Consider the following 113,072-nt stretch of genomic DNA (forward strand, 5'->3'; position numbering starts at 1 on the left):
TTTGGTGCTTAATTAATATTTAACATGGTATGCTAGAATCTTACCATAATAAAACCAAGCCTCAATGTCACATAATCTAATTTTGTCACGGATCCAAAAAATTGCTTGAAAAAGGATTTCTGAAAGAAAATTAGCAACAATAATGTTAATAAAAACAAGGTAAAGGCCCTTAAATTTAATTTCTAAAATTACTAATTTGTGAAAATTTTGTGTATGTAGTCCACACTCTAAACAAAATTTACAATTTTTACTCCATCTAAAACATTGATAATCCGAACATGAATTCATGTAACCTCTTGATGGGAATCAAACGTGAAAATAAAAAATAAATATATTTGAAAGTGAGATTTAATATGATAGAGACCAATGGGTATATAAAACCACTGTTTAGGTAGAAATAAAGTCATCAAGCTACCCATGTAATTAAAAAGATCAGAAGAAAATGGTTAATTTACATAAATTACATTAAAAGAGAGTAGAAGAAAGTGGTTGGAATTTGAGGGTTTTGATAAAGACAACTAATAAAAAGAGTTATCTTATCTATACATAATTAAATATAAATTCTACTAACACTTAACCAAACCAATAATGAAAAATAAAAACTGTGTGTTAAGATAAAATATCAAGCTAAACTTTAAAAGGATGACAAATTAAGTGGTAGTTTAATAAACGCAACATAAATGCTATTCTTACAACTTATTCAAACACCACTCCAAATAAAGTTAAACCTTCCATAATTACGTAATTAAACCTTCCATAATTACCTAATTATGTAGAGTTCAACTAAAGAATTAATTTTTTTAATTAATATTTAGTCAACTTTTTTAACGAAAATATTTGATAACAAAAAGTAACCAAAACAATTAGAACTTATCTTTTTAGCATTCATTAATTGTTTTTAGAATGAATAAATATTAAATAAAATAAATTTGGTCTTTTTTTGTTGTCTCTCTAGCATTAGTTACTATACTAAACTCCAAATTCTCCAAAAATGAGATTAAAAAATTAATTTTATAATATAAAAAATTGGTTAATATTAATTACTTAAAAATTGTTTTTTTTTTATATTTTTCAATTATGCATATGCGATATATCATATGAGGAATCGTATGAAGTTGAAATTCAATTTCTACTCATTAAACTAAGAATGCATAATTAGTGCATGAGATGAAAAAAAAAAAAAAAAAACCATGTGACGAATTTTTTTTATAAAATATTTTAGATCAATTAATCAAATTGCATTTATGAACACATAAAGTTAGATATATATATTCTAAACACTTTTCTCCAGTAAAGGAGAGTTATATATAAAAGAAACAAATACGGCATGTGTGTATATATACATATTTTATTTACATAGCTTTTAATAGAAGCATGAAATCTATATGTCTTCAAGGGGGAGCAATTTCAGAGGGTTTAACTTGACATTAGCAAATTTTTTATTTATTTTAAAAATTAATTTTAATATATTGTTAGTGTAAGATAATTTTATACGTGTATCTAATTATGTAATGTCACATCAGTAAAAACAAATGTGATTTCATAATTGTATAAAATATTTTATACGGTTAGTGCATCAAAATTAAATTATTTATTTTATTTAGAGATTAAAAAACATACCATCCATCCTAAAATAGCAGAATCTTTGCCAAAACCTGTGAAACGGTCTCTTATAAATTCATGTTGATGAACTTCAGTCACCATTGGCCTTGGTTCCAAAACTATGCGTTACACAAATTTCATATAAAGATTAGTAAGTCAACAAGTTAAAACTTCAAACAGAATAATAATTTTGGGAGAAAAAATAAAAGAGATGCACAAGAAAAATATAATTTGTAAAGTTATTAGCTTTTATAAAGTGGGATTAATTGATTTTAAACTTGAAAGGCATATATACCAAAAGTTAAAACAAAATATTCTTCATATTTTTTCTTTTCTTTCTTTAAAACTAGAGATTGCTTTATTTTCATGAGTTACACATGAAATACAATTTGTAAAATTATTGTCAATGCTTTTTATGGTTTAAGAAATCAGAAAGACAAACTTTTATAAAGTAGGATTAATTTAATCATTTAATTGATTTCAAACTTGAAAGGCATATCAAAGAGTCAACACGTTAATGAGATCATTAGAAAAACAGAGAAATTAAATTCAATATATATATAATATAATTATATAAGTGATATTTTTAAATATATTTTTTTGTTTTTTTTTTGTTTTACCTCGTTCTGAATTATAGTTTTCTTTTGCAATAGCGTCTTCCCAGTTCTTCCACTGTCGTATCTATAAATGAAATGGCATTTATTGTTAATAGAAAAGAGCTATCAACAAATTAAATTTAATAAATAGATACTCACTCTTAATCCTCCAAAAACTACTGTGAGAACACAAAAGGTTACATGAACTATAGCTAACACAAAAATGAAGATATGCAAGTGATGAAGTGCTTCAATGGACAATAGAGGCACCTTGCCCTGAAAATAATAATAAATAAATAAGAATTTAAGAACAAAAAATTTTCTAATAAGAATGAAATTGAGAAGTTTATTATATCTACAATATGAGATGAGATAAAAATTGTAATAATACCTTCCGAGCGCAATATCCAGTTTGGGACCCTGTTTCTGCTGATTTGGAAGCTTCTAGAAGGTGCCTGAGATTTCCAGAGAAAGAGAAAAAATTCTGAAAATGTGATGTTGTTTTTGTTTCTTCTTCTTTATCCTCAAATTTACATGGAAGCATGTGGTGTGTCCAATGCTCTGGCACACAGATTCTTATGATCCCATTTTGTGTTACCGTCAGAAGCAGAGATATAAATCCCATCAGCATCAACTCTGAAACAACAACAAAATTAAATTCCTTATTTCTTTCTTATAAATTTACAAATTTAGTTAAAAAACCTGAATTATTTAATTTGACAGCTAGAATTAAATAAAAAATCATGTATCTATGTATAAATATTTGAAATTATTACTAATTTAAGGTAACTTAGGCTTAGCACAAATTAAAATACGAGTCAAATAACATTTATTGTGCGATGAAGTTAGTTAGTAATTCGGAGAAGAAAAAGAAAATTGAGTTGTTGAAATGATAATTAAGAGAATGGATGTGATTATCGGAGAAGATTTGAAACCTTCTTTGACTTTGAGGAGAGCTTCAAAGAGTGGCTTCTGGTTCTTCCTCTTAAGAAATTTTCCGGCATAGTGAAGAAGACGCTCGGCGAGGAGGGAAACGGCCACGATGACGGAGCAAACGACGGCCACAACCCACGTCGGAGTGAACTCCAAATCGTTACCTTCTTCCACGCCTCCGCCGCTCATTCTGGCAGTGATTTATGATCACTTTTGAAATTTCACCACACCAAAATGCTTTTGTTCGTGCCACCACTGCAAACTTGCGCCTAATGCGCTCTCTGATTCTTGAACTTGGAATTCAATATATATATATAATAACATTATCATAAAAAAATATTTATATTAAGTGTATATTAAAATTAACTATTAAAATTAATTATCAATATAAAATATATGTCAAAATATAAATACACATTAAAAATAAATATAAATATATTAGTAATTAATTTAATAATTAATTTTAATATATAAATAATATTTTTATAAAAAAATTATTATTTTTATTAATTGTATAAATAATTATTTAAAAAAATAAATATAATTATATAATTTTATAAAATATTTTATAATATTAATATATTAAAATTAAAAAATTTTTATATATAAAAATTTTTAAAATAAAAATGTTAATAAATAATAAAATAATATTCTAATTATTTTTAAGTTAAAATAGTAAAATTTATAGATAATAAATATTATAAATATAAAGGTAACTAAAATATTATTTTATTATTTTACTAATATTCTTATTTTGAAAGAAAATTTTTTTCATAGGTAGGTAGATACACAAGACACAACGACCTTGACCTTGCACGTCTATTGGGATTCGTTTTTTTTAATTAATTAGTAGATTATTATTGTCCCTTCCTAGAGTAAAGACTCTTTCAATTGGAAATGGTTTCGTCCACGGGTATATGTCAGTGAAAATTCAGGTGCGGACTTTACGTGAAGTTGATAGTTAAAAGTCGTTAGATAAAAATTTAATTAAATTAGTTAAATTATTTAATAATTTTTAATTATTAACTTCATATAAAGTTAATTATAGTTAAATTTTTACTATATATTATATAAAAAATGTTAGGGGCATAGATTGAGACCAAAGAGAATAATAATTTTGTAAAAAAAAATCATAATTATTATAATTTTTGTTGCACAAACACAATTCTCTGTTTTGCGTTTTTTGTTTCTTCTCTTCTTGTTTTATTTTAGTGGGAAAAAAATAGAAGAAAAATGAAGAAAAAGAAACATAGAAAGAAAGAGAAGATGCAGGAAAAAATATAAAAAAAAAAATAAAAATGGAGACGATAAAAAAGAAAAAAAAAGACACAAAGGGTGCACATGTAAAAAAATTAAAAAAGGTGAGGTATTTGAGCGAATATAAATTCGTATACAGTTGTCTTGTATAAAATTTACCATTGAAAATAATTAAACATCAATTTAATTAAATTTATATAATTATTTAACTATTTTTAATTATCAACAAATCTCCACCATGAGTTTATTTGTCTATAAAATTAATTTCGTTACATTTTCATTTATTTTTATACCGAGACCTATTGCATTTTATTTAAGTATTTAACTATGGTATGAACATAAAGCATAAGTGTGATAATTGAATTTTTTACTACGCGGTGTAGACATGGATTCGGTCTCTTTGAACGAGTAAGGACTAAGGAAACTATCAAGCCACGTTTTCTATTTGCAAGTTTTTTAAAACAAATGGTAATTTAAAACAAATACCGGCTAAAAATTTACTGAGAATCAGGGTTCTTCTGAGGAAACTTCCATCCACATACACTGTACTCACTATTAATTCGTCAAGAGAAAAAAAAAGTACATACCTACTACTATTACTCATCTAAACAAAAAGTGTTTTGTTAGGTAAACAATAATTTTTATAAATAATATAAATAATAGATTTTAAAATTTATTTAATAAAATAAAAAAATATTCTATTCTTAAATTATTTTTTAAATTTTAATATTAAAATAATTATTTGTACACATAATAAATTGGATATTTAATTTTTATTAATTATGTATAAAAAATCAAAATAAAAAAAATAATTATCTAATTAAAAATAATAAACATAATCATCTGGATACTTATTAAATTAAACATCTAATATATCAATTATTCATATTATTTAATATTCTCATTATCTAAAAAAAATCAAACCACAAATTTGATACTTAAAAGAGTCTTCTGAAGTTTCAAATTATGACTTCATGAATTATTGGCACTATTATTGTAGGGTTCGATTTTTTATATCTTAAATTATTCATCCATGTATTTGTTTTAAAAGTTCTATAATATTTTAAAACTCAACCAATATCTTAGAGCGAGGTGTACAATATTCGATCCACCTTAAACTCGATTTGGATTCAAAATATATTTTTAACTGGTTTGAGTTTGACTTTTTTATGCGTGTTTTTTTTTTTTTTTTGAATTGAGTTTGGACCATACTTTACTTTAGATAAATTCGACTTAGTCCAAAATCATGTTTTATGACTACAACATATATATATTTTTTAGTAAAATTATTAAGTAAATGTTATTTTTTAATTAATATTTTTATATTATATAATATTATTTTTACTTAGTAACAATTTATTTTAGTATAAATATTATGTAAGTGTACTTATTTTAGTAAAACAAATATTTTACTTTTAAAATAAAGGATAAAATATTAAATTGGTCCCCTACGTTTACGTTTTGATATAATTTTGTTTTAGTTCTTAAAGTTTAAAATATTCTATTTAAATCTAAAAAAAATTCATTTATTTCAATGTAGTTCTACTGTGAAGTCAATGTTAAATAATTAATGTCACCGTTTCACCAAATTTTAATGTCCTTCCCTGAAGCAGAGGTATAAACTCGAGGGACACATGATTAGCAGCGAATGCATCACTCACTTTTCGCAAGGAAGTTCACAGGTGGAGATGACGATGCTTTTATCCTCGTTAATTATTTAACATTGACTTTACGACAGGACTATATTAAAGCTAAATAAAACTTTGTTGGATTCAAATAGAACACTTTAAATATTAGATACTAAAATAAGATTAAGTCCAAAAGTAGAAAATCAATGTCACGGCCCAAAATGAGCCATGACCGGCGCTCGGGAAAAAAAAGTCCCCTAGCAAGCCTAACCAACTCAAATATAAGTTGAATAAGAAAGTTACAAATATTTTACAAGTTATAAAATAAATAATTATACATTTTTAACGAAATTAGAATAATTAATAAACGGTTGGATCGTGCCTGTGACATATGGAGCATATACATCTAAGAACTCGACAAAAATAGATACTCATTGCAGATCGTGACTCTTGATTAGAAAGTCTCACAGAGCCAAGTATTTATTCCTGAAAAATATTTTTTGAAAAAGGGGTGAGTTTTGCAATTCAGTGACTAGACAGTACATCTATAATTCACATGAGATCATATAAATATTATTATAAAAATAAGATTAGTTAGAAAATAATAATTCATATGAATGAGTGAATTAATAAGGGAGTTCTCATATAGAAATCAAATCAAATAGTCCACACTTGGGTGGCTCCACCTCTAAGGGTAGCCCTTTTCTCTCGTGTGTCCGTACGGAATAACAGATCCAACGTGTAACGTGTAGCCTACACGTTAGGCTAGCAACGCCCCTGCTAGCTAAGGTCTGAGCCAGATGCATCTAGGTTAACGTCATAACCGCCGTTAACTATGGTTTTCTAATACGAGCCTCCCAAACCAATTCAAAACATATAATTTCAAATACACCCAATCTTTGATCTTTCAAATATATACCATATCAAATCAAAACAAATAATACTTTCTCATCAAAATCCTTTTTAATCATATGAATTGTCCAATATACTTTACAAATTCAGAGTATATAAGTGCGTATCAAAAATACTTCAATGTTCCAAAAACACATTCAAATATAATCTAATATTCTAAAATAATACAAAACTTCATCAAACATGTATACAGTCTCATGTGCAGATTGGAAATCTGAATTTCACAAAAATAAATATTTAGTTCTAATAAATCCATTATTAAAATCAAATTCAAATCTTTGTTGGTAATTTGTAAGTATAGTCATAAATTCAAGCATCACATATCAAAATAATTATAGATGTAAAGTCAAATAATTATAAATGTAAAGCCTACTCACAAAATTGGTACCAAGGGACCAAAGAGACCAAACCCAGAGTGCCAGGATAAAAGGTGAGGAAGGTTGAAGCAACATGGAATGAAAACACGAAATTTGGACGGGGCAACAGAAAGTTGCGGCTGCAACAACATAAACTTCATGTCTACCAATATACACACAAATCAATGGAGCAATGACAGCATCATCACTGACAGCCCTAGTAGCAACAACATGGGGCAACTACAGTAACAATGGCAGCGAATCCCATAACCTATGGTGGTTTAAAATTGAAAAAAGGCAGAAAGGAAATCAAGATAGGACAAAGTCAATAATAGAGTTTTATGGCAAGACAAGGCAGAACAAGATTAGTTTTACCAAAGAAAACAAAGAGATGGAGCATGAACAGCTCTGGTGATCCTCTCTAGCATCGACGATAAAGGACATAACAGAACAGCGGTGGTGACAATTCCTCTCCTCTAGTAATGACTCCCGCAGCAGCACCACAAGCCTTGATGAACAGCAAAGAGGCAGGGCTCAGCCCCGGCGAAGCAAAACAAGGGCAGAATGCAAAGCAGGCAGGCAGGGGCTTTAGCAGCCTCAATGGCGAGCTCTGACGGTGGCAGTTGCTTGGCGGTGACAGCAGTACAGCTCCATTCCTCTCTCTCTCTCTCTCTCTCTCTCTCTCTCTCTCTCTCTCTCTCTCTCTCTCTCTCTCTCTCTCTCTCTCTCTCTCTCTCTCTCTCTCTCTCTCTCTCTCTCTCTCTCTCTCTCTCTCTCTCTCTCTCTCTCTCTCTCTCTCTCTCTCTCTCTCACATAACGACACAACAACGATGTCAATGGCGGCAGCAGGACCAAGCCTTGTCGTGTGGTCTCCCTTTTTCCTCCTCTCTTCTTCTCTTCTTCCAATCTTCTTCTGTTTCCCCCTCTTCCTCAGTTTCTTTTTCTCTCCTTTCTTTTTTTCCTTATGGTTCCAGATTGAGAGAGAGTGAGAGTAACTAAGTGAGTGAGAAATGTTAGTACATATATGTGAGAAGTGAGAGTGAGTGTGTATTTAAAATTAGGGTTAAATAAAAACAAAAAGGAATAAGGATATTTTAGAAATTTTAATAAAATTAGATAGTAGTGTAGTAATTAAAAACTAAATGTATTTTAATAAAGCTATTATAAAAATATTATTTATTTATTAACTTGCTAATTAGTTTCTAATAAGTACTTTGAAATTAAATTAGAGATAATTCAATTAAATTTTTTTTAATCCATAAGATTAAAGCATTAAATTTTAAATCTCAATTATTCAAAATAGATAATCAAATTTTTATTATTTTCAAATTATTAAAACTTTTAAATATTAAATAAGAAAATATCTAATAATTATGAATATTATATATAAGGGTCCTAATAAATTTTTAAACTCAAAGTATCATCAAATTTAATTTAATTACTATTAATAAAAATATTTCATGAAAATAAATTTCTAAACAAGGATAATGAATCATAAATAAATCATTATTTAGTTTGCAAAAACTTGGGTGTTACAATCAATGTAGTATATTTTATTCTAAAGTAAATTAACATAAAAATTAATACAAAGAAATGATTATTATTAGTATTATTATTATTATTAAAATATATAAGTGTACTTATGAATTTTAAATTAAGAAAACATATTTAATAAAAAAAATATATAAATATAGCATGTAAATTTCCGTGAGAAAAAAAATAAATATTAAAATGGAGAAATAGCTTTGAATATCCCCTGCTCTCCGTTGTATGTAAAGTATTACAGCGTAGGACAGATTAGTGTTGTTACTGTCCTCGCTGATTTAGTAGCTTTATATATTGTATATATAGAGAAATAGATTGTGACGAGAGAAGAGTAATTCGGAGGTACGAGGGAAGTGTTTGAGATGAGTCAATGTCTCAATCATATATGAGCTGAGACATGTGAGAGACATATATGGATGTTTAATTGAGTTAATAATAGAGGGATGGGGTCTTGGGCTGTTGCCCTATATCATGGAATGGAGGATCATGATTATTACAGCGGAAATTCAGGTGTAGTCGAGAATTATTAGATAAAAATGTTTAAAATATATTTTTAAAAATATTTTTTAATAATTAAAATTTAATATATATAATTAATTAAACTATATTTTTTTTATTAAAATTAGATTAAATAAATTAAAAAAATTGATAAATTAAATCTTATATCAGTTTAAATTAATATTTTTTATAAAATACAATACTCTTATTTTATATATAGAGGTTTTTTATAATAGAGGTATTATAATAATTTTTTATAAAAGAATATTAATTTAGACTGATTTAAATTTTGGTTGATTGATTTTTTTGGCTAATCAATTTATTCGATTTAATTATGACAAAAATAATATAATTTAATCGATTATATATATTAAATTTTAATTATTAAAATATATTTTAAAAAAATATTTTAAATATTTTTATCTAAATAGTTTTTTTAGTCAAATATATAAAATTTTTTATTTACATAAAAATAATTATACCTAAGTTTTTATCGATTATTATAATTTCAAAATCATGGATAAGATCATAGGTGTTAAAGGGTTACGTTGGAGGGTTAGTTACCACTACTATAAAAGATATTATTAGTTTACATTCATGTACAGAGTTTAAGGATACATAGCATATAAAAATATGTTTTATTTTTTATTTAAAAAACCTCTTTATATATATATATATATATATATATATATATATATATATATATGTATTTGAGTTTTTTCTGATATTGTTATGCTTTTTTTTTTTAAGCTTTGTGTAGTAGAAATTCTTGCTGATTTGATTGTCTGCTTTGATATTTTGATGAAAGTTTTTTTATGTTTGAGTTCTCTCAATACCTGTTTAAGGATCATGTTGAGAAGAAAACTATATAAAGAAAAAAGAAACTGTTAAACGGATAATCTTTATAAACTTCGATGCTACACTCTAAAATTTGGGGACTAATATGGTCACTTTAAAAAAGTTGGTTTGGATATTTACATAAGTGTATTAATAGTCATATTTTTTTTAAAAAAAATGATATTGATTAATCATAATTACAAATGATTTACATCTTAAGATTAAAAATTAAATATTAATATAAAATTTTACGAATTTAATTTTAATATATAAATAATATAAATTAAATTTATGTATTTATATAATTTTTTAGTAATATTTTTTAAATAGTAAATTTAAAAATTCATTATCTTTACTGATGTAATAATGTATAATAATATATAAAAATTAAATTCATATTTTTGCGTAAAAATTAGAATTTTTTGTTTTTGTCTGGTATGGACATGGATTTTGTCACTTTAAACTTGTGAATTAGTATTGAACTAAACTAAAGTAGGTAAATAGTTAAGGCACGCTTTGTTCTTTGTATGTATTTTTTAAAACCTAATTGACTGAGAATCAGGTTTCACCTTGGCAAATAAATCATCTAATAACTCTTAAACCGTCAAAGAGATAAGTACATAATATTAAACATATAATTAAATAAGAAAAAATGATCAAACTTAATACTTTTTAAGTTTTGAAAGATCAAATTGCTATATTGATTAGTATATAAATAGTTTTTGAAGTCATTGCCATCCATTTGCTGCTTGAAAAGTTAGGACACTTGAATTTTGAAATGTTTGCTTTAAAAGTTAGTTTATTCTTAATCACTCTTAACTAATGGTTCTTATTAGGTACTATTTACACTTATTAATATTCTAAATAAACTAAACATTTTAAGCAGATATACATTCCACAACCCCGCCCCATCTCTAATTTTGGAACAAAATACAACTAGTATAAATTTTTATTTTAGTATAATTTTTTTATGCTTTACTTTTCTTTTACTAAAATACCCTTTATTAAGAGTTATATACTTTTTTATGCAAGAAATATGATATTGATTAATTATAACTGAAAACTAATAAATTCAAATTAATTTCTCTCTTTAGATAACCGATAAAAAAATATTTTTTTTTCTTAACTATTAATTTTAAAATATTAATGTATAGTTTTACGCTAAAACTGAAATTTTTTTCTGAAATACTATATTGTTGTGTAGTCACTCATATGACTTTGATAATTAAAAAACATTATTACGTCATCAAAGTTATCATATTTTTTTTATTGTCCAATTCAAGATTATATCCCTTGGACTTGCTTTGACGAGTATTCGGTCCATCTCCTCCAAGTATATTTTATTAATAAGGGGAGGTAATATTTCATATCATAATTTTATTGTACTTCGTATCTAGAAGAATAAGTCTTTTCTATTTTGAATTTTTTAACTTTTTAAGTGACACAATAAACAACTAACTTTTAAAACAAAAAACAGAAAATTTTTTTTCAAGAATGAATTTAAATATCAGTTGTGTAACTTATAATCTATAAAACAGACATTTTAAGGCTTGTTTGGTAAAGATTTTATTTTTTAAAAATAGTTTATAAAAATTAATTAATTTTTAAAAGATGGGCTTTTAAAAAAGTGTAGCATGTATATTTAGTAAATCAAATTAAAAATGACTTTTAATAAACATAAACAACACCAATTATGTTATAATTACATTTGATAAAATAGCTTTTAAAATTTAAAAATACTATAAAAGACATTAATTTAAGCGTTATATTTAAAAATTAGTTAATATATGATGTTATATCAAACTTTTAAATTTTAAAAAATACAAATCAATTTTAAAAATTCTATTTTAAGTGTTTTTAAAAATACACCAATCTTTTAAAAATTGTAAACACAAGTACAATGACATCTTATTATTTATAAATTTCGGTTTCATGATGGGGAAAAATATAGGGCTAATAAAAAAAAATGCATCTAATTAACTAGTCATCTTGATCATATATAAACCTAACAAGATCAAACTGCATTGAGAATTCACTCATTGACTGTATTCAGAAGCTTTGACCATGGAAAACATGATAAAGATTTCACAAAGCGAGGTTAGTTTGGTGACCTGGTTGAAACGACGGTTTTCGATAGCGTCAACGATCCTATTGAGATCGAAACCGCCTCTAGAAGTTTCGAGGACGGTGCCATCTCTCTTTTATGCTAGTACTTGCTAACCTCTTAGAATCTTGCATGCATGCATGGATATGTTAGTGTTGCAAGTGTGAGGAGTATTGAAGTTAGTCCCACATCAAAGAAAGCATGGAAGAGTGAGGAGTTTATAAGATGAGAGACCCATTAACTTAACACCTTAAGGTTTTGAGTTGGATGTGGTGTCTTCTCATCCTATGTTCTCTCACTTGATTCCTCCCCGATTGTCGAGAGCTCTCCACGGTTGGCCCAACAGGATACACCTACATTTTTCTAAATTTCTTCTTCCTTTACTTTTTTTTAATGAATAACATTGTATATATATTAAACTTTTCTTTCACCTTAACTAATGACAACAATAAAAAAGTCTCGTGAATTCAGCCCAACAAAATACATAAATTCAATTACAATTTTAGTTTTTATTATCTTATCTTATCTTTGCTTTCATCTTTTATAGTACAATATTCTATATATATTTAGTTTTATCCTCATAATTTATAACACACTTCAATACAATTCAATCATTCAATCAATCAATAAAAGTTTGTATTCTTTTTTTTTTTATTCTTTCACAATTTTATTAATATACTTACGCAAATAGTCGTCACTATTGGGTTCAGCCGTTCAGGTGCATTCCTTCGATGGCAAGAGCAACAACAACATTAACAATACAATAATAGTAACAATAATGACATTAACAATAACAATAGCGCAATAGTAACGGAACAACAGAATTAACAACATCAACCATAGAGCAACAAAGCAAATTAATGACAATAACAATTGTTTAATTAATAAAGACTGATTACTTCTTACTTGGTAAGAAAAAATTCATGATTTGTATCCTGTTCAAAAAATAGAGATAGGAAAAAATAAAGGAAAGCAAATTTTGGTAATTTAATAAAAAGAAGTAAATAGTCCTACATACTAAATTAGAGTTTGATTTAGATAGTTTTCTTGTTTTTTATTTTCCCAAGGAATTTTGACCGCATGAAAGGAATTCCTTTCTTGTTTGTAAAAGAACTTGTTCTAAGTCTAGAAAAGGTAAATTTTAAGAAAGAAACCACATATGAAGTATAATTAGAGTATTAGAATGACAATGAAAAGTATCTTCATTCCCGTCAGAGTGCTAGCATGTATATTTCGCATGGGTATTTGGGACAATCAACCATATCTCATACTATTATTATTAACCTAGCCAAATTTAGAAGGATGTCTGCAGATTTTGTAATTTATAATTATTAATTAGTCATCAATAGTATTTTTAATGGTGTAAAATTAGATCTAATAATAAAAAATTACTCATTTTTTTATTAATTAAATATGATCAAATTTTAATAAAAGTGCTAATTCTTTAAACTTTTTTTATTCTAGGGAGTACCCTTGTATTCATCCATTAAGATATTTAGACAAATTAGTTCAATTATAACTTAATTTTAGAGAATATTTTTATATTCATCTACTAAGATATTTGATACATCATTCACATCCTCATCAGCTTATGAATCCTATTATGATTATTACTATTTATATTAATATCAATACTGACACAATTTGAAAATAAAAAACTAAAAATTAATTTTTTAATTTGAATGCTTAACATAAAAGTTGGTTGAAAAAAAATAATTACTAACAAAATATTTTTTTTAATATTCAAAGTTTACAATTTTGTTTTAAAAATAAAACAAAACAATCTAATCACACAATTCTGACTACCTTCTTGTATAATTTCAACCACTTTTCAAAATTCAATCTATTCATATCTATAACTTTCTTAGTATTCAAAGTTTAAAATTTTCTTTAACAGTTTTTCAAAATTCAATCTATTCATATCTATATCTGTATCTATAAATACACACCATCACTCTCTGTCTATTATTTATTATTTTTTCAAAGTGAGAGATTGAAAACAGCATAACAGAAAAAATGTGGCCCAAAAAGTATTCATTTTTTCTGTTATCAGCTTTAATTTTCTTTTCTCTTTTCCAGGTCCCTACCGGTGCTGCTCTTGAACCCAAGAAGGTTAGCATGCTTTTATGTCCCTCCTTACTCATTCACTCTTTTATTATATGTTTTCGTTTTTTGTTTTGTTACAATGATGTGTTACATTTATTTATTGGTTTTTTCACTTTCTTTTTTATTCATAACAAAAATAAAAGTCATACATAGTGTACTTGGGATCACATGAACACGGTGAAGAAGCTACAGATGCTGATTTCGATCGAGTCACCCAAACTCATTATGATTTTCTTGGATCCTATTTGGGAAGGTACTTAGTATTTACTAATCAATGTTTAATACTGTTTGAACGTACTAATACTGAATATTATGCGTGAAAATTTGACTTGTATTCATTGCTATGCAGTTCTGAGAAAGCAAAAGAAGCAATGATTTATTCTTATACAAGGTATATTAATGGCTTTGCTGCAATGCTCCGAGATGAAGAGGCTGCTGAAATTGAAAGTAAGATCTCAATAAAATAGTTGACGGCGAATAGAAAAAGATTCAAATTCTAATTTTTTTTTCAAAATTACTGTGATTTTTTATGTAGAACATCCAAAGGTTGTGTCGGTGTTCTTGAACAGAGGATTGAAGTTACACACTACACGGTCGTGGGAGTTTATGTCAATGGAGCACCAGAGTGGTGTGATTAGCCCTGCTTCGTTGTTTAGCAAAGCCAGGTTTGGTGAAGATACCATAATTGGGAACTTTGACACCGGTAAATTTTACATCTTTCTGCCATTATTTTCTTGTAGCACATCAATTTCAAAAGTGACTAATAAAAGTACCGTATACTCTGTCCTTGTTCCATTGGCAATCTGGCTGTCTTTAAATAAAATATAAAGACAAAAATGTGCAATCACAATCCATATTGTGAAATGCGCTGTGATTTCTTTCATTATTCTACATGCTTTTTATGAAAGTTTGATTAAAATTTACGTGTAGGTGTATGGCCAGAATCTCCTAGCTTTAGTGATGAGGGCATAGGTCCTATTCCTTCAAGATGGAAGGGATCCTGTGAGGATGGTGGTCCTGACATTCGTTGCAACAGGTGAGATTTTAACTTCTTTCTTTCTCGCCTTTTATTCACTCTTGTTTTATTCTCTCTATAAAGAACAGTAGTAGAAATCTTAAAACAGTAACAGAAATTTAACCATATCCTGATTACAGGAAGCTGATAGGAGCAAGGTACTTCAACAAAGGGTATGCTGCATATGCAGGGCCTGATACGCTGAAGAACGCTACTCTTAACACGGTACGAGATTATGAAGGCCATGGAACACACACACTATCAACGTTAGGTGGAAACTTTGTCCCCGGCGCTAACGTCTTCGGCTTTGGCAATGGAACCGCGGAAGGCGGCTCTCCCAAGGCTCGAGTGGTTTCTTACAAGGTCTGCTGGCCGCCAATTTTTGGCGACGCTAGCTGCTTTGCAGCTGATATCATGGCAGCTTTCGACATGGCTATACATGATGGTGTGGACATTCTGTCCCTCTCCCTTGGAGGGGTACCCATTCCATACTTCAAAGATGGTGTTGCTATTGGCGCATTCCATGCTTTCAGAAAGGGAATCACCGTCGTGATTTCTGCTGGGAACCAGGGACCAGATAGTGGATCTGTCTCTAACGTTGCGCCTTGGATGCTCAACGTCGCTGCAAGTACCCTGGACAGGGAGTTTAATGCTGTTGTTGAACTCGAGAATGGAGAGCGCTTCAAGGTAACAAAAACTTTCAAAAGGTTCAATCTTTTACTTAGACGTGGATATCAATTCTAACCTTGTATATACTCTCAAGGGTGAAAGCCTTGCTCCTGGTATGCCGCAAAAGAAATTTTACCCACTCATCAGTGGTTTAGATGCAAAATTGGCTAATGCAACTGACCGAGACGCGTAAGAATCCAATAACCTACTTCTTGAATTTAATTTTTCCAATTCCGAAGACATAATAAACTGTTTCTTGTTTGGTTGTGGTACAGTCTTATGTGCAAGATAGGAACAATTGATCCAGAGAAGGCGAAGGGAAAAATATTGGTTTGTAAGAGAGGCGCTACGGCGAGAGTGAAGAAGAGCCTTGCGGCTATGGAGGCTGGTGCAGTTGGAATGATTCTTTGCAACGATAAGCTCAGCGGTAATGAGCTTATAGCCGATCTTCATTTTCTTCCATCATCACATATCACTTATGAAGATGGCCTGCAAGTCTTTGCATACCTAAATTCTACAAAGAATCCGATGGGATATATTGTTCCACCCGAAACCAAGTTGCATGTGAAGCCTGCTCCATTCATGTCATCGTTCTCCTCCAGAGGGCCCAACACAGTCACCCATGAGATTCTTAAGCCTGACGTCACGGCCCCGGGAATCAACATCATTGCTGCTTTCTCGGAAGCAGCTAGCCCCACACAAATGTCCTTTGATAAGCGCAGGGCTCCATTTGTCGCACTGTCCGGAACATCTATGTCTTGCCCTCACGTCGCTGGAATCGCCGGCCTTCTCAAAACACTCCACCCTGAATGGAGTCCATCAGCTATCAAGTCCGCCATCTTGACATCCGGTAACACAATAAACTTATTTATCTAAATAAGTGGACATTTTTCAAAATTTTTCAAAATAACTAATTATCAATTGATTATTTAATTTAATTTTCTGTGGTGTACGATTTTCAGCTGGGACAAGAGACAATAAGGGTGAGCCAATGCTTGATGGGGATTTTAAAGCAACAACACCATTTGAATATGGTTTTGGTCACGTGAGACCAAATCGTGCCATGGACCCTGGCTTGGTCTACGATACAACCATAGATGATTACCTCAACTTCTTGTGTGCCATTGGTTACGATCAGAAACGGATCAAGGTGTTCTCCGGCGCTCTTCATCATGAGTGCCCTCATGGAATGGGTGTCTTGGATTTCAATTATCCTTCAATAACGGTTCCGGTGCTGTACGGTCGGGTTACTGTGACACGCAGGGTGAGAAATGTGGGTTCGCCAGGGACTTACGTTGCAAGCTTCCACAACATTCCTTCGGGACTTTCTTTGTCCGTGAATCCCAATGTGTTGAAGTTTGAGAGCGTGGGTGAAGAGAAGAGCTTTAAGGTCATAATAGAGGTCGCTAAGCCAGGTCGCGCTATAGTCTTTGGGGACCTGATTTGGTCCGATGGAAAGCATTATGTCAAGACTCCAATCACCGTTGGTGGAATCAAGGCTTAATTAGATTAGATTTTAGTAAAGCAAATAGCTTATTAGGATGACATTTTTATTTTTATTTCCATTTTTTCTTTTTTATTAGCTTAGTTCTCAGCAATAATCCGGAGGTTGGAATAAGAAATTGGAAATAATGGAATTTCGAATGTTATTATTTTATTACTGCGCTCTTCGTCTATTAAAGTATGCATTAAGTTAAACTAGTTTAGTACAGAGAAAAAGTAAACAATCCTATTAATTATAACTTCATCTAAAAAATACATCTAATATTAATTGGGAAAGTATGAGGAGCCAATGAAATATTTGTATAATGTGCACAATGGAGGTTTATGAAGTATTATAGATATAATCATTAGTGTTTCTAAGTTTTTGAGATGAGTGGTATCATGACATGGTATTAGAGCGCTAAATCCGAAAGGTAAGAGTTCGAATCTTGGATGGTTATTCTAGATGATATGGAGGATGTTCATTTTGTAATTTAATAGCCCATTGTACAAATAGTTTATTGTCTCCCTAACGGGATCCATATTAATTATATATTTATGGATTCAAGATACGTAAGTTAAGTTTAACATTAAAAAAAGTCTACTACAAAAATAATCAAATTATAAAAAGTTAATCGTACAGTAAAAATATTTAATTAAAAAATCATACATCAAATCCTAAACAATATATAGGTAATGAAAATATATTTATTTATTATAAATATTAAGTTTCAGAAATTAAATATGACCCAAACAAATAGATATCATTAAACATTAATAAAAAAAATCACATACCAATCAAATATTAATAAATAAGCATTCGACAAATACCGATGATTATTTTACATATAAATTATAATATAAGATACAAAAGATAGAATTTAGTATTTCAATTAAAATTTATAAGACAAAACAGTGATAAATAAGAAAATAAATAAACTTCAACAAATATAAGATTAATTATGAAATTAACAAAACTACAAAAGTAAAAATAAAATAAATAAGAACGAAAAAACCAAACAAAAAATATTTGAAAGAGTTTAAATACATAATGGACAAAACGTAAACAAAAAAAAACCAACCACACCAATAAAAAAAAGAGGATATAGCTTGTATTTACGATTGATGAGTAAAAAGAAAAGTTTTTAGTATTGGTGAGTTAGTCTCGAAAGTTTTTTAACCGATGGATAAGAAATTGACCGTTTATAGAAAATAGTCCTCTAATTGGGAGAAAACCTTTCAAGTGATCTAATTGTATTCAAGAAATGCATATCAAATTAAATACGTAAATACTAAAGTCGGAGTTAAATATATCAATGAAAAATATTTAAAACAGTATTTATGTTTTTAAAATAGGACTTAACTCCAAACTAAACTCAAAATTTAGAGTCAAAATTTAAAGCATTACAAACTAAAGTGAGCAAGAACAAATTAATTACAAAAGAACTTGGTATTCCAAGCTTTTAAATGTCGGGTTCTAGTAATTCTTCCAACTCACATCAAAGACGCACACTTTTTTCATCAAAAAAATTATAGGTGCCAATTTTTTCGTGCTCTTCAAGTTACAAATTCTCATATTTTCTGTTGATGTCAATTCAAGTGTTTTCTATCTCATAGAGATCTCGAAACAAGTTCTTTTTTCTCTTTTTAGCTTTTAAGTAAGGATCTTTCAACATAATTTCTTCTTTTTCTCGAATTTTGGCGAGTTCTCTTTCGAATTCTTCTTTATGTTGAGCTAATTGTATTCGAGTACTGGCAGCATGAGCAATATTGACTTCGTATTTTTTATATTTTTTCTGTTGAGGCATAAGAAGTTTCTAGTTGTGCACCTTCTGTTTTAAATTCTGCCATGTTCTTCTTGAGATCGCCAAGTTTATTGTGAGAAATAAATAAATTGTTGGCGATCTACTCCAATTATTTTTTGGGACAACCACTTATTCTAACTCGGCCACGGGAAGGGGAACCACTTGTGTTGTACCTCGCAGTAGGAAATCGGACAATAGCCTCAGCACTGGTCAGAGAGGACGAAAGTGGACAACAACCTATATACTTCATCAGCAAAGCACTACAAGGGTCCGAACTGAACTACCAAAAATAGAAAAATTCGCCTATGCTCTCATACTAACGTCTCGACGACTTCGCCCATATTTTCAAGCCCACATCATCAAGGTTCGGACCAACCAGCCTATAAAAGGCATTTTGCAAAAAACAGATTTAGCAGGAAGAATCTTACACTGGGCAATTGAGTTGTTCGAATTCAACCTTCAATATGAAACTCGGACAGCCATCAAATCACAGTATCTGGCCGACTTCATTGCAGAGTTTACTGATACCCCAAAAATTCCTACAGAATGGAATCTCTACGTAGACGGCTCCTCGAACAAAATCGAAAGTGGCGCAGGCGTGATACTAGAAAGCGACCAGGGAACCCAGATCAAACTTTCTCTCAAATTTGGGTTCCCTGTTTCAAACAACCAAGCCGAATATGAGGCATTACTAGCTGGTTTGAAGCTGGCTAAGGAGGTCGGAGCTAAAAAACTTATCATCTTTAGCGACTCGCAAGTAGTCACCTCACAAATAACAGGGAGCTACCAAGCCAAGGATCCCACCATAAAAAAGTACTTGGACAAAATCAGGGAACATCTCGGACAAGTCGGAGAATATGAGGTCCGCCACATACCTCGGGAACAGAATGCTCGAGCTGACGCACTCTCAAAACTAGCCAGCACCAAACCAGGGAGCAACAATAGAAGGCTCATCCAGGAGATACTACAGAACCTGTCAATCTCGAAAAAAGAAAATGTCCTAGCCATAACAGGTCTGGATCAAGGATGGATGACCCATATAATTAACTACCTCAAGACAGAAACACTCCCCACAGATAAGAAGGAGGCGAAGAGGGTAAAATGGGAGGCACAATACTACACCATCATAAATAATACTCTATACAAGAGAGGGATTTCAACACCCTTGTTAAAATGTGTGCCGACTTCCAACACAAAGGAAGTTTTAGAAAAAATACACAGTGGCATCTGTGGCAACCATCTCGGAGCACAAGCTTTCACAAAAAAGTACTCCGAGTTGGATTCTATTGGCCGACTTTACAAAAAGAAGCAACATAATTCGAGGGAGAGAGAGCACGGCTGAAAATTGCAACAGATGGTGGTAGAACGAATCGACGATGGCGTGACGCTGGAGTGACGCCGCTTGGCTTGGGTATCTGGATCTGGAGAGTGGAAGGCTAGGGTTTCTTTGAATGTGAAGACTGATTGAACACGGAACAGTTTTTACTTCTTACCTTGAGTAAAGTACAATTTCTACCCATGAAAGTTAAAAACGCTGACATATTTACCCATAAAAAAAAATTACCATTTGTACCCATAAAAAATGATTTTTACAAGCAAAATTATCCAAACTCTAAAAAATAAAATAAAATTCCTAAACTATCATTCTCTCTACCACTACCACTGTCATCTCCTCCCCTCCCCCCTCTCCTCTCCTCTCCTCTCCTCTTCTCTCTCTCTCTCTCTCTCTCTCTCTCTCTCTCTCTCTCTCTCTCTCTCAATGTTCTCATCTTTTCCTCACCACTGCCACCACCACCACTAACCCATCCTCTCTCTCCTTTTATTTTATGAGCTCGTCGCCGCCACCATAATCCGTCAACTCTGCCAACTCCTTTCTCTTTCTCTTTCTCTCACTTTCCTTCTGTGTTTTGCTTTTCTCTCTCTCTTCTGCTTCTTCGAATTCTCAATCCAGAAAAAGGGCTTCACCATCATCAACAACAACAGAACCATCTTCAGATTCTTTGCCCCTATACTCTCTCTTACCTGCAAAATCCCTTATCTTCACCACCACACCACCTTTTTCACCTAATAATCTTTCTAACCCTAATCCTCTTCACCCAGCCACCACCCCTCTTTTTCTTTCTAATCTCAAATCCCACCACCACCCGCTTCACGCAGCCACCACTCCCTTTCCCTCAAAAACTCACACCCGGAGACATTACACACACACCCCCACCCGAAGAAGAAGAAGAGAAGAGGAGGGGGAGCGAGACCGCACTGGCAACGTCGGAACTCGTTGCCGCTATCGCATCGTCGTCACTGTTGTTGAGGGATCCCAAAGAGGAGATTTGAGCCAGAACCAAGAAAGGGGGAGTTGTCGCCGCCGTCGCGCTTTCCTACTGCCAGCTCCATCACATCTGTCACTGCCATTGATTGAGTCCGTCGCTGTCGTTGTCGCTGGTATGGAAGGAAGAGAGCACGCAAGAGATCGGAGAAGGAGGAGAGGGTGACGACGCGCAAGAACCGTTTTTTCTCTGTTTTTTTTATTGTTGTTATTGTTGATGCTGCTGCTTCTTTATGTGAAGAAGATGATGATGGAGGTATAGTGGTGGTGGTGGTGATGGTAGTGATAAAGGAAATGAGATGGTGGTGGGATTTGAGATTAGAAAGGAAAATGAGGGTGGTGGCTGGGTGAAGAGGGTTAGGGTTAGAAAGGTGATTAGGTGAAGGAGGTGGTGTGGTGGTGAAGATAAGGGTAATTTAGGGATTTTAGGTAATTTTTTAGTGTTTGAATAATTTTGTTATGCGAAATCCATATTTCATGGGTACAAATGGTAATTTCCTTTTTTTATGGGTAGATATGTCAGCGTTTTCAATTTTCGTGGGTAGAAATGGTAGTTTACTCTTTTACCTTTTACTCTTTAGCCTAGAAACGACGCGGTTTAGCGTCTTTGTCTAAAACAGGCCAGGTCCAAGTTTGGTTTAACCGCACGGTTCTCAGATGATTCAGCAATTTCAAAAGTAGTTTTACACTCAATTTAATTTTGATGTATTAACAGTGTAAATAAGTAGTTTGCAGAACATTTGAAGAATACTAACTCCTAATTTTTGGACCAAAAACCGAATTAGTTAACTGAAAATGGATCACTAGACCGATTTGGTTCAAGATAAACATCGCTTGCCAGTAAACTGATAAAAATAGGAAAGAATTAGTCAAAAAATCGGTTAACTGGTTAAACTTGTGCTTTTTTACTGTTAACCAATTTAAATTATAAACCATAAAAAATCATTTTTTAAAAAAATAAACATTTTATACGTAAATATATTATTTTATTGTATCTAGTCCAACTCCGGCTGAGTTTCAGTAGAATCTTTAAACTTTTAACCCTCAAAATTCTCTAGTTCGATTTTTAAAATCTTGGTTTTCATAGTTGTTTCAAAAAGAGAAACTTTTTATCAAAGATATTAGATATTAGAGTAAAGTAATAAATAAACTCCTGAGAATTTATACTTCGGATAAATTAGTCTCTAAAAAAAATTATCAATAAAATCTTTGAAGATTGTAAATATGGACATACTACCTCTAAATTAGCCCCTATAATTAAAGTAGAAGGTCTAAATTTAAACTAATTTATTCATGTGCTATCCTTGAAAACTTTTTTGGTACTTTTTTTATGGACTAACCTATCTGAAGTGTAAATCCTCATAAATTTATATGAATCACACGCAAATTAACATTTAGTGATTTATTATGTTAATATTTGTTAATAATTCTAAGAGCATCTTTAATACTTGGTTTGGTATTTACACTAGTTTAAATTAATGACTGATATGTATCATATGATTTATATCCACACTACATGTGGAGTTGCTTGGATTATTCAGTTCAATGCTTTGCTTCAAAGATAGGAACATAAGATGGTTATTTGGTTATCAATAGCAGTCATGTTTGAACTTTGAACCAATTTACTAAATAAATGAGTTTCAGTATCTAATGCAAGGGTTGTATCAAACTTGAATTGTAGACTTTTTTTTCTTTTTTTTTTAAATTTATAATTCAAAGGCATGATGATGATTAACATCATACTTATATGTTAAAGCTATGATAATCTACATCTTACCAAGCATAAAAAATAGTTAATTTAATTAACTTCTAATCAAAGGTAGGTGCAACAGCTTTCATAATCATTTGAAAACATAAATGACACAAAAATAAAATAACTTCCATTATTAATAATACATATTTTTTCATTTCTGTAAATATAAATCTATGATTTTTGTTTTTTTATGTCTAATAAAAAAATCCATTATTCTTTTGCTTAGAGTTTGTGCGCATCTGTGCAAAATTATAAAATGCATATAACATAAAATAATTAATAAAAATGAGACTCACATACATTGGTTATTTCTCTAACTCTTTAATATAATGTAACTTATATTTGTTTAAAATTTTTTTTCTTATTATATTATTTAAATTGTTTAGACATTGGATAAGTATATATCTTATTTATGTCATTGGCTACATTTTTATATATAATCAACCCAAAAAATTTAAAAAAAATTGAAAGTTTTCTAGTCAACTATATGAAAGATTCTCTTAGTTTGCGAAAAGTATATCATGTGATGATGTCATTTTTAATTTAATATTGTTTTATCGTCTTCCAATTTCTATTGATTTTTTTTAAAGTTTATACTAATGTAAAAATAAGGTGAGAAATCAATCAAATTATTCAACTTGTGTACAAATTACCACAATCAAAGGACGCAATTTATGCTTATCTAGAATTACAATATTTTTGCATTTTAAAAACAAGTTAAAAAAATTTTTGTCACGGCCGAAAATGAGCCATGATCGGTGCTCAGAAAAATAATCCTCAAACAAATCTAATCGACTCAAATATAAATTAAATAAGAAAGTTATAAATATTTTAAATAAATTTACAGTTTTTAAAATGAATAATTATATATTTTTAACAAAGGTAAAGTAAATAAATATGAATGCATTATGTCTGTGACATGTGGAGCATATACTTCTGTCTTCTAGGAACTCGATAAAGAATAGGTACTCAGTGCAGATCATTTCTCTTGAATAGAAAATCTCACATAGTCAAGTATTTGTTCCTGAAAATATTTTTAGAAAAATAGGGTGAGTTTTGCAACTCAGTGACTAGACAATATATCTATAATCAACATGAGACCATATAAACATTATTATTAAAGTAATTTTTAATTAGAAAATAATAGTTGATAATAATAAGTGAATCAATAAGGGAGTTCTCATACAGAAATCAAATCAAAAATCCACACTTGGGCAGCTCCACCTTAATGGGTAGCCATTTCCTCTCGTATGTCCTAACAGAGTAACAAATCTAACGTGTGGCCTATACGTTAGGCTAGCAACATCCCTGCTAGTTGGGGTCTGAGTTAGATGCATCTAAGTTAACGTCATAATCGCCGTTAACTACGATTTTTTAATACGAGCCTCCCAAACCAATTCAAAACATATAATTTCAAATACAACCAATCTTTTGACCTTTCAAATATATAAGGTATTATAACTGAAGAGAGAGAAAAAAAAGAAAAAAAGAAGAGGGACTTAGTGAGTCATGTGACTCACCCCCTCCCCAACCCCAGTTATTTCTTTCTCCCGAAACCCTTCCCTCTCTTTTCAATTTCGTTTCTTCTCTCTTCTTCTTCTCTTCTTCTTCTTCTTCATCCTTTCCATCTTTCCATCTCTTCTTCTTGAACTCATACACTATCATTAAACCAACTTCTTTCATTTTACTTCCTTCTCGTTCTTTTCTCTATTTTATTCATTCAAATTTCATTTATCACAATCCTAAATCATGGAGTTTCAACTTAATTAGTGAGAAAATTATTCAACTTTTGAGTTTCGATTATTATTGAGACTTCAAGGTAACTCTTTGACTCAATAATTAGCTATATCTCAAATTTTTATTATCCCTATACTTGTGGGTATAGCAAAATCCGAAATTAGGATTTTTAGGGTTAGGAAATTTGGGGCTTCTGTTAAATTGAGTAAGATTATGTTAATTGACAATATTAGTAGTTGACAAATATTATTATTGTCATATTTCTAGAGTTGTAGAGTTATTGGACATCATTTGGTAGTTTGTTGACGTGCTCAGAGTTGCTTCCGGTTCTTTGGAATCAAGTTGTGACTGGATAATCAAAATCTATACCCTCTTCTTGATCGTAACCTTGGGCCACTAGTCTAGCCTTGTTATGAACAACTTTTTCATCCTCACCTAATTTATTTTTAAAAACCCACTTAGAACCCGTTACCTTCTTACCCTCCGGATGAGGTACTAATGTCCAAACCTCATTCTTGTCGAGTTGAGCTAGCTCTTCTTGCATGGCTTTGACCCAAGAAGGATCTTCAAGAGCTTGTTTTACATTATTAGGCTCTATTTGTGACAAGAAGGCAATATTACTTGGTTCGGTTTACCTTTTGGATGGGGATCTTGTTGTTACACCTTGTGAAGGATTACCAATGATAAAGTCGTGAGGATAACCCCTCATGAACTTCCATTCTCTTGGTTTCCGAAGTGGTGTTGAGCATTGATGAGCTTCCCTTATTTATAGAAGGGAAAGCCTCCACGGTTGAAACTGTTGAACCAAGCCAACTTCTTCTTTTTCATGTAAAATCGGTTCGGCCAGAGAGAGAGAGGAGAGATAACCGAATGTTAAAACAACATGCAATTACCTCTGTGTCTTCCCTTTACACCAAGCTTCATCAATTCGAGCCATCCATCTTGACTTGCACTCCAAGAAGGATTCCTAGCCCTTGATATTTCTTGATGCATGACAGCTCTTCCTGCTCCACTTTTGCTTTCTCCTTCACGTAGCCTCCTTAGCTACCTTCTGTGATAAGTGAACACAAAGCAGAGACGAGTCATGCTTCAGAGATCTTCTTCCTCTGACCGAGATCATCTTCTTCCATTTTTGGTATAGAGAGCATGAGCTTACTTCATAAAATCTTACCCCATTTTGGTGAAGATCTCAGCCACAACATACTTTTTGTTTTCTTTTTCTTACCATCATTACAATGGTTTTGTTACTAGCTTCTTCCACCTTCTTTTGATAGCTTAAAATTTCTTCCATAGTTGCTGTGAGGTGACCGAAGCTAGAAAAGAGAAGAAAGAGAAGAAAGAAAAATATTTTCAATGTAACTAAGAGAGAAAGAGAGAGAGAAATGAATTAACTTTTCCAAATTCCTTTGGCTTGGTATCGGTGATAGTAATGATAGCTATCAATCACTTCCACTTTCTCTTTCATCTTTCTAATGTTTGTATTAAGTCAAAGTAAATTAAAATTTGAATTTCATAACCCAATTGAATGGGTAACCGAACCAAACAAGCACAACTTCTTCCCTCTTCTCTTTTCAATTCGGGCCAATTTCTTTGGTCTTGTAACAAAGATTTCAATTGGGCTTATATCACAGTTTCTGGCCCAAATAACATAATCATGATTTCAGCCACCATAATCACCACAATTTAATATCAAGGCTGAAAAAAATGTTCCAATGGGCTTGTTATATTTCGACCCAATAGCGAAATCTGCATAACAAAATTATTTAATTAGCACATATGAATTAAAATCAAATTAATAATTTTGCAACTAATTGTTTTAATAATGTTTGATCATCATTAATTTAAATTAGAGTTTTCCAAACTCATCATACATGTATATATGTGGAGATGTAAACTGGATTATTGTGTTGGGAAGCAGAAGCAGTGTTTTCTGATTTCAACTTCATTTTAATTGGTATCTACACTAATAAATTAATGGCTGATGCGTATCATATCTACATTACATGTGGACTTGCTTGGATTATTCAATTCAAATTTTTGCTTGAAAGATGGGAAGCATAGCTGGTTGTTTGGTTATCAATAGCAGTCATGTTTGAACTTTGAACCAACATGCTAAACAAATGCTTCTCTCTCTAGTGCAAGGGTTATATCAATTTTGAATTGTACTTTTTTTTGTGTGGCTAATTTACAATTCAAAGCCATGATGATTAAGATCATTGAACCTAGCTGAAGTAGTGTTATTATATGTTAAAGCTATGATAATCTACATCTTACCAAGCATGCAGCAGTTAAATTAACTAACTTCTAACCAAAGGTAGGTACAACAGCTTTGATAATCCCTTTGGAAATATATAACACAAAAATAAATAACTTTCATTGTCATTTATACTCGAATTTTGGGCATTTCTTACATATCATGTAGATGTAGGTCTTGTTTTTCCAATTAGTTAGACCAATAATACCATGAACTAATGTTCTTATCAATGATGAAGTTCAGCAAATTAAAACCAATAAGGGAATGACTCAAAGCAATTAAGACAGTACTTCAGGAAACAAAATAAGCTCATGATCCTATAGACATTGTTCTCTTCAAAATTGATAGTGTAATTTATTTAGGAGTATCTCTGAAAGAGGACTTTATTTTATTGTGTATAAACAAATTGAAAGTTAAAAAAAAAAAAAAGAAATCATCATATGTCCCTTATTAACAGCATAGAAGCTCCTGCAGTCACTAAATTTATTGTAGAAAACCGTACTATTACCTTGCTTATACAAAAGTTGAAAGCCTTGAAATTTTTTGCTTCTTCATAGAGATAAAAAACACAAAATTATGATTTTTTTAAGAAGATTGTGGGGGTGATCGAAGCTCTGGAATCCAACTCTGAATCAATAACTTTGCTTGATAATCACTATTAATAGTTGAAATAGTAGCATAACTCTTAATTTAATATTAAGTAGTAACTAACATGCTCTATACCATAACTAATGTGATTTGATGCATTTGAGAGAGATTAGTAATTTGGTATAGTAGTACTATTGAGCCTGGTCCCATAACTCACAAGATAACACTTTAATTGAAACTGCCAACAAGACGTAAGGTGTGTTTGGCAAACACTTTGGAGATGATAAAAGTGCGTGCTTTGAACGCTATTCTTTGATGTTTGGCAACTTTTCTTTAGAGATGATAAAATATTTAATCAAATATGTTACATTTTTTAAGTATTAATGTGAGAATGTTAATTTAGTATTTTTTTTTACATGGTACTTTTATTTTAATACTCTCAATATTCTTATTCTTAGTTTGTTAAACATCATGATGATTAACATCATTATTGAACGTAGCTGAAGTAGTGTTACTTATATGTTAAAGCTATGATAGTCTACATCTTACCAGCATGAAACAGTTAATTAATTAACTTCTAATCAAAGGTAGGTACAACAGCTTTCATAATCCCTTGGAGTTATATGACACAAAAATAATTTTATTAAGAGAATGGTATACTTTTAATAAATTGATCATTTAAACTTTACAATTTTGTGATCATATTTTTGTTTACTTGCTGGGTTCTATGGTTCATGCCAAACAAAAAGCTCAAAGTATTGCTTTAGAATTCTTTTTTGTTGATTATAACATGCAATTATTCCACTACTTTTGTAAAATATTTGTGTCAAATTTTTCTCAAGCTAAATTAGTGCCTTTTCAAATTTCAATTCTGTTTTTTTAATCTAAAAAGGAAGCCAATAATGCTGAATAAGTGCTCTTTCTTCATTTACTAAATTGCTCATATGATTCTGTATTTATCATGAAGGTTATGATCATTTTCCTACGTCTGAGGCCCAAGCCAAAACTTTCTGGAGTGTGTCTACATTCCCGTTAGTGTATTAACCTAATCAGATTTGGATGAACTTGAGTGGACACAACCAATTTAGCAAAGAGAAGAAAAGTTGAGGGGAGATGCTAATTTTGCAGGGGCAGTAACTTGTTTTCATCAAGTGAAAGATCGGATGGTCAAATATCATTGAGCTGAACCTATAACTGGAGATTCTTCACCCATAGTTCTTCAATTTAGAGGATTGATTTGAAATCTGAGCTCTGTAATATATATAACTGCCAGAAAACATGAACAGCAGCTGCTTTTCTTGTTGATGCATTTAGGTAACCATTTGCTCAGTGTAGAAGAGATTATGAGTACAATAGTATGATGAGATTGTTAACAAACCAACCTATGTACTGAATATTATTAATGCTGTTAGTTTATTGGTTATTATTTTGTAGATGATTCACCAAAATTCATGGTCTTTATTATTAGTTGGTTTACCAAAAATGATATATCATTCATACTAATAAACAAATATATACATAAGTTCTCATTGTTTTTCTACGCTGACCTAACCTTACAGTTCACACTAATAAATTCTTATTACTATGATGCATATATGTGCTGAACCAGCAAAAAATATAACACAATTGACATTTGCAAAATAAAAGACCAAAATGTCATGATCATGTTTCTATGGTTTAATAAACTAAAATTGGTTCATCTTAGTAATCACCTAATATGACTTGGATATGCCTTGCATATTCCCAAGTCATGACTCATGCAACAGTTGAAACCAGCCTCAACTTGCAGTTTTGTTGCATCACTCAGATTTAAAAACACAAATTAAAAGCTCCAAACAAACTATTAAACTAAGACTAAGACATTAGCAACGTACAAACTATTAAAATAAGACAATTAACATGCATTATTGTTATTAATAACCTCATAATGTTACCATGATATACATACAAAAATGTGGCTTCAAAATGTTCCTAGTTCTATATAGTTACACGGAAACAGCACCACTTGCAAGAAAGAATTAAAAAATGAAAAGTTAGAGCAAATCCAATTAAGCACTCCAAGCTATGAATTTTCTAAGTTATCTCGGAGACCGATACCATGTCTTGTTGCTAAGGAATCATTGTCTTCTCCTTAACATACACTACTTCATTGAGAAAAACTTAGTAGCTCACTAGAGTGCAACCATTGTTCTCTTACCTTTCTCTGAAAATCCATTCACTTTGCTGTTGTTGAGATCATATCATCATGGCTGGTGTAGTTGTTGGTGGAGCTTTGCTCTCTGGATTCATTAACATTGTCATTAACAAGTCCCTTAGAGAGGATGTAGTCAACCGGGTCTTGGGCAAGAAACTTGGCCCTGGCTTGGTTGAGAGGCTGAAAATTTCTCTGCATGCTGCTGAAGCTGTGCTTGATGATGCTGAGTACAAGGAACTGGGCCACAAAGGTGTGAGGGATTGGCTCAACTGTCTGAGAGATGCTGTTTATGATGCTGATGACTTTCTGGACGCTGTCCTCACCAAAGCCGCCACTAAAAAGGAGGTACGTTCTGTCTTGCCTAGTTTCTTCCTCAACCGACATAGGAAGATGGTAGATAACATGGAAGGGGTGGTTGCAAGAATAGAATTTCTTGTAAGTCAAAAAGATAACCTTGGTCTTCAAAAGAGTACCAAGGATAATAACTTGTCATCATCATCATGGCGAGAAACCACATGTAAGATGGAAGGGAGCATATATGGCAGGGAGGATGATCAACAAGCTTTAATCAAAATAATACATGACAACAGTGAATCTCAGTTATATGTGATTCCTATTGTTGGCATGGGTGGGGTTGGTAAAACAACCTTAGCCAAATGGGCGTACAGTGTCGCGGAGGGATTTGATCTCAAAGCATGGGTCTCCATCTCTGAAACATTTGATGTTGCTGACATTACAAGGAAAACCATTGAGGAAATTACTGAAAATTCTTGTACCCTTCGGAGTTTAAATTTGCTTCAAAATGTATTGCAGAAAATCTTGTCGAGAAAGAAGTTCTTTATTGTTCTAGACGATGTCTGGAGCGATGATGCCGATAAGTGGAAGCAATTTATAACTCCTTTTCGCTGTGGGGTTAAGGGTAGTACAATTATTCTAACAACTCGCAATCAAGAGGTTGCTTCAGTAGTTAAAACATGTCCCTCTTTCATTCTTAATGAGTTGTCCGAAGAGTATTGTTGGTTATTGTTTGCAGCCAATGCATGTTTTCCGGAGTCAAACGGTAATCCAACATTAGAGGAAATCGGTAAAAAGATTGTCAAGAAGTGTAAAGGGTTGCCATTAGCGGTAGCAACACTTGGGCGCTTGTTGCAAGGAAAAGATGATGCTAAAGAATGGAATGCTGTTTTAAGGGATGACATCTGGGAATTTCCTATGAAAGATAGTAAAATTATTCCAGCATTGTTAATAAGCTACTTCCACTTATCTCCTTACTTGAAGCGTTGTTTCATTTATTGTTCATTGTTTCCCAAGGATCATTACTTTAAGAAAAATGAACTAGTTTTGCTGTGGATGGCTGAAGATCTTTTAAGGCTACCAAAGAGAGGAGAGAGTTTAGAAGAGGTTGCTTCTGAGTGTTTTGAAGAGTTAGCTTCAAGGTTATTTTTTAAACCAGCTAAGTATCCTTCTGAGAGGTACGTGATGCATGATCTCTTGCATGACTTGGCAGTATTCCTTGCTGGAGACTTCTATTGTAGAATAGAAGAACTTGGTGAACAAGAAAAGAAGAAGGTTCTCACTCGGCATTTGTCACATTTGCCATATGGAAGCTTAGATCGTCCAAACTCAAAAGTCTTTAAGCTCGATATGAAATCAGAATCTTTGAGGACATCATTGTATATTAATGGTTTGTTAAGCAAGGAAAGCAGAGCAAAGTTGAAATACTTGAGAGTTTTATCCTTTGGTGAACTTGATGCATTACCAGGTTCAATTGGCAAATTGATTCATCTACGCTTTTTGAATCTCTCTTGGACTGATGTGGAGACATTACCAGAGTCATTATGCAACTTGTATAATCTACAAACATTAATATTGTATGCATGTTCTAACCTGACCATGTTGCCCGATGGCATGCATAAACTTATGAAATTACGGCATCTTGTCCTGAGTGGAACTTGTTTGAAAGAAATGCCTAGAGGAATAAGTAAATTGAAACACATGCATATTTTAGATTATTTTGTGGTGGGCAAGCACAAAGACAATGGAATCCAGGAATTAGGAGGGCTCTCAAATCTTGAAGGATCGTTGGAGATTAAGAAGTTGGAGAATGTTGCTGATGTGAGACAAGCAAGGAGTGCAAGGATGTTGGAGAAGAACCACATTGACGACTTATGGTTGGAATGGTGTTCAGATGATGAAATGGTTTCAAACACAGAGACTGAGCGAGATATACTCGACGGCTTGCAACCGCACAATGGGTTGAAAGCGTTGAGAATGAAGGGATACAAGGGCGAAAGATTTCCAGATTGGGTGGGGCACTCTTCTTACAACAATATGACAAGTGTATGGCTAGTGTCTTGCAAGAATTGCTGCATGCTGCCTTCACTTGGACAGCTGCCATCTCTTGGGTACCTGGGCATTGAAGGTTTTCTTCAGCTCGAGCGTATTGGTGATGAGTTTTACAAGAGTGACAGCGATCATCATTCTTCGCCTACTGCACCGTTTCCCTCGCTGGAGACGTTGAAATTTCATAATATGCCATGCTGGCAGGAGTGGCACGTACCTTACCCAGAAGCTTTTCCTCGGCTTAAGAGACTTGAAATAGAACGTTGTCCAATGTTAAAGGGTGATATGCTTAATGCCATATTCTGGAGAAGGGTTTCTTGTTTGTCGGATGTTTCGAAAGTAGAAATGCGGGAAGATGATGAAGCTGGTGGGGATGATTTATCAATAAGGGGATCTGAATCATTTAATGCAAGGACCATCAACCATCTGTGTTGCCTCCAAGAACTACGTATTTCAGGGTGTCCGTCAATTGTATCCTTTCCGGGTAATTGTTTACCCAAATCTCTGCAAAAGCTGAAAATCTCGAGTTGCCCAAACTTTGAATTCCTCGAGCAACAGCAGCACAAGTATGATTTGGTAGACCTACAAATAGAAGACAGTTGTGATTCAATGACCTCCTTGTCGTTGGATGTCTTTCCCAATCTCAAGAATCTCGAGATATATAATTGTAGGAATCTGGAATCAGTGTCAATGTCAGAGGCGCCACACGCTGCTCTTAAAGAAGTCACCATCTTTAGGTGCTCGAAATTAGTGTCATTTGCAGGAGAAGGACTGGCTGCACCCAACTTGACTCATCTCGGCCTCTCAGACTGCGACAAGTTGGAGGCATTACCACGTGACATGAAGATTCTACTCCCAAGTTTACACTTTCTCCACATATATGTCTCAGATATGTGCAGGTTTGCAGAGGGTGGTTTACCGCCTAACTTGAAATCACTTTTTGTGGGAACTAGCGAGCAACAAACGAGGGATCTATCATGGATGCCCAACTTCCACGCCCTCACTCGTCTTACACTTGACGGTTCTTACTGCGTCAACATAAAGTCATACCCAGAGGTGGGTTCGCTGCCTCACCTTCCCTCCCTTACCACTCTTGAGATATTGTGGTTCGATAATATGGAGACATTGGAGTGCAACGAGCTTCTCCGCCTCACCTCCCTTCAAAGATTAATAATTGAAGAATGTGGGAAGCTGGAGAATATGGAAGGAGAAAAGCTGCCTCCCTCTCTCTTGCTACTTCAAATTAAAGAGTGTGGTTTGCTGGGAGAACACTGCAAGAACAAGCATCAACTAATCTGGCCCAAAATTTCCCACATCCCCACCATTCAGGTCGATGACAAACAAATTTTCTGAATAAAGATTTCTGAAACAGGTAATCATCTAACTTCACGGTTCTCATGCCACCACAATTCAATTATACATGTATAAATTTCCTTTTCCTCCAAAGAAACTAGTTCTCTCTTTCTTTACACATTATTGACTAGTTAGACTCATAATCTGATTCGCCATCGACTAAATTTGCATTCTTTTTTATTTCATTCATTGGAAATCTCTCCATTTGTACTTGTACTTAAAAGAAATATCGTGTGTTATTCTCAAAAATGTCACTGGTATATATACTAGAATAAGACCCGTGCAATGCGCGCGGCGGTAGATTAATGATAGTATATAATAAGGTATTATAATTTGCTATATTTTGTAGAATTAAATTAAATGTGTAAATTCAAGTTAAATTTAAAAGGTGTTTTATTTAAAATAATTTGTAGTACAAAAGATTTGGATGTTAGAATTGTACAAAGTGACATTTTTATTTGGTAATGTGATTTTTGCATTTGCTTTAGTTGATGGACTTAGTCTTCTTATGTGGTGCTCGTCTTCCTTTTTCTTTATTAATTGTTGTTAGAGTTGTGCTTTCTTCTTTCTATCATAGGTTTTTGTGAATGCATATTCTTTATGAATTGTTGAGTTGTATGCACTTTCTATTGTGTTGTTTGTTCCATCTTTGCATGTATGTTCTTTTTCCAAAGATGTGTCTTGAATTTGTATGGTTTTCTTTCTCCTTAATCTCTTGATGGGTATGTGATCTTCGTTTGATGATATTAGTGTTGGCGAAGTTGGTTCCTATAATCAATGAATAATTTAAATTAGAAAAAAAAAAGATGTTTTGAATAAGTGAATTTTTTGTGGAGTGTCATTAGATTTGAAGCAATTGTACCCAACAATTTTTTTTCGCCATCAAATAGTACAAAAATTGTTGTAGCACTTTGATCTGAAATAAGTATTGGGTTAGTAACTAATAATTTGATAGATGGGATTATGAAGAGCATATAGAGTTACCTTATTGTTGGATATTGTGGTGTTTGATTACACGTGCCACAACTGTAGTTGCCTCCTTTTCATCTAATATAATCATTTCTAAGTAAAGAGGCTCCTCTTCATTTGTGGGTGTTAATGCTTTTCACAGACGAACCACGCAAACTTTGATCAACCAATTGTCTGTTTGTTTTGGATATTGTCCAAAGAATGATGCTCCATTGAGTAAGTTTGAGATGTTGTGTAGTTCGAAAATAAATTTCTTGTGCTAAGTTTGATGTTATTTAAAGGAATAGTGATAAGAGACTTATATAAGTAGGTCAAATAGTATAGAATTTGAGAAAATAAATTTCTTGTGCTAAATTTGATATTATTTAAAGGAATAGTGATAAGAGACTTATATAAGTATGTCAAATAGTATGGAATTTGAATATTTGTAACGTAAAATTTATTATGATTAATAATATTATTATGACATTTGTAATATGAATATTTATTACATTTAATGAGTTATTTATAAAATTTAATTATTGGGGTTATAAATTTATTGTATTATTTATAATGGTAAGATATAATAAATATAGGAATATGTATTCAATGTTTTTGTAGGTTATAAATTTGGTTAGACACAATTAATTTCTAGTAACCGGTGTTTTTTAGATTTTTTGTATTTTTTTTATTTTTGCTTATTTGGAAATATAATAATTTATTTAGTAAAAATTGAGTGGTTGATTCTAAAATTTTATCAAATAAGCGATGTTGCTGACATGACATTAATAGGAGGAGAAATATGTTTTAAAAATAACGTGGGTAAACTTATCATTTACTTTTATATAATAAGAATAGATAGATTGATTGTGTATTTATTTGAGAATTTCGTCCATAAATAGATATTGAAATCTTCTGTTTTCATCCATCTTCTGCAGGTAGATTGTAATGAAGTAAAAGTCCCCAAATGGTGGAGATTTCATCTTATACAAGGTTTCAGCTTCAGGTTGGTCAATTTACTTCACTTCATTCCATTATAGAATTTACTTTTCCTGTTCTGTTGGGAAAAAGAAAAATGTTATGAAAGCTTGATTTTAGAGGAAATTAGTTATTAGTAATATGTAGTTAATGGTAAAATTGTGTCTCTGCCTCTGCCACTATTTGATGTTTATGCCTTAATGCTGAACTAATTTGTATTGCCATGTAGTAACTGAAATTTGACTCTAACTGTTTTTAAAATCTATAAATTGTATTTTTTTGTTACAATTCTATTTATTGTCGTTCATTCATGATGGTTTTCAATGGCTAAGAAAATGGGGGTTGAATCTTAGCCCCTTTTTTCTTTCAATTACACTTTCTGGTCTTTGAGAAGACTTTTTTATTTTTGTCTCGTCTCTAGCCATGAGACTTTTATTTTTATCTTGTCACTTGGCATGAGATATTTTTCGGTTTTAGCTCATGTGCAGTAAAAACAGAAATGAAGTAGAAGAGAAAGAAAATTACACCCAGATATATCCTGGTTCAGTTGCTAAGTGCAGTGCAGCCTACATCCAGTCTCCATCACAACAATAATGGAATTTCACTATAATCTTCCTGATTACAAACTGTAAAATGCTAACCCAACTTACAAGGGGATTCCCACAGAATCATGAAACACAGCATAGATGAATAAAGGAACTCTAAGGATATCTATGACTTTTTTTCTTTTAATTTTGCACTCTCTTTCTTTTTCCGCTCTATGGCTTTTTCATACAAACCTCACTGTTTGCCTTTTTCCATGAGACTCAAGACATGACAAAAATAAATAGAAAAATACAAAACAGAATACATTGAAGGAGAAGAGAAATCTGTTAGCTCAGGTAGCTCTGAGAACACTGTGCCTCGCACTCTCACACTTTCTTCTTGCTCCAAACCGTGGCTGTTCTCTCTTTTTATAGAAGAGGGAAGCCTCCACCTTTGAAGCCAAAAACCAAGCCAACTTTTTCTTCTCCAAGAACAAAACCGGTTCGGCCAGAGAGAGAGAAGAGATAACCCATGCAAAACCTAACATGCAATTACCTCTAGTCCTTCCTTGGTCATCACTCTTCATCAATCCGAGCGCTCCATCCTTGGCTTGCTCTCCAAGATGAATTTCTGGCCCTTGATGCTTCATGATGATGATAGCTTCATTTGCTCCTATCTCTGCCTCTTCCATCACGTAGCCACTGTAGCTACCTCCTGTGGTGGTTGAGCAAGATCAGAGATAAGCCATCCCTCCAAAGATCTTCTCCTTGTTGGCCGAATCTCCTTCAACCATTTTTGGTATGGAGGAGGCAAGATCTCATCACCATATCTTACCATAAGTGATAAGAATCTCAACCACTATATTTTTTATGTTTTCTTGCCATCAGTTCGATGGTCTTAATGCATGTAGCTTCTTCTTCCTTTTGGTAGCTCAACTTAGCTTCCATAATTTCCTGTGATATGACCGAAAGGAAGAAAGAGTAGAGAAAGAAGAAAGAGAAAAAGAAAAACAAAGCTATGAGTGTTATGATAAATAAATTAATTAGGTGCATTTCTCCATGCTTTGTGTAGTAGCGTGTAAGCTACCCTTAATTGCCATCAAATCACTTTGACCTTTTCTCTTTCATATTTTCGAGGACTGCATTAACTTTACTTGATAAAATTTGAATTCCACCACATGTTAAAGAAGGAAGTCCATTGGAAGCATACAACCAAGAGTCAATGAATCGGGTTTTCATTATTTTAACCATTGTGTCCCAATTCCATTTCTCTTTCGGATCAAGCATGCAAAACAATTTGGACTTATGATAATATTTGAATTCTGGCCCAAATTATCACAAATTGCTTCAGCCATATAATATAGAAAACATTAAAACAAGGCTGAATGGTTTTAAGCATATTGGGCTTGCAATAATTTTTCTTTTCTGTTTGGCCCAATAAGAAAACCTGCATCACAAAATTATTAATTAACATATGTTAAATAAAAATTAAATTAATAATTTTGTAATTAATTATTTCAATAATGTTTGTTCATCATCAAAATAAATTTAAGTTTTCCAAACTCATCAATCTCCCCCTTGATGACAAACATTATCAAAATCGAAATGGAAAGAAATTAAAGATTTAGAGTAAATAGTACTCCCTTTGAAGATTTGTATTTCTCCTCCTTTCAAATTGTTACATGGCTCCCCCTTAATATATGCTATTTTACCAAGGAAAGCTTTATACCTGTAACTTTTCAAATCAAGTTTGAGGCAACTATGTTATTCAACATATAAAAATTTTGAAATGTTGAATGCTTGATTTATGAGTAGAACTGGATGATAATCAAAAATCATTTGTTATCAATAATTTGATTTTCTGCTCAATCAATGATCAACCAAAAAATCCTTTGAAAATAAATTGCTGTTTAAAAAATTTTCCATTCAAATCAGAGCAACATACTTATGGTAAGAAAATATTTTTAGTCACAGCATGACCACAGCAATTTTCAACATTTATTTTTATTCTCGATGCTTAAAGGAACTGCCAAAAATAAAGTATTCAGCAAACATGTTTACCAAGATGAATCAGAATATTCCTATTCCACTAGTAGCAAGCATATTCATCAAGATCAATTTATCACAAGAATACATGTTAACAACCAATTAACAACCAGGCAGCCATATACTCAAAACAAATGCATCACAATTATAATCAGCCAAGCATTATTGGTATGCATTATCAAGCATCAGGTGTATCATTTTAACAAGGGTGATCATGAACTCTCAAAAAGAGAATTTCATCCCCTGTTTTCCAGTTTCAATTTTCAGCACTTTCTCAACCATTTCTCCCCCTTTTGGCATCAAGGGGCACCTGCAGAAAGAATTTGACATAGCAAACAAAATATGCAAAATATTACCAAACAAAACAGAGTATCACAGAGTTATAGTACTAACAGTATCCAATCCAACAAAACAGAGTATCAGATTGAGCCTACTTATGCCAATATCAAATACTAAACAGAGAATTAATCATCAGATAAATGAAGATCAGATTCCTCAGCCCCGTCCTCACTTGTATCTCCCAGTTCCTCCTCCAGATTTTCTAACATCAAACTGACCTTGTCCTTGCATCTCATCCAAACTCTTTCATTTTCATATGCTAGTTTGCATGCCGCCTTATGAGATTGGACCATGAGTTCTGACATAGTTGAAAATTCTATGAGAATTTCTTTGATGGACTCGGTTGTCTTGGATGACTCAGGTCTGCTCTCATAGTCGCTCTCCGAAGCCATGGATTTCTTGCTCTTGGTTCCTTTAACAGCTCCACCTCCTTTGACCATCGACACTTTGTTTTCTACTGCCTCATTCAAAAGGTCAACTTTAAAAAATTCAAAGATACTGTTTAAGAATATACCATAGGGCAGATTTGCCTTTTTGGTACTCTTTACCGAGTCCCACATGTGGCGGATCATAAGATAACCAAAAGAGATAGGAGTAGATGTGATAAGTGCAAAAAGGATGAGAGAGTCAGAGTATGTTACTCTATTGTGAGAGCCGCTTTAAGGAGTCAAGATGTGAGTGATAATCTTGTGTAGTAGAGAGTTGATGGGACCGAGGGCTTTATGGGTAGGAGTAGTGCCATCCAAACCAGAGACATTCTCACAAATGTGTTGAAGAACAACCCTATAGGTAATGCCGATTTGAGAATCCCATTTTTTGGCCATGTATGCTTTCGGCCCTTCCTCTTTGTAGCTCAAGGCCGTTCCAATGGTTCCAGTATCAAGAGTGATATGAACCCTTTTCACATATGAGTGGATGGTGCCGTCAATGAGTCTCATGTTGGCATAGAATTCTCGGACTAAACCAGGATAAACTGGTTTTTGGATGTAGAGTAATGGAGTCCATTGAAGCAGTTCAAACAAAGGAGATATATTTATTCCTTTGTTGGTGAGAGTGTCAAGGTTGACAAGATAGGTTGGACAGAGATGACGCTTTTCCAGAACCTCTTTGTGGAATTCATATGAGGTACAGGAGTTGAATCTGGCAGGGTCCTAGTGGGAGTGTGTTTTGTTGAACTTGTTCTTGAAGTCCAAGGATTCCAAGTTTGCGGGTTCGGTGGTGTTGTGCAGCACAAATCCTTTTGTCTTCTGAGTACTCTTTTCGGGAGTGGCCTTCTTGGGTGATGAATGCGGCGGTGATGGAATGGAGGATGTTTGTGATTCTTCTTCTTCCACAGGATCCTTTCCCTTCTTTTTCCTTGAAGAGGTTTTCTTGGCTATGACTTTCCTTCTCATGGTGTCTGTGTGTTTAGAGGGAGGTGAGGGAGAAGATGATGTTGTGGAATGAATGTGTATATGTGTATGAGATTGGGGTGTGGACGATTTTTGAGAAAGGAGAATCCGTTTGCTTTTCTTAGGAGCAGTTTTCTTTTTCATGGTAGTGAAAATGGAGAAGTGGAATATGAGGGGGTTGAGTAGGAACCGAATGGAGTGAGGGAGGAGGGAAAATAGGGGAGCATTAAATGTGGATTGGAGAGAGAATTAGAGGAAATTAAATGCCATTAAGTGGCGGTTAATACCCAAGGAGTTTCCCTTTTATTTGAAATAAATTGAAAAAGTAGTTTCCTTGAATCAAGGAATTAGTTGAAAGGAAAGATTTGATTTGACACCATGCTTCTTCCAACAAGATTTGATGATACAACAAGAAGATTTTTGGTTTTTCAAAAAAAAAAGAGGAACTAACATAACAGTCAGAGTGGGGTCAAAGAAATTTAGTGGGGCCCATGAGAATTGATTTTTTGCGCTGTCTCCCCCTTGATCACAGCCCTTCCAACACGCTTTTATTTTTATCTCGTCCATTCCTACGAGACAAAACTAAACAGAATCAAAATTTCACAAATTCTCAACAGAACTTGAATCAAACATTCCCAAGCTTTTTCTTAGTGAACAGAATCTGTCTTTACAGAGGGGTTTTGTAAAAATGTCAGCAAGTTGGTCTTCAGATTTTACAAATTGAATATCAATAGTACCCTTTTGCACATGTTCTTTAATAAAATGATATTTGATCTTAATGTGCTTAGTTCTTGAGTGAAAACAGGATTTTTTGAAATATTTATAGCACTCATGTTATCATAAAACAAGGGTATACTATTGATCTTTAATTTGTAGTCTTCCAACTGCGTTTTTAACCAAATTAATTGTGAACAACATGCAGATGCGGATATGTATTCAGCTTCAGCTGTGGATAGAGCTACTGTGACTTATTTTTTGCTTGACCACATGTTGAGTGAGCTTCCAAGGAAGCAACACATGCCGGAGGTGCTCCTTCTATCCACTCTATCTCCTGCATAATCTGCATCACAAAACCCTACTGCACAAAAATCATCAGATTTTGGATACCACAAGCCATAATCACTAGTTCCATTAATGTATCTAATGATAGGCTAAACGGCTGAAAGATGAAATTCTTTTGGGTGAGATTGAAATTTGAACATACACCTACACTTTGAACAATATCCGGTCTAGAGGAGGTAAGATACATTAGTGAACCAATCATTCCTCTATACCGTGTTTCATCCACATCTTTGCCATCATCATCCTTTTCTAGTTTAGTGTTTGGATGCATTGGTGTTCCCATTGGTTTAGAGTTTTCTAGGCCAAACTTTTTGATAAGTTCTTTTGCATACTTTCCTTGGTGAATAAAGGTACCACTAGGAGTTTTTTTAATTTGGAGGCCAAGAAAGAAAGTAAGCTCTCCCTTTAAACTCATCTCAAAATCACTAGTCATGAGTTTTCCAAACTCTTCACACAAAGACTCATTGGCCAATCCAAACAAATGTCATCCACATAAAATTGAACTAGGAGAATATCATCATTAGATGCTTTAATGAATAAAGTTGTGTCCGTGGCACCCCTTTGAAATTGATTTTCTAATAGGAAGGCACTAAACCTTTCATACCAAGCCCTTGGAGCTTGCCTAAGGCCATAAAGAGCCTTTGAAAGTTTGAAAACATGATTTGGAAAATCCTTATGTTCAAAACTGGGGGGTTAAGCCACATACACTTTTCTATCAATAAAACCATTAAGAAAAGCACATTTAACATCCATTTGAAATATTTTAAAACCCTTATGGGCAACATAGGCAAGAAGCAACCTAATTGCTTCCATTCTAGCTACCGGAGCAAAAGATTCATCAAAATCTATACCCTCTTCTTGGTCGTAACCTTGGGCCACTAATCTAGCCTCGTTACGAACAACTTGTCCATCCTCACCAAGTTTATTTTTAAACACCCACTTAGTACCCGTAACTTTCTTACCATCCGGATGAGGTACTAGTGTCCAAACCTCATTCTTGTCAAATTGAGCAAGCTCCTCTTGTATGGCTTTCACCCATGATGGATCTTCAAGAGCTTGTTTGACATTGTTGGGCCCCAATTGTAACAAGAGTGAAAAATTGCTTGGTTCGGATTGCCTTTTGGTTGAGAATCTTGTGGTCACACCTTGAAAAGGATCTCCAATGATAAAGTCATGAGGGTAACCCCTCATAGACTTCCATTCTCTCGGCTTCCTTTGTGGAGTTGAGCTTTGATGAACTTCTGTGGGTCTCACTGTTTCAGTTTCTCTTGCTGGCTCAGGAGACAGAATGGAAATGTCTCCTCCATTCTGACGAGACAAAACTGGACTGGAAGATTCTTCATTTTGAGCAGACTTGGGATTTTCTTTGCTTGTTCCAGTTTCTTCACAATCTGAATTATTATCTATCATAGTACTGGGAATTAAATTAGAATCACAAAAAGTAACATGTATGGATTCCTCTATAGTTCTATGATCTTTAAGGTAAATTCTATAGGCTTTGTTAGTAGTGGAGTATTCAACAAATACGCCCTCATATGATTTTGGATCAAATTTGCCAAGATTTTCTTTGTTATTAAGCACAAAATACTTGCATCCAAAAACATGGAAATACTTAAGATTTGGAGGTGTTCCTTTCCATAGCTCATAAGGAGTTTTCTTTAATCCTTTTCTAATAATGGTCTTATTCAAAATATAACATGCTGTATTTACAGCTTCAGCCCATAGAAATTTTGGAACCTCATTCTCACATAACATAGCCCTAGTCATTTCTTGAAGGCTTCTATTCCTTCTTTCAACAACCCCATTTTGTTGAGGTGTTCTAGGACATGAAAAATTATGAGTAATTCCAAAGTCATCACATAATTTTTCAAAGTCTTGGTTTTCAAATTCTTTTTCGTGATCACTTCTCAAATGGGCCACTTTTAAATCCTTTTCATTTTGAATTTTCTTGCAAAGGGTTGAGAAAGCATGAAAAGCATCATTTTTATGAGCAAGAAAAAGTACCCAACCAAATCTAGAGTAATCATCCACCACTACCAAACCATAGTGTTTATCTCCTAAACTTTGAGTTCTTGTTGGACCAAAAAGATCAATGTGTAACATCTCTAATGGCCTTTTGGTTGAAATTCCATCTTTTGGTTTAAAAGAGGATTTAACTTGTTTGCCTAATTGACAAGCATCACAAGTAAGATCCTTATCAAAATTGATTTTAGGAATTCCTCAAACCAAATTTTTCTTTACTAGCTTAGAAATTTGGTACATGCTAGCATGACCCTACTTTCCATGCCAATGCCATTTTTCAGATTCAAGAGAGGTAAAACATGTTACATTTTGTTCTTTCAAGTTCTCAAGAGTTAATCCATACACATTGTTGCATCTTTTAGTTTCAAACAAAATATCCCCAGTTTTTTCACAAACAACCAAACACACAAATTTTCTAAAAATAACTTCAAATTCCAAATCACACAATTGGCTTACACTAAGTAAGTTATGTTTCAAACCATTTACAAGAAGAACATCATTTATACAAGATGAAAAGCTTTTACCAACTTTACCAATGGCCACTATCTTTCCTTTACCATCATCACCAAAAGTGACAAGTCCTCCATCATATTCATCAAGCTTTATGAAGAAGGTTGTCTTTCCGGTCATGTGCCTAAAGCATCCGCTGTCCATGTACCACATATTTTCCTTCCTTTTGGATGCTAGGCATACCTACAAAATGAGCTCAAGTGACCTTAGGTATCCAAATCTTCTTGGATCCTTTCACGTTAAACCATCTCCTATGTCCCAAACCATTGTAATAAAAAACAACTTTGTAAACTTTATCACCAAAAAAACATTGAATGAGAAAATGACTGTTTCGGTTGCATAGCCTACAAAACCTTGGAGTTGCTGTTTTGTTAAAGTAGGTGGGATCTTGAAACCTTGTGTCATTAGAAGACGAAGCTCTATTTTCAAAAGAAGGTTTCTCATCAGATTTATAAAACTCCAAACCAGCTTTATCAAAGAGTGGTTTTTGACTAGCCAATATTTGATTTAAATTTTCAAAACTTTAAGTGAACTTGGCTAAGTCATTTTCAAGGCTTCTAACCTTTTTCAGCAACTCTTCATTTTCCTTAAAACAGTTTACATATGCAACTATCGAATGATCACTTTCACAACTTCTAAGTTGAGCTTTCAACTGCTTATTTTCTTCCACAAGATCACAAGCAGTTTTGGCCTCCCTTAGCTTTTCTTTGAGAAAACTATTTTCAGCTTTAAGAATGATAATTTGTTGTTCAAGATCTTGATTATTAAGCAGAAAACATCTTATTTTTTCAGAAAGGTGATCTATCATAAGATGAAGGTCTTCAGTGTCAGTGTTATGAAAGACTACCTGATCTATATGATCTGCCATGAGACAAGGCTGTGACTTGGTCTCAGATTTTTCATCATCATCTGAGTCATTTTCCAAATCTTTCCATGAAGCCATCAGTCCCTTCTTCTTTCCTCTTTTTGGCATCTCCTCCTTCTTTAACTTGGGACAATCAGATTTGAAGTGCCCCATTTCCTTGCAGTTGTAACAAGTTACTTTGCTAAGGTCTTTCTTCATTTTCCTTGAGCTGCTGCCTTTGCCTTTGAATTTTACCATTTTCCTAAATTTTTTGGCAAACAACACAAATTCATTTTCAGAGGAGTTATCACTGGATTCATCATCCAGGGGGTTAGTTACAGAAGAAAAAGTAATTCCTTTCTTTTTTGACTCCTTTTTCAAATAAGTGTTTTCAAAAGCAAGAAGGTTTCCTTTCAAATCATCACATGTCATGGAATCAAGGCTACTGCTCTCAGAAATAATTGAAGCTTTTGTTTCCCACTCTTTAGTGGGACATCTCAACACTCTTCTCACAAGCACAGAATCAGAATGTGTTATTCCCATAGCATCCAAGCCAACGATGATGGTGTTGAACCATTCGAATAGTTCATCAATGGATTCTCCTTCCTTCATTGCAAATATTTCATACTCTCTGTTTAACATGTCTATCTGAGTCTTCTTCACAATGGTGGTTCCTTCATGAGTGATCTGCAATTTGTCCCAGATTTTCTTTGCCGTTGTGCATCGTGATACCCGTCGGTATTCCTCAAAGCTGATAGCACAATTGAGTACATTTACAGCCTTGGCATTTAGCTCCACCTTCTTTCTATCTTCCTCGGTCCAGCTTGCTTCTGGTTTAAAAGTGACTACTCCTTCAGCACTTGTGTTAGTTGGGAATTGAGGACCTTCTAGCATGATTTTCCAGAGTCTGTAGTCTACTGCTTGCACAAAGATCTTCATTCTCTCCTTCCAATAGGTATAGTTTTTTCCATTGAAAAGAGGCAGTCTGTTGCTTGACTGTCCTTTTGTACGATTATAGGACACCAGATTTGAGCCACTGCTTTCTGCCATCTAGATCTTTTCTCCAAGCTACAAAGCTTGATCTCTTTGAGACCAAGCTCTGATACCAATTGATGGTTTTCAGTGGCTAAGAGAAGGGGGGTTGAATCTTAGCCCCATTTTTCTTTCAATTACACTTTCTGATCTTTGAGGAGATTTTTTTATTTTTGTCTCGTCCCTAGCCACGAGGCTTTTATTTTTATCTCGTCACTTGGCACGAGATATTTTTTGGTTTTAGCTCCTGTGCAGTAAAAATAGAATACATTGAAGGAGAAGAGAAATCTGTTAGCTCAGGTAACTCTGAGAATACTGTGCCTCGCACTCTCACACTTTCTCCTTGCTCCAAACCGTGGCTGTTCTCTCTTTTTATAGAAGAGGGAAGCCTCCACCTTTGAAGCCAAAAACTAAGCCAACTTCTTCTTCTCCAAGAACAAAACCGGTTCGGCCAGAGAGAGAGAAGAGATAACCCATGCAAAACCCAACATGCAATTACCTCTAGTCCTTTCTTGGTCATCACTCTTCATCAATCCGAGCGCTCCATCCTTGGCTTGCACTCCAAGATGAATTTCTGGCCCTTGATGCTTCATGATGATGATAGCTTCATCTGCTCCTATCTCTGCCTCTTCCATCACGTAGCCACTGTAGCTACCTCCTGTGGTGGTTGAGCAAGATCAGAGACAAGCCATCCCTCCAAAGATCTTCTCCTTACTGGCCGAATCTCCTTCAACCATTTTTGGTATGGAGAAGCCAAGATCTCATCACCATATCTTACCATAAGTGATAAGAATCTCAGCCACTACATTTTTTATGTTTTCTTGCCATCAGTTCGATGGTCTTGATGCATGTAGTTTCTTCTTCCTTTTGGTAGCTCAACTTAGCTTCCATAATTTCCTGTGATATGACCGAAGGGAAGAAAGAGTAGAGAAAGAAGAAAGAGAAAAAGAAAAACAAAGCTATGAGTGTTATGATAAATAAATTAATTAGGTGCATTTCTCCATGCTTTGTGTAGTAGCGTGTAAGCTACCCTTAATTGCCATCAAATCACTTTGACCCTTTCTCTTTCATATTTCCAAAGACTGCATTAACTTTACTTGATAAAATTTGAATTTCACCACATGTTAAAGAAGGAAGTCCGTTGGAAGCATGCAACCAAGAGTCAATGAATTGGGTTTTCATTATTTTCACCATTGTGTCCTAATTCCATTTCTCTTTCGGACCAAGCATGCAAAACAATTTGGGCTTATGATAATATTTGAATTCTGGCCCAATTTATCACAAATTGCTTCAGTCATATAATATAGGAAACATTAAAACAAGGCTGAATGGTTTTAAGCATATTGGGCTTGCAATAATTTTTCTTTTCTGTTCGGCCCAATAAGAAAACCTGCATCACAAAATTATTAATTAACATATGTTAAATAAAAATCAAATTAATAATTTTGTAATTAATTATTTCAATAATGTTTGTTTATCATCAAAATAAATTTGAGTTTTTCAAACTCATCAATTCATAATATTAGCAAAAAGATAAATTGAAATCCTTTAAAATTATTTGAGGTAAAATTAAAATTTTTGTCAAACATTAGAGACATTTGATATGGTTTTTCCTTGTTTCCTTTTCTTCTATTCTTTAATCTTCTTTAAAAAATTTTACAATATAATATAATACGATGAAGTTTGCAACTTTGAGTGATAGGCTAAAACAAAATAAAGCTTATTATTGTCCGCCTAAAATGGAAAGTAAAGCTTCAAAGTAATTTAACAATTTTTGTCTTCTGTTTTTGCCATCTTTTGCAGGTAAAAAGTTCACATATGTTAGAGATTTCATTGCACATGTATATATATATATATTGGAGATGTAAACCGGATTAATGTGTTGGGAAGCAGTAGTGTTTCACTGTTTTGTAATTTCAACTTTCATTTTAATTAGTATCTATACTAGTTTAGATTAATGACTGATGTGTATGATATGATTCATATCCACGTTACATGTGGAGTTGCTTGGATTATTCAATTCAATGCTTTGCTTCAAAGTTAAGAACTATAGATGATTGTTTGGTTATCAAAATGCAGTCATGTTTGAACTTTGGACCAATATGCTAAACAATTGTAGGATTTTTCTTTCTTTCTTTCTTTTTTTTGTTAACTTTACAATTCAAAGGCATGACGATGATTAACATCATTATTAAACCTAGCTGAAGTAGTGTTACTTATATGTTATAGCTATGAAAATCTACATCTTACCAAGCATGAAACAGTTAATTAATAACTTCTGTTCAAAGGTAGGTTCAACAGCTTTGATAATCCCTTGGAATTATATGACACAAAAATAAAGATTTCATGAAGAGAATGGTATACTTTTAATAATGTGATCATTTAAACTTTACAATTTTGTGATCATATTTTTGTTGACTTGCTGTGCTCTATGGTTCATGCCGAACAAAAAGGTAAAAGTACATACAGCTCTCATTGTTTTTGTATGCTGACCTAACCTCAGTTCACACTAATAAATTCTTATTACTTTGATGCGTATATGTGAGGAACCAGCAAAAAAAATATTATACAATTCACATTTGCAACATTAAAGACCAAAATATCATGATCTTGTTTCTATGGTTTAATAAACTAAAATTGGTTCATCCAACTAATCACCTAATATGACTTGGATATATGCCTTGCATATTCCTAAGATTGATGGTTGAGATATTAGTGTGACTCTAACAAGATGAGTCTAGATATATCATTTCTCTAATTAAAAATTGTAGAAAACTGTATTATTACCTTCGTCATGACTCATGCAACAGTTGATACCTTCCTCAACATGCACTTGGTGACTACTAAACTAGGACTAAGACTTAAAAACACACAAATTAAAAGTGAAGTTTATTGTCTTACCTAAAATGTAAACTGAAGCTTCAAAATAATTTGACAATCTTGTTCCTATTTTTGCCATCTTTTGCAGGTTATTTGTACTTAGGTAGAAGAAGTTCATAGATGGTTGAGAATTCCTTGTACTTTTGTATATACGGAGATGTAATCATATAGGGGGCAATCATATCTATGCTATCATCATTCAATTCGAAGTTCATTTCAGGTGGTAAACTGTATTGATGTGTTGGGAAACTGAAGTAGTGTTTTCTGATTTTAGCTTCATGTTGGTATCTACACTAGAATGGACAAAATAGGCAACAAAGACATGAAGGAGAGAGTTAGAGTGGCACTTACTATTGGAAAGGTTTTGGCGTTGGTAGCATTAGTTTATTCCTCTTTATAATTTTGTGGAAAGAAAAACAGTTATTTTATGCTGAAGACACTGGTTTTCCAAAGCTGAAAATGTAATTGTTTTAAACAAGTAACAATGCTTCAAATGAATGCCTGATAGCTTTTTGATCAGAGTCAGTTATTGTGTTGGAAGATTCATGTTGGATAGTAAAAGGAATCTGCATGAGGAGTATAAGCTTTCAAAATAAAATGATCAAGTTATTGCTGTGCAATATTTCTTAACCATATATTGAATCATTAAATAAAATTAATAGTAGATGCGTATAATAAGCTATTTCTAATACTAAGAAAAAGGGTTTTTTAATAATAACTATTTCTTTTTGGCCTTCTTTGTAGACAGAGATATATGTGTCCAACATGCTACCTGAATTTTGGTAACAGATTGTAACGTCTCTATCCTTATCATCAGCATGAACTAGAAGAGTAAGTTGGGATTTTTGCCTTCAACTGCTTGTTGGATTTGTAACTCTGAGTTCGGATGAAGAGTTATTCATGTTATTATACACTCATCTAATGCCTTGTATAATTTCTTTTAGACACATTATCAAATAGTTTTCCCAAGGTGATGAAGATATAGCTAATGTCATTAGAAGGAGAAGCTGTGGTGATGCCATCAAATAACAATTTCATTTCTATCAAATTCACTCATGTAAGAGTCTTTTTTCCCCCATGAATTTAGCCAATTGTCATAGAATATTCTATCTTTTGGGACTTAATTAAAGAGGATAGTTATAAATATGACCAGGGTTATTGCTCCCTAAAGCCAATGTATTCTGTTTTTTAATGTCTGTGTTGAAAACTTTTGTTCTCTATAACTTTTAGCATTATGACCGTTCAAATTTTACCTGTAATCATTTTAGTTCCTGTCTAACTGAATTGCTTCTGTTTCTGACTTCCTCTTTTCAGTTTTACATTTTGGGTGGTATTCATGTTTGATAAATATCTTTTCACTGCTGACCTTAAAATCAAAACAATGATCCAACATTGTGTTCATGAGGTTTCAGATAATTGCAGTACTATATGCATACCCACCAAAGAGATATACAAAATGAAGAAAAGAAAAAAGAAAGACCATAGAATGATAATAATGCATTTTGGTTTTTGTGATGACAAACACTTAGTCATGAAATGTTTTTAATTTGTGTAACCTCTGAATTCTGCAGGAGATAGAAGGAGGATTAAGCAGAGAAAGTCAAAGATTATGAAAACACGAATAATCTCAGTGGCAGAAAAAGATAGGGAAACTTGAAAGCAAAACACACAACACTTGTATCAATAGAAGCTTATTGATAGAATGCAATGAAATGTTTAGCTGCTGCATTCATTACTGAGAGAAAGGGTGAATCCTAGTGGCATATACACATTAAAAAGTCATCTCTAATTTTCCAACTACCTCTTTTTCCCATTTGGTATTTATTCTGTTCATATTGTAAACATTCATTGATCTTTCATTTGTTTGTTATGTATTAAGCTCGAGGGAGTGTGAGCTTGAAAACACTTCATCAGGAGTTGTTTGTTTTCCTTTCTTGGAAGAAGAGTCTTCGGGTTAAAGTGAAACACTGTTGTAGTTGTACTAGCTTAGCTTCTTGGTGGTGTTGTTTGACTGAAATTCTATTATTTAACCTAAGGCTGAAATTTGTATGTTGGAGCTTCATTATCCATCTGTAAATAAATAAATAATAATTTATATATTACTTCCAGGGGAAGAATTTCTTATCCCTATATTAAACCCTCCACATTTTTCATTGAGTTCACTTTATTTTCCTTTAGCTCTTCTCAATAAAGCTGTATGAGGTACCTTCCTCTGCAATTAAGCATTAGTTTCATTGTGATTCATTACTTTTCTCTATGTTAATTTGCATGTATACTAATAATTTGTTGAAAAGATAAGTTTCTCAACAAAACAGTGAAATCAATAATATATAATTTTACACGTTTAAAAAAAAGTAGTTCTCTCTTTCTTTAGCAGTTGTTTTGAGAAGGAATTAGTTGTTTTGTGCATGCAGTAACTTATTGGCCAGTGGCAAACCCTTAAATGGAGCTCAATACCGTGGCGGATTAATCCTTATCCTGTCGGGTTGGGGGATACAATAAGAAACCAAAAAAAAAAAAATTATATACACCTAATGACAAAATAGTCTTTCTGCCTTTGTCACTATTTTATGTTTATGCTGAACTAAATGGTATTGCTATATAGCCTATATAGCAACTTAAATTTGATTCTTTAACTGTTTTTCGAATTTGTAAAATGTACTTTTTGTTGCAATGCTATTTACCGTTGATCATTAATAATTTTAGCGAAAGGATAAATTGAAACCCTTTAAAAACATCCAGGGTAAATTAAAATTTTGGCCAAACATTGGGGACACTTAATATGGTTTTCCTTATTTCCTTTTCTTCTCTTTTTTAATCTTCTTTGAGTTATAGGCTAACAGAAAATAAAGCTTACTGTCTTATCTAAAATGGAAAGTGAAGCTACAAACTAATTTAACAATCTTGTTTCTATTTTTTCCATCTTTTTCAGGCTGTTTTTACTTAGGTAGAAGAAGTTCTTAGATGGTTGACAATTCCTTTACTGTGTATATATGAAGATGTAAACTGGATTAATGAGTTGGCAACCAGAAGTAGTGTTTTCTGTTTTGTGATTTCAGCTTCTTGCTAATTGGTATCTGTACTACTTTAAATTAATGGTGGATATGTATCATATCTACACTACTGTGGACTTGCTTGGATTATTCAATGCTTTGCTTCAATGTTGGGACCCATGGGTGGTTGTTTGGTTATCAATGGCAGTCATGTTTGAACTTTGAACCAACATGCTAAACAAATGCTTCACTATCTAATACAAGGGTTATATCAAATTTGAATTGTAGTGCTTTTTTCTTTTCTTTTTTTTGGCTAAATTTACAATTCAAAGCCTTTTTTTGGCTAAATTTACAATTCAAAGCCCTGATGACTATAACAGCATTGAACCAAGCTGAAGTAGTACTTATATGTTAAAGCTATGAGAATCTACCTCTTACCAGCGTGAAGCAGTTAATTAGTTAGCTTATCAAAGATACCACAATAGCTTTGATAACTAATCCCTTGGAAATATGTATATGACACAAAAATAAAGTAACTTTCATTGTTATTAATACTCGAATTTTGGACATTTCTTACATATCATGTAGATGCAGGTCTTGTTTTCCCAGTAAGTTAGACCAATAATACCATGAACTGATATTTTATCAATGGACTTCATAGTATTAGTGTAATTTATTTAGGAGTATCTCTCAAAGAGAATTTTATTTTATTTCAGTAGAAACAAATTAAAAGCAAAAAGAGAAAAAATGAGAGAGAGTAGTAACTAACATGCTATTATCATAACTAATGCGACTAATGCATTTGAGAGAGATTAGTAATTTAGTAAAGTAATGAATTAGTATAGTAGTACTATTGTGCCTGGTCACATTAATTGAAACTTCCAACAAGATGCAATAATGTTGCATCCACCAAATAAATTAGAATCAGGGACAAAGTAAGTGTGATCCAGCTAGATGCTAGGCAATTCAAATAACTCAATTCATACAATTTTTCCATCGACAGAGATGTTGGGATGACTTGAAGTCAATGTCCTTTAGCTAACAAGTAAGGAGCACCACAGAATCAAGAAGGGAATACAATGAATAAAGCTGAATTATTTGAACTTGGAAGGAGCAACTCTTCATCACATCAAATTACATGCAGCATATCTGATCTATTAATTTGTTCTACAAATTACAATGTGTGGATTAAAGCAATTTCTCCAATAAGAATATTTTTGTTATAAAGAATTTGTTACCTAAAAGAAGAAGGCTAAGTAACAAAGTAGACCTTATTTTACCAATTGCATAATTTTTTACCATGATCCACAACTAGCTCATTATGATAATGATAATGTATCTGACATCAAGGACGAAATTTCCACAATGACTATAACTCTACGTCTTGCAATCACATGGCTTGACAACCACTTGTAATAGTTCAAATAATACCATCAGTCTTAATTTAATGCTGAATAGTAACTAATATGCTATAGGAAAATTTTCAATTATTCCGAAAATATTAATGTTTCGGTAGTTTTGGCTATTGATTTCCACCATGTACATATTTATTATAATTCAGATCAATTATTAAAACCACTGAAACACTAGGATTCCTGAAATATTTGAAATGCCTCCTATGCTATTTACCATAACTAATGCAATTTGATGTATTTGAGAGAGATTAGTATAGTAGTACTATTGAATCTGCTCCCATAAGTCATAACAAAACACATCAAAATAAAACTTCCAACAAGATTAAAAAATGTTGCATCCATCAAATAAATTAGAATCAAGGACAAAGTTACTGTGAGCCAGCTAGAAGCTAGGCAATTCAAATAACCCATTCGTACAATTTTTCCATGGACAGAGATGTTGGGACGACTGGAGGTCAATGTCTTTCAGCTAACAAGGAATGAGCACCACACAATCTAAAAGGGAATACAGTGAATGAAGCTGAATCAATGTCCTTCAGCTGAATTATTGCACTGCATCTGCAACATTATTTTACCATGACCCACAACCAGCTCATTATGATAATGTATCTGACATCAAAGGCAAAAATAATGAAGCCAGTTTTGAAAAAATAAATAAATAAAAACTTAAAAAGTAACAAACTCCCACTAGGTAAGGAGACCAACTTTTTATTGAGTCAACAGTCTTTGTCTTTTTGCCATCATATTATTGACAACTACTTCTTCACAATAAGCTTTCATACACCTACACACTGTTCAGTTACAAACCCTGCAAAATCTGCATTTTCACTCTCCTTCATACCCGAATTCTGATAACTTGTTTGAGATCATATCATGGCTGGTTCACTTGTTGGTGGAGCTTTTCTTTCTGGCTTCATTAACGTTGTCTTTGACAGGCTCCTTACAAAAGATGCGGTCAACTTGGTGTTGGGCAAGAAGCTTGACCCTGACTTGGTTAAGAGGCTGAAGATTTCTCTGCATGCTGCTGAAGCTGTGCTTGATGATGCTGAGTACAAGCAACTGGGCGATGAATCTGTGAGGGAGTGGCTCAACGATCTTAGAGATGCTGTTTATGAGGCTGATGACTTGCTGGACGCTGTTCTCACCAAAGAGGCTATTCAAAAGGAGGGAAGTTCTTACTGGCCTGATTACTTCCTCAACCGCGAAAGGGAGATGGTAGATGAGATGGAAAGGGTGGTTACAAAGATAGAATTTCTTGAACAACAAAAAGATTTCCTTGGTCTTCAAAAGACTACCAATATCTTGTCATCATCATGGAGAGAATCCACATCTCTGGTGGAAGGGAATATATATGGCAGGGAGGAAGATCAACAAGCCTTACTCAAAGTAATAAATGACAGCAGTGAAAGTGAGTTATCTGTGATCCCTATTGTTGGCATGGGTGGGGTTGGTAAAACAACTTTAGCAAAATGGGTGTACAATACCACAGAGGGATTTGATTTGAAAGCATGGGTTTGCATCTCTGAAACATTTGATGTTGTTGAGATTACAAGGAAAACCATTGAGGAAATTACTAAAACTACTTGTACCCTTGGGAGTTTGAATTTGCTTCAGAATAAATTGCTGGAGATCTTGTCGGGGAAGAAGTTCTTTGTTGTTCTAGACGATGTCTGGAGCGATGATGCTGATAACTGGAAGAAGTTTAAAACTCCTTTTCACTGTGGGGGTAAGGGTAGTACGATTCTTCTAACAACTCGCATTAAAGAGGTTGCTTCAGTTGTTCAGACATGTTCCTCTTGCTTTCTTAACGAGTTGTCCGAAGATTCTTGTTGGTTACTCTTTGCGGAGAATGCATGTTTTCCGAAGTCAAACGGTAATCCAACATTAGAGGAAATCGGTAGAAAGATTGTCAACAAGTGTAAAGGGTTGCCATTAGCTGTTGAAACACTTGGGCGCTTGTTACGAGGAAAGGATGATGCTAAAGAATGGAATGCTGTTTTAAGGAGTGACATCTGGGAATTTTCTACGAAAAATAGTAAAATTATTCCAGCATTGTTAATAAGCTACTTCCAGCTACCTCCTTACTTGAAGCGTTGTTTCGTTTATTGTTCCTTGTTTCCCAAAGATCATTACTTTGAGAAAAATGAACTAGTTTTGCTGTGGATGGCTGAAGATCTTTTAAGGCTACCAAAGAGAGGAGAGAGTTTAGAAGAGGTTGGTTCTCAGTGTTTTGAAGAATTAGCTTCAAGGTTATTTTTTAAACAAGAACGGCGTTGGCATAAGATGCATGATCTCTTGCATGACTTGGCAATATTCCTTGCTGGAGACTTCTATTGTAGAATAGAAGAGCTTGGTGAACAAGAAAAGAAGAAGGTTCTCACTCGTCATTTGTCACATTTGCCATATAGAAGCTTAGATCATCCAATCGCAGAAGTCTTGGAGTCCATTGTGAAATCAGAATCTTTGAGGACATCGTTGTATATCGATGATTTGTTAAGCATGGAAAGCAGAGCATCAAAGTTGAAATACTTGAGAGTTTTATCCTTTCGTAAACTTGATGTATTACCAGATTCAATAGGTAAATTGATTCATCTACGCTATTTGAATCTCTCTTGGACCGATGTGGAGACATTACCAGAGTCACTATGCAACTTATATAATCTACAAACATTAATATTGAGACAATGTTCTAAGCTGACCATGTTGCCCAATGGCATGCATAAACTTGTGAATTTACTGCATCTTGATCTTAGGGGAACTTGTTTGAAAGAAATGCCTAGAGGAATAAGTAAACTGAAACACGTGCCTATTTTAGATTACTTTGTGGTGGGCAAGCACAAAGACAATGGAATCCAGGAATTTGGAGCTCTCTTAAATCTTAAAGGATCATTTAAGATTAAGAAGTTGGAGAATGTTGCTGATGTCAGACAAGCCAAGAGTGCAAGGATGCTGGAAAAGAACCACATTGACAAGTTATTGTTGGAATGGTCTTCAGCTAATATGATGGTTTCAAACATAGAGACTTTGAGAGATATACTCGATAACTTGAAACCACACAATGGCTTGAAAGTGTTGAGAATCGAGGGATACAAGGGCGAAAGATTTCCAGATTGGGTGGGACACTGTTCTTACAACAATATGAAAAGTGTAACACTAACATCTTGCAAGAATTGCTGCATGCTGCCTTCACTTGGACAACTGCCATCTCTAAAGTCCCTGCGCATTGAAGGTTTTGATCAGCTCAAGCGTATTGGTGATGAGTTTTACAAGAGTGACAGCGATCATCATTCTTCGCCTACTGCTCCGTTTCCCTCACTGAAGAGGTTGGAATTTGATAAGATGCCATGCTGGGAGGAGTGGCACGTACCTGACCCAGAAGCGTTTCCTCGGCTTAAGATACTTCAAATAGAACGTTGTCCAATGTTAAAGGGAGATATGCTTAATGCCATATTGTGGAGAAGGGATTCTTGTTTGGGGGAAGATGATGAAGGAAGGTCTGATGAGATGGTAGGTGGTGGGGATGCTTTATCAATAAGGCCATCTCAATCATTTAATGCAACCACCATCAACCATCTGTGTTGCCTCCAAGAACTACTTATTTCAGGGTGTTCGTCAATTGCATCCTTTCCGGGTAATTGTTTACCTAAATCTCTGCAAAAGCTGAAAATCTCGAGTTGCCCAAACTTTGAATTCCTGGAGCAACAGCAGCACAAGTATGATTTGGTAGAGCTAGAAATAGAAGACAGCTGTGATTCACTGACCTCCTTGTCGTTGGATGTCTTTCCCAATCTCAAGAATCTCAAAATATCTAAGTGTAGGAATCTGGAATCAGTGTCAATGTCAGAGGCACCACACGCTGCTCTTCAACGTGTCTACATTTCTTTCTGCCGCAAATTAGTGTCATTTGCAGGAGAAGGACTGGCTGCACCCAACTTGGCTCATCTTCATGTCAGATATTGTGACAAGTTGGAGGCATTACCACGTGACATGAAGAGTCTACTCCCAAGTTTACACTCTCTCCAGATATATGGTTGCCCAAACATTTGCAGGTTGCCAGAGGGTGGTTTGCCGCCAAACTTGAGATCACTTAGTTGGGGAAATGGCGAGCAACAAATGAGGGATCTATCATGGATTCCCAACTTGCACGCCCTCACTCATCTCACAATTAATGGTGATGGGTGTAAGAACATAAAGTCATACCCAGAGGTGGGTTCGCTGCCTCACCTTCCCTCCCTTACCAATCTGACTATATGGGATTTTAAGAATCTGGAGACATTGGAGTGCAACGAGCTTCTCCGCCTCACCTCCCTTCAACAACTACACATTGCATTCTGTGAGAAGCTGGAGAATATGGAAGGAGAAAAGCTGCCTCCCTCTCTCTTGCGACTTCAAGTTGATTGTTGTGATTTGCTGGGAGAACACTGCAAGAACAAGCATCAACTAATCTGGCCCAAAATTTCCCACATCCCCACCATTCAAGTCGATTTCAAACATATTTCCTAAATAGAGATTTCTGAGCAGGTAATTATCTAACTTCACGGTTTTCATGCCACCACAATTCAATTATACATGCATCAATTTCCTTTTCCTCCAAAGAAAAGACCTCCCTCTTTCTTTAGACATTATTAACTAGTTGGACTGATAAATTTGCATTCTTTTTTTTCATTCATAGGGAAACCTCTCACTTTGTAGTTGTAGAAATATCCTCTGTTATTCTAAAAAAAAAAGTCATTCTTATAAATTCAAAGACAGGGAATGTATATATATATATATATGTATGTATATATGTATGTATGTATATTGTGTATCCAACATTTGAGAATTTCTTTACATAATCGATAAATGAAATTTACTGTTTTTATCCAACTTCTGCAGGCAGATTGTAATGAAGTAAAAGGGCCCAATGGTGGAGATTTCATCTTATGCAATATTTTAGCTTCATGTTGGTAAATTTACATCACTCCATTCCATTCTAGAATTTACTTTTCCTGTTGGGAAAAAGAAAAATGTTATGAAAGCTTGATTTAGTTATATGCACTGAATGGTAAAATTGTGTTTCTGTCTTTGCCACTATTTGATATTTATGATGAACTTATTGGTATTGCCATATAGTAACTTTAATTTGATTCTTTTTCTGTTTTTCGAATCTATAGATACTACTTTCTGTTAAGATGCTATTTACCGGTCGATCATTCATAATTTTAGCAAAGAAATAAGTTGAAATCCTTTGAAAATATTCGAGGTAAAATTAAAACTTTCGCCAAATAGTAGGGACATTCTTTAATATGGTTTTCTTTGTTTCCTTTTCTTCTATTCTTTAATCTTCTTTTAAATTTTTTTTACAATATAACAGAACATGATGCTGTTTGCAACTTTGAGTCATAGGCTAAAGAAAATAAAGCTTCTTGCCTGAAATGGAAAGTGAAGCTTCAAAATAATTTAACAATTTTTTCCCTTCTGTTTTTGCCGTCTTTTGCAGGTAAAAGTTCACAGATGTTAGATTTCATTGCACATGTATATCTATATATATGGAGATGTGAACTGGATTAATGTGTTGGGAAGCAGTAGTGTTTTCTGATTTCAGTTTTCATTTTAATTGGTATCTACACTAGTTTAAATTAATGACTGATTTGTATCGTAGGATTCATATCCACACTACATGTGGAGTTGCTTGGATTATTCAATTCAATGCTTTGCTTCAAAGATAGGAACCATAGATGGTTGTTTGGTTATCAATAGCAGTCATGTTTGAATTTTGAACCAATATGCTAAACAAATGAGTTTCAGTATCTACTGCAAGGGTTGTATCAAACTTGAATTGTAGGCTTTTTCTTTCTTTTTCTTTTTTTTTGGGTTAAATTTATAATTCAAAGGCATGATTATGATTAACATCATTATTGAAGCTAGCTGAAGTAGTGTTACTTATATGTTAAAGCTATGATAATCTACATCTTACCAAGCATGAAACAGTTAATTTAATTAACTAGGTTGGTGCAACAGCTTTCATAATCCCTTGGAAACATATATGTCACAAAAATAAAGTAACTTCCATTGTTAATAATACAAGTTTTTTGACTTTTTCATTTGTGTAAATATAAATCTATGTTTTTTGTTTTTTATGTCTAATAAAAAATTTTCATTATTCTTTTGCTTAGAGTTTGTGCACATCCGTGCAAAATTGTAAAACGCATATAACATAAAATAATTAATAAAAATGAGACTCACATATGTTGGTTATTTCTCTAACTCTTTAAGTATAACTAGAATGAGACCTGCGCGATGCACGGGACGGTAAATTAATGATAGTATATAATAAATATTAAAAATTGTTATATTTTGTAGAAATAAATTAAATGTGTAAATTGAAGCTAAATTTAAACGGTGTTTTATTTTAAATAATTTGTAGTACAAAAGATTTGGATGTTGTAGTTGTACAAAATGACATTTTTATTTGGTGGTTTGATTTTTGCATTTGTTTTAGTTGATGGACTTAGTCATCTTATATGGCGCTCGTCCTCCTTTTTTGTTGGTTGTTAGAGTTTATGCTTTCTTCTTTTTGTCGTAGGTTTTTGCGAAGACATGTTCTTTATGAATTGTTGAGTTTGATGCACGTTCTATTGTGTTAATTGGTTCCATCTTTGTATGTATGTTCTTCTTTCGAAGATGTGTCTTGAATTTGTATGGTTTTCTTTCTCCTAAATCTCTTGATGGGGTGGTGCGTGCTTCAATGTCATTATTTTTCTAAAATGTCATTAGATTTTAAAAAGTTGTGCCCAATAAGTTTTTTGCGTTGCCATCAAATAGTACAAAAGTTGTTGCAACACTTTGATCTAAAATTTTGAACCTAAAATAAGTATTGGGCTAGCAACTAATAATTTGATAGATGAGATTATGAAAAGTATATAGAGTTACCTTATTGTTGGATATTGTGGTGTTTGATTACATGTACCACAAATGTAGTTGTTTCTTTTTTTTATATGCTTTCTTCTGACACTTTTTGCATTTAACATAGTTCCATCCTAATTTGTCATCAATTTCGTTTATAGTTGCTAAAATTGTGAAAATCTTTTCCTATTCCAACATTCAATTTATGTTATCATTAGGTATATGGTATTTGAGTAAGTATGAATGCATGATGCATGTTGTGATTTTTTTTTGTCATACCTGATCATCAGATTCTCATTGCAGTTCGAAAATAAATTTTTTTGTACTAAATTTGATGTTATGTGAAGGATTTGTACTAAATTTGATGTTATGTGAAGGAATAGTGCTATAAGAGATTTATATATGTAGTTTAAATGGTATGGAATTTAAATACTTATAACGTAAAATTTATTATGATTAATAATATTATTATGATATTTGTAATATGGATGTTTATTACCTTTAGTGAGTTATTTATAAAAACTAATAAATTAATTGTTGCGGTTATAAATTTATTGTATTGTTTATAACGGTAAGATATAATAAATATAAAAATATAAATTCAATGTATTTGAAGGTTATAAATTTATTGGATTTTATTTTTTAGTTTTTTATTTATATCTAATATGAAAATGTATGTTTAATATCATATTTTTTGGTTTCGTTTTGATACTCTTTTAATAAATTTGTTTTTTTTTAGTTTTCAAATATTCTTTTCAAAATTTATATTGGTAAAATAAAATAGAATTTGTTTTTAATAATAAGTAAAAACTACAATAATAGTTCTTTGTAACTAGTGTTACTTCTAAATAATGTGGTGCATGCTTATGTATCTACTTTTATATATTAAGAATAGATGTAACTATTATATTTATTTAAAAATTTTTCTTTTCTACTTATTATATTATTTAAATTGTTTAGACATTGGATAAGTATATATCTTATTTATGTCATTGGCTACATTTTTCGCCTTAGTGTACTCTTCTATTCATATATAATCAACCCAAAAAATATAAAAAAAAAATGAAAGTTTTCTAGTCAACTAGTTGGATACTCTTAGTCTACGAAAAGTTTTGAAATTTTTAAGTTTATACTAATATGAAAATAAGGTGAGAAATCAATCAAATTATTCAACTTGTATACTAATTACCACACTGAAAGGAACGCAGTTTATGCTTATCTAGAATTACAAGATTTTTGCATTTTAAAAGCAAGTTAAGGTTTTTGACTTTGAATACTAGCACAATGAAATGAAGAATATATTTTGTGGCTATGTTCTTTTTTAAATCTGCAAAGTCTAATTTAAAATTGAGTAATTATCCAAATCAGTCCTTGATGTTTTCAAAACAGACACTTTAGTTCCACAGTTTTTGAAATAGTGAAATACACAAAAAACTCTCCCACTTTTTACTCCAACAGACAAATTAGTCCCTAGCCTTATTTCTCTGTCAATGACAAACAAAAAAATGCTGATATGAAGACCTGGACTAAGCACACGTGGAATGTCTTTTCTTGTGTATCTAACATTTAAGAATTTCTTTACATATATCAATGAATCAAATTCACTTTTTTTTCCTTTTTTTTACCATATCTGACAAAATTGTGTTTCTGCTTTTGCTACTAACTAAATGGTTTTGGTATATAGGCCATATAGCAACTTGTTACAATTTCGTTTACCATTGATTATTCATAACCGAAGGGGTAAAAGAAAGTAAAGCTTATTGTCTTAGCTAAAGTTGAAAGCTTTCAAAATAATTTAACAATCTTGTTTCTATTTTTGCAATCTTTTGCAGGCTGTTTCAAAATAATTTAACAATTTTAATTCTGTTTTTTGGCCAACTTTTGCAGGTAAAAGTTCACAGATGTTCGGGATTTCATTATACATGTATATATGTGGAGATGTAAACTCGATTAATGTGTTGGAAAGCAGAAGCACTGTTTTGTGTTTTCTGATTTCAGCTTCATTTTAATTGGTATCATCACTACTTTAAATTAATGGCTGATGCGTATCATATCTACACTACATGTGGACTTGCTTGGATTATTCAATTCAATTTTGTGCAAGAAGAGGTTCAAGACCTTCATGGATGATGATGGCATGAAGTATGGGGAAGAAATTTCAGACTCTCTTAAGAAGGCAATTAAAGAATCAAGGGCTGCAGTTATAGTGTTCTCCGAAAACTTTGCATATTCCAGATGGGCACTTGAAGAAGTAGCTACTATCCTTGATACAGAGAAGGTGAAAAACTACCATGTTTACCCGGTCTATTACAAAGTTAAACCGGAACATGTCTGGAATCAGGAAGGTAGTTATGGCGAAGCATGAAAGGTTGGGAAAGGATAAGGTGCTGAGGTGGAGACAGGCTTTGTCTGAAGTCCAAAAGTTTGAATCAATGCTTAGGGAAAAATGGTAAGCATTGCATCCTTCCAAGTTTCCAACTACTTTCACCTGAGTTTCATCTTGGCCAAGAATTTTTATACTAATTTAAAAATTTTACTTATATCACAATATTAATTGTTATTGTTAAAAAAAAAAAACAAACTATCTTATAATATTTTATTCTGTTTTGGATTTTGGTTTAAATACTTTAAGTATATATTTCGTTTAATTTTTAACTACTAAATGTTAATTTAGGGTTAATTAAAAGTTTTTATTTAATATGAGGTTTTAGTTATAAATTTTTAAACTATATATATCTAATTAGACCTTACATAATTGATGTCTACTCAAGTCTACTAAAGTTAAAATTTACTTTTGCTCTTTTTAACTCTTCTGATATATATATGTCAGCATATCAAATAATTTATATGCAAATTAGATTTATTGATTTATAAATTTAATAAATATGTTAACATAACAGTGATACTTATTCTAAATTGGATAAAGTATTCATTCTATTCAATATTGATATATAATCATTTTAACATTTTCGTGCATATACTGGTATACAGAGTAGTTTGTGTAATAAAAGAGGAAAACAAAACTTGTGCGTAATTAAAATGTGTGAATTGAAAGAGAGTGTGCTTTTGCAGGAGGGAAGAATATGACCTTGTCGAAAGAATTATTGACAATGTTCAGGAATGCTTAACATGAGTCAATTGATATGTCACCACTCAAATAGAAGAGGATCACTACTTGACTTCTCTTGAATTCACAGATGTAGAAGCAAGAGTTGGATGCATTGTCTATTGAAAAAGAAAAGAAAAGAAAAGAAAACAATTTATTCTATCAGTTTGATGTATATCTTCTTGTTTATGGGTAGATACAAACTTCTCTATATATAGAGTAGAAAATGTCAGAGTGCAAGATTGAATATATCATCATCTGAAGTGAAGTAAATATGTGACTTCGCAATTTATATCTAGGTGCCTTCCAGAGGGATTCATAAATTTAGAAACTTTAGTAGAACCTCACTTTTTTGCATCAAAACAAAACTTCAACCTATGCCAAAGTCTCTAACATGAAATATCAATGTTCAACTGTATTTAACCACTTATCCTATGCTCTTCAAATACCATTTCAAAAAGAAGTTCTTTTTCTCTTCAATCATTTACTCATGCTTCAGTAACTATTCTCATCAACCAAATCTGTGTTACATAAATTATTTTTATGATAATGTTGCATTAAGTCATAAGAGATGTGTTGGGAATAAGACACCATTTTCCCTTGAGAAAACACCTTTGACAGAGAAATAAAATAGACACAATCACAACACAAGAATTTAACGTGGAAACTCCAATTACCGGAGAAAAAACCACGGCCGTTGTCAAATGACAACCAGAGAATATTACTATGTGAAAATTGTTACAACACATAGACTTCTTTCTCTCACCGGCACCCCAGTACACCCACACTCTCTCAAAGCAAATATCTAATTACACCTCACAACACTCTCTAATCAAAGAGTACAGAGGAAAAGAAAAATCAGATACAAGCTTAAAGTGTTTCTGACTGGTGCAAAAACAAATGGAGAACTTAGCCTCATATTTATAGCCTAGGCCACCCACTCCATTTGCTATCCTAAGCAATGTGGGACTAATTCAACCAAATCCTAACAATCTCCACCTTGATTGAAATAGTCACACATCTTCAGCTTCCATTGTCAACACCGACAATTCTTTGCTGCCATTGTCTATACCGACAATCATAGTTCAGAGAACTATCATACTCCACCATGAAAGTATACTCACTTGGAATTAGACCACTCCAAGCATTTCGCCTTGGTACAGATCGAAACCTTGCTGAAAATTCATGGTGCAACTTCCAAATTGGCTTTTCCTGGAAGTTCTTCAGCCATCGACCTAACTCCGCCACACACCTTGCATCTCAACGCCAACCAATGCCCGTGTGCAATTGTGGACCCGATTGCCACAACTCATCCTTATCCATGGCAGTGCGGTAATACCATGAGGATACTTCTTGTCTTCTAGAGAACATCATCTTCTCTCATAGAGAGAGCAACCAGAGATCTTCTCCTTCAACGCCTTGTGCAAACCTGATTGTATCAACACATCCTTGACTTGTATTTGCCACAAGCCAAAATTGATTCTTCCATCAAATTTCTCTATTTCAAGCTTCACAATCACAGCACTTGAATATCCTGACATTGTTGCAACCGTATACTGGAATAGTATAACTCAACTGTAGACCATGCACTAGGAAGGGTCTCTAGGAAAGAGAGGTGGGTCACAATGGACACACTTAAATACCAAGTCTTTCCTTAGCCAAAACCTTTCCAAACTGCACTCACAGTGTCACACTGCCTTCCAGCAACAACAACAGCAACCAAAGATCAACCTCAAGTTACAGGACAAAATTCTTTTCTGATGTGGAAGGTCAGACTAGGCTGCAACCACAGAGCATACTAAGAATAAATCCCACCGAGCCGAAGTTCTGATACCACTTGTTGGGAATAAGACACCATTTCCCCTTGAGAAAACACCTTTGACAGAGAAATAAAATAGACACAATCACAACACAAGAATTTAACGTGGAAACTCCAATTACCGGAGAAAAAACCACGGCCGTTGTCAAATGACAACCAGAGAATATTACTATGTGAAAATTGTTACAACACATAGACTTCTTTCTCTCACCGGCACCCTAGTACACCCACACTCTCTCAAAGCAAATATCTAATTACACCTCACAACATTCTCTAATCAAAGAGTACAGAGGAAAAGAAAAATCAGATACAAGCTTAAAGTGTTTCTGACTAGTGCAAAAACAAATGGAGAACTTAGCCTCATATTTATAGCCTAGGCCACCCACTCCATTTGCTATCCTAAGCAATGTGGGACTAATTCAACCAAATCCTAACAAGATGCAATAATGTTGCATCCATCAAATAAATTAGAATCAAGGACAAAGTTAGTGTGAGCCAGCTAGATGCTAAGCAAATCAAATAACTCAGTTCATACAATTTTTCCATGGACAGAGATGTTGGGACGACTTGAAGTCAATGTCCTTTAGCTAACAAGTAAGGAGCACCACACAATCAAGAAGGGAATACAATGAATAAAGCTGAATTATTGGAACTTGGAAGGAGCAACTCTTCATCACATCAAATTACATGTAGCATATCTGATCTATTAATTTGTCCTACAGATTAAAGAGAGAAAAACTTACAATGGTGGATTAAAGCAATTTCTCCAATAAGAATATTTTTGTTATAAAGAATTTGTTACCTAAAAGCAATTTTTCCAGTAAGAAAATTTTGTTGCATGCACCTTCCAAATTTCCGCAAAGACTACATTCCCATTGGTCCTAAAAAAGTTGGAACTTTCCACGCCTTGCAATCACATTGCATCTTTCAAAAGTTGGGATATGATTGAAGGTTTTATGCAATTATGTTACACCTTCCAAAATGACAGTAACATTTAATTTAGAGCCAGAAAGACGCCCCACAGATTTGATCTCGGAGATTGATACCATGTCTTGTTGCTAACTTGTAATTTCAAAGCATTGTTCTTTCCTTCTATTTCTGAAAATTTGATCACTTTGTAATTGTTTGAGATCATGGCTGCAGTTCTTGTTGGTGGAGCTTTTCTCTCTCAACTCATTGATGTTGTCCTGGACAGGCTCATGTCTGCTGACGCTATCAACTTTGTTGTGGGCAAGAAGCTTAGCTCTGACTTGGTTGAGAAGCTGAGGACTGCTCTGAAGGATGCTGGAGCTCTTGTTGATGATGCAGAGCTCAAGCAACTGGATAACCATGATGTGAAGGAGTGGCTCAACTCTCTCCGAGATGCTCTTTACACTGCTGATGACTTGCTGGACCGCATCTGCACCAAAGCCGCAACTCAAAAGGTCACTCTCTTGGGTAGAATCTTCAACTCTGAAGATAGGCAGATGGTGAATGAGATAGAAAGGGTGGTCAGAAGGATAGAAGATCTTGAGAAACGCAAAGGAAAGCTTGGGCTTGAAAAGATTTCCACTGCTAGCTTCTCCTGGAAAACTCCATCCACTTCTCTTGTAAGAGGGAATGTGTATGGCAGGGAGGATGATGAGAAGGCCTTAATCAAGATGCTGAATGACAACAATGAGCATCACTTGTCTGTGATCTCTATTGTTGGCATAGGTGGGGTTGGTAAAACAACTTTGGCTCAATGGGTGTACAATAATGCAGGGTTGATGGAGGGATTTGATAGGAAAGCATGGGTTTGCGTTTCGGAAAACTTCGATATTGTTGAGACTACAAAGAATATTGTAAAAGAGATCTCTACAATTACTCAGGATCCTGACAGCTTCAATTCAATTCAAGATGCTTTGAAGAAAGAATTGTCTGAAAAGAAGTTCTTTGTTGTTTTGGATGATGTTTGGAGTAATGATCATCATCAATGGAAGGATTTTCTAGCCCCTTTTCAATATGGGGTTAAGGGAAGTACTATTCTTCTAACTACTCGCAATGAAGATGTTGGTTCAGTTGTCCAAACAAATTACCACCCTCACTATCTCAATCCATTATCAGAAGACTATTGCTGGTCGGTGTTTGCAGCCAATTCTTCTTTTCCAGAATCAAATGGGAGCCCAATACTTGAAGGAATAGGCAAAAAGATTTCCAGAAAGTGCAATGGTTTGCCATTAGCAGCAGAAACGCTTGGTTGCTTGTGCAGAAGGCATGATGCTGAGGAATGGAAAAAAATCTTGAGGAGTGAAATTTGGGGATTTTCTACAAATGAGAGTAAGATTATTCCAGCATTGTTAATTAGTTACTTTCACCTTCCTGCACATTTGAAGCCTTGTTTTGTTTACTGTGCGCTGTTTCCGAAAGATTATCTTTTCGTTAAAGATGAATTAATTTTGCTGTGGATGGCCGAAGATCTTTTAAGGCTACGAAATAGAGGAGAGAGTTCAAGAGCAGAAAAAAGAAAAAGGGGAGAGAGTTCAAGACCAAAAAAAAACGATAGAGGAGAGAGTTTAGAAGAAGTTGGTTGCAAGTGTTTTGAAGAATTAACTTGGAGATTGTTTTTTAAACCAGCTAAGCGTTTTTCTAAGTTGTACGTGATGCATGATCTCTTGCATGACTTGGCAATATTCCTTGCCGGAGACTTCTATTGTAGGATAGAAGAACCTGGTGAACAAGAAGAGATGAAGGTTCTCACTCGTCATTTGTCATATTTGCCACGTCGAAGCTTAGGTCCTTCAATCACAAAAGTCTCTAACTCCATTGCGAAATTAGAATCTTTGAGGACATCGTTGTATATCAATGATTTGTTTAGCGTGGAAAGTGTAGTATCAAAGTTTAAATACTTGAGAGTTTTATCCTTCTGGAAATTTGATGAATTACCTGATTCAATAGGTGAATTGATTCATCTACGCTATTTGAATCTCTCTTGCTGTGAGATTAATAGGTTGCCGGAATCATTGTGCAACTTGTATAATCTACAAACATTAATATTGTACAGATGTACTAAGCTGACCATGTTGCCCAGTGGCATGCATAATCTTGTGAATTTACGGCATCTTGATCTTAGGGAAACTTCTTTGGATGAAATGCCTGGAGGAATAAGCAAATTGGACCAGTTGCAAACCTTAAGTTCCTTTGTGGTGGGCAATAATGAAGATAATGGAATCCAGGAATTAGGAGGGCTCTCAAATCTTCATGGATCATTGGAGATTAAGAAGTTGGAAAATGTTGTTGATGTCAGACAAGCAAGGAGTGCAAGGATGTTAGAGAAGAACCACATTAACAACTTATCATTGGAATGGTGTTCAGGTGATGAGATGGTTTCAAACACACAGACTGAGAGAGAGATACTCCACAGCTTGGAACCGCACAATGGCTTGAAAGAGTTGACAATAAGGGGATACAGAGGTACAATATTTCCAGATTGGTTAGGGAATCCTTCCTACAGCAATATGACACATGTATCGTTGGTGTGTTGCATGAACTGTTGCATGCTGCCTTCACTTGGACAGCTACCATCTCTTAAGTCCCTGGACATTCAAGATTTCGGTCAGCTCAGCAGCATTGGAACTGAGTTTTACAAGAATGAAGGCAATCCTTCTTTGCAAATTGCTCCTTCTTTTCCCTTGTTGGAGAGATTGAAATTTGATAAACTGGCATGTTGGGAGGAGTGGCACTTACCTGACTCAAAAGCTTTTCCTCAGCTTAAGACTCTTCAAATAATAGAGTGTCCAGTGTTAAAGGGAGATACGCTTTATCAGGGAGATATGTTTAAGGCAATGATCAGCAGCAATCATCTAAGTTGCCTCCAAGAAATAGAAATCTCAGAGTGTTCATCACTGATCTCATTGTCGTTGGATGCCTTTCCCAGTCTGAAAGTTCTCGAGATAAAAGGGTGTTCAAATCTGGAATCAGTTTCAATGTCAGAGCCACCACCTAAATCTCTGCAAAATCTGAGAATTATGAATTGCAGAAAACTGGAATTTCTTCAACAACAGCACAAGTATGATTTGGTAAACCTATATATGTTTGACAGCTGTGATTCACTGAGCTCCTTGTCGTTGGATGTCTTTCCCAATCTCAAGAATCTCGAGATATCAGGGTGTAGGAATCTGGAATCAGTGTCAATGTCAGAGGTACCACACGCTGCTCTTCAACGTCTATCCATTACTTTCTGCTCCAAATTAGTGTCATTAGCAGGAGAAGGACTGGCTGCACCCAACTTGACTCATCTCAACCTCGTATTCTGCTCGAAGTTGGAGGCATTACCACGTGACATGAAGAGTCTACTCCCAAGTTTACAGTCCCTCGAGATATATGGTTGCCCAAACATGTGCAGGTTGGCAGAAGGTGGTTTGCCGCCTAACTTGAAATCACTTGGTGTGGGAATTAGCGAGCAACAAATGAGGGATCTATCATGGATGCCCAACTTGCACGCCCTCACTCATCTTGAAATTGCAGGTTATGACTGCAACAACATAAAGTCATACCCGGAGGTGGGTTCGCTGCCTCACCTTCCCTCCCTTACCACTCTTTATATTGAATACTTTGATAATCTGGAGACATTGGAGTGCAACGAGCTTCTCCGCCTCACCTCCCTTCAACAATTGCACATTAAGTACTGCAACAAGCTGGAGAATATGGAAGGAGAAAAGCTGCCTCCCTCTCTCTTGCGACTTGAAGTTTATTCTTGTGATTTGCTGGGAAAACACTGCAACAACAAGCATCAACTAATCTGGCCCAAAATTTCCCACATCCCCACCATTCAAGTCGATTTCTAGTTAGTTAGACCAATAATACCATGAACTGATGTTTTTTATCAATGAAGTTCAACAAATTAAAACCAATAAGGGAATGACTCAAAGTTATTAACACAGTACTAGAAAACAAAATAAGCTCGTGATCCTATAGACATTATTCTCTTCAAAATTTATAGTGTAATTTATTTAGGAGTATCTCTCGAAGAGGATTTTGTTTTATTTTGTGTAGAAACAAATTGAAAGTTGAAAAAAAAAAAAATCTGAGTCCCTTACTAATAGCATAGAAGCTTCTGCACTCACTATATTTATTTAGAAAACCATACTATTACCTTGCTCATACAAAAGTTGAAAGCCTTGAAATTTTGTTGCTTCTTTCATAGACTTATAAAAAAAATACAAAATTATGAATATTTTAAGAAGGGTGGAGGTGTGGGGAAGCTCTGGAATCCAACTCTGAATCAATAACTTAGCTTGATAATCAATCGTAATGGTTGAAATAGTAGCATAACTCTTAATTTAATACCGAGTAGTAACTAATATGCTATATACCATAACTAATGAGATTTGATGTATTTGAGAGAATAGTAATTTAGTATAGTAACCAACTTTGAGTTGGTCACTCGTTTGCTTAAACAAGTGTTGGAGGTTCAAATCTTTCCATCTTATATATATAGCAACTCATTAATTGAAACTTCTAACAAGATGCAATTATGTTGCATCAAGGGGGCCAAGACACCCAACAAAGGTTAGTGGCTTGGCTCGTTTTAGGCTCGGCTGATTTTATTTAACAATTCAAGTGGACATAGGCTTTAAAATAAGCCTACGAAACTTGTTAGGCTAGCTTGTGAAAAAATTTTTTTGTAAAATAAATTATTTTTAGTTTACACTTTCAAATATTCACCCATAAAACAAAACCAAAAAAATTAATAGTCAAAGACTAGTCAAGATTGTAGTTTTTTTTTTTCAAAGAAAAGATTTATGATTTTGGATTGATATAAATTCTAAAATGTATTTAACTATTTATAACTCACCAAACAGATTTTTTAAATAGACTTTGTGAGTTTGTCGGGCTTTTAAACAGGCTGGACTCAAACCTAAAAGAAACTTACGAGAGGTGAGGTAACAGATTTAGACTTGGGCCATCTATTTGCAACCTAGGGCAACCTCATCTAAGCCTAAGCTCGGCCCATTTCCACCCCCTAGTTGCATCATCAAATAAATTAGAGAATCAAGGGATAAAGTTAGTGTGAACCAATGGACAGAGATAATTCAAATAACTCAATTCATACAAATTTTGCATGGACAGAGATGTTGGGACGACTTGAAGTCAATGTCTTTAAGCTAACAAGTTGGGAGCACCACACAATCAAGAAGGGAATACAGTGAATGAAGCTTTATTATTGGAACTTGAAGGAGCAATTGAACTTTGAACTTTGAACCAATAGCAGCCATGTTTGAACTTTGAACCAACATGCTAAACAAATGCTTCACTATCTAATACAAGGGTTATATCAAATTTGAATTGTAGTGCTTCTTCTTTTGGCTAAATTTACAATTCAAAGCTGTGATGATTATAACATCATTGAACCAAAATATGTATATGACACAAAAGTAAAAGTAACTTCCATTGTTATTAATACTCGACTTTTGGGCATTTCTTACATATCATGTAGATGCAGGTCTTCTTTTTCCAATAAGTTAGACCAATAATACCATCAACTGATGTTTTATCAATGAAGTAAAAATTAAAAGTAAAAAAAAAAAAAAAAAAAAAGAGAAATCATCAGACTCCCTTACTAATAGCACAGAAGCTGCCTTAGTCACTAATAGAAATAAATTGTAGAAAAAATCTTACTTTTTACCTTGCTCATACAAAAGTTGAAACACTTGAAATTTTGTTGCTTCTTTGATAGATTTAAAAACACCAAAATTATGAGTTTCTTAGAGGAGGGGGGAAAAAGCTCTGGAATCAAACTCTAAAACAATAACTTTACTTGACAACCACTTGTAATAGTTCAAATAATACCATCAGTCTTAATTTGATGCTGAGTAGTAACTAATATGCTATAGGAAACTTTTCAAGTATTCTGATAATATTGATTATGTAGTTTTGGCTATTGATCTCCACCATGTATATATTTTATAAATCAGATCAATTATTAAAACTACTGAAACACTAGTATTCCTGAAATATTTGAAATGCCTCCTATAGGAAATTCAAATAACTCAGTTCATACAAGTAAGGAGCACCACACAATCAAGAAGGGAACACAAAGCATGAAGCTGAATTATTTGAACACATAAGAAGGAGCAATTGCACTGCATCTGCATCACTATTTTGCCATGACCCACAACCAGCTCATTATGATGATAATAACGTAATATGACATTAGAGACGAAATTTCCACAAAGACTACAACTCACACGTCTTGGAATCACATACCTTGTTTTGAAAAAAAATGAAAATTACATGGAATGCACCTTCCAAATTCCAAAATAACATTCAAACACATAAAATTAGTAGACCCTCTTTTTATTGAGTTAGCCGTCTTTGTCTTTTTGTCATCAAATTATTGAGGACTACTTCTTCACAATAAGCTTTGATAGACCTACACACAGTTCAGTTACAAACCCTGCAAAATCTTCATTTTCACTCTCCTTCATACCCGAATTCTGATCACTTGTTTGAGATCCTATCATGGCTGGTTCACTTGTTGGTGGAGCTTTCCTTTCTGGCTTCATTAACGTTGTCTTTGACAGGTTGCTCACAAAGGATACGGTCAACTTGGTCTTGGGCAAGAAGCTTGGCTCTGGCTTGGTTGAGAGGCTGAAAATTTCTCTGTATGCTGCTGAAGCTGTGCTTGATGATGCTGAGTACAAGCAACTGGGCGACAAACGTGTGAGGGAGTGGCTCAACTGTCTCAGGGATGCTGTTTATGACGCTGATGACTTGCTGGACGCTGTACACACCAAAGCCGCCACTCAAAAGGAGGTACGTTCTTCGAAGCTTAGTTTCTTCCTCAACCGACATAGGAAGATGGTAGATAAGATGGAAGAGGTGGTTGCAAGAATAGAATTTCTTGTAAAGCAGAAAGATGACCTTGGTCTTCAAAAGAGTACCAAGGATAATAACTTGTCATCATCATCATCATCATCATCATGGCGAGAAACCACATGTCTGATGCAAGGGAAAATATATGGCAGGGAGGATGATCAACAAGCTTTAACCAAAATAATAAAGGACAAGAGTGAATCTCAGTTATCTGTGATTCCTATTGTTGGCATGGGTGGGGTTGGTAAAACAACCTTAGCCAAATGGGTGTACAATTTCACAGAGGGATTTGATGATGATAAAAAAGTATGGGTCTGCATCTCTGAAACATTTGATGTTGCTGAGATTACAAAGAAAACCATTGAGGAGATTACTAAAACACCTTGTACCCTTGGGAGTTTAAATTCGCTTCAAAATGAATTGAAGAACAACTTGTCGGGAAAGAAGTTCTTTATTGTTCTAGACGATGTCTGGAGCGAAGATGCCGATAAGTGGGAGCAATTTATAACTCCTTTTCACTATGGGGCTAAGGGTAGTACAATTCTTCTAACAACCCGCAATCAAAAGGTTGCTTCAGTAGTTCACACATGTCCCTCTTACATTCTTAATGGGTTGTCGGAAGAGTCTTGTTGGTTATTGTTTGCAGCCAATGCATGTTTTCCAGAGCCAATCGGTAATCCAACATTAGAGGAAATTGGTAGAAAAATTGTTAACAAGTGTAAAGGGTTGCCATTAGCTGTTGAAACACTTGGGCGTTTGTTGCGAGGAGAGAATGATGCTAAAGAATGGAATGCTGTTTTAAGGAGTGACGTCTGGGAATTTTCTACGAAAAATAGTAAAATTATTCCAGCATTGTTAATAAGCTACTTCCAGCTACCTCCTTACTTGAAGCGTTGTTTCGTTTATTGTTCCTTGTTTCCCAAAGATCATTACTTTGAGAAAAATGAACTGGTTTTGCTGTGGATGGCTGAAGATCTTTTAAGGCTACCAAAGAGAGGAGAGAGTTTAGAAGAGGTTGGTTCTCAGTGTTTTGAAGAATTAGCTTCAAGGTTATTCTTTAAAAATCTTCAAGACAATGACAACTATATTAAAGATTTAGCTTCATGGTTATTTTTTGAACGATCTCGGTTTTTCTCTGAGAGGTTCGTGATGCATGATCTCTTGCATGACTTGGCAATATTCCTTGCTGGAGACTTCTATTGTAAAATAGAAGAACTTGGTGAACAAGAAAGAAAGAAGGTTCTCACTCGTCATTTGTCACATTTGCGAGGTAAAATTAACACTTTGAGGACTCCACATGGAAGCTTAGATCATCCAATCTCAAAAGTCTTCAAGTCCATCGTGAAGTCAGAATCTTTGAGGACATCTTTGTATGTCGATGATTTGTTAAGCAAGAAAAGCAGAGCATCAAAGTTGAAATACTTGAGAGTTTTATCCTTTGATAAACTTGATGTATTACCAGATTCAATAGGTGAATTGATTCATCTACGCTATTTGAATCTCTCTGGGACCAATGTGGAGACATTACCAGAGTCATTATGCAACTTGTATAATCTACAAACATTAATATTGTATAAATGTTATAAGCTGACCATGTTGCCCAATGGCATGCATAAACTTGTGAATTTACGGCATCTTGATCTTAGGGGAACTTGTTTGAAAGAAATGCCTAGAGGAATAAGTAAATTGAAAATGCCTATTTTAGAATACTTTGCCGTGGGCAAGCACGAAGACAATGGAATACAGGAATTAGGAGGGCTCCCAAATCTTGAAGGATCATTTGAGATTGAGAAGTTGGAGAATGTTGTTGATGCGAGACAAGCAAGGAGTGCAAGGATGTTGGAGAAGAACCACATTGACAACTTATCGTTGGAATGGTCTTCAGGTAATGAGATGGTTTCCAACATAGAGACTGAGAGAGATATACTCGATGACTTGCAACCGCACAATGGCTTGAAAGAGTTGAGAATCAAGGGATACAAGGGCGAAAGATTTCCAGATTGGGTGGGGCACTGTTCCTACAACAATATGACAAGCATAACACTAGCATCTTGCAAGAATTGCTGCATGCTACCTTCACTTGGACAGCTGCCATCTCTTAAGTACCTGAGCATTAAAGGTTTGGATCAGCTGAGGATTATTGGCGAAGAGTTTTACAAGAATGACAGCGGTCATCATTCTTCGCCTATTGCACCGTTTCCTTCACTCGAGGAATTGGTGTTTGCTAACATGCCATGCTGGCAGGAGTGGCACGTACCTGACCCAGAAGCTTTTCCTCGGCTTAGGAAACTTCGAATAAAAGAGTGTCCAACGTTAAAGGGAGATATGCTTAATGGCATATCCTTGAGAATGGTTTCTTCTTTGTCGGATGCTTCCGAAGTTCGCAAACTGGAAATACGGGGAGATCATGAAGAAAGGTATCATGAGATGCTATATCGGGATACTTTATCAATTGGGGGATGTGAATCCGCAGTGAAGTCTGCATTAAACCTTCTAGCTTGCTTCCCAAAAATATGTATCGTGGGGTGTTCGTCTGCTGTATCCTTTCCGGGCAATTGTTTACCTAAATCTCTGCAAAAGCTGATAATCAATGATTGCAGAAACTTGGAATTTCCTGAGCAACAACAGCAGAAGTATGATTTGGTAGAGCTACAAATACATAACAGTTGTGATTCACTGACCTCCTTGTCGTTGGATGTCTTTCCCAATCTCAAGAATCTCGATATATATAATTGTAGGAATCTGGAATCAGTGTCAATGTCAGAGGCACCACACGCTGCTCTTCAACGTCTATCCATTACTTTCTGCGACAAATTAGTGTCATTAGCAGGAGAAGGACTGGCTGCACCCAACTTGACTTATCTCAATGTTAGCAAATGCTACAGGTTGGAAGCATTGCCACAGGACATGAATAATCTTCTCCCAAGTTTACGGTCTCTGGATATATATAGTTGCTCGAAAATTTGTAGCAGCTTGCCAGAGGGTGGTTTGCCGCCTTACTTGAAATCACTTATTGTGGGAGGTTGCGAGGAACAAGTGAGGAGTCTATCATGGATGGGCAACTTGGACGCCCTCACTCATCTTACCATTCATGGTTCTGATTGTGATAGCGTGACGTCATTCCTAGGTTCGCTGCCTCACCTTCCCTCCCTTACCACTCTTTCTATTGAATACTTTCCTAATCTGGAGACATTGGAGTGCAACGAGCTTCTCCGCCTCTCCTCCCTTCAAGAATTGCACATTCAGTGCTGCCACAAGCTGGGGAATATGGAAGGAGAAAAGCTGCCTCCCTCTCTCTTGCTACTCAAAATTGAATACTGTTGTTTGCTGGGAGAACACTGCAAGAACAAGCATCAACTAATCTGGCCCAAAATTTCCCACATCCCAACCATTCAAGTCGATTTCAAACATATTTCCTAAATAGAGATTTCTGAGCAGGTAATTATTTAACTTCACAGTTCTCATGCCACCACAATTCAATTATACATGCATCAATTTCCTTTTCCTAAAAAGAAAAGACCTCCTTCTTTCTTTAGACATTATTAACTAGTTGAACTGATAAATTTGCATTCTTTTTTCATTCATTCGGAAACTTCTCACTTTGTAGTTGTAGAAATATCCTCTGTTATTCTAAAAAAAATCATTTTTATAAAATCAAAGACAGGGAATATATATATATATATATATATATATATATATATATATATACCCGAAAGCTATTTTGTTTTTTTTCAGGCAACTTTCAATTTTCAGTTTTCAAAGAATTTCTTCTTCTTCAATCTTCATTTTTCTTTACTCCTTAATTTTAATATTTACTTTTATAATTGTTGTTGAATTTAGAACTATGATTCACTAAACCCCACTTTCATTAGGAGGAAGAGCTCTGTTTATTTGAATGGGTTGACAACAAATCTTGTCCTTCTCAATTCAAGTAGTTCATCCAAGAGAAAACCCTTGTTCTTCACAGATTCAATTACATTCGAGAGAAGGATTGAATCTACATGAATTGTATGGTGAACTTGAGAAAGAATCCATATAATTCAGTTTGGAGTTCTCCTTTCACAACTTCGTTGATCAATACACTTTGGGTTGGTATGTGAGATGTAACCTCCCTTAGTTGAGATCCTGCAAGTTGTGTGGCTTTGGATTAGAGATTTGAATTTCACCTCTTCTCATGACCAATTAGATCACGAGAGTGGCAATTGATTGTGTTGAGAGAAATTGAGTTGCCAAAAGATTGGGATTCAATTATTTACAATCCGCCATGGATCTATACCCATGATTGAGAAGGAGATGAGCCAAGTCAATTCATGACAATTTACACCTCTGATCCCTAATGATATCTCTATCATTAATTCTCATCTCCTTTGTTCTTTAGTTATTTTGATTACCCATCACCCAATTTCCTTCTACATTCTTGGAATTTAACATTCTTGCCATTTACATTTCGTTTTATATTCCTTGCAATTTACTTTTATATTCTCTAAAATTTTACAATCTTTAATTTCTTGCAATTTATTTTTAATGTCATTTAAGTTTCTTGCCTTTTAAATTTCAGTTATTCACTTTCATTCCCCTTCCCTATTCTAATTTTTTAAATTCCTTGTCATTTAACTTTCTGCAATTACATTCAACAATTAAATCTCATGAATTCAAAACCATGTTTGCTTGACTAAATATATCATTTAACTAAAGTTGCTTAATCTACCAATCTCTGTGGGATCGACCTCACTCTTAGTGAGTTTTATTACTTGATACGACCCGATATACTTGCCGGTTATACGTGAATCTTAATTTTCGCATATCAAGTTTTTGGCGTATATATATTGTGTATCCAACATTTGAGAATTTCTTTACATAATCGATAAATGAAATTTACTGTTTTTTAAAAATAATTTTTCAAGAATAAATATTTAATTATGTGAGCCTTTCTATTCAAGATTAATGATTTGTAAGGGGTATTTATTCTTTGTTGAATTCTTAGACGTCATCCGCTCTATATGTCACAGCATCCATCTATATTTTATTTTTGTTAAAAATGTAATTATTTATTCTTAAAACTGTAAATTTATCAAAAATATTTGTAACCTTATTTATTTTATATTCGAATCTGCTAGACTTGCTAGGGGACTATTTTCCTAAGCACCAATCATAGCTCATTTTAAGCTGTGACATATTTTTGCCATCTTTTGCAGGTAAAAAGTTCACAGATGTTAGAGATTTCATTGCACATATATATATATATATATATATATATATATATATATATATATATATATATATATATATATATATATATATATATATATATATGTAAAGTGGATTAATGTGTTGGGAAGCAGTAGTGTTTTCTGATTTCAGCTTTCATTGTAATTGGTATCTATACTAGTTTAGATTAATGACTGATGTGTATCATATGATTCATATCCACACTACTTGTGATGTGGACTTGCTTGGATTATTCAATTCAATGCTTTGCTTCAAAGACAGAACCATAGATGGTTGTTTGGTTATCAATAGCAGTCGTTTGAACTTCGAACAAATATGCTAAACAAATGAGTTTCAATATCTAATGCAAGGTTTGTATCAAACTTGAATTGTAGGTTTTTTCTTTCCTTTTCTTTTTTTTTTTGTTTTGTTAAATTTATAATTCAAAGGCATGATGATGATTAACATCATTATTGAAGCTAGCTGAAGTAGTGTTACTTATATGTTAAAGCTATGATAATCTACATCTTACCAAGCATGAAACAGTCAATTTAATTAACTTCTAATTAAAGGTAGGTGCAACAGCTTTCATAATTCCTTGGAAACATATATGACACAAAAATAAGGTAACTTTCATTGTTAATAATACAAATTTTTTCATTTGTGTAAATATAAATCTATGATTTTTGTTTTCTTATGTCTAATAAAAAAATCCATTATTCTTTTGCTTAGAGTTTATGCGAATCCGTGCAAAATTGTAAAATGCATATAACATAAAATAATTAATAAAAATGAGACTCATATATATTGATTATTTCTCTGACTCTTAAGTATAATGTAACTATTATATTTGTTTAAAAAGTTTTCTTTTCTTATTATATTATTTAAATTGTTTAGACATTGGATAAGTATACATCTTATTTATGTCATTGGCTACATTTTTATATATAATCAACCCAAAAAAATTTTAAAAAAAATTAAAAGTTTTCTAGTCAACTATATGATGGATTCTCTTAGTCTGCGAAAAGTATATCATGTGATCATGTCATTTTTAATTTAATATTGTTTTACTTTTATCGCCTTCCAATTTCCATTGATTTTTTTAAGTTTATACCAATGTAAAAATAAGGTGTGAAATCAATCAAATTATTCAACTTGTATACTAATTATCACACTGAAAGGAACGCAGTTTATGCTTATCTAGAATTACAAAATTTTTGCATTTTAAAAACAAGTTAAAGTTTTTGACTTTGAATACTAGCACAATGAAATGAAGAATATATGTTCATTTTTAAATCTACAAAGTCTAATTTAAAATTCTTCAAACTCTTTAATATTTAATGCCGGCACTGTTTGTTAACAACCTAGAAAATGAGAGGGTTGAACACTAGCAAAAACCATTAATCGTTCATATTGTTTTAATAAAGGTTTAATTACTATGTTCGTCCTTATAGTTTCGCGAAATTTTTAATTAGGTCTCTATACTTTTTTTACTTTTAATCAAGTCCCTGCACCAATTTTTTTTTAATTGAGTCTCTATACTTTTTTTTTTTTGTTTAGGTCCTTATACCAATTCTTTTTTTTAGTTGAATCCCTATAAAATTAAGCCAACTACTACTAAGAGGGACTTAATTAAAAAAAATTAGTATATAGACCCAATTAAAAAGAAAAAAAGTATAAGGACCTAATTGAAAATTTTACGAAATTATAGAGACCAACAGAGTAATTAAACCTTTAATAAATGTATAAAAAGTTTCTATCATCACGGCATGGAAATTTCTTATTAACTTGGTTTATTTATAAAAAGTATATTTTGTTCTTTGTATTCTTTAAAGACCAAAATAGACACTCATCAAAGGTTTGTCTCTATAGTTTATAGTTCATCACTTTATATATTTGATGCATGAAAAGTTGCTTTACTTTACTTCTCAATTACGGTTCCGCTACGTTACCAACAACATATCTGTCAACTTCTACCAACTCTTATTTATAATTATGTTTTATGAAAGTGTGTTCATAAATGTGTCTAATAAAAATGTCTTTTTTATAACTGTGTTTAATAGAAGTATCTTTATAAATATATTTTCTGGATGTGTCTCTTTATATATGTATTTAAAATATATTAATTACTAGACACATCTACGAACACACTTCCATGAAACACAAATATAAATAAGAGTTAGTAGAAGTTGGCAGATAATATGTTGGTACTCTATACTTTTCCTTTCAATTATTTTGATATTCTTGACTTTTCAATCATTGCCGACTTTTTAAAATTGAAATTTTCTCAAACACAAACAAAATTCAATTCATACTTTAATTTTAGATACATAATAATACATTCACAATGAAATTAGTCAGACTTATAAATAAGTACTTATTATTTAATAAAGTTATAAAAAATTATTGTAAATTTCTCTAAATATAAGGTGTTAAATAGTTGACAGCAAAAATATCTCTATCTATGTAAAATTATTTTTTGGAACACATTCCTTCTCTAATTCTTCCAACCACACCCAATCAAGAAAAAGATAGCTTTAAGTTTTGAGATATATCCCTTTCATTTCTAAGCATAGACTCAACCGCGAATAATAAAGTTATAGTCTTATAGATTTTTTTTAATGATTTTATAATATATATATATATATATATATGTTAAATATAATTACAAAAATAAACTATACACTATATTAAAATTTCCATATCTAATAAGTAATAATTAAATTTATTGAATTATTATATTTATATATTTTCTATATAATAAATATATAATTCAAAATTGCTATAAATAAAAAGCAGAAAATTTCCACGGCGCACGATAGCGTCAACTACCTTTTAAATTCTAAAAGACGCTAAGTCGTTGCTACGTTAAAATTTCTCTCTTTCACTTTCTCTCTCTAAAAGTCTTCAGCTGCGCGCCCATTTTCTCTCTCTCTAACAAACACAGCCCATGAAAGGTCGCCGGAACTCCAGCTCCGACTACCGGAGCACGCCGGACCGCGGTGGATATTCTCCCGGATACGCGTCTTCTGAGGTCAGCGCCAAGTCAACCTCTTCCTCCACCGCCTCCGGCGGCCGGAGTTCGGTCTCCTCCGCCGCTAGGTCTGTAGCCGGAATCTTCAGCGCCTGCTTCGCGCCGCCGGAAGCCACCATAAGAAGCTCCAAAAGTTTCGGGGATTCTGAGGAGTTCAAAGCTCCATCTGGTAGTAGTTTGATTTTTTCTTACTCAATTTTGCTGCCATTTAATTTGTTGGAAATTTTCATTTTCTTTTTTGTTTAGCAAAGAATCTGATATTTTCGGTAATGGAAATCGGTAGTGTTTTGTTTTGGATCTGGTGCGATGAAAATTTTTCCCTTTTTTTGTTGTGGATAGTGTTTGGATGCTGAGAAAATGTTAAAGAAAACTTGTTAAAATTTGGATTTTTAGTGCTGATTTTTGTTTCCATAATTTTAATTTCAGGTTGCAGTTAGAATTGTGTTGTAATAACTGTGAATTTGTATCACAGTTGATAACCAAAAACAAAAATGATTGATATGGTCGCAATTGTTGTTACACTGCAAAATCTTGCTTTCAGTTGAGACTTCACAATGGCAGTTTGGTTCAGCTATTTTAATTTGATAAGAGACTGAAAATTTATTGAAGTTCAATTTCTCAAATTCAGGGCTTTTCTGTATTTAGAGAATATAGATTCTGCAATCCCAATCTCTTTTTCTTTTGTTTGCATCAATGTATGGTTAAGATTGCAAGGAAGTGATTGGTTAAATTTATGTTTAGTAAGTTCTATATTATCATCAACATTGTGGATTTTGAGTGTAGCAAGTGAATTATTATAAGCTGTTCAATGTGTTTCTTAGTTGCATCGGATGTTTCGAGAGCTAGTAGTCAGAAAGGGCGTGGCTTGAATCGAGGCATCAACATCAGCATAAATAAAGAGCCTGGCACTGTAAAATTCACCATGGAGGAAATCCAGAAAGCCACAAGAAACTTCTCCTCTTCTTTCAAGATTGGCCAAGGTGGTTTTGGTACTGTCTACAAGGCCAAACTCTTGGATGGAACAGTGGTTGCAGTAAAGCGCGCAAAGAAGGTTGTTTAGATGTTGCTTTCATAGCCTAATCATCTGATTGGTTAATGTCTGATCATGTAACCATCTGACAGTTAATGATTAATTGCATTGCTTTGTAGAGTCTATATGAGAAGCATTTGGGTGTAGAGTTCCAGAGTGAGATACAAACACTATCAAGGGTTGAACATTTGAACTTGGTCAAGTTCTATGGATATTTAGAGGAAGGGGATGAAAGAATTGTTGTTGTGGAGCATGTTCCAAATGGAAACCTAAGAGAACATTTGGATTGTACGTTTATTTAGCCTCCTTTTATTATTATTATTAATTTTTTGTTGTTGTTGCTATTTTGTGCGTTTGGGATTTTAAGATTTAGGATTTAACTCGATTAGAGATGATCATTGCAGGCATTCACGGAAAAGTTCTTGACCTTCCTACACGTCTAGACATTGCAATTGATGTAGCTCATGCCATCACCTATCTTCATATGTATATAGGTACATTGTTTTGACATCATTCAAATCATTTTCAGTCTTGGCAAACTGCATTGTGGTTAGTCCTTGATGACAGAGGTTTTATGCAGATCATCCTATCATTCATAGAGACGTTAAGTCTTCCAACATTCTGCTGACCGAAAATTTTCGAGCTAAGGTAGCAGATTTTGGTTTTGCAAAACAAGCACCAGATAGTGACTCCGGCATGACTCATGTATCCACCCAAGTTAAAGGAACAGCAGGCTACTTGGACCCTGAATACCTGAAAACATATCAACTGACTGAAAAGAGTGATGTGTATTCATTTGGTGTTTTGCTTGTTGAACTCATCACTGGGAGACGTCCCATTGAACCGAAATTCGAACTCAGAGAGCGAATAACTGCAAAATGGGTGTGTCATACTTATATCCTTCATCCACCTCTTCTTTTCTGCATTTGAATCTTCTTAAGTGATATCTTTTCTTAAAGTAAGAAAGTAATGGCTTATTAATTCTTCAATCTGATATATTGCATGAATCCTACTATATTTTTTCAGGATGAATAATCTTTCACTTCCTCACTTTAAGATGATCCGAATCCTTTTTTCTTGTAACTTCTCATCATTGTTCATAACTGCATAAAAAGCAATCACTTCTATGCTAATCCAATAATAAGTGTCAAATTAACAAAATTGGTAAAACCAAACATTACTGTATCTGAACATAATTTATATACAAATATATGAATTTTTAGATGTGTCACTTTTGACAGAGAGATTGATTAATTGATTCTTCAATGCTAACTGGTTTGCCATAAGTGCAGGCTATGAAGAAATTTGTGGATGGAGAAGCTACCACTGTCTTGGATCCAAGACTTGATCAAACTGCAGCAAATACACTTGCACTTGAAAAGATTCTTGAACTAGCATTGCAGTGTTTGGCACCTCGGAGACAAAACAGGCCTAACATGAAGAGATGCGCCGAGATCCTTTGGACAATCCGCAAGGATTACAGGGAGCTATCAGCCTCAGATTTTCGCTCGTTTTCTTCTACTTCCCAGAGGAGCTCTTCAATAAGAGACTGAGAATGCTAAGTATTCATCTCAAGCATGATGAGGCAACAGAAACAACATGAAGCACTTGCATCAGAGAGTGCAAGTTAATGCCAAATCATATAACCAGAGGGGAAAACCATTCTTCTGGTCATGATCTAGCAATTTCAGCATCTTTGGGAAAGTCCCTTTTGGACCACAGTGACATGTGTAGGTAGAGTTCATATTTTGTCAAATCTGTTCATAAGAATTTTTGTTTCTGTATATAGGAACTAGGAAGCACACTCAGACAAAAAGTTGCCTCCTTCCTTGATTGATTGCGTATTATTATTACTATTTTTTTGGGGTGGGTTTTTTATATTATTATTTTGAATTAAATGTATTTCTTTATCTTAGCTTCTATTGCTGGTGGAGATTTGATTGTTGCATTTTCACATAGGATATCATTCCATTTACAATTAAATATGTCTCTTGTAATTCTTCTAAGTTCCTTTTTTTTGTCATTGCGAATATTAAATAGATTTTTATTATCAATGAGCAATACTACATGATTAATAAAATTTATTATTTTTTTGTTAATATTTAGCTAACTCTGATATTAAAGACTAAATTTTAAATTCTAAATTTTAATAATATAAAAATAAGATATTAACAAAAAAATATTGGCTAATATTAATAAAGATGTTAGCAGTAGTGAGCCCCTAATATTTTTCTAATATATTTTATTTCTCTGATATATTTCAATGTAATTTATATAGAAATATTGATTGAGCGAATTTATCATTTTAAAGTGATAGATAAAAGAAATAGGAAATAGTTATATTTAAGTCAAATAGAACTCTTCTAACATTTTTTTTTCATCATTAAGATCATGCGAGATTTTCTTGTCTGAAGAGAACAAGTTCCAAGCACTTTGTCTTAGTTAAGTGTTGGTTGTACGTACTATCATTGTTCCTTTCCTATCCTAATATAATGGAGTATATTAACAAGAAATTGTGAGAATTATTATTTTCACAGTTTCATAAAATGAAGCATTTAATTAACCTATATCTTGATCTTTACAAGAGATTAGTCCTCTGATTTACATTTTTATTTTCTAGTTTTTTTAGTGTTTTTTATTTTATAAAAAATTATTATTTTCATTAATTTTTCCTTTTTATTCATAAAATACCGAAAATACAAATCGAAAATAAAAATACAAACGAAACTAACATGAGTATACAATCTTAGGATGCGTTTGATTTGCGTTTTTATTTTCTGTTTTTATTTTTATTTTTAGTGTTTTCAATTTTCTGGATTTTATAAAAAAAAAAAGTAAAATCAGTAAAAATAATATAATCTTATTTTTATTTTTTTTTCACAAAATTTAAAAAATAAAAAATACTAAAAAAAAACACAAACCAAACACATGCTTCCAAGTTGTCCATGAATTCCTTGATCTTCTATGGGATCAGGAAGAAATAAATAATGGCTTACATTAATGGCATTTATATTCTTCAGAAACAAATTGGCCACTTGCTCGTACCAACACCAAGTACATGGTGCATTGACTAACGTGGTTGTATTATCACATTTCCATTGTTTTTGTGTGGCAGAAAATGAACGCTATCAATCTATTTATCTATCATGTTTTTCATTTGGAAAAATATAGGTGACCAACAACATTTTTTAATAATGTATGAATAATGTAAATTAATAGGATTAAAAGAGTAAATTTAATTAATAGCATTAAATTAGAGTATAATGTACTTTTATTTGATTGGTAGTTGTTCATGTTGTTCAAAATAATTATTATTTACCTAGCATTCCTCTTTTTCATTTATATCACCATCTCTTATTCAGTAATGATATAAAGAAAGAAACATTGGTAAGTGTTACGGTGGGTAACCGGAGATTAAGAAGATGGATGGTTTTGGTTGGTCCAATTGTCCGCGAATGGTGGCTTCCGAGCTGGTTTGCACGTTGGAGCCTCCTTCCGACTTATGCTTGTGAGTGAATGGGGGGTGGTACCTGCAAAGACACTCCGATGCCTAAGTTAGCAAGGGTATGAGCAGGTCTAGAGAGTATTGGGTTTAGAGATACCTGAGGGGTGTCAGGGTATTTGTAGTGGTGAGCCAATAACCACCGTTGGAGTAGTGCCATATTTTTAGGATGTTAACCGTCCCATTATCTTAGGGAGGTTAAGATATGGCTTGACTAAAGTAGTTGGAGAGATTTTAGGGGCAGTTACTCATTTGAACGAGTGCTTATCTGCCAGCTATTCTCCGTCCCGACTTCTTAGGAGTAAGTCGGGTTTGACACCGACTTCTAAGTGTGAAGGTTGGCGCTTAGTAAGGCTCGATCCTCTGGACTGGGCCTCTTATTTGGACCTGGGCCTTTATTATTGGGCCAGGGTAGGAACAGTGCCCCTACTTGAGCCCAAGATCTTTATAGGACTTGGGTTCAAGTATTTTACTCGGGATCGTAGTCGACTTGTTGGAGGACCGACATGATTTTCTGAAACTGACGTGACTTTCCGTGTCTCTTTAGTTCTGACGGTTACGTCTAATCAAGCGTCGTGTCCGTTAGGGATGTGCGTAGACTTTGGTAACGGTGCATTCTCATTAATGACTGCCCCGCTTTTACCATTATGCCCCTTAGTATGTTTATAAATACTTTCCCTCTCTTTCATTTTTTCGTTTCTGTAATTTTTCAAATTTCTTCTTGCTTTATTCGTGCTTCCTTCTTGCATTCGGAGACCTCTGCTTCTTTCAACCTTCGGTTTCGGATAAAGGTTAGCGTTTTACTTTTATGACATGCTTTGTGATTGCATGCTTTTATTTTCTTTGGAGAGGGAGAAGTGACGTTGTAGGCTTTCGTATCCCCTTAGGGACTTTCGTTTTTGATTCTTTTTCCTTTTTCCTTTGTAGGTTTTCGTCGTGTTTTTAGAAAATGTCTTCTGTAGAGGCTCTTTCTCAATGGGTTGATGTCACAGTCCTAGGAGAGGAACCTTTGGTTGATGCGGAGTTTATTACTCATCTTCGTACTCACCACAGGATTTGTGTTTCTGAGGATGACGAGCCGAAGTATGAGTTGGTAGTCCCGGGTCCAGAAGACCGGGTTTGCTTTGGGAGGGCTAATGAGACGTCTTCTCATTTCTTCTTTATGTATGAATGTATGATCACCCGTCTGGGTGTCCTTCTTCCTTTTTCGGATTTTGAAATGTCTGTTTTGCACCACTGTCGAGTTGCCCCTACCCAACTTCACCCCAACTCTTGGGGTTTTCTGAAAATTTATCAATTTATTAGTCAAGCTTTGGACTTCCCGACTTCTTTGAGGATTTTCTTTTTTCTTTTCCACATGACTAAGCCCTTTAGTGGGCTAAACAACAAACAGCAATGGGTGTCCTTCCGAGCCATACAAGGTCGGAGGATTTTCACCCTCTTTGATGAATCCTTCCATGACTTCAAAAATTATTTTTTCAAAGTGCAAGCTGTAGAGGGTCACCACCCCTTTTTTCTGGATGATAACTCTTCTCCTCGCTTTCCCTTATATTGGCTGGAGGCCTCCCCTTGTGAGAAATATGGTCTGGACGACCTGGATGAAGTAGAGGTTGCCATTGTGGGGTTCCTCCGAGAAGTGTGGGGGAGGGCCCCATATTTGGATACTAAGAAGTTTCTCCAAGGGTCTCCGACCTTTGTCCAGGCGCAGCTAGGTAGCTTTTTCTTGTTTTTTAAATTTCCGACTTATCAACTGATCATTCCGACTTGTTTGATTCTTTAGCTATTGTTTTTCTTTTTTCAGAAATGGCTAAAACAAATGCCCAAGAATCTTTTCAAAGAGTCCAGGAGGCCAAGGCCAAGTCTCGCGCTCGGGCCGGTGGTGCCAGGGTTATCTCTCCTCCTCCTCCTCCTCGGAATGTTGGAACTCTTTCCAAGCCTATCGTAATCTCTTCTTCAGCTCCCCCTCAGTCGCTCCCCGTCGTCCGACCTTCCCCTGATCCAAAGAAGCGCAAGACTTTAGAGTCTGGTGCTTCTGGTGAGGTTAAGGCGGATGCTATTGAGTTTGTCCGAAAGAATATCTATCCCCATGTTCGTATAGGCATGGATGATATGTCTATTCGGAGCCACCTTACCACTATGGTCGAGGAGAGTCTTAAGGCGGCGGGGGTTTGTGGCAAGCTCTTGGATATCTTTGAGAAGGCTCCCCTCAGCTCTTTATGGACGACCTCGAAGGTTGAGGAGCTAGAGGGAAGGCTTCGCTCATATCAGGAGTATGAGGGAGAGTTGAAGAAGGAGATTGCTAAGCTGATGGAGGAGAGAGATACCTTCCGGGAGAAAGGGAAGGCCTTGCAGGTCCAGTACAACATGAAGATGGAGTTGAGGAAAACGGCGCAGGCCAGCTATCAAAGCTTATTCAAGGATCTTGTGTCCGTGAAGAATGATCTGCTGAATTCTCGGAAGGCATATGATGAGTTGGAGGACTCAATTGCTGATGGTGCCGAGGAGTCTTGGAGGATTTTCTTGGAGCAAGTCAGGGTGATTGCTCCCGACTTGGATCTTTCTCCTTTACATCATGATAAAGTTGTTATTGATGGTGCCATCGTGGATCCTCCTGCCCCCGTAATTGTTTCCGAGTCAGAATTGAAGACTCGGGGGCAGAGGATTATTGAGTCTCCTCCTCATTCCAAAGATGCTCCGGGTTCTTCAGCAGTTCCTCCTATCTCTTCCTCTCCCATGGATACCTCTGGTGGCGTTCCTCCTGATTCCGGTGGTGGTGATCTTCCTAAAAAATGACTTGTGGCTATTTGGGGTCCGGCTTGTGGGCCCCCGTTTTTTAAACTCTTTATTTATTTCTGGTTTGAACAATTTTCTTTGGCCCTTTGAGGCCGTAAACAAAATATTTTATGCGTGCCCTTTTTGATAAGGGTTTTAACTTAACAAAATAAATACCCTTTTTTGGATAAGGGTTTAAGTTACCTTATGCGTGTATGATTTTCTGAATTCCCCTTGACCTTTTCTTGAAAAACCTTTCTTTTTGCTTGTTTGTTTTTCTGAGCTTTTTTGTTTAAGGGCTTTTAGGACAGCCTTTAAACTTCTTCCTAGGTTTTCCTATCTCTTTTCGTTATCCCTCATACTCAACTTAGTTTTGGTGAGTTCTTATGACTTAGGTTATTTTTGCGATTTTTCTTCTACTCGGTCCTTCATTCCGATTTATGGATCGAAGTATTTCCGAGCTTTTCTACTCGGGATCTCGTTTCGACTTATGAGTCGGGTTTGTTCCCGAGTTTTTACGATCGACTTCTTATAACCTCTTTACACCGACTTGTACCTCGTCGTTTTATCCTGACGACCTTTTAGGTCGGTTCATGGGATTTTCACGTTTTGTCGAGCTTAAGTCGGCGCGTTTCGTAGAAAGACTTTAAAAAATGAAAAGGATTTCATAAGAGATATCGTAGATGAAAAAGATCTTTATTAATCGGGGAAGTACCTTTTTTGCTACTAAGGATTTTGATAATCTATTTCCCTTAGTCTCTACTATGATGCCTCGTTAAAAATCCTTCTCCAGAAAAAACCCTTTTGGGAAAAAATCATGAAGTTGGGAAAAGAGTACATCAGGGAGTAGAGTTCGCTTTTAGCTATAGTACCTTTTCATGTTACAAGCATGCCACGACCTCGGGAGCTCAGTGCCGTTCAGGTCGATTATTTTATAATAACCTTTTCCTAAAACTTCATTGACTTTGTATGGTCCCTTCCAATTTGCGGCGAGCTTTCCTTCTCCTGATTTGTTGACTCCAATGTCGTTTCTGATTAGGACCAAATCATCTGGAGTAAATGTTCTTCGAATGACTTTTTTGTTGTACCTTGTAGTCATCCTCTGCTTTAACGCTGCTTCTCTTATCTGGGCATCTTCTCGGACTTCGGGGAGCAGGTCGAGCTCCTCTTTGTGCCCCTGTATGTTTCCGATCTCGTCGTGGAGAATTACCCTTGGGCTTTGCTCACTGATTTCTATTGGTATCATTGCCTCCACACCATAGACTAGTCGGAAGGGTGTTTCTCCAGTGGCGGATTGGGGTGTTGTCCTGTAAGCCCATAGCACTTGAGGGAGCTCTTCAGCCCAAGCCCCTTTTGCTTCTTGCAGTCTCTTCTTTAGTCCTGCCAGTATGATTTTGTTGGCTGCCTCGGCTTGCCCATTGGCTTGTGGGTGCTCCACCGAGGTAAACTGATGTTTGATTTTCATACTGGCCACTAAGCTTCTGAAGGTAGCATCGGTGAACTGGGTTCCATTATCCGTAGTGATGGAATAGGGTATCCCATATCTTGTGATGATATTTTTGTAGAGGAACCTCCGACTTCTTTGAGCGGTGATGGTGGCCAATGTTTCTGCTTCTATCCACTTTGTGAAATAATCTATTCCCACGATCAGGTATTTGACTTGTCCAGGCGCTTGGGGAAAAGGACCTAACAAATCCATTCCCCATTTTGCAAAAGGCCATGGAGAAGTGATACTGATAAGCTCTTCTGGTGGAGCCACGTGGAAATTTGCATGTATTTGACATGGTTGACATTTTTTCACAAATTCTGTGGCATCTTTCTGCAAGGTCGGCCAATAGAATCCAGCTCGGATTACTTTCCTGGCTAGTGACCTTGCTCCGAGATGGTTTCTGCAGATTCAACTATGTACTTCCTCCAATACCTCGGTGGTTCTCGAGGTCGGTACACACTTTAACAATGGTGTTGATATCCCCCTTCTGTAGAGGATATTTCTCACCAAGGTGTAGTGTTGTGCTTCCCTTCGGATCTTTTTAGCTTCTTTCTCCTCATTAGGGAGGATGTCGAATTTCATGTATTCAACTAAGGGGTTCATCCATCCGAGGTTTAAACCGACTACCTCAAGTACTTCTTGTTTATCTTTTATTACTGAGGGTTCCTGGAGGGTTTCTTGGATCAGACTTCTGTTGTTCCCTCCTGGTTTGGTACTTGCTAACTTGGATAGGGCGTCTGCTTTGCAGTTCAGATCCCGAGTTATGTATTTGATCTCGGTTTCTGCAAAGCGCCCAAGGTATTCCAAAGTTTTTTCCAAGTACCTCTTCATATTTGGGTCCTTTTCCTGATACTCTCCACTTATTTGGGAGGTCACCTCTTGCGAGTCGCTGTATATCATCACCTTTGTAGCACTGACTTCTTCTGCTAGTTTTAGCCCAGCAATCAAGGCTTCATATTCTGCCTGATTATTTGAGGCTGGGAATTCAAACTTTAGAGAAACCTCTATCTGGGTTCCTCTTTCATCTACCAATATTATGCCTGCGCCGCTTCCCGTTTTGTTGGAGGATCCATCTACATAGAGTTCCCATGTAGTTGGTTTTTCCTCTTGTTCCCCTGCGTATTCTGCAACGAAGTCGGCGAGGCATTGAGCTTTGATCGCTGTCCGAGTTTCATATCTTAAGTCGAACTCGGAGAGCTCTATTGCCCATTGAACCATTCTCCCTGCAACATCCGTTTTTTTGGAGGATTTGCTTCATGGGTTGGTTCGTACGGACTCTTATAGTGTGGGCTTGAAAGTAAGGTCGTAACCTTCGCGAGGCTACTACTAAGGAGTAAGCAAACTTTTCTAGTTTGTGGTACCTTAGTTCGGGGCCTTGTAGAACTTTACTGATGAAGTAGACTGGATGTTGTCCGACCTCGTCTTCTTTTATCAGGGCTGACGAGACAGCCTTGTTTGCTACGGATAAGTATAGGACGAGGTCTCTCCCAGGTACGGGTCGGGTTAGAATAGGAGGTTGGCTTAAAAACTTTTTGAACTCCTGGAATGCCTCCTCGCATTCAGGAGTCCATTCGAACTGGCATCCTTTCCTTAATAAGAAAAATAGTGGAAGGGATTTCAGTGCCGATCCTGACAGAAATCTGGAGAGGGCTGCAAGTCGGCCATTTAGCTGCTGGACTTCTCTCAAACAAGTCGGACTTTTCATTTCTAGGATGGCTCTACACTTGTCGGGATTGGCTTCGATCCCTCTTTGTGTTAGCATAAATCCTAGGAATTTCCTTGCTTCCACTGCGAAGGCACACTTTGCGGGATTTAGTCTCATCCCGTGCAGCCTTATAGTGTCGAAGACTCGCGAGAGGTCTGTCAAGAGGTCGTCTTCTTTCTTTGTTTTTACCAGCATGTCGTCGACGTATACTTCCATTAGACTCCCCAGGTGAGAGGAAAACACTTTATTCATCAACCTTTGATATGTGGCCCCTGCATTCTTTAATCCGAATGGCATGACCACGTAGCAGAAATTAGCTCTGGGTGTGATGAATGATGTTTTCTCCTGGTCGGGTTCGTGCATCGGGATTTGATTGTATCCCGAGTAGGCGTCCATAAATGATAAGTATTGGTACCCGGAGCTAGAGTCTACCAGGGTATCAATACTTGGCAAGGGATAAGGGTCCTTACGACATGCCTTATTTAAGTCGGTGTAGTCGACACACATTCTCCATTTGCCGTTCTGTTTTTTGACTAGCACTACATTGGCTAGTCATGTTGGGTACTTGACTTCTCTGATGAAGCCAGCTTCCAGGAGCGCCTGTACTTGTTCTTCCACTATTAGGGCTCGTTCTGGGCCGAGCTTGCGTCTTCTTTGTTGTACAGGTCGGGATTCTGGATAAACCGAGAGCTTGTGGGACATGAGCTCGGGGTCAATCCCAGGCATGTCAGAGGCCTTCCAGGCGAAGAGGTCGGAATTATCTCTTAGGAGCCTAGTCAACCCTTGTTTTAGGGTTTCCCCTAGGTTGGCTCCTATATGAGTGTTCTTCCCTTCCTCTTTACCAACCTGTATCTCCTCAGTTTTTCCTCCTGGTTGTGGTCGTAGCTCTTCTCTGGCCCTTGCGCCACCGAGCTCTATTGTGTTAACTTCTCTGCCCTTTCCCCTTAGGTTTAGGCTTTCATTGTAGCACTTCCTTGCCAACTTTTGATCTCCCCTTACCGTTGCTATTCCCGCTGAGGTCGGGAATTTCATGCAGAGGTGAGGAGTAGATACCACTGCTCCGAGTCGATTGAGGGTAGCTCTGCCGATTAGAGCATTATATGCTGACCCCACATCGATGACTATGAAGTCTATACTCAGAGTCTTTGATTTTTCCCCTTTTTCCAAAAGTAGTGTGAAGGGGCAAAAATCCTAGTGGTTTTATTGGCGTGTCCCCTAATCCATATAGGGTGTCGGGGTAAGCTCTTAATTCTTTCTCATCTAACCCTAGCTTGTCGAAGGCAGGCTTGAAAAGGATGTCCGCCGAGCTTCCTTGGTCCACCAGGGTTCTGTGGAGATGGGCATTTGCTAGGATCATGGTTATCACTATTGGATCATCATGTCCAGGGGTTATTCCTCGCCCATCTTCTTTTGTGAATGAAATGGTAGGGAGGTCAGATGGCTCTTTCCCGACCTGATAGACTCTTTTGAGATGTCTTTTGCGAGAGGATTTGGTGAGTTCTCCTCCCGCAAACCCTCCTGAGATCATATGGATATGTCTTTCTGGAGTTTGCGGTGGTGGGTCTCTTCTATCCCTGTCGTCTCGCTTTCTCTTTCCGTGACCGTCCGACCTTTCTATGAGATATCTATCAAGCCGACCTTCTCTAGCCAGCTTTTCTATCACATTTTTAAGGTCGTAACAGTCGTTTGTGGAGTGACCATATATCTTATGGTACTCGCAGTAATCGTTGCGGCTTCCCCCTTTTTTGTTTTTAATGGGTCTAGGGGGTGGCAATCTCTCAGTGTTACAAATCTCTCTGTATACGTCCACTATAGAGACTTTCAGAGGAGTATAAGAGTGATATTTTCTCGGCCTTTCGAGACCGAGTTCTTCTTTTTTCTTGGCTTCCCTTTCCCTCTCTTTTGTTGAGGGAGGGGGTCCGGGTCGCCAACTCAAGTCTCTTAATTTGGCGTTTTCCTCCATGTTGATGTACTTTTCAGCTCTTTCCTGTACATCACTCAAGGAGGTGGGGTATCTTTTTTATATGGACTGCGAGAAAGGACCTTCCCTAAGTCCATTGACTAACCCCATTATTACTGCTTCGGTGGGTAGGTCTTGAATCTCCAAACATGCTTTGTTGAACCTTTCCATGTAGGTTCGTAAAGATTCTCCGACCTCCTGCTTTATTCCCAGGAGGCTCGGTGCATGTTTCACTTTGTCTTTCTGGATTGAGAACCTCATCAAAAAATTCCTCGAGAGGTCTTCAAAACTAGTAACCGACCTCGGGGGGAGGCTATCGAACCATTTCATCGCTGCTTTCGATAGAGTGGTCGGGAAGGCCTTGCACCGTGTAGTGTCGGAAGCGTCAGCTAGGTACATCCGACTTTTGAAGTTGTTCAGGTGATGCTTCGGATCCGTGGTCCCGTCGTAGAGGTCCATGTCAGGGCTTTTGAAGTTTCTCGGAACTTTAGCCCTCATGATGTCCTCGCTAAAGGGATCCTCCCCACCTAAAGGTGGTTCTTCGTGTTCATCGCGGGAGTTGCGACTTTTGAGGGAGGATTCCAACTGTAAGAGCTTTCTTTCTAACTCTTTCCGTCGTTCCATCTCCTCTTTTAGGCTCTTTTCAGTTTCCTTTTGTTGCTCTCGCTCCTGTTCTAATTGCTCCAGGCGGCTATGGACTAATCCCATGAGTTCAGTTACATGGGATGGTCCTTCTTTTTCTGATTCGCGCCCTTCTGAGGAGTTTACCTTCGGATTCTTTATTCCGGAAGTGCCTTCCCTGTGTTGATTATCGATTTCTTGGTGGGAGGTGAGGTCCACATCGTTGTGGCCTGTGTCCAGATTCTCTTGTTCTGAGTCTGTCTCTACGTGGCCTTCTTCGTGGGATCTATCTGCCATCGTTGGATGATCTCTCGGGTCCCCGGCAACGGCGCCAATGTTACGGTGGGTAACCGGAGATTAAGAAGATGGATGGTTTTGGTTGGCCCAATTGTCCGCGAATGGTGGCTTCCGAGCTGGTTTGCACGTTGGAGCCTCCTTCCGACTTATGCTTGTGAGTGAATGGGGGGTGGTACCTGCAAAGACACTCCGATGCCTAAGTTAGCAAGGGTGTGAGCAGGTCTAGAGAGTATTGGGCTTAGAGATACCTGAGGGGTGTCAGGGTATTTGTAGTGGTGAGCCAATAACCACCGTTGGAGTAGTGCCATATTTTTAGGGTGTTAACCGTCCCATTATCTTAGGGAGGTTAAGATATGGCTTGACTAAAGTAGTTGGAGAGATTTTAGGGGCAGTTACTCATTTGAACGAGTGCTTATCTGCCAGCTATTCTCCGTCCCGACTTCTTGGGAGTAAGTCGGGTTTGACACCGACTTCTAAGTGTGAAGGTTGGCGCTTAGTAAGGCTCGATCCTCTGGACTGGGCCTCTTATTTGGACCTGGGCCTTTATTATTGGGCCAGGGTAGGAACAGTAAGCAACTTGTACTTCCAAGTTCCAACTCTAAATTTTAAAATAAATCTCATTCAACTTAGTGTTGAACCTTGTTGGTTTTGCTAAGTCTTAATAGGGTTATTGTTAGTTAATTATTCAGTTCAATTTAGTAAATCCTAACTTTTACTAATTAATTATTGGATCTTTCTAACATATGTCCTAGGAACACATCTTAAGAATATTATAAAAAGAAATAATTTACTAAAATTTTAATACATTGAATAAACTAAGAATTTAAAATATTTTTATTATTATGTTCTTAAAATATGCTTCATTAGTTGGATAAAAGCTTCATTCAATGTTAGGTCATTACTCATTAGTGTCATTTTAACATATCTTATCTCTCAAAAAATAAAACAAAATAAAATAAAGATAAAATGGCTAGCTAAAATTGGTCAAGTGATAAACAAATTCATCTTTTCTCGATTATTCAGTTCAAATTCTTAGAATAAAGAATATTTTTGTTGAGAGAAATTACAATCACAGGTCTTAAACATGGATTATTAATAAGCATATGTGGAAAGATAAAAAGAAAAAAGAAGAATATAGTTAAAATTAAATTTTGTAAAGTTCTTAGATAATAAGTAATAGAGAAGTACTACATGACTAATAAAAATTTATCTTTGTTAACAATTGGTTAACAAAAATATTTTTATACTAAATTATAAATTGTAAATCCTAGTTTAAAAATAAAGTGTTAACTCAAAATATTAATTAATATTGATAAAAATATATTATTCTCCTAACACTTTTTAATTGCCCTTAAATTATGAAACAATACCAATAGAGGTGAGCACGGGTCGGTTTGGTTCGGATTTATGATAAAATTAGAATCTAATCGATCAGAATGTAATTGGTTTGGTTTGGTTTGAATTTATGTTTTTTTGTACATGTATTCGAATCAAACTAAACCGATTAACCAAACTGATTAAAAACGGATTGGTTCGGTTCGGATAATTGAGTACCCGATGACATTGACATTTATAAAAAAAATCAAATTTTCATCTTAAAAACTCAACAAGTACAATAAACATGTAACATCAATAAAAATAATCCAAACATGTTAAACACTAAATACATTAAAAACTAAACTCATTAAAATCCAAAAATATTAACAATGAATAATCATTATGTAATAGAAAAGCCATATATATTTTTTATTTTTTATTTAATTAATATATGATCAAGTTTGCGGGTTGATTCGGGTTCCATATCCCTAAAATCGATACCCGAACCAATCACTAACAAAAGTGATCGGTTTGATTTGGGTTGGACCCAATTACCCATTGGTTTCAGTACCAATTTAATTAGTTCGGTTCGGTTCGGACGGATAATCGGGTATCCACTACCCGTGCTCATCCCTAAATACCAATGAAAACTAGTATATAAAAAGCATATTAAAATTCTTCTTTTAATTTTTTATAGGACAAGAAAACAAGTCTCTATCAACTTGGTCGTGTTACTTTAAGCATACCTACTTTGATACTTAAGTACCATCCAACAACTTTTCAAAGAATAGCATTTATTATCATTAATTCAGTATTTTGTATATTATATTGTTATCTACTCAATCAATGGTTATAAAAATGAACTCCTATCTATATAAAATTTAACTCCTTTCATAATGGATTGGTTAAAAATAATACAAGTCAATGCTAGAAATCAAAGTAAACAATCTAATAATGTAATAGAAGCATAGTGTATATTTTAAGACCCAACATTTGGTTTGTCTTAGAGTTTTTCATTGAGAATGCTTAAGCATAAATGTTAAATAGAAGTATCTTCCAATATGAAAGGGAATATTTCACTATACAAACTCATGACTTAAGCCTCAAATATTTACTGCTATGAAAAAATATATATAAAAATTCTAAATTCCTAATGGTAAGTGTCATATGAGGGGTAAAAATCAAAACTAAAAAATATATATCTAAGATTAGTTCTCTATACAATTTTTCCAATAAACCTTATACATGAATTTTAAATCCTATTTACTCTCATGACAAACTCAAACTTTGTTATGAGGTTAAGAATTTACAAGAGACTATAACCTGTTGTTGGTAACTTGCTCTCATCTTTGGCCTCCATGTTCACTTCAGTGTTGATTTCTAATTCCAATTCCCCTATCATGCTTGTGTCAACCAAAATTTTAAGACTCGCTTCTCGAAAACGAGTCCTGGCGAGCCAGCGCATAGTTTTCCGTCGTAGGTAGCTGATCCTCCTCTGCATCCACATTACTTGCTTTTGAGCAAAGAAAGAAGAAAGATGATGTGTATATTGTGACATGCCAAAAGCTGCAAAAACGGTTTGAAAGCGCGAATGTTAGTTGGCGAAGGGCGGAGAAACAACGACGAAAAGAAGGTCGAAAATAAGTACCTATGCCATATCCAGTAGGTTGAACTGGTTTCAAGTACCCAGCTTGTTGCTGCCATGGCTAATGCGATGAAACCGGCCAATGCGAAACCCCAATGGAACCGCCTCCAAAGCAACATGACAAGCTTATAGAGCCAATCCTTTATAGTTAACAAGCTGCAATACAACCTCATTGTTACAGTTTTTCAATAACGATTATGCAAATAGACAAATCTACCATCTATGATACACAAATACTTCGTTTTTACTCGCGAATATCTGCATTAATTACTGCTACCTCAAACATCTTAACCTTGTGAGAAATTTTCATAGAATGGCTGTACTTATGAATCGTATCGTATCGTATTATACTCAATACTAGTATTTGTATTTGTAGTTTTGTACTCACCTTTGAGGGAAACTTGGTGAGAATCTGAATGAAAATGAAAGGGACCTATACTTTGATGAGACCTCTATCAACCAGCCAATTAGAAGACCAATAGCTCCAAGCACAAACACAAGAACAATATTCGAAGATCTGTCGCAATCGAAATCACAATCAATGTAAGATAAACATGAACAAACTAAAAAGAGCTTAAAAGCTTCGATCAGCAAATGCATGCACGCGTCAAAGTCGAAGTTGTTTTCGTCAACATTGAGAGTACCTGGTCGCCTTGGTTGCAGCCATGAGTGCAGTAAAGATAGCAACAGCTGTGTGGATTGCCCTCTTGTGTGTTTCATTGATCGAGGCTAAGTACACGAAAGTGCTAACCACGGCCATGAAAGAAAGCCAAAAGTCCATGAACTGAAATAATAACGTTTAAAACAGCGAAAATTAAGCTCGGACAGCATAATTCATCCAATTAGGAACACAAATCCTAACTCAGATGTCAGATTGTATAAGATTATTGAAGCTCGAAACGATTACATAGGAGACTTAAATGTTATGTTTGTCAATCCAATCTAATAACATCTTTTGCTTTCATGGTTTGAAAACAAAACTAAAATTTAAGAAAATGAGGAAAAGAGAGAATGAAGGCAGAGCAGTAACCTGAAGAACATTATAGGTCAAGGGACACCAAGTGCCTACATCACATGCATGATAAATCGCACTCGAAATTCCACTCGAAGTGAACAAAATCCATTCTGCATATGCCTGCATAAAGGGTCGCATCATCGTCCATACAATAAGTCACTTTATTCGTCGAAAATTTAGATGAAATGCTCTCTCATTCAACAATACGAGTACTAACGGCGAATCAAAGCTGTGTCTCCGTTAGTTTAAATAAAGTAAAGAATAAAGAACCACCTTCTGCCGAAGGGCCCAATAGGCAGGAAGCATTGCTGCTGCATTCGATGCAATGAGAAAAATCGATTGCACTATGTGCCCTGCAAAAATTTTAGTAACTAAGTTTTAAGAACAAAAATATATAACAAACTGAATTGAAACTCAACAGGAAATTTATATTTAACAAACTGAATTGGAAACAAGCAAGAAAAACATTCTCAAGCTTTTTAGATTAATATATTTGGAATGAAGTTTCCAAAGTAAACTACTCAACGAATAAAAAATACATTTACATAATATGTTAAATAAACATTCATGTCGATCTCGGTGAATAGAAAAGTAAACAAAAAAGATGATTGACCAGAAATATGTTTATTAACTACATGGTTTGAACTAATACACTTACAAGAAGCACCACTTAGAATGATTTACCTTTATGCGATACAATTTCAACGCTACAGTCAAAGCCCCCGTGGTTCCGATCACAAGAGCAGAAGCTGAGGACAAGAAGTAAAGACAATTTGTAAGAAAAATATCAAGGAAATTGGAAACCAGAACAAAACACTCGATCCAATAAACTATGAAACTTAGCATCTGATTCTTTACACAAAATTTAGCAAAACAAATGAGAGGTAAATAGGGATGATAAATTAGATAAACAGAAAGGGTTTAACATATACCTATATGATGTCAATCCGCTAGCATCAAAAGAATATCTACAGTCACCATGAGAAGAGCAATGTTTCGGGCATCCTTCGAGTGAAATAGACATGGCAGTTTGTGCTTTCAAAGAATTGCCGCTTGCATTAAGATGTCTTAAACCAAAACCCCATGTTCCTTCTCTAGCATAAATAATGTAAAAATCAACATTGTCATCTTTTGAACTATATAGCATGAAAAACGCCGATTCATCGCTCTTCCTTGTCTTGTTAGCATAATAATAGTCCCAACTCTCAAGAGAAGGTAATCCACCAAATCGAGCATAAAATTCATAATTAATCTTCACATCTGAGGATAGCCGTACATGAATATTTCGTCCGGCTGCACCACGAGGAATGTCCAAAATAAAGTAAGTCCAAATGTTATCAGTTCCTCCTTGGTTCATTGTGTTGTTTGAAAGTGGCTCAAGAGGAAAATTTGCCGACTCTGCCATTTCTACCTCACCAACTGGTAAATAATATGATTCGAACGGCATTGGAATTCTACTTAGGACTGTCTGCAGACAACCATTATTATTTTTTCAATAAACTATTCACGCAAGAAAATATATTCAAGCTTTAAGATATAGAACTGATTCTGTTGCAAGATGTTCTTGAATTAAATATTTGAAAAACTTCAACTGTTTAGCTTCATGGTATTCTTCTGACATGATTTGGAATTAATCTTTAATTTCTTGGAAAAAAGAAAAAAAAATACTTTAAGGGACAACAAAAAAGGAATTATATCAAAGAGTAACATCTTGCAATTAATACTACCTGAAGTGTGTAGCTATCCATTGTGCAATTCGGTCCAGCTTTACCAAGAGGGCACTGAACCACTTGTGTTTCCATTGAATAGCAAACTTTGGCATTGCCATCCTGAGTTCCATCTGACGTTTTTGCCAGATTAACCGGTAATATACTAATGTATAGACGACCAATCTGTGGAGCACGAATAACAAGAGGGGATTTACTCAAATCACTGGAATAATCATGCGAAGTCTCTGAAGGAATTGCACCATGGCGAGCATAACACATTAACTTAAAATCATCTGCACTAGAAGTGCTATTTGAAGATGTAGAGTTGAATCTGATATTTGCTGCTGTAATGGTCAATTCTTCTGCCATATTTGTTATATCCAAAGAATGGAACTGTGGTACGCCTTCCTGAACACACGAAGTTTCGAAGTTATTTTTGCAGGTCAGAGCATTTTCCATCATCGGCTTCTTCACCTCTGTAGCATCCAAATCATAATATTTAAAGGCATTGGACGATGTGCATGAAAGTGGATAGACTGTACTGTTACAGAACACCCCCTTCATCATCGAATTCGTGCATGCTTCCACACTTATATTAGCAATGAAGGAGTATGATGAGCCTCGGTTAATCTGCAAAGACAAAGAAGTAATATTATTCATACATATGCAGCCAGTGGATTGGTACTTTGATAGGAATGAGTCAAGCATAGAGGAGTTAGGAAGTATGTATTGGCAATTTGACATAATTCTTATTTGACTAAAGATGACAACTAAATTCAACTCAACAAGGCAGAACCGAAAGGAAAAGAAATATTGCAGCAAGTAACAAGGTATACTCGAAATATTCAGAGTTCTTCATGATAAAAGTAATATTTGAATAATAAACTGTACCATCTTTGATTGTGTTCTTGTCGCTCCAATGCCATTGAATAGACCAATGTACCAAGCGCCTGCAGATATCTAAACAATAATTCGTGTTTACGGTCTATACAGCAATAAGTAAAATCACTTGTGAGCTTTATAGGATGCAGGAAAGAAAACACCAAGCTTGAAGGTATAATACCAACATAACAGAATAAAGAAATGAATGACAATACCTGTTCATTTGTCAATCTCATAGTGATATTCTTCTGCATAGGAAAGCACTGCTCCACATCAAGATCATTTATTCCTGAAGAAACAACAAAAACAAGAAGTAATTATAACGTGGAACTAATTATTTTACAGGCAGAAAGAGTACTTGATCTTTTTTCGTGGTCAAGAATACGGAGAACAAGATGGTGAACAATTGCTGCTGATCATAATGTAGGATAGAAAATCTTCTAACAATTTGAAAAACATCTCTCAAAGAAATTTAAGATAGAACTTATATACTCAAACTTTAACCTTAGAAAACAAATTTATTAGAATATGTTTGAATATGGACTTCTACCTGAGACAACTGAATCTTTCAGAGTTGTGTTTAAGGCATCCGGCAGAGGAGGGCTGCCATCTCTGAAACATATTATTGGCAGTGAGCTTTTTGGAATTCGATCGACCCTTGAAAGATCCTGAAAAAATAATTAAGAACATTTGAGTTTCATCAGAACTAAACTATTAGCATCTCTGGAACATTCCATATGCGGCAGAATAAGACTAAAATCAATGTCAAAATAGAAGCAAATGACATTAATTTAATCTAAAAGAAATGACTCCCCAGCAAGATCCACCAACACTGAATACCAATGCTAGGGTTCTAAGGTGCTCCTATGTAAAACATTTAAAAAAATAAATAAATAAGTTACAGATACACTTACAAGATCTACATCTGAGTTCAATGCTATGGACACAGCAGAAAACGATGGCGGTATATCAACTGCAACATAAGAAACCATCAAGGGACAAGTCAGTAAGATCATCGATAAGTCTGACAAAGATTTTATTCCTCCAAATTAACAGTGCTTAGTATCTTATACCAAATTGAATCACTAAAACATTAGAAAGCAAAAATGTTACAGAAGTTCAACATGATAAGAAGTGCCAGTGGTTTTAAACCTATCCAAAGTATCCATACATACATTTGATTCTTGAATAAATAAGCAATGGTAGGTAGGAAAGAGAAAGAGGCACAAAAATGAGGCAGCACAATGATCACAAATCAACTATCACAAACTTACAATCAGAACTATATCAACAAGTCATCAAGGCAAAAATTCATTCAATGGCCCCACAATAATAGGCTATTGCCATCAAAATATTCATCTATTTCTTCAATGTCAACTTACACAGAAGTTAACAGAAAACCAAAACACTCATATGATCAAAAGGGTTTAACTTTTACCTTAAACCCTTGTCATAGAAAGATCAAACATGAAAATTGCATAATTAAACAACTACCCAATTCCTCAGAGTTCAAAACCAACAACAATTTGAAGACTAGGAACTATATACCACTATAAAACATCAACAGAAAAAAAAGATGAACTTAAAGAGAAAATACTATCACACAAATTCAAGTATACTTCAAAAATCCAATTTTGACCCATCATAATTTACACTAGCAAACACTTCATGAGCAACAACAACAACAACACAGAAATTCATAGCATAAAAGAGAAACTTTTGTCACACAGAGAGAAAGTATCAAAGTATAGTTAAAAATCCAATTTTGACACATCAAAATTCACACTGGAACAATGCTTCTTAAGGAGAAACAACACCACCACCACAGAAATTCATATAGCATAAAAAGAGAAGCTTTTTATTACACAAAGTGAAAGTATAGTTCAAAAAACCAATCTTGACCCATCAAAAAGCTTCATGAGTAACAAAAACATAACAATTCATAGCATATGAACAAAAGGGTCAATGCCAATTGATTCATAAACCTCGGATATAGCGCAAATCAAAGGGCTTGATAGTCGTCTCAGGGTAGCTGAAGCTGGAAACGGTGAAGAAGTTGCCACCAGAAACCGTTGTTCCAACAAGTTCACCTTCACTTGCAGAAGTGCAGAGAGAAGAAGCAAACAGTAACAAAGCAGTGAGAAGAATCAGTTTTGGATGACACCACAAAATCGAATTGAAAGACATTTTTTTTTGTGATGCCGAGGTGGTTCTCTCAGAAGTCAGAACATGGAATTGCAGAAAGTGTGAAAGCTGAATAATATTGTTTAAAAGACCAATTAATTAAGTAGGGTACAAGGGTATTAGAAATTTCAAATTTGTGAACAAACTTAGATTAAAAATAAGAGCAATGCTAGGGGCCAGCAATTTTTGTGATTGTTAGCCATCAACTAGCCATCAATGATGATTTGATGGTGTGAGATTGGTACGAGATTTCATCCAATGGCTCACCTTCCTCTGCTGGTTACATGCTGGCCAAAATTCAATAAAACTGCTGGCCCCCTAAACTTTTCCTAAAAATAAAATTTTTGTTGACTTTGACTTAATTTGATTAGGTAAAGTTTTTATTTTTTAAAATTAACCATTTTGACCTAGTTGAATTTGGCAAAATTTTTAGTTTTTAAAAATAATTTATAAAAAATCATTTTTAAAAGATAATTTGTTAAAAATTATAGTATTTATATTGAATAAATTGAATTAAAAATGACTTTAATGAATACAAATAACAATAAATATATTTAATAAAATAATTTTTAAAATTTAAAAATATTATAATAAATATTAATATTAAAAATTATATTTAGATATTAATTAATGTATAAGATTATATTAGATTTTTTTACTTTAATAAGCACAAGACATCTTTTAAAAATTTTCTCTTAAATTTTTTCAAAAATACGTTTATCTTTCAAAAGATATAAACACAAGATTTATTAGACACAAAATAAAGAGTTTGTGTTTTTAAAAACTTTTTCAAAAAAATTTACCAAATTAAACCTAAATAAAAAAATTTTTATTTTTTGTTTTTAATGTGCCAAAATTTTTATATATAGTAATTTTTTAAAGGAATTGTGCTTCTGTTTAACAAATGTATAGCTTGACTGGATCAAAAATAAACTCAGGTTCAAATTATTTAAAATGTTTAAAATTTTTAATAAGCAAAATTTAAACTTATAAAATAGATTATTTAGTCAATCAGTCTAAGTTTTTAAAAATATATAAATATATAATTTTATTATACTGAAAAGTATAATAATAAATTTTTTATTTTATATCTTTTATTATATTTAAAGATTTTTATATATTAATCTTTTTTTAATTATATATATTTTTATTTTATACTATATTTAATTTTTTTATTTTATTTTATTATTTATTTATTTATTATTTTTTAAAATTATCAAAATTTTTAGTAGATATTAGGTCAAACTAAAGCCAAACTTCATCTTAATAAGATAGGCTTTCAATAAAATTTATTACCCTGAGCCAAGTTTTTAATTTGATATAGATTATTTATCAAGTATTAAGTTTTACATGTTATAATCTATTTCCACCCTTATTTAGATTATATCATTTCTATCCCTAATAACATAAAATAGATGAGATAAAGATCATCTAAATTTAAATTTTAAATTACTATAAAATAGTGATAACATAGTCAATAGAGTGAATATGAAATAATAATTAAGAAGTAGGGTATATAAGTTTGTGAACTAGATAATATTAAATAATAATATCTTTGTTTATTAAACGAGAAAATTGGTTGTATTTCATAGTATTATTATCTTTTCTTTTTTGTTGTTAATCTACCAAAAAAGATACATATTACCTTTTGTGCTTCTATTTAAAAAATCAATTTAATCTGGATAATATATAACTCAAATGTGGCATAGATAAGATCAAGTTCATCTAAAATAATAGTATATATGTATAAGTAAAATAGTTAAATAACATAAAAGTAAATATAAATTTATTAATGAGTTATAACTCAAATGACATAGTCTTCTCATATTTATTTAGAAATCGTAGATTTGTATCTCATTTCTAACTAAAAAAAATAGACAATTTAGATACAGTTCGTTTTTATAGTAATTTTTTTTTTAAATGAGAATAGTTATATTTTGATCACAGAAGAATAAAGAGAATAAATACTTAATTATAGAAGGTTTTCCGATGCTCAAATTAATATGTGAAGTAATAATATTAAAGCTAAATGAATAAAATGAATATTTTTTTTGTATCTTTATACATATCTCATTAACGTTTTTATCAGTTATGATTATGCTAACTAGGGATGTCAATGGGATGGGGCGGGGCGGGGGGATGCTTCCCTACTCCCCGTCTCCGTCCCCAGAATTAATTCCCGTCCCCGCCCCATTTCCCGTCATGGGGGGATAATTGTCCCCATCCCCGTTCCCCGCATTCCCTGCGTTTCCCGCGGGGCCCCATTCCCCATCTCCTTATGTTTAACATTCATATGGAAATTATAGTAAAAAATATCAAAAAAACAAAAAAAACAAACTAAAAAATATTATTACAAACACACAAACATATCTTATCGGGAATGGGGCGGGGATCCCCGCTCGGGTCCCCGCGCCTGTCTCGTGGGAATTTTGCTCTCCATCCCCATACCCACGGAGAAAATTCCCCACCATCAGGGCCCCATTTGGGGCGGTCCTCGCGGGGATCCCGGCCTGCTGGGGATTTTTGACACCCCTAATGCTAACAATGTGAATAATGATATTTTCTTTGTTTTAATGATTTTGTAATGGATAGCAGTTGCAATAACTGAGTTATAAAGTATGCTTAGCCGAATTATAATGTTATAACGGGTATATATATGAAAAAAAAATTATATACATGAATAATAAAATGTGTATAATATAGAATAAATTAATTTATTATAAGTAAAAGTATATATTAATAATAAATTTTTATTTTTATCTTTATCTTTATTTTTATAGTCTTTATAGTAATACAAATGAGGAGCTCATTTACTGACGTGGCGCTCATACGTTGAGTCTGGGAGTTTATTTGCTTACGTGTCGTCACTATAAATTTTTAGATTTATATTTATAAATTATAAATTATTATTTGCTCAGGTTGTTATTTTCAAATTTTAAGTTTGGGTTGTTTTACTTAGGTTGTTATCTTTTTAATTTTAAATTGTTTTATTTGTTTGGATTATTTTACTTAGGTTGTTATTTTTTAAAATTTTAAATTATTTTATTTAAGTTGTTATTTTTTAAATTTTATTTAAATTTTATTTAGATTGTTCTTTTTTATATTTTAACACTATTTTTTAAAAATCTGTTAATTCTTTTTAGCATAATTTTTTAAAATTTTGTTGAATTGCAGCTACATAAATTCTTTTAAAGAAATTTAGAGTTTTAAAAATATTTACGTTAATTATTTTTCGGTTGTTACATACTAATATTACAATAAATAAATATTTACATTAGTTTAGAATTTTTAAATTATTATTTATTTAAATTGTTATTTTTAAATTTTAAATTTGGGTTGTTTTACTTAGTTTGTTATTTTTTAAATTTTAAATTAAAGTCAACCAAATTTGAAAAAATTTAGTTATGATGCAACTATAAAATGATAAGTTATGAGAGATGTAAAGCACCACAATTTAAAGTACATCAATCCCTTTCTTTACATATATCCAAAATCTCCCTACTTATTCCTAATTAAGTGATTTTTTAGCCGTTTTGATTTTTAAATTTAAATTTTTTTTATTTGTCACATTTATAATTTTTTTTCTATTTACTTCGTTTACATTGTTATTTTTTAGATTATAACAATAGAGGTACTTTTATCTTTTTCTCTCTTTTTACTTATAAGTTGTTCATTTTCAATCTCTTTAACTATAAGTTGAATTTATTGATCGTGAGATTAAACTTATATTTATTTGAAAAAAGATACTTTTGTAAAAAAATATATATTATTTTCTGTAAAATATGTTTACGTAACTAAATAAATGAGAATAAAAAAGAAATTAAAGCAGCCATTGAAAATAAAATCTGTGCGATTTACATAGACATAAGAAGACACTAATTTTATATTCTATTTGGTAAGTTAGACATGAGAAAAAATTGTAAAAAAATTAGTGTCTCAAGTTAAAAATTAGTATTTCAGCATTTTAGAGAGACACAAAATACATGTTTTTAATGGGTGTTTGTGTACGACTATGTCTTTCATCATTTTTGTCTCAGTAAACAAACACCATACATGTACTCCTGTGTCTATGTTTTGATGGACATGTATACCAAAAACAGAGGCTGTCATATGTGTACTACTTTATTTTTTTAATAATATAAAAAAATTGATAATAAAAATGTATTATGTATAATGTATATATAATTTTAATTGGTTAAAAAATTTATTTATTTGATATTTTTAGGTATATATTGAAAGATGCAAGAAGTCCAAAGAGAAGTAAGATTATATTGAAGAAAAAATTGATATTAAAAGACAAAGAAAATACAAAGCAAAGCACAATTCAAGGTAGATTCCATATAAAAAATAAATTAATTATTTTATCATTTTTGTTTTTAGGTTAGAATAATATATTTTTTATTTGGTATTTTTAAGTATGTCAGTTCTATATATTTAGTTTTTATTGGGTATACAAAATAACTAACATGTCATGAGTATTTTGGCCGTATGAAAGTCCATAAAATACAATATTTTCTATATATTATTTAGCTATTGACAAGTAATAAATTATTAATTTACATTGTGTTCGTAATATGTTACTAAATTTGTTTATGAAAAAATTACAGGAAATTCGAGTGATAGTTCCAATGGTGTGCATTTTCAATCGGTGTTGTCGAACATTACAAATAGCATTAATACAGATTTATTTTTGGATGATTTTTTTTTGGAACTTGCTTATGGGAATGTACATGCACTTTATGTATTTTGATTTTTCTACTATTTATTCAATTATAAACTTTAACAGAAAATATGTTCAAAACTAATATCTCGAGTTATCTTATTAGGTAATAACCCAACACCACATTGATCAAGGTCTCTAACTACTAATCTACACTCTATAGATGAAAAAAAACGATGTTCCAATATTAGTGATATTAGTAATTCGGGTATCACATATGAAGCATATGATAGTCCATGTCATCAGACAAGTCAACAACATCTTCAACAAACATCAAATAATATCTATCAGTTATTATGTTAATATGTTTTTATTACTTAAAGACCAAACATTTAACTTTTTAATTGGTCTATTAAAAACAATCATTGGTATATGCTAAATAATTATTATAGATTCATTGGAGTACACAAATCGAATTAGATTGCAAAGGGATGTAAGACTGAATAGGGAGACTATGCTACTTCAAAAGAGAGATGGTAAGATAAGCATGATAAATTGTAATTATCACAAAGCTAAAATTTTACTTCTTTTATCTTTAATATTACCTTCATAATATATATTCATAATTCAGCTAATTCAAACATTTAACATATATTCATTTTTCTTTTTTTTATAATATAAAGTACTTGATGTATTATCTCTAATGATTACAGGAGCAAGTACATTTAATTCAAATCTAGATACTAAAAAATTAGAAGAAGTGTGCATAGCTGAAAAAAAAAAGACACCTGATACAAAGAGAAACATTTTTGAAGGAGTTAACTACAAATCTTTCAAAAAAATTTTAAGAAGTTGAGGACATTATTGAAAATACGACTATTTTAGATGATTCTGTGCAAATTTAATACCCAGCCATATTCGATGTTGCTAAGAATACAGGTAATTTAAGAAGTAGCAATATCAGCACTTTATTATTTACTATTGTTATGCTTTTTATAAACAAAAAATTATCGTTTAGTGTTCAAGTTTTTAAATTTAAACTAAGATATGGTTATATATTATAATTTTTATATTTGAACATTGATTTATTGTAAAACTTAAATCTTGAGGTTGGCACAATGAAATTGTATTATATGATCTCATCTTTTTAATCCATAAATTGCATTCTTCGGTAATCTTTTATAAATATTATTTGTATACTTAACATAGTGAAAAAAAGGTATATTTTTATATAAAGTATTTGTTGCAAATATAACTAAAACAATTTATTATCTTGGTGATTATTAGATATGATAAATATTGGTGATCCAGAATTTTTTGTCGGCATTGCGACGCCATGATGTGGTATGAGGAGAGATCAGAGAAGTCCAAAACAGGATCCAATTTTGAGTTCTCAATATGTTGTATGCGAGGGAAGGTACAACTGCCGTTTTGAAACACTTGATCGGACGCTCAGGAATCTTATGTCAGTTACCGATCAACATAAGACACATCAACCATTTGGTGGTAAGATTGTTGTTCTAGGAGGTGATTTCAGACAGATACTTCCAGTGATTCCGAAAGGAAGTAGACACGATATATTAGCATTCGCTATTAACTCATCCCATCTGTGGTCATTTTGTAAGGTTCTGAAACTGCATACGAATATGAGGCTTCTAATGTCTTCTTCGGATCAAGATGAAGGTGAAATAAAGATATTTGCTAATTGGATACTTGATGTTGGAAATAGAAATATTGGCTCTGTTGTTGGTGATGAATAAGAAGTTGAAATTCCAGATGATCTATTGATTACAACTACTGATGATCATCTCTCTCATTTGGTAGACTTTGCATATCTAAATTTGTTGCAAAACATGTCAGATTACAGGTATTTTCATAGTAGAGCAATTCTTGCACCCACACTTAAGAGTGTCGAGAAGGTAAACGATTTTGTCTTGACAATCTTTACAGGGATGGAAAATGAGTATTTGAGCTCTGACACAACATGTCAAGCTGATGAGAATGAAGATGTAAAATAAGAGTGGTTCACACCAGAGTTTCTAAATGATATCAAATGTTCAGGACTACTCAATCACAAGTTGACTTTGAAACCAGGAGTCGCTGTAATGCTACTGCAAAACATAGACCAGACTTCAGGTTTATGCAACGGGACAAGATTAATAGTTAACAAACTTGGCAGCAACGTAATTGGAGCGACGGTAGAGACCGGTAGAAATATTGGAGATAAAGTGTACATTCCAAGAATGAACTTGATCCCTTCAGATTCAGGATTGCCATTTAAGTTCCAACGGAGACAATTTTCATTAACAGTATGCTTTGCAATGACCATTGACATGAGTCAGGGTCAATCATTATCACATGTACGGCTTTATTTGCCAAAATCAGTGTTCACTCATGGACAACTTTATGTTGCTTTGTCAAGAGTTAAGAGTTGCAGTGGCCTCATGGTTTTAATTCTAAACGAAGACGGCAATCCAAAGTCATCAACAACAAATGTCGTGTTCAAAGAGGTTTTTAATAATATTTAGGTAAGAATAATATTATTTTCATTTTAATAGCATGTTATGATTTTACACTTTTGTACAAATCTTTACTATAGATATAACTAATTTATCTATAACTCTTTTTTCAAATTTGAAATGAAATGTGTAACAAGGAGCACAACATCCAATGATTTTCTAATGAAGTTAGTAAGATACTAGGTTGTCGATAAATTTTTATTAACTTTTTGATATAAAATTTAGGGTAAAATTAACATGCTATTATTACAGTTATATATGTTCTTATTTTTTTATCTCTCTCCTTATGGTTCAAGAATATTATAAACTTCGAACTCTTCTATTCATATTTTACTTTGAATAAAGATAAAACAACATATTTAACACGTTTATTATACAACGATGATGATAGTGTTATATTAAATTTAAAAAATATATGATTATAAAATATTATTTTTAATTTAACTCATCAAATTTAAATATAAGTCCGTGCAACGCACGGGTTTAACACTAGTTTCATATATTTCTACTCAGTTAGTTGAAATTGAATTTGTTTTTGGTACATAAGTTGGAATTGATTGGATCAATTTTATTAAGAGGAATGTCAGGAACAGCAACTTTTGTGATTTGTAGTCATTAAATAGTCATTAATAATAATTTTAATGGTGTGAAATTGGTATGAGATTTTATCCAATAATTTATTTTTTTTTTTTGCTGGTTACTGTCAGCAAAAATTTAACAAAATTGCTGTCCTAAACTTTTCCTTTTAGTAATCCAATTCGAATTATAACCGGTAAATAAGTTTTAATATCTAAAAATAAAAAAGGCATAATTAATTTATTTTCTCCTGGTATAATTTATTTAAATGATTAATTAAACATATATTTATTAATTTTGAATTATTATAATCGTTGCTTTTTGACAAAAAAAAAAAAGGCAGGCAAAGTTGAATGGCAATGCAATGATCCACAGACAATTCAAGGTGTTTAGGTATGAACTTTGTGTGGGTCAGAAATGGTGCTAGAATTTATATGGAAAAGAATTGATAACAAAGTTGGAATATTAAGAAACAAAAGAAAGAATAATTTCGCCAAAGGAAGTGATGGAAAAAAAAAAGTCTTATTAGGGGTCGTTTTCTTTTGTAAACGCAATAAACTCTTACATTACTTTATAATTTGTAGTAATTTGTTATATACATCAAAATCTTTATCATTTTTAGTATTTTTTTTATATATACATATCAAAATCAATATATATAATATCTACAAAATATCGTAACCATATCAAGCTTGCACAAGACTCTTATAATTAATCAAGTGGTATATATATTTGAATGAAAATAATATTCACACTGAACTCAAAATACTTGAATGAAGAGATCAAAATATCTTCCATTTTGATTAATTTGGAGAAGGTAAAAAATAAGGCCTATTTTAATAAAGATGCTAAAAATATTTTTTTATAAAAAAAATTGTATTAACAGTATGACTTATTTGTTTAATTATATTTTGGATAAAAGTAATATTTTTATTATATATCAAAATAAAATCATATGATTTATTATCTAATAACAATAAAAAAAAATTGACATAAAGACAATTATAAATTTTTTATTGAATTATCTAAAAAAAAGTATACATATAGTTTAGACTTTAGACAAAACTTAACTAGAAAGCAAGGAAAATGTAAGTGGTGTCATTTAAAACCTAGAAATGTTGGTGCCTTAAAAGGAAGGGTTTCTCAATTTGGAAAGAAAAGAAAAAAGGAACCCTGTGTGATTGGTAATAATAATATAACACTGTAATCATGTAATATTTGTGAATAGTGAGCAGTACTTAGGAGTGTATAATAAAGATTTATTTTTATATTCCTATTAAACTATATTAATATGTGTTAATGTATTTCATATTTTTCTTTTTGTATTTCATATTTATAATTTTTACTTTTTAAATTAAAGTATTATAAATAAAATTAAGTAATTATAAATAGAGTATACATTAAATAATGCATTTAAAAAATACATGATGAAGACTTTTCTTTGCAATTAGTTGATTTTGAAATTGATAAAAGTATACTTTTGTTCCTAATATTTGTTAAAATATTTTTAATATTAATTAGATTTATTTTATTTCGAATATTTAAAATGAAATTAATTTTACCATTTTATTAATTTTTTTTATAATTAATTATTAGCTAAATTTTTTTTTTCAATATTACTCCTCGAAACCACATCACCATCACCATCACTCATCAAGAATTCATATAAAAAAGCCAGAAATCATGGCTGGGAATATAATAGATTGAATTGAAGCCTGAAAAACTGTTGTACTCTTCAACAAGAGTAACAATCTTATGCATAAATTCATATAAAAGACACTACTGCAGACATAGCTTCTAAATTAATATCTTTTTTATGTAATATCACTCCTATAAATTATAATGGAGTGGTCCACACTATAGGTAGATATATTAAAAAATAATATGAGTCATTCTAGTATGATTATATTTATGGTAATTATGATGATGATTATAGTATTTTTAAAAATATAGTTAATATTAAAATAATATATTTATTATTAAATAACATTTTTTAAAAGGTATTATTTAAAAAAATATTACCAAAATATAAAAAATATAACTTTAATTTTAATAATATTTGCATAATCATTATAACTACTATAATATAGTCAATTAAAATTCATCAAATAATATATCTATTTTTAATATGTTAGAATTTTTAGATTTTTTAATCTAAAAACTATTCATATTAAATCATTAAAAAAGATGTGTGAGAGTGAAAGTATATTTAAATTTGCGGTAACTTCCCATTTCATTAATGATACTTCTAGTTTAAATTGTTTAATTTAAAAGTATAAAATAGGAACTTAAATGTTGAAAGAAATATTATTATAACAGTAATAATTAGGTGAGTGTTGAATTATGATATATAAAAAGTTAGTTGTAAAAAATAATTTCTCTTTGGCTTTTGCACATTACTTTATGATTAAGTTGTTCATCACTAAC

At 33.6% G+C, this 113,072-nt stretch overlaps 8 protein-coding genes across 18 annotated transcripts in view; 6 read left to right on the forward strand and 2 right to left on the reverse strand.

Moving 5' to 3' along the window:
- LOC130962228 (MLO-like protein 1) overlaps nt 1-3,409 on the reverse strand; it is a 6,832-nt gene extending 3,423 nt beyond the window's left edge. The window contains exons 1-6 of the mRNA XM_057888382.1: nt 3,134-3,409; nt 2,590-2,834; nt 2,358-2,474; nt 2,223-2,283; nt 1,621-1,721; nt 45-119 (exon numbers count right to left, since the gene is read on the reverse strand). Of these exons, the coding sequence (XP_057744365.1) occupies nt 45-119; nt 1,621-1,721; nt 2,223-2,283; nt 2,358-2,474; nt 2,590-2,834; nt 3,134-3,320 (786 nt within the window). The 5' untranslated portion in view covers nt 3,321-3,409. The remainder of the gene's footprint in view (nt 1-44; nt 120-1,620; nt 1,722-2,222; nt 2,284-2,357; nt 2,475-2,589; nt 2,835-3,133) is intronic.
- A 9,939-nt stretch (nt 3,410-13,348) lies between these two features.
- LOC130961189 (subtilisin-like protease SBT5.4) lies at nt 13,349-17,562 on the forward strand. The gene is made up of 10 exons (XM_057886934.1): nt 13,349-13,402; nt 14,348-14,380; nt 14,518-14,627; nt 14,724-14,821; nt 14,910-15,077; nt 15,305-15,410; nt 15,530-16,076; nt 16,153-16,247; nt 16,334-16,908; nt 17,021-17,562. Exons 1-10 carry the CDS (start codon nt 13,349-13,351, stop codon nt 17,560-17,562), a joined length of 2,328 nt encoding a protein of 775 aa, XP_057742917.1.
- A 12,441-nt stretch (nt 17,563-30,003) lies between these two features.
- Nucleotides 30,004-50,502, forward strand: LOC130961045 (putative disease resistance protein At3g14460). 6 transcript variants are annotated; one of them, XR_009079342.1, is made up of 6 exons: nt 30,004-33,909; nt 35,777-35,844; nt 41,039-41,142; nt 48,555-48,686; nt 49,211-49,523; nt 50,038-50,502. XR_009079342.1 is itself a non-coding variant. In XM_057886688.1 (2 exons), exon 1 carries the CDS (start codon nt 30,246-30,248, stop codon nt 33,888-33,890), a length of 3,645 nt encoding a protein of 1,214 aa, XP_057742671.1. In that variant the 5' UTR covers nt 30,004-30,245; the 3' UTR covers nt 33,891-33,909; nt 35,777-36,048. The 6 variants fall into 6 exon arrangements, 2 of the variants coding, with proteins under 2 accessions (XP_057742671.1, XP_057742672.1); XR_009079343.1 differs by lacking the exons at nt 48,555-48,686; nt 49,211-49,523; nt 50,038-50,502 and adding an exon at nt 47,390-47,689; XR_009079344.1 differs by lacking the exons at nt 41,039-41,142; nt 48,555-48,686; nt 49,211-49,523; nt 50,038-50,502 and adding an exon at nt 47,390-47,689.
- Nucleotides 50,503-53,586: 3,084 nt separating this feature from the next.
- On the forward strand, nt 53,587-58,822 carry LOC130961564 (putative disease resistance protein At3g14460). Of its 2 annotated transcripts, none has more exons than XM_057887509.1 (3): nt 53,587-57,395; nt 57,750-57,820; nt 58,354-58,822. In XM_057887509.1, exon 1 carries the CDS (start codon nt 53,748-53,750, stop codon nt 57,375-57,377), a length of 3,630 nt encoding a protein of 1,209 aa, XP_057743492.1. In that variant the 5' UTR covers nt 53,587-53,747; the 3' UTR covers nt 57,378-57,395; nt 57,750-57,820; nt 58,354-58,822. The 2 variants fall into 2 exon arrangements, with proteins under 2 accessions (XP_057743492.1, XP_057743494.1); XM_057887511.1 differs by having other exon boundaries at nt 57,750-57,816.
- Nucleotides 58,823-65,266: 6,444 nt separating this feature from the next.
- On the forward strand, nt 65,267-69,784 carry LOC130957251 (putative disease resistance protein At3g14460). 3 transcript variants are annotated; one of them, XM_057884123.1, is made up of 2 exons: nt 65,267-65,373; nt 65,828-69,784. In XM_057884123.1, the coding sequence occupies exons 1-2, from the start codon at nt 65,313-65,315 to the stop codon at nt 69,487-69,489; spliced, it is 3,723 nt and encodes a 1,240-aa protein (XP_057740106.1). In that variant the 5' UTR covers nt 65,267-65,312; the 3' UTR covers nt 69,490-69,784. The 3 variants fall into 3 exon arrangements, with proteins under 3 accessions (XP_057740106.1, XP_057740113.1, XP_057740118.1); XM_057884130.1 differs by lacking the exon at nt 65,267-65,373 and adding an exon at nt 65,382-65,749 and having other exon boundaries at nt 65,828-69,783; XM_057884135.1 differs by lacking the exon at nt 65,267-65,373 and adding an exon at nt 65,382-65,749 and having other exon boundaries at nt 65,880-69,783.
- A 2,155-nt stretch (nt 69,785-71,939) lies between these two features.
- On the forward strand, nt 71,940-78,348 carry LOC130961091 (putative disease resistance protein At3g14460). 2 transcript variants are annotated; one of them, XM_057886764.1, is made up of 2 exons: nt 71,940-75,958; nt 76,393-78,348. In XM_057886764.1, exon 1 carries the CDS (start codon nt 72,167-72,169, stop codon nt 75,938-75,940), a length of 3,774 nt encoding a protein of 1,257 aa, XP_057742747.1. In that variant the 5' UTR covers nt 71,940-72,166; the 3' UTR covers nt 75,941-75,958; nt 76,393-78,348. The 2 variants fall into 2 exon arrangements, with proteins under 2 accessions (XP_057742747.1, XP_057742748.1); XM_057886765.1 differs by having other exon boundaries at nt 77,716-78,348.
- A 2,236-nt stretch (nt 78,349-80,584) lies between these two features.
- Nucleotides 80,585-83,891, forward strand: LOC130961614 (calmodulin-binding receptor-like cytoplasmic kinase 2). 2 transcript variants are annotated; one of them, XM_057887579.1, is made up of 6 exons: nt 80,585-80,931; nt 81,584-81,813; nt 81,912-82,080; nt 82,197-82,286; nt 82,373-82,674; nt 83,085-83,891. In XM_057887579.1, exons 1-6 carry the CDS (start codon nt 80,679-80,681, stop codon nt 83,343-83,345), a joined length of 1,305 nt encoding a protein of 434 aa, XP_057743562.1. In that variant the 5' UTR covers nt 80,585-80,678; the 3' UTR covers nt 83,346-83,891. The 2 variants fall into 2 exon arrangements, with proteins under 2 accessions (XP_057743562.1, XP_057743563.1); XM_057887580.1 differs by having other exon boundaries at nt 80,708-80,931; nt 81,189-81,813.
- A 12,555-nt stretch (nt 83,892-96,446) lies between these two features.
- Nucleotides 96,447-102,958, reverse strand: LOC130962335 (uncharacterized). The gene is made up of 14 exons (XM_057888555.1): nt 102,692-102,958; nt 101,621-101,679; nt 101,257-101,374; nt 100,922-100,995; nt 100,716-100,784; nt 99,843-100,454; nt 99,048-99,583; nt 98,800-98,864; nt 98,389-98,468; nt 98,131-98,235; nt 97,745-97,884; nt 97,489-97,617; nt 97,104-97,256; nt 96,447-97,021 (listed from the first exon to the last, which is right to left on the reverse strand). Exons 1-14 carry the CDS (start codon nt 102,891-102,893, stop codon nt 96,877-96,879), a joined length of 2,487 nt encoding a protein of 828 aa, XP_057744538.1. The 5' UTR covers nt 102,894-102,958; the 3' UTR covers nt 96,447-96,876.
- Between the last annotated feature and the right edge of the window lie 10,114 nt (nt 102,959-113,072).

Source organism: Arachis stenosperma, chromosome 2 (assembly GCF_014773155.1).
Source record: "Arachis stenosperma cultivar V10309 chromosome 2, arast.V10309.gnm1.PFL2, whole genome shotgun sequence".
In the NCBI taxonomy this organism is placed as follows: Eukaryota; Viridiplantae; Streptophyta; class Magnoliopsida; order Fabales; family Fabaceae; genus Arachis; species Arachis stenosperma.

Bases quoted from the DNA above. Each gene is read 5' to 3' on its own strand.
- LOC130961189 (XM_057886934.1), top strand. From the start codon at position 13,349: ATGAAAGGAATTCCTTTCTTGTTTGTAAAAGAACTTGTTCTAAGTCTA. The intron at 14,381-14,517 runs GTTAGCATGCTT...CAAAAATAAAAG, and splicing joins CTGCTCTTGAACCCAAGAAG to TCATACATAGTGTACTTGGG. The intron at 14,822-14,909 runs GTAAGATCTCAA...TTTTTTATGTAG, and splicing joins AGAGGCTGCTGAAATTGAAA to AACATCCAAAGGTTGTGTCG.
- LOC130961564 (XM_057887509.1), top strand. From the start codon at position 53,748: ATGGCTGGTTCACTTGTTGGTGGAGCTTTTCTTTCTGGCTTCATTAAC.
- LOC130961614 (XM_057887579.1), top strand. From the start codon at position 80,679: ATGAAAGGTCGCCGGAACTCCAGCTCCGACTACCGGAGCACGCCGGAC. The intron at 82,287-82,372 runs GTACATTGTTTT...GGTTTTATGCAG, and splicing joins CTATCTTCATATGTATATAG to ATCATCCTATCATTCATAGA. The intron at 82,675-83,084 runs GTGTGTCATACT...CCATAAGTGCAG, and splicing joins AGCGAATAACTGCAAAATGG to GCTATGAAGAAATTTGTGGA.
- LOC130961045 (XM_057886688.1), top strand. From the start codon at position 30,246: ATGGCTGGTGTAGTTGTTGGTGGAGCTTTGCTCTCTGGATTCATTAAC.
- LOC130962335 (XM_057888555.1), bottom strand. From the start codon at position 102,893: ATGTCTTTCAATTCGATTTTGTGGTGTCATCCAAAACTGATTCTTCTC. The intron at 100,785-100,921 runs GTATTGTCATTC...ATTATTGTTTAG, and splicing joins TGAGATTGACAAATGAACAG to ATATCTGCAGGCGCTTGGTA. The intron at 97,885-98,130 runs GTTACTGCTCTG...TTATTATTTCAG, and splicing joins TGACCTATAATGTTCTTCAG to TTCATGGACTTTTGGCTTTC.
- LOC130961091 (XM_057886764.1), top strand. From the start codon at position 72,167: ATGGCTGGTTCACTTGTTGGTGGAGCTTTCCTTTCTGGCTTCATTAAC.
- LOC130957251 (XM_057884123.1), top strand. From the start codon at position 65,313: ATGAATAAAGCTGAATTATTGGAACTTGGAAGGAGCAACTCTTCATCA. The intron at 65,374-65,827 runs GTAGCATATCTG...TCATGGCTGCAG, and splicing joins TTCATCACATCAAATTACAT to TTCTTGTTGGTGGAGCTTTT.